This window comes from Lissotriton helveticus, chromosome 10 (genome assembly GCF_964261635.1).
Source record: "Lissotriton helveticus chromosome 10, aLisHel1.1, whole genome shotgun sequence".
Classification (NCBI taxonomy): domain Eukaryota; kingdom Metazoa; phylum Chordata; class Amphibia; order Caudata; family Salamandridae; genus Lissotriton; species Lissotriton helveticus.
The window spans coordinates 597,163,642-597,307,820 of NC_136071.1; the positions used below are offsets into that span (position 1 = coordinate 597,163,642).

General features: G+C 49.1%; 1 protein-coding gene across 1 annotated transcript; it reads right to left on the bottom strand.

Annotated features, from left to right (window-relative positions):
• Positions 1 to 74,598: 74,598 nt before the first annotated feature.
• PERCC1 (proline and glutamate rich with coiled coil 1) lies at positions 74,599 to 75,940 on the bottom strand. Its single transcript, XM_078664339.1, has one exon. It carries the CDS (start codon positions 75,917 to 75,919, stop codon positions 75,080 to 75,082), a length of 840 nt encoding a protein of 279 aa, XP_078520465.1. The 5' UTR covers positions 75,920 to 75,940; the 3' UTR covers positions 74,599 to 75,079.
• Positions 75,941 to 144,179: the final 68,239 nt, after the last annotated feature.

The following is a 144,179-nucleotide window of genomic DNA, read 5'->3' on the forward strand; positions in this document are numbered from 1 at the left end:
AACAAGTTGAATGGCAAAAGTCAGATAGAAAAACTAGTTCCCTCTTCTGCCAATCAATAGAAGGATTGTGCAAACAAAGCCAAGGCATTCCTAGAATAAAACCATACTGAGGTGCCTGGATTACATCAAACTGAACTTCTTCCTTATGCAATTGTTGTTTAGAATCTTCACAGTACATAGTCACTTTAGAAGTTTGCATGGTTACTGGACCTCCAGCTAATATTTTCCCATCAACTGCTTGAACAATTTCTGGAGTTTCTTTCTTTTCACAGATTATACTTAGTCGTTGAGCAGTTTCTAAATCTACAAAATTTCCTGTAGCTCCAGAATCAATTAAAACTTCCATCTGGCAAGTTTCGCGAGTTAACCGTATTTGGACTGCTAGTCTGAAATGTGCTTTGTAATTGGACACACAAGAATTTACAGAAGGGAAGGCTATGGTTCCCAAGAGATCTCCCTTAAAACATCTTGGGCATATTAGTTTTCCGACGTTTGATCAGTTTTTTCTATTACAGCTGTCTTGCTGACACTAGGAAACTTGCCTTTCGGTTTCATCAAACAATCTTTCACAAAATGTCCTTTGCGACCACAATAGAGACATTGACCGTTCTTTCGTCTATTGTCCTTTTCCTCTTTCGACAATGGTTGCCTAAGTGTCCCAATCTCCATTGGCTCGGAACTTGATTAAGAGTTTGCAAAATGAGTTCTAGATTTATTTTCAATTTTCCAATTAGGCTTGTCAACTCTTTTCTTATCTGATCTTTGTTCAGAAAGTCTGTGATTTAAGCGTAAAGTCAGATTAATCAAATCTGAACAAACTGTTGGTTGTGGATCAATTTGCGCCAGGACATCTTTCAGATCATCTTTAAGCCTCTGATAAAAGAGAGCTGCTCTCTTTTCCTCTGGCCAAGAAGTTTCAGCGATTAATCTGTTAAAATGTGATAACTAAGTAACTAGATCCCTGTTACCTTGTCTTAACTGTAGTAATTCTCGATCTGCAGATAAAGTTACAGTACGTCTATCAAAAACCTTCTCAAATTCCTCTACAAAGCGTCGCCAATTATATAATAAGGTGTTGTCTTGTCTGACCAAAGGATCAGCCCAGTTAGCAGCATCTCCAGTTAGATAAGAAATTAAAAACGCTATTTTGGACTGAGGGGTGGGAAAAGCTGTTGGTCTACAAGAAAAATGTAATTCAATTTGAGTAAAAAAAATTTGCACCTTGGAAGAATCCCCAGAAAAACGCTCAGGAGCAGCTAGAGGGATCTGAGGTGGAACAGTGACTGCTATGTTTGTAGCTGCCCTCGCGCCAATGTCTTGAACATCTTCGGGAAGAGGAGTATTCTGGAGTTGAATATTATCCACCTTAGCAGCTAATAATGCCGTTGCATTCATGGTTTCTTTTAAATCTGCCTGCATCCGAACAATTGCCGACATTAAGTCATTTATGGTAGTCATTATGACTTCGCAATCAGACCGGGAGGAAAATAATTCGTGGGCTCACTGTTCTGTCAGACGAAGTCTTCCTCAGGGTCTGTTGTGAAGTTATAAGGACCCACCTCTCGATACCTCCAATTCTGATTGTAATAATTACACAGAATTTTGAAGTGATCAAGCGGGGGGGAAAAGGGAATTAGGAAGGGAACAGCAGGGAAGGAGATCTGAAAAGGAAAAGTTATAGTAGCAAGTATTCCTAAGCCTTATACTTGACTAACAAATGATAATGATACAATCAGAGATTTTTCTATCTCTATATTAAAAAAATTAAGGTTACCTAGTTCTTTTGACAAGAATAGACTTTTCTGTATTACAATAAAATGAACAAAATTCTAATCTCTTTATTGCATTTTTAAGTCTGTTGTGAATAGCGTCAGAATATTTCCTCAGAGGTTGAAACACATTATTCAGTAAATAAACTCCTTTACCAAACGTTAAACTGATTACTAGTTCAGTCTAATCCTAAACATGTCAGAGGAAAACGAATACATTCAATAATTTTTGAAACTACTAAATTGCGAAAAGCTCAGTACTGAATTGCGCCAAAATAAACAAAGAACTAACATTGTTAATGCACATTTATTCAAATAAAGAAAACTGAATTGCGCAAGAAAAGGTACTTAAGAAATAGCCTTTGAAACTCTGCTCATAAATAAAATCTATGAGAGATTGAGTCTGATTACTTCCTTTAAATAAACTTAACAATTATCTCAATTTTAGCTCAAAATTTCCTCCTACCTATAGAGTACGACCTACTCTACTTTTAGGAAGAACCAGGATGCTTCTTAGGACTCACAAAGGTTTTTTTCCTCAGAAAGGGGGAATCAGGAAATCAGCTAACGAGCCAAACACGAAGCCGCCACGCCCACAGGACTGGTCCACCGAAAGCCTCCGGTCCAATCCGTGAAATGAGCTCCAAACACCTACAATAGGGGCGGACAACCAAGAAACACCTGCTTCCTCTTCAACACGCAAAGAATAGTGAGCACGGAAGGTTGGGCGCGGTCGCGTATATCAACGTGACAACGCCCAAGCAAAAGCTCACGCATGCGACTAGGAAACGAAAGCTCACGCATCTGGCGGACACTTTTTGGGTGCGAAACCTCACGCATTAGGCGGAGTAACATAGAACATAGTTTCAAAGCACTATTATTGTTAGGAGCATTATGTCATCAGCACAATTAGTGTTAAGAGCATTATGTCATTATGTCAACAAGATCTCTTGGCACATTTCTGCCACCAGCGCCCTCCCAAGGACAACTGGTGCATTTTACCGCACAAGGGCACCAGACATGATGAAGAGTAAATTCGTCTGCAGAGTGGGGCGGGTTGTCTGCAGAGTGGGGCGGGCCCTAGACCGCAAGCCACCCTAGTCCTGACACCCAGTGAGCGTGACTGAGTCCAGGGAGGAGGAGCTCAGTTTTCCCGGGGTTTAGCTTCAGTTGGTTCTGGTTCATCCAAAGTTGGATGTGGATCATGACTGCGTGGAATGTATTGATGGCATGAGGTGAATTGAGCGGAAGGATAATCTGTAAGTCGTCAGCGTAGTTGTAGACACTGATGTCCCATTTCTGTAGAGAGTAGATCAGAGGCCGGAGGTATAGGTTGAACAGGAGCAGCGAAAGGGAGGATCCCTGGGGGACTCCGCAGGACGTGGGAGTTTTTGTAGCAGTGAAGGTTCCCAGGCGGACTGCCTGTGTTCTGCCAGTAAGGAAGGACTCAACCCAATCAAGAGCAGTGCCCTGGATGCCTGCCTGTTCGACACGGTGAAGGAGGATTGTTGGAAATGGGATCCCCGGCTGGCCAGGGCTCTCGCCAAAGTCAGTCAGAGACCACCACTCCCAAGTCAGGGCAAGGGAGTTACACGCCAAGATAACCCCTACTCACCCTCTAGGTAACGTGGCGCGAGCAGCAAGGCTAAACTTGGAGGCGATGTAAGTTAAGTATTTGCGCACGCACCCCAGCAACAACTCCCAGGGCCCACCACAAAGGAAACTCCACACAAGGTTATATAAAAATAGCCTTTGTATTACACCAAAACACATTAGATAAAACACACACTTTACAATGTGCCAGAGGCACGGGCAGAATTTACAAGGGATATGTACAAGACAGGGCCATCTGGACCACTGTCAGGAATCAGAAGTAGCACTTTCAGAAATAGCACTTAGTACATAGAATATAGCACAAAATAGCACACAACCAGTAATCACTGGTAACCAGGACCTCACTAGCACCACCTGTACTAGGGAGAAAACAACCACCTACACATCACAATACCTGTGGGGGTGGAAGCACATGACACATGATGCAATGCATAACATTCATTCAGAGGTGTAAGGAGGAAAACACATGATGCATCACAATACATTCAGAGGTGTAAGCAAAATGAACAATTGCGCCAAACTCAGATAAGTCACCACCTGTGACAGTCTCTGTGTCCAAATGTCAGGGCCTAAACGTGGCAGCTGCCCACAAAGTGCTGGCCAGTTGAATCATCAATAATGGGCCAACTCTGGAGCCTCGCAGGCTCTGCCCAACTGACTGTCTCTCAAGAGCTTCACTAGGCTCTGAACCACAATTATGCCCCTGAGCCTCTCAGGGCTCGTGACACGACATCTGGGCGGGGGAGCCTCTCAGGGCTCAAGAGCAAATGGGGGGGGCCAATGTAGGAGCCTCGCTGGGCTCTAGAGAAATTACTGTGGCACCCCAGAGCCTCTCTGGCTCTCAACCACTATGGCCGTCGATGGAGTCCCCTCTCTAGGGACTCCGAATCACCAGGTGCCCCACGAGCCTCTCTGGGCTCGACAGACAATGCGGCCCCTGGATTTAAAGGGAAATGCCCCCAAGAGCCTCTTTGGCTCCCAACATTCGCGAGCGCGAGGTCGCGCTACGGGGGAGGGGCGGACACCGACAATGTGTCCCGACGCCCCTCTCCCATTCCAGGCACTCACCGGCTGTCTCGTGCGGCGGGCGGCTGTTCCACGAGAGCTCCCGCTCCTCGGGGGCTCTCTTCACTCTTCTCCTGCTCCTCGCTGGGCTCCGGGGCTCTCCTCTCCACTCGTGGAGCCTCGGGGACCCGGCCGGCAGCTTCTCTGCTGCGAGGGGCGGGACTTCCGGGTTGCCTTTCCTGGGCCGCGCTGCGATTGGTCAGCCGGCCCAGTGCTTCCGGGTCGCCGCGGGCAGCGCGGCGGCTTGCTTTTTAGGCAGGCAGGCGGCTCCCCAGGATCCGAGGAGTGGGCTCCCTCGTGAATCCAATAAATCACGGGCACAACAAAGCGGCAAGGAGCGGGGTGGCACCCGCGCCGCCAAAGCAAATATAAAGCGAGGTAGGCACTCGCTAGGCCACCACGAGCAGGGTGGGCACCTGCACAGCAATTGGCGCGCTCCCAAGCGCTAGACAGATAATCACAGCGCTCCAAGCGCTATAATTCAAAATAAAGCGCTCTCAGCGCTGGGGTGAAGGCACAGCGCTCCCAAGCGCTACAAGCCAAATAAAGCGCTCTTAAGCGCTATAAGTAAAATAAAGCGCTCCCAGGTGCCCTCAGCAAGCAGGGCAGATTCCCAGCAGTCCTTGGGCAGGCAGGGGGGACCAGGCTGGGCCCAGAGCCAGCACACTGGGTCTCCAGGCAGGGAGACACCCCAAGTGGCGGTCCTCTGGCCCAGCGACAGCAGCAACAGCCCCCTCAGGATCCTGGAAAAGAACAACTTCAGTGGGGACACAGCCCCATTTTTATACAGTGCATTCCTTTGTCTGAAGGTGCAGAGTGGGGGCGGAACCAGTCGCAGCTGGTTCTTGAGTACTCTGTTTACCTCAGCCACCCTCTCTATTCACTGGCAGGGCTTGGGTCATTAGACAAACCACAGGGGGGCGGAGCCAGCATTGTGTGGGGAAAACCCAGCCCATCCAGGACACAGGTACACTCCTCCCACACATCACTCATGCTAATCTCCCACTCACCACCGGGCAGACCCATCCAGACTTCCTGGAGCCTGGCATGCCAGCCAGCTCCAGCCAATCACACGCCAGCACCCTCACAGCACACGTACAGCCATGTCTAGAAATGGCGCTTCGCTACTAGACACATACATGCTGCATACACCATCTCGCAGCATTCACTCTCACGAGTTTACACATACCAGACTCAAGCCTGTACACCCCACGCATCAGGAACTACCAGGGACACATACATTCCCCATGCATTCCTATGGGCGGGCAGGCCTAGCTCAGCACATGCACTCAGAGTGCGCACGCACTTTCCACTGGGACACAGTGAAAGTGCGCAGAATCCCAAAATCACCATTTCAAGCAAAAAGTCTAGGGGTGAACCTGCCCTAAGGGCCAAAGTCCAACAAGGATGTTGTGGTAACCCGTGTCAAACGCGGCCGACAGGTCCAGGTGTACGAGGGCTTGGGGGGACCCCGCGTCCGCGTTGCTCCTGAGTGTGTCCAGAACTGCCAGAATGACGGCCTCAGTAGAATGGGCAGGTCTGAAGCCGGCTTGATTGGGCTCGAGGTGACGAGAGGATTCGATGAAGTTTGACAGACATCGGGTGACATGGGCCTCCATTCGTTTTGAGAAGTACGGGAGGAGGGAGATGGGGCGATAATTCGAAGGCTCCGCAGGGTCGGCGCCGGGTTTTTTGAGGAGGGGCACTAGGATGGCCTCCTTGAAAGAGGTAGGGACAATGCCACTGCTGAGTGACCTGTTAAGTAGGGGTAGAATACAGTCAGGTAGATTAAGGCATATACTCAGCAGGACGGATGGCGGGCAGCAGTCGTTAGGGGAGCCAGATTTCACGCGGGTGGCGAGTTCCGCTAATGAGGAGGGGTCGAGGGCAGGGAAGGTGGTGAGGGTCGAGGGGTTATTAGAGGAAGTGTCCGATGGGTATGGCTGGAGAGGGGGAGGGATAGAGTTTTTAATTTTTGTGATCTTTTCCACAAAGAAGGAGTTAAGAGTGTCACATGCCTCTTGAGTGGGGGTCTGGACTGGGAGGGTTCGGCCATCTATGGTAAGTTCGTTCATAACTCTGAACACCTCCTTAGATTTGTCGACCGCCGACGAGATCCGGTTGGAGAAATGTTCCATTTTGGCTAGGCCAATGGCAGCTTTGTATTCTTTACGCGCAGCCAGGTAGGACTGTTTGGCTGAGTTGGAATAATCACGTCTCCAGATACGTTCTGGCTGGCGCGTTTTTAATTTATGAAGCTTGAGGTCATCAGAGAACCACCTATGGGAGTTGCGATGTCTAGTGCAGGGGAATTTGACCAGGGGGGGCAAAGAGGTCGCTGGCCGACTCCAGCCAGGATCCGATGTCGTGTTCTATTGCGTCGATGTCATTAGAGGGGTTAAGGACTGGACGGGTGTCGGCCAGTTGTGAGGAAGCCCTGGGAGTCATATGTACTCCATTTTCGTGAGAAGCCACCAGCCATCAGAGGAGCAGGAATCTGGCCGGCGACAGTAATGGTGGTGTCAACTAGGTTGTGATCAGACCAGACACAGGGGGATATGTCTGGTGGGGACAAGGCCAGATTGCAGGTCCAAATCTGGTCCAGGATGTGGCCCTTGTTATGAGTAGGTTGAGTGACCTGTTGGGTAAGATTCAGACTGTTGAGAGTCTCAAAAAGCTCTGTGGCATGGGGGCCAGCGTTGGTGTCATTGAACCAATAGTTTAGGTCGCCGAAGAGGGCGAAGCTAGAATGCAGCGTTAGCAGATTAGACAGCTGTTCGCTCATGATGGTGGAGAAGGATGGCATAGGATGGGGAGGCCGGTATAAGAGGAGGAAGGTAAGGGCGCCGGTGTCGGTTTCCACGCTGATAAGTAAGTTATCCACCTCAGGGAGGGGGAGGGAATGGGAGGAGATAGAGTTCAGGCGCTTGGATATGATGGCTGCCACCCACCCCCGGGCCGATCACAAGGGCGATCGGCGTGAAGAATGTAATAATCAGGGGGAGGGCGGCCAAGATATCTGGGAGGGACTCTGATGTCAACCAGGTTTCCGTAAGCAGGAGCATGTCAGGATTAGTATTAGACAGCAGGATGAAAATGTCCTCAGAGTCTTTCACTAAAGAACGGGTATTCAGATATGACACCCTGATGGACGTAGTGTTCCTGATCGGTGTGGCTGAGGGGGTGCGTCCGCATGGATGGTGTTGGGCAGGGCGCATGAGGCCAGCTGTATGTATACGGCGGGTAGCTGTTGGTGACAGTAGGGTGGGCGAGGTGTTGTAGTTCTCTGAGGGATTGGGACGAGTATGAGATGAGAGGGTCAGCGTGGCGTGCCCTAGGGCCCGGCCTGGCGCGGACGGGCGCAGACGGGCTTGCCTTTGGCGCGCTGATGGCGCGCCCGCTGCGCTCGTCCGCTGCGCGTCCGAAAGATGCACATAATTTAAAGGCGTGGAGGGACGGCGTCGGGGGGCGTGGCCTCACAAAGGGGCGTGGCCTCCGTCCTCGCCGAGAAGGCGGCGGGGAGAGATTGTAGGTGGTGGGGGCCGCGGCAGCGCGAAATCCACTGCGCGGGACCAACAGGAGTGGCTGAAAGTCAAGTGCACACAGAGTAAGGTGACAAGTTTATACAATGGAAGGTTTTTTTAAAAAGATGCTAAAACGCTCTCGGCTTCCGCCTCAAGAGCACAGGTCTGTCAGAGTGCGCGGCGCTTGTATTCAGCGCTTTTGTAGGGCGGCGTCGGAGGGCGTGGCCTCACAAAGGGGCATGGCCTCCGTCCTCGCCGAGAAGGCGGCGGGGAGAGATTGTAGGTGGTGGGGGCCGCGGCAGCGCGAAATCCACTGCGCGGGACCAACAGGAGTGGCTGAAAGTCAAGTGCACACAGAGTAAGGTGACAAGTTTATCCAATGAAAGGTTTTTTTAAAAAGATGCTAAAACGCTCTCGGCTACCGCCTCAAGAGCACAGGTCTGTCAGAGTGTGCGGCGCTTGTATTCAGCGCTTTTGTAGGGCGGCGTCGGGGGGCGAGGCCTCACAAAGGGGAGTGGCCTCCGTCCTCGCCGAGAGGGCGGCGGGGAGAGATTGTAGGTGGTGGGGCCGCAGCAGCGTGAAATCCACTGTGCGGGACCAACAGGAGTGGCTGAAAGTCAGTCAGAAAAAATATGTCCGGGGTTTCATCGATGATAAGGTCATATATTTCGGCATGATGCTTAACTAATGATCTGATATTCAGCTGCAATATTTTTAGCCTTCGTTGGGGGGGTGGCAGGAGGGGGTGGAAGAGACAAAGGTTTAGGGAGTGCAAACATACAGCACGAGCAGCTGGTAGGGCCACTCAGAGGGTGTGGTGGGGAAGTATTGCACCGATGGACTGGAGGGTTCATAGCTAGTAAAGCCTCTCTAGAGAAGTACTTCCACCTGGCGCGTTTCGGCCAGCTTTTCTGGTGAGAGGCGACGTACTGGCGTGCCCGCTGCGCACGTCCGCTGCGCGCATCCGCTCCGCTCACACGCCATGTCACACTAAAATAGGTGACAGGGAGTGTTAAGCAACTAGAGCGCCGTCCAAGATGGCGTCTCAATGCGCGCTACCGGAAGTGAGAGTTTCCGGTCCTCGCTCTCGTCTTCGCCCTCCACAACAATCAGCCACAAGGCTGCGGTGGACTGGGAATTCAAGAGCAGGCAGCAAGGTCAGGTAAGTGAGTTTACGAGCATCAATTTTAAAAACAGTGAACCAAGTTAAAACGTAAATGTTGCCCCACACCCACTACATTGAAGAGTAACACAGGAGCTAAGTGATGCAGTATTCCGACGTAGCAGCAGTTCAAAGTTCTGCTGTTCAAATGGGGATATAGATAGGAAAGGGTTGGATGGGGAGGAAAGTGGAAGAGAAGGGAAGTGAAGAGGGTATGGGAGGGATGAAGGGGAGGGAAATGGGGAGGGAAATGGGGAGCGAGAGGAGGAAATGGGAGGGGGTGGAAGTGAAGTTTGAGGGATGCGAGGGGGAAGGCAGGGAAGTAGAGAGGAAGAAAAGAGAGGATGGGAGGGGACGATAAGTGGGAGGGGAAGGGCGGAGAGGGGATGGGTAGAGGTATATGAGAAACAGAGGATAAGAGGGGAGCGGAAAGAGGGGATAGAAGAGCGGTGGAAGTGGAAAAGAAGAGCGGAGTGAAGTAGAGAGGAGGAAGTTGAGATGAGAGGACGAGACGGAAGTGGAAGGAAAGGGGGAGGGAAGAGGAAGGAAAGAGAAGAGGGTATAGGACGATTTGAGGACAGAGAATTGGAAGGACATGGGGAGAAGAGGGGTGGGAGGGGGAGGAAAGAGAGTAGGGGAGGACGATGATAGGGAAAAGAAGGAAAGGGAGGGAAATGGAACAAAAGAGGGTACAAGAGAGGTGGAAATGAGAAGGGGAGGTGGGAGGGAAATGGATGGGAGGTGATGGAGAAGGAGCGGAGTGGAGGGAAATAAAAGGAAAGAGGGGAGTAGAGAGGAAGTGAGGGGAGTGGAAGGAAGGGAATAAAGGGGGAATTAGAAGGGGAAAGGGTGGTGATGAGGGGATGGTAGGGAAGCTGAAGTGAAGGGGAAATGGGGACTGGGGAGGTGGGAGGGGGAGGATAGAGGGGAGGGGAAAAGTGGAACTGGAGGGGAGAGAAAGTGAAGAGAGGGACGTGGAAGGGTAGAGGTACTGATGGGAGGGGGAGGGGAAGGAAATGGAGGCTGGGGAGGAAAAAAGGGAATGGAAGGAAGTAAAAGGAAAGGGTGGAGAGGAGCGGATGGGAGAATGGTGGTGGTGCAAACAAAGTGGAAGAGGAGGGAAGTGAAAGGAAAGAGAGGAGGGGTGAAAGGGGGAAGGAAGTGGAAGATAAGAGGGAAAATGAGTAGATGGGAGTGTAGTATTAGGGGCAGGGTGGGAGGAGGAGGAAAGTGGAAGGGAAGAGGTCAGTGGACAGGAGTTGATGAGGGGGGTAGTGGAGGGGAAGAGAAGAGGGTGGGGGTCGATGGGAAAGGGAGTTGGAAGAGAAGTGGAAGGGGAGGAGAGGGTGGGGGAATGGAGGACAATGGAAGGGAAAAGGATGTAAAGGGAGGTAAGAGGGGATGGGAGAAGAGGGGATAGGGCAGGGATGCAAATGAAGTAGAAGGGAAGAGGAAAGGAGGGGATGGGATGGAAGAAGGAGTTATGGAAGTGGAAGGGAAGAAAAGAGGAGGGCATGGAAGGGTGGAGGTGGAAGGGAATTAGACAGAGAGGGAAGTGGAAGGCAAGAGGGGGAGGGTAGAAAGGGGTAGAAGGGAACTGGACAGGGAGTAAAGTGGTAGGGAAGATGGGAAGGTTTGAGGGGATGGAAGAAAAGTTGACGGCAAAAGGAGGGGATAGGAGGAGGAAGGAAGTGGAAGGTGATGGGATGGAGGGAAGTGAAAGGGACGAGGGGAGTGTAGATGAGGGAAGTGGAAGGTAAGAGGAAAGGGGAGGGGAGGGGATGTTAAGGGAAGGGAAGAGAATGGAGAGAAGAGAAAAGAGGGAATTGGAGGAGAGAAAAGAGGGGGAAGAGGAAGGGGAATAAGAAAGGATAAGAGGGAATGGGGGAAGTTGGAAGGTAAGTAGAAGAATTGGGAGGGGTAGGGGTGTGAAGCGGAAGGGAAGAGAGGAAGGGGTGGGAGATGGGAGGGGATGGGTGGAGGGATGGTAGGAAAGCAGAGGAGGGTGGATGAAGAAGAGAAGTGCAAGGGGAGGGGAGTATAAAAAAAGGAGGGAATGGAAGAGTAGGAAAGTAGAAGGGGGATGGGAGGGAAGTGGAAGGGAAGTGGAAGGGAAGAAGAGGCAAGTGGAGAAAAGGGACCAGAATGGGAGGAAAGTGGAAGAGGGGAGTGGAGATCAGGGAAGTGGAAGCGGAGACTAAGGGAATGGTGTGGATGGGAGAAGGAAGAGGGGAGTCGAGAGGAGGGAATGCGAGAGAGGATGAGGGGGTAGGAGAGGGAAAGGGAAGAGGAGGGGGTGGATGGGAAGTAGAAAGGGGAAGGATGAGAAGGGGGAGGGAAGGAAGTGGGAGGGGAGAGAATCGAAGGAGGAGATGAAGGACGAAAGAGGAGAGGGGATGAGTGGAAAGAGAGAAGGGGAGACCTAAGGATGGGTTGGGGAGGAAAGTGTAAGGGATGAAAGAGTAGGTGTTGGGAAGGAGGAGAGGAAAGAAGTGTAAGGAAAAGTGGATGAGAGTGGAGTGGAGAGGAAGCGATAGGAAGAGTTGGGGAAGAGAAGAGGATGGGAGGTGGAGGGGATAAAAGGGGATGGGAGGGCAAAGGGAGAGAATGGGAGGGTGGAGGGGAGGGAAGTGAAAGGGAAGAGCGGACTGGAGGGGAGTGCATGGAAGAGGAGGGTATGGGAGGAAAGGGAAGAGGGGAGAGGAGGGCGGAGGGGAGAGGAGTAGATGGGAAAGGGAAGTGGAAAAGAAGAGATGGGGATGAGAGGAGAAGGGGATGGAAGTATATGGGAAGGGGGTAAGAAGGTAAGAGAAGAGGAGGTGGAAAGGGAAAGGGGAAGAGAAGAGGAGGTGGAAAGGGGAAGAAAGGAAGTGGAAGGGAAGATGGTATAGGAAGAGCAGAGGGGAGAGAAGTGGAAAGGAAATGGGGAGAGAAGAGGGGGAATTTACGAGGTGCAGGAAAGAGCAAAGAAAGAGGGAGGGTGGTGGAAGGGGATGGAGGGGGGCAGAGGTAGGGATGGGAGAGGAAGGGGAGGTGAAAGGGAAGTGGAAGGGATGGGAGATGGAGGAAAGTGGAAAGGAAGAGAGGATGGAATGGGAGGTGGGAGTAGAGGAGGGATTAGATGGAAATGGAAGGAAAGGGGAGGGGAGAGGAGGGGATGGGAGGGTGTAGGTGGAAAGGAAGATGAGGGAATCAAAAAAAGATGAGAGGCGGGGAAGGGGGAAGTGGAAGGTACAAGGGGGATGAGTGGATGGGAGGGAAGTTGAAGGGAAAGGGGGTGGGAGGAGGAAGGAGATGGAAAGGAATAGGTGAGTGGAGATGAGTGGATGAGAAGGGATGGAAGTGGAAGGGACAAGAAGATGGTATGGGAAGGGTGAAAGCAACGCTACTGGAAGGACAATGGGAGAGGAGGGAATGGGATGGGGAATAAAAAGGGGTGGGGAGGGGAGGTAGGTAATATGAGGTAGAGAAAGATGGTAAGGGAGAGATGAGAGTGAGAGATGAAAGGGAAGTGGAAAGAATGCAAGGCATTGGGGGATGGGAGCGAAGTGGAAGGGAAAAGAGGAGGGCATGTGAGGTAGAAGGGAATGGTGGAGGGATGGAAGGTAAGTAGAAGGGAACAAGGTAGGAGAGAGAAGAGGATGGCAGATGGAGGTAATGAAAGTGAAAGGGAAGAGGGTATTGGAGGGTGAGAGGGAAGAGGCAAGGGAGTGGAGTTGAAGGAAAGAGAGGAGGGAATAGATGGGTGCAGAAAGTGGAAGGGGAGGGGGAAGAAAGGACGGGAGGGAAATACAGGAGTGGAATGAAGGGGAAGAAAGGGAAGGGGGGAAGAAGGGGATTGGAGGGATATTGAAGGAAAGAGGGGATGGGAGGGGAGGGAAGTGGAAGGGGCATGAGGAGGGGAGTTAAGGAATGGGGGGAGGATAGAGGAGGGAAAATTAGAGAGGAAGGGAAGGCCGTGGAAGGGACGAGGGTAAGGGAGAGTTGGTGATGGGAGGGGCAGTGAAAGGGATGGGAAGGGAGGAGGGAGTGAAGTGATGTAGAAAGCCAGAGGGAAGATGAGAAGAGGGAATGAGAATGGAAGTGGGCGTTGGAAGGGATGGGAAGAGTAGAGGGAAGTGAATGGGAAAAGAAGAGGCCATGGGATGTAGGAGGGGAGAATGAGGAGTGGGTGGAGGGATGGGAGGGACGTGGTAGGGGAGAGGGGAGAGGAAGAGATGGAAAGGGGGCGGGGAGAGAAAGATGGGAAAACTTGGTAGGGACAGGGGAGAGAAGGGGATGAAAGGGGGAGGGGAGGGAAGTGAAAAGGAAGAGGGAACAGGAGAGGAGGTGAAGGGAAGGGAGAGGAGGGACAGGAGAGGGGGAGATGGGAGGGGGAAGTAGAAGGGTAAAGGAGTATATGGGAAATAGAGGTGGAAGGGAAGTGGAAAAGAAGAAGACAGGATGAGAGGGGACAGGGAGGAGAGTAGAAGGGAAGAGAGGAGAGAGGAGAGGTGGAAGGGAAGAGGTGGGAGAAGAGGGAGGAGGGAAAGAGGAAGGGTATGGGAGGGGTTGAGGGAGGGAGGGAAGTGTAAGAGAAATGGGGAGGGCAGAGGAGGAAATGGAAGATGGAGAAAGAGTGAAAAAAGAGGAGGGGTGGTGGAAGAGGGTAGAAGGGGATGGGAGGGTGAGGGAAGAGCGTAGGGGAGACATAAGGATTGGGGAGGTGAAAGGGAAGTGGAAGGGAAGAAAGGAGAGGGCGTGGGGTGGGAGGTGAGGTGAGGGGAGGCGGGGTGGAGGGCAATAGAAGTAAAGAGGGGAGGGGGTATGTGAAGGTGGAGGTGGAAGGAAAGTGTAAGATGAGGGGTGGTGGAAGGAAAGAGAGGAAGGATGTGGAAGGTAAGAGGTGAGATGAGGGGATGAGAGGAGGCAAGTGGAACAGGAATAGGAAAAGGAGGGAATGGGAGGGGAGGAAAGAGGGAATGGGAGGGGATGGGAGTAGAAGGGAATAGGTTATGGGAGGGGTAGAGGGGTGTGAAGTGGAAGGTAAATGGGGAAGGGAGTGGAGTGAATGGGAGATGGAGGAAAGAGCAAAGGGGAGGGGAAGGGATAGGATGGGAGGGGTAGATGAAAGGTAAGTGGTGGAAGGGAAGAGAGGAGGGGATGGACTGGTAGGTGGGGGAGGGAGTGGAGGGAAGTAGAAGGAAAGAGGGGAGTGGAAAGAAGGGGACAGGAGGGTAGAGGTGAAAAGGAAGTGGAAAAGGAGGAGAGTGGAAGGAAATAGATGAGGTGGAAAGAGGAGGGAAGTGGAAGTTAAGAGGAGAGATGAGGGAACGGGAGGGAAGCGGAAGGCAAGGGAAATGGATGGAAATGGAGGGATGTGGAAGGGAAATGGAGAGAAGTGGCAGGGGAAGAATAGAGGGGAGGGGGGTTAGAGAGTAAGGGAGGGATGTGGAAAGTGAGGGTAAGGGAGAGGTGGAGATCGGAGGAGGAGGATGGGATGTGAAGGGAATTGGAGGAGGGCATGAAGGGAAGTAGAAGGAAAGAGGGGATGGGACGGGATGACAGGGTAGAGGTGTAAAGGAAGGGGAGGGGTGGGAAAAGGAGGGAAGGGGAGTGGAGACGAGAGGAGTGGATGAGAGGCGAGGGAAGAGACAAGGGTATGGGAAAGGTGGATGGGGAATGGGGGGAGGAGGGAATGGAAGAGGTGGGGATTATGGTGGGAGTTGGAAAGGAAGTGTACAGGATGGGAGTAGGTAGGGGAAGGAAGGAAACTGGAAGTGAAAGATGAGGGCTTGAGAGGTTGGAGGAGATGGAGAAGAGAGGGGAGGAGGAGGAATTGGAGAGGGGTTGGGAGAGGGCAGGAGGGGTGGAAGAGGGGAGGGGAAGGGATGGAAGAGGGAGGTGAGGGAAGTGGAAGGGAAGAGGGGAGAAGAGACGATGGGAGTGTGGAGGTGGAAGGGAAGGGAAGATGACAGGGAGGGGGCTGGAAGGAAAGAGGAGGGGGAGTGTTGGACTTGGCCCTTCTGGCAGGTTCACCCCTAAACTTTTTGCTTTTAATGGTGACCTGGTGATGGTGATTTTTTGGTTTGTGCGCACTTTCACTGTGTCCCAGTGGAAAGTGCGTGCGCACTCTGAGTGCATGTGGTGAGATAGGCCTGCCCTCCCATAGGAATGCATGGGGAATGTATGTGTCCCTGGTAGTTCCTGATGCGTGGGGTTTGCAGGCTCGAGTCTGGTATGTGCGGACTCGTGTGATTGAATGCTGCGCAATGATGCGTGCAGCTTGTGTGTGTCTAATATGGAAGTGCCACTTCTAGAAGTGTGCCTGTCTGTGCAGTGAATGTGCTGGCGTGTGATTGGCTGGAGCTGGCTGGGGTGCCAGGCTCCATGAGTCATGATGGGTCTGCCCGGTGGTGAGTGGCGAGATTAGCATGTGTGATGTGAGGGAGTGGTGCACCTGAGACCTGAATAGGGCTGGGCTTTCCCCACACAATGCTGGCTCCGCCCCCTGTGGTGCGTCTAATGTTCCTAGCCCTGCCAGTGAATAGAGTGAGGGGCTGAGCACATCAAGAGTGCTCACAAACCAGCTGTGACTGGTTTTTCACCCACCCTGCACCCTAAGACAAAGGATTTTAATGTATAAAAAGGGGCTGTGTCCCCTTGCAATTTGTTCTCTTCCAGGATCCTATCTGAGGAGGGCTGCTGCTGCTGCTGTGCGCCAGGAGGACTGCCACTTGGGCTGCCTCCCTGCCTGGAGGCCCAGTGAGCTGGCTCTGGGCCCAGCCTTGCCCCCCTGCCTGCCTAAAAGAACTTTTCTGGAGCTTTACTTTCACCCCTAGCGCCTGGGAGTGCTTTATTTTCCTCTAAGCGCCTGGGAGCGTTGTTGATTGCCTTTAGCGCTTGGGAGCACTTTGTTTATGTTCCTTATAGCGCTTGGGAGCGCGTTCGCACTGTTTCAGAGCATGTGCCCACCCTGCTTATCTGCCGCCATTTGTGGCCGTTTTGTTTTATTAATTAATAACGGGTGCCACCCCGTTTTATTTTCTATTTCGAGGGAGCCCACCCCTCTTCAGCCCCGCATCACCGCAGCCCGCCGATCCTTTGTGAGGCGCTGTCCCGCCTCCCCAACCCAGGGCCGCGCTGCTATTGGCCGCAGCCACGACCCCGGAAGCCAGGCAAACTGTGGTGTGACGTGGACCGGCCCAAAAGCGAACCGGAAGGAGAGCGAAGCCTGCCCTCTGGCAGGAGAAGCCAGAGGAGCCGGGACCAGCGGGGGTGCGGCCGCCAGCGAGGCCCCGAGGAAGAGGATCCCCGCCCGCGGCCCCAGCGAGACTGCCCGCAAGCAACAGGGAAGCCGCCGCTGCAAGGAGACCCGGTGAGTGGGGCCCGGTGTGCAGTATTGGGGAAGAAGGCGTCGGGGCACATTGCCGGTGCCCGCCCCTCCCCTCCAGCGTAAGGGGGCATTCTTTTTCCGAGTCCCCAAGGGGGGGACTCCTACGATTTCCCGGCATCTGGGTCCCAGAGCCCCGAGGCTCCAACGAGGGCACCAGTTGTTACGAGCCCAGAGAGGTTCGGGAGTGCCGCATTTTGTGTTCGAGCCTGAAGGGCTCAGGGGGCAAAGTGGTACTACGAGCCCAGAGGGGCTCAGGCGCATTATTGTTGGGAGCCCAGAGAGGCTCAAGGGCATTTTCTGCAGTGGTAGAGGGGCCCCGGAAGGCAGAGGGCCGCTCCCACCTTACCCCCCCCCCCACTTGTGTAGAGCCACGAGGGCTCTAGGGGCATCACTTTTATTTAGAGCCCAGAGAGGCTCAGGGGCAACCATTTGGTCAGAGCCTGCGAGGCTCGAACGTTGTCCCCATCATTATTGCTACAGCACTTAGTGGGCAGCTGCTCCGTTTAGGCCCCTGACATTTGGGACAGTCACAGGTAGTGACTACGGTGATTTCTGCACAATTGTGTTCTCCTGCACCTCTGAATGTGTTTTGATGCGTCATGTGCCTTGTTCTTACACCGCTGAATGTATGTTATGCATCATGTGTTTTCCTTCCCTACACCTCTGAATGTGTTATGATGCATCATGTGTAATCTGCCATACATATATTCGACAAAGGACTTATTTTATTGTGTGTGTATACTGAATATGTTTATTAATTTGTGAACTTTTTGTTTTATTTAATATTTAAATTTGATACATAATCAACAGTGACTCTGTGCTAGAATACCGTAATACGGAATTGTTAGAGAGAGGTGTGAATATTGTACCAGAGCACTGCACGAATATATTTGCAAAAATGTTTTTAATGAAGAATGAATCTGTTTTAATAAAATAAACTTTGAGAGATCTTAATTCAATCTAGTGTGGAGTTATAATAACATTTAGTGTCACGGTTTAAAAACAAAAGTTATTGGATATACATGTAGGCCTGTTGGTCACCAATATAAAAGCCGAATAACACAGAAAGGAAACTTTTTTGAAAACTAATCTGCCTATACCCCTACATGTATTGTGATACTTAGGTGGTTGTTCTTGCTAGTACAGGCGGTGCTAGTCAATCAATCAATCAATCAAGAAATTTGTATAGCGCGCTACTCACCCGGAGGGTCTCAAGGTGCTTGGGGGGGGGTCCGCTACTGCTCGAACAGCCAGGTCTTGAGTTGCTTCCTGAAAGAGAGGTGGTCGTGGGTAAGACAGAGGAGGATGGGGAGTGAATTCCAGGTCTTGGCTGCCAGGTAGGAGAAGGATCTTCCTCCCATGGTGGCTCTTCGGATGCGTGGAACGGCGGCGAGGGCGTGGTTGGTCGATCGTAGTTGGCGGGTGGGAGTGTAGAAGGTCAGGCGGTCGTTGAGGTACCTGGGGCCTAGGTCGTGGAGGGCTTTGTGTGCGTGGGTGAGGAGGCGGAAGGTGATTCTTTTGCTGACGGGGAGCCAGTGCAGGTCCTTCAGGTGTCCGGAGATGTGGCTGTGGCGTGGGATGTCCAGGATGAGTTGTGCGGAGGCGTTCTGGATGCGTTGGAGTCTTTTCTGCAGTTTGGCTGTGGTTCCGGTGTAGAGGGTGTTTCCGTAGTCTAGTCGGCTGGTGACAAGTGCCTGGGTGACCGTCTTCCTGGTTTCGGTGGGGATCCATCGGAAGATCTTTCGGAGCATTCGTAGGATGTTGAAGCATGAAGACGAGACAGCGTTGACTTGTCTGGTCATCGACAGGGAGGAGTCCAGGATGAAGCCCAGGTTGCGTGCGTGATCCGTTGGTTTGGGTGCGCTGCCTAGAGCCGGGGGCCACCAGGAGTCGTCCCAGGCAGACGGTGATGATCCAAGGATGAGGACTTCCGTTTTGTCTGAGTTCAGTTTCAAGCGGCTGTTCTTCATCCATTCGGCTACTTCTTTCATCCCTTCGTGTAGGTTGGATCTGGCGGTGGCGGGGTCGTTGGTGAGGGAGAGGATCAGATGGGTGTCGTCGGCGTAGGAGATGATGTTGAGGCTGTGTTGGCGTGCGATGGCTGCGAGGGGGCTCATGTACACGTTGAAGAGGGTGGGGCTGAGTGATGATCCTTGTGGCACGCCGCAGATGACTTCAGAGGCCTCAGATCTGAACGGGGGGAGGCGGACTCTCTGGGTTCTTCCGGCGAGGAACGAGATGATCCACTCCAGTGCCTTCCCTTGGATACCGGCGTTGCTGAGGCGTTGTACTAGGGTGCGGTGGCAAACAGTATTGCACGCTGCGGAGAGGTCCAGGAGGATGAGGGCCGCTGTTTCCCCGTTGTCGAGCAGGGTTCGGATGTCGTCAGTGGCTGCGATGAGGGCGGTCTCGGTGCTGTGATTGGCTCGGAAGCCGGACTGTGAGTGGTCGAGGGATCCGTTCGTCTCGAGGAAGGCGGCCAGCTGTCTGTTGACGGTCTTCTCGATGACTTTGGCAGGAAACGGGAGGAGCGAGATGGGGCGGTAGTTCTTGAGGTCGGTGGGGTCTGCTGATGGTTTCTTCAGGAGGGCGCGGAGTTCGGCGTGCTTCCAGCTCTCTGGGAAGGTGGCGGTGTTGAAGGAGCAGTTGATGATGTCCCGGAGTTGGGGTGCGATGACGGAGTCGGCTTTGTTGAAGACGTGGTGGGGGCATGGGTCGGTTGGTGAGCCGGAGTTGATGGTGTTCATCGTCCTGATGGTGTCTTCGGTGTTGACTTGGGTCCAGTCGCGGGGGGAGGTGGTGGGGGGCGTCGGTTCTGTGGTTGGGTCCTGGTGAGGTCCTGGTTCCCTGCGTGATATTTTCCTAAGGTGGTTAGGGTTGCGTAGGTGGTACTTAACCTTTACCAGTGATTACTGGTTGTGTGCTTTATGTTATATTTTGTGCTACATTTTCTATTTGGTTCTACAAGTGTTCTATGTGCTAATTACTATTCCTACAAGTACTAAGTCTAAAAGTGCATATTCCTGACAGTGGTCCAGGTGGCCCTGTCTTGTACATTGTAAATTCTGCCCGTGCCTGTTGGCACATTGTAATGTGTGTGTTTTTATCTAATGTGTTTTGGTAATACAAAGGCTATTTTTATACGTAACCTTGTGTGGAGTTTCCTTTGTGGTGGGCCTTGGGTGTTGTTGCTGGCTGCACGCGCAAACGCTTAACTCACATTGCCTCAGAGTTTAGCCTTACTGCTCGAGTCACGTTACCAAGAGGGTGAGCAGGGGTTATCTTGGTGTGTAACTCCCTTGCCCTGACGTGGAAGTGGTGGTCTCTGACTGACTTTGGCGCAAGCCCTGGCCAGCCAGGGATCCCATTTGTAACATTGGCGGCAGCGGAAAGGATAAGGATTTGCGTTTGCGTTGTACCGCAGTGGCAACTGGCCGCACTACAAAACTCTGCATTTTAGATAAATCACATTTTGGGGATTATGGTTTCTAAATTGTTCTTAATGTCATTTCTGTGGAAATGTGTTTCTTGTGCACTGTGAGTTAGGTGTCACTAGCTCTGGGTGGTTTTCTATCCCATAAGTGCAGTTTGAATTTTCTGGATTCATCAGCGTAATAATGTCCAGTACATTTGTTCCCAGCCCCACGCCCAGAGTTTGATACCTGTGTCACGTATGCTCAGGTTGAGAAATCAGGGGTGGTAGAAAATGCCGTACTAATCCGAGGGGGGGGGGTTGTATGTGGATGAATGGTGTGTGGCACTAGGCAAGGGAGTGTGAGTTCTCTATGATAGGGAGCTCGCTGAATTCTTTGTAAATGTTGTACTCTTGCTTCAGCTCTGACAGTTAAGTCCCATGTGTTGCACGTGTCTGTGAGCATCCTGCAAAGATGGAGTCTGTTTTTAATGTCTGGGGTCTGTTTATGCATGAGTTGAGAGAGTTTTGCGAAGAGAGAGACATTGCAGTGAATGAGTCAGACACCCAGTCTCAACTTAGGGGTAACCTAATCCAATGGCAGAAGGATGACTTTGAGCGTGAGCACAGTGAGGAGAGGGCCCGGGTCTCACACCATGAGGGTGGTGGGTCTGAGGGGAGCCCTGAAGAGTCTGAAGAGGAGGAAGAAAATGACAGTACAGGGACGCCAGCAGATAGTGAAGACCCCATAGATAGGGAGTCCCTTGCTGGGTCCAGTGTAGGAGGCAGTGCCTCATCCCTTTTCCTGTCCCCAGAGGAGTGGGAAGATAGGAGGAAAGAAAGGGAGCACCAGCTGGCTTTAGAAAAGCTCAGGTTAGAGCATGCCCAGGCTATGGCACAGTTGGGCGTTAGAAAGCAACAGCTAGAGACTCAGAGGGTCTTAGCGCAGGAGAGGATAGAGGAGGCTGAGAGAGCCTTTACCAGAGAGAAATTACCTCTGGAGGGTAGACTATTCCCTGCGCGCAGTTTTAATTTTCTGGACTCCCCAGGGCAGGTTGAGTCCAGTGGTGGCAGCTATATAGAGCCCAGTATGCATTGCCCATAAGGCAATCTATGGCCAAGCACCTGCCTATATCAAAGAACGCCTTGGAGTTTATAACCCCACACGATCATTAAGGTCCCCTAACACACAGTTGCTGTCTTGTCCCCGATACAAATTGGCAACCAAGGGAGGGAGATCCTTTTCTGTATTGGGTCCACAGATCTGGAACAAACTTCCAGAGTCTCTCCGCAAAGAATCAAATTTGTTGCACTTCAGGAAGTCTTTAAAAACGCTCCTGTTTAGGGAAGCCTTAAGCACCGCTTAGTGTCACGGCCACAGGCTCTTTTTTCATCTACTTTGCTGTTGTTACCTCCTTCTGTCATGAGCGCCTAGAGACCTGACGGTGATTTGGCGCTATATAAGCTTCAGTGAACAATAACAATAACAATAACAGTGCGAGCAGTCCCATTCCCAGTTCCCAAAGTATGGTACCTGTTTCCCAAGAGGAGGAGTTAAGGTTGAAATTCAGGGGCAGTAGGAAACTGTCTCACCAGTCTTGGGAAGATTTTGAGGAGGAATGTTGTGGGACACTGATTGGGTACAGGTTCACACGGAAGATGATTTTGACGTATTGTTCGGAATGATTGTCAAAGAGCACCTGCTCAGTTGTTGTTCACCAGGGTTGCGCCAACACCTGTTGGGGTGTGGATTGTCTGAGGCATGTGAGCTTGCAGATGAAGCAGACCGCTGGGAGAGTGCCAGAGGTTCTTTAGAGTCATTAGTGAGTGATTGCAAAAGTAGTGGTTCAGGTATCTTCCAGCCCAGTGTGGTGGAAGAGGCTCAGAGTAGCCCAGCTAGGTCCCAGCATAGTGAGAGGGGTGGAGAGGCTTACTACCTGGCTCAGTGGAGCAGGAGTCAGTGGGTGGCTGAGAGTCCCCAGATGCCCGAAGCCCTATCTCAGAACCTGGGTGATTTCATGAGGGAACACCAGGTTGGGGGCCTAGGCTGTCCTGTTAGTCCACTTGAGGAGGATCTCCTAGGGTCTAGGGAACCTGGAGCATCTGTGTTAGACCTGGCACCTTGGCGTGAGTCTCCCTTCCACTTTTTGCTGATGTGCCTCAGATGTTTTGCTGATGTTGGCTGCTCAGGGCACTGTGCCACGGCCAATCCGTGCCGCAGTGCAAGTGCTCCCAATATAAACTGTATACCTATGATTGATCTCCATGAGTGGCTCATTGGGTTTACTGTCAGTCCCCAGTAAAGTGTACCAGGAGTGCCAGGGCTTGTAAATACCAATACTGCTAGGGGGCCTGCAGCGCTGGTTGCGCCACCCACAGAAGCAGCCTTTTAAAATGTGTCTAGGGTCTGCCACTGCAGAACCTGCGTGCAGTCTGGTACTGTCATGCTGGCTGGGCAAGTGCACACACTTGCCAGCCTCTAAACCTTCCCTTTGCTTCATATTAGTCACCCCTTTGGTAGGCCCAGGGCAGGGTGCATTGTAAGTGTAAGGTAGGACAAGCCCTGATGTGGGTGGCATGTCCTAATAGTGAATTACAGCCATTTTCGTTTTTCACTATTGTAAGGCTATCTGTTCTCATAGGCCAAGATGGGCTGCTGGAATTATTACACTCTATAATCCCAGCAGGCTCAGGGAACATGGCAGAAAATAAAGTTTAGTATGCCTGAACTCAGAATAGTAAAATACTTCTTTTAGTAAAGTTTATTTTAATATCCTGTGTTTGCAAATGCTACTTTTAGAAAGTTAGCATTTGCTTGCCGAACCATTTCAGCCCGCCTCTGTTCTTATATGTATCTCCTGTCTGGGTTCTGTGAGTGACAGGGGTAGGGATGACAGGTGGTGAATAGGGGGATTACACCAGGATGGGTGGAGGGAGTGCCCCTTCACTCTGAATAGGGCTGTGCTCTGCCACCACAATGCTGGCTCCGCCCCCTGGGGAGCGACTGATGACTCTGCCCTGCACCTGGTCCAGGAAGAGGGAAGACTGTCAACAGAGTACTCCTGGCTGTACTTGTCATCACAATGCTGGCTCCACCTCCTGCGGAGCGTCTGCTGCCCTGCCCCACACGCTGAAAGCAGAAACCTGTTTTGGCAAAACAAAGTACTCAGAGCTGAAGTGAACTATGCAAAGGCCCCCCTGGCCTGAAAGAACAAAATAAATGTCCTATAAACGTAGGAGCCCTGCTCCTAAGAAATCAGATCCTGTTGACGCCAAGAAGAAGCTCTGCCTGAAGAGAAGGACCTTGGAAAGCTGCATGGAGGAGTACTGTCTCTAATCCTGAGAGACTGGCCTGTGGTGGGTGCCTTGCTGCAAGAAGGAGAGAAGGAGAAAAAGACTGAGAGACTTTTTAAATCTAGTTGTGCATTTGACAATCTTCAAGGGCTTGCTGGTGAACTTGCCCCCTGAACTGCGCCCCAGGAACAGAGGGCGCTACCCCCCTGGAAAAAGAAGCTGCTGTGAGCCTTGCATCTGCCCTGTAACTCTACCAAGGAAAAGCTGAGTGTGCCGTGAGGAAATCACTGTGCCCTCTGAGAGGCCCTGGGCACCCCCTTCCCGCCGAGAAACGCAACTGCTTTCTGGCAGGCCCCAGCTGACATCGCAAAGACCAGCCTCGCTGGCACAAGCACCGTGCCTGTCGCCTGCCTAACTGCGGTCTGCACCGCAAGAACGGACCTCGCCTTGTGCCTGCCTGCTCCAAAGTAGAAGCTGCCCTGAAGCCCCAGCCGCCGCCGTTCGAGAGCAGCAGCGGCGTGGGGAGAGAAGGAGTACGCGCTGTACTCTCAGAGGCTTTTGTTCGCGCCTCACACTGCTGCCCGGGGCCCCGGCCCCCTCTTTCCAGGACCGGAGCACCTCGCCGGAAAGACCCAGCCCGCACCGCAACGCCGCCCTCCCGAGCCGAGCCGTAGCTCGCATCTGCAGAGGACGACACTGCTACGTGGGATCCTGAGTCGACCCTGGCATTGTCCGCCCCGGACCCCCCTTCTCCAGGAACTTGAAGGTACTGTGTCCGTGAGCGGTACGAGTCGCATCAGAGCGAGGCTCGCACCGCCCTTTGCCCCCAAGAAGCCCCTGGTGCGCCCCGCAGCTTGTGGTAACAGCCACGGTACGATTCGCATCCACAGCGAGGCTCGCACCGCTCTCTGCATCTTCTGAGCCCTGGTGCGCTCCCCAGCTTGCGCTTGCCATCGCCGTACGAGTCGCACACCAGCAGTACGACTCGTACCTCTTGGATAGAACCGGCCGGGCCGTACGCGTCTCACGCAAGGCGCGTGAGCTTTGGCAGGCCGGGCTGACGGTGACTCGTACGACGCGTACGAAGGCGCTAGGAAGCGCACAGGGAGCCGCGAACTGTGCACTAACGCTGGGGGCATTGTCCACGACCCGGAGGAGCCCGGTGAGGACCAGGTTAACCCCTTCTCGACAGTGATAGTGCCTGCAATACTTTCAAACCATCCTAGAGAGCCTTTTCACCCCTAATAAGTACTAAAGGAACCCCAATAGGACCTGTGGCATTTGCTGAGAGTAACTGGAATCGTTTTTTATTACAAAGACTGTATTTACAAGCATGTTTAAAGTATATATATAAAAAGGAGATATATTTTCACAGAAATACAGTTTGGTGTCATTGTGTGGTGGGTTGGTGGTTATTGTGTGTGATACTGCAAATGTTTGACTACATGTACTCTGGAGATTAGCCTTGACTGCTTGCGCCACACTACCTAGAGGGTAAGCAGGGGTTATTTTTAGAGGGTCATCCTTTGCCCTGACATAGAGGAGAGGGTCCCTGTTTGTCACAAGTGAATACTTGCGCCAACCAGAGACCCCCAATTCTAACATTGGACGCAGCAGTAAGGATCACTAATTTACATTTGCAGTGTCCATACAGTGATTATTGACCATTGCATAGTGATTACAATCCAGTAACTGAGCCACAGACATTTTATTTTTATTTTCTTTCTTTGCTGGAAGAAGATCCCTTTTGTTTGAAGCCATGCCTGGCACCAACAGCGTAGGGAGGGCAGAATTTGAAGCCTCTGAGGTGTTGGAGATAGAATGGGATGTGTCAAAACTGGACGACTAGAAGAAAAAAGAACTATGGAGCTTTATCAAGAAATTCAAGGTTCCACATGCGGGGTGCAAAAACAAGGAGTATTACCACAGATCCCTAAAAGCTTGAATTGAATCAAGGGATGCACCTGAGGATATAGTTGTACCTGAAAGAGCAGACAGCGCCCATGGCTTTGGCAGAGGCCTGTCGCCAGAGGAGCTGGCAGACAGACAAGCAACCAGGGATCATGAGATGAAGTTGGCAGAGCTGAAGTTAAAGGGCCAACTTGAGCTAGAGAGCAAGAGGATGGCTCTGGAAGAGCGAAGAATCCAAGTTGATCATGAGATAAGACTGAGGGAGATGAGTCTAAAGGAGAAAAGTTTGGAGCATCCTTCCTCTGGTGGCAGCACAACGCCGGTGCAGGTAGAGTCAAGGGTGTACATACCAAAAGATGTAGTAAAAGAGTATTTTAAAAATGATGACATAGGGCAGTGGTTCAAGGCCTATGAGGTAGCCATATCATCCCACCGGGTCCCTGAGAAAGATTGGAGAGCGGGGTTGTGGGGGCGGTTCCTTAGTGAGGGGCGGGACACACTCTTAGATTTGCCCTCTGAAGTCTATAACTCTTATCCCCATATGAAGGAAGGAGTAGTTTCTGTCCTGTAACTCCAGTTCTGTAGTAGGGGTATCTCTGTTATAGTCATAATCTAGTGAATAGTCCCGCCCATGTGCGTTGACCCCGGAGCAATCAAAAATAATCTCTTACAGTGTCGAAAAATGCAGAACTGCACAGACACTTAAGAGAGAATTTAAAGACAGATAATGCAGCCTAAAAAAGGCTACACTGTCCAGTACTTCAACTAGAAATTCCACCACAAAACAGCAAAGCCTGTACAGATTTCCCTTGCTTTACAGCAAAATCCCTCAGGAATGATAGAGAGAAGAACCTGGACAGACAAGCCCATAGGCTGCCATTATGTGGCTCAGAACAGGATACTGTGCCTTTAAGAGAACTTTCCAGAACTTCACAGTATCCCAGAATGCCCTGCAGGTCCCAGTTACTTTCAGTTCTTTTTGAAGGCGTAACACGCCAGACCTGTAGCATTCCGAACCTGAATATCTCTCTCCACCGGGGAGGAGGGCGGGCGCTTATGACTATAACAGAGATACCCCTACTACAGAACTGGAGTTACAGGACAGAAACTACTCCTTCTGTAGTAGGGGATCTCTGTGTATAGTCATAATCTAGTGAATAGAATGGCAAGCCCATCCCCACACCAAAGCGGCGGTGGAGAAACGAGAAATAACACCACTATTGTGCGAACAGATTTCGCAGCGAAGCCTGCCCAACCTGAGCATCTGCCCTGGCATCAGTGTCCAGGCAGTAATGCTTAGCAAAGGTATGGACCGACTTCCAAGTGGCCGCCTTGCAGATTTTTACAATGGGAACATTACGAAGCAAAGCTGTCGTGGCAGCTTTGCCCCTGGTGGAATGAGCCTTAGGTTTACCCCCTAAGGTCTTATTAGCTTTTTGGTAACACAATTGTATGCAGGACACAATCCACCTGGAGATGGACTGTTTAGAGGTAGCAAGACCTGTCCTGACTGATCCATAATTGATAAACAATTGGTCTGACCTACGAATATCCTTGGTTTTATCCAGATAAAATTTCAGCACCCTCCTAACATCCAGGGAATGTAAAGACCTTTCCGCTGGAGATGAAGGATTCTGAAAAAACGTAGGCAAAGTTATAGTCTGGTTGACATGAAAATCAGAAATAACCTTGGGAAGAAAGTAAGGGTGAGTACGCATAACAACCTTAGCAGCATGAAATACAGTATAAGGTTCTTGGCAACACAACGCCTGAATTTCACTCACCCTACGGGCCGATGTAATGGCCACGAGGAACGCCGCCTTCCAGGACAGGTGCTGCAACGAAGCCTTATGAATAGGCTCAAAAGGCTCCTTCATCAATCTCGACAGCACCACGTTCAATTCCCAGGAAGGCGAAGGAAGCCTGACAGGAGGGAAAACTTTCTTCAAGCCTTCCAAAAAGTCTTTGATCACAGGGATCTGGAAAAAGGAAGTCTGTGAAGGGCATTTCCTGTAGGCAGTCAAAGCAGCCAGATGAACCTTAATGGAATGGACATTAAGGCCAGACTGCGCCAGATGAAGTAGATATGGAAGGATGACATCCTCCTTGCATGTCTCGGGTCATAGTTCTTGGACTTGCACCAGATGCAAAACCTCTTCCACTTGTAAGCATAGGAAGTCCTAGTGGAAGGTCGCTTAGCCTCCTTCAGTATGTCCATGCAATCTTCTGGGAGATTCAGATGGCCATATTGCACTATTTCAGGAGCCATGCCGCCAAACTCAAAGACGAGAGGTTGGGGTGCAACATCCGCCCCCGAACTTCGTGAGAAGGTCCGGCCTGCACGGCAGCTTCATGTGAGGAAGGAGAGACCGGTGAAGCAGGTCCGTGAACCACCACTGTCTGGGCCATTCCGGGGCAATCAGTATCATCCGCGCCCTGGACTGGCACAACTTGATGAGAACCGTCGGAATCAGGGGAACGGGAGGAAAAGCGTACAGAAAGCTCTCCGACCAGTCGAACCACAACGCATTCCCCAGCGTCCCTGGCTGGTAGTACCTGGAGGCGAAGTCTCGGCATTTGCTGTTTTCTGCGGTGGCGAACAGATCTACGTCTGGAGTTCCCCACCTTGCGAAGACTTCTCCTAGTACTTCGTCGTTTATGACCCATTCGTGGTTTTCCTGAATCAGTCTGCTCAGAGCGTCTGCCTGAACATTCTGCACACCTGGCAGATGGGTGGCCGTTATCGTCAGTCCTCGAGCCAGAAGCCAGCGCCAGATCGCCTGCGCCTCCTGTGACAGAGTGCGTGATCTCGAGCCCCCCTGCTTGTTGAGGTAATACATCGTAGTCGTATTGTCCGTTTGTACAAGCAGAGAGTTGGTCTGAAAGCACGGATGAAAGGCCTTCAGTGCCAAGTGAACAGCTCTGAGTTCCAGGAAATTGATGTGGTACGTGGACTCCGTCGGGGACCACGTCCCTTGAATCTGTAGGTCTCCGGAGTGCGCTCCCCATCCCTGGAGAGAAGCATCCGTCACGATAGTCTGAGTGGGAATGTCCTTGTGGAAGGGAACCCCTCTCAGGAGATTCTCCGCTGAACACCACCACTTCAGAGACTGAAGAGCATGTACAGACAGTTGTATGTTGTCGTCCCAAGATCCTCTCCTCTGGTCCCACTGATCTTCCAAGCACTCCTGCAGCGGTCTCATGTGCAGCCGCGCATGTGGCGTCAGGAAGATACAGGAGGCCATCGATCCCAGTAGAGAAGACACCGTCCTCACTGTCGCAGATGGAGTGGACATGAGAGCCTGAGCCTTTCGAAGGAGTGATAATCATCGTTCCTCCGAAGGAGACACGCTTGCCGACAGCGTATTGATGGAGGCTCCCAAGTACTGGATGCACTGGACCGGAGTCGGGACAGACTTGGACATGTTGATGTGCAACCCCAGCTTGTTCAAGAGAACGCACGTCTTCTGGAAGTGTGCTTGAGCTTCCGAGAAGGAGGAGGCCTTGATCAACCAATCGTCCAGGTACGGGTAGACAAACACCTTGTTCTTCCTCAGGTGTGCCGCTACCACTGCCATGCACTTCGAAAATGTCCTGGGCGCAGACTTCAGCCCGAACGGAAGCACCGTGTACTGATAGTGATTTTCGCCGACTTGGAATCGCAGGAACTTCCTGTGTTTGTGTGCAATGGGCACATGGAAGTACGCATGCTGTAGGTCTATGGCGCACAGCCAGTCCCCCTGTTGCAGTTGAGGATAAATCTGATGCAACGACAGCATGCAAAAATTTTCTCTGCGAATCCACTTGTTTGCCTGTCGCAAGTCCAGAATGGGCCTGAACTCGTTCTTGTCCTTCTTGCAGACCAGAAAGAACCTGGAGTACAGACCTCTTCCTCTTTGAGACAGAGGTACATCTTCTATCGCCCTTTTCCTTAACAGGATATCGGCCTCCGCCTGGAGCTCGCGCAGCTGATACTGCGAGCTGACCGGAGGAATCGATGGAGGCGGGCTGGTGAACCGAAGACTGTATCCATTGCAAACAATATTCAGCACCCACTTGTCCTGAGTAATTTTTCTCCACTCTGCCAGAAAAAATTGAACGCTTCCCCCCACCGGAGCGGGTAACGGACGAAGGGGAAGTAACCGCTCAGGGTCGAGACCCGGCCGGGCCCTTGTTCGCGGTAGAGGACTGCTGTCCACCTCTACCCCTCTGACGTTTTTGGAAGGGTCTCCTGAACTGCTGCTGTTGCCCAGAAGACTGTCCTCTTCCTTTCCCCTGCGAGCCGAACCGTCGTTGGAACTGGCGGTAGGGTTTCTTGTCTTTGGGCTTCTCCAAGCCCACAGCCGTCAGGGTTTCTGCCTCGGCCTTCATCCGGGCCATTTCGTCGTCTGCATGTTTCCCGAATAAAGTCTCACCGGAAAACGGCAGATTGGCCACTCGCTGTTGCGCCTCAGGCTTGAGTGACGTAAGCCTGAGCCAAGCATGGCGGCGCTGGTTGACCCCGTGACAGTAGCCATGTGCGGCCAACAGTGCTATGTCCGCAGAGGCACTGATGGCCTGGTTGGAAACCAGCATCCCTTCCGAGACAACTTCCATGAAGTCCTCCTTCCTGTCGCGCAGAACCAGGTCCGCGAACCGTTCCATGGAGTCCCACAGCGCACGGTTGTACCGCCCCAATAAAGCCGAATCGCTGGAGGCTTTCATAGTGGTGGAAGAAGTCCCACAGGCTTTCCTACCAGCCGAATCAATCCAGCGGCTCTCCTTATCCGGTGGCACTGTGGAGGACGGGGAGGTAGAATGCAACTTCCTGGCCGCCGTCACTATCACCGAGTCGGGCACCGGGTCCACACGTAAGAAGGCCGGGTCCGAGTCAGGCGCGCGGTACTTCTTCAGGAGTCTGGAAGGAGCAGCCTTCACCACCGCCGGTGCAAGGAACAGCACTTCCGCCGGTTCGACCAGTCCTGGGACCAACGGCAGAAGAGGGCGAGACAGATGCTTCTTGTGAAGCGTCTCGAATATCACGGACGTCGTAGGTGTAGGAGCCGTCACCGTGAAACCCAACTTCGCAGCCCCCCTCAGGAGCACCTCCTGGAACGTGCCAATGTCGTCAACCGGGGACACCCTAGTCTCCGGAGAATCCGAAAGAGTAGGTGAATAGGAACGGGTCCTAGACGATGCCGTACGGGATCTGGACCTATGCCTCCTGTGGCGATGTCTAGATCTGGTGGAGGACCTGTGTCTGCTCCTCGACCTGTCTCTCCGTCTGGAACGCGACCTTGACCTCCTAGGCCTGGGACGTTCTGCCGGTTTCCCCGGGGCGGGCGTCTTGGGCTTGGGTGGTTCCTTAGATTTAGGAGTCTTCTTGGGAGGGGTCGGAAGCCTGGGCAAGGAGACCGACCTCGGAGGGACCGTGGCGGCTTGTCCGGTACAGGGGTCCTAGGTCCTGTTGGAAGTGGCGGCAGAGGAGGCAACGGAGGAGGGGTCGGAGCCCTCGGAGGTAGACCTCTTGGCAACGGAGGAGGAGGTGGAACAGCCTTCTTCCATGCTTCGGCGTCGAACGGCTTCTATGCCTCGACGTCGAGCCAGACCATCTCGACGACGATCCCTTATGCCTCGACGGCGATCTGTCGCGCCTCGACGGCGACCTCGACGTCGACCTCTTCGACCTCCTCGACGGCGACTTTGCCCGTCTCGACGGCGACCTCGACCGCCTCGACGTCGACTTCTTCTTCGCCGGAGACCTCTCCCGCCTCGACGGCGACCTCTTCCGCTTCGACGGCGGCCTCGACGGCGAGGATCCCCTCGACGACGACCTGCTCGTCGACAGCGATCGGCGGTGTCGCCTCGACGGCGAGCGCCGACCCCGGGCCCGTCGAAGCCGATCACTCGACGTCGACGCCGAAGACGACGACGACGAAATCGTCACAGGGTTCGACGGCGGCCTGTGTAAGGCCCTCGACGTCGACGGGCGACGTTTTCTCGACCCAGAGCCCTGGGGAGACCGGGAGCTGGCCGTGGACCTTCCTCTCGACGTCGTGGTCGGGGCTACCGATCCAGACGGAGACAGTGGACGTTTGCTGGACTTCCTGCCCCTGGGGAGCCCCCCAGAGGCCTCAGCATGGGCAGATGAAGCCCCTCCAGACCCACCTTGCGCCTTCAGCCTTCTTTCCTCGAGGCCCTGAAGCCTGATCTTCTTTCTTTCCTTCAGGGTCCTGCCAGAGAAGCCTTGACAGATCTCACACTCCTCTGGAACATGGGAAGAGGGCAGGCAGAGGATACACACCTCATGGGAGTCTGATGTTGCCTTCTTCCTGGAGCACTCCGGGCATTTGTCAAATAATGCAGGCATATTTGACACCAAAAAGGAGCAAAAACCAAGAAGAACAGCACAAAAGTACTTTAGAAGCACTCAAAACGAAATTACAGTGAAAAAACACCAATTAACCCTTGAAAAAGGGAGAGCTCAATGCTCCAGGGTCCTGCTTGCAGGAGCCGGAAAAAAGAACTGAAAGTAACTGGGACCTGCAGGGCATTCTGGGATACTGTGAAGTTCTGGAAAGTTCTCTTAAAGGCACAGTATCCTGTTCTGAGCCACATAATGGTAGCCTATGGGGCTTGTCTGTCCAGGTTCTTCTCTCTATCATTCCTGAGGGATTTTGCTGTAAAGCAAGGGAAATCTGTACAGGCTTTGCTGTTTTGTGGATTTTGTGGTGGAATTTCTAGTTGAAGTACTGGACAGTGTAGCCTTTTTTAGGCTGCATTATCTGTCTTTAAATTCTCTCTTAAGTGTCTGTGCAGTTCTGCATTTTTCGACACTGTAAGAGATTATTTTTGATTGCTCCGGGGTCCACGCACATGGGCGGGACTATTCACTAGATTATGACTATACACAGAGATCCCCTACTACAGAAGCTTTAATGGCCAGACATGGGCTAACTCCTGAATTGTACAGACAGAGGTTCAGGGGTTGTGCAAAGATTCCTAACAGTACGTATGTTGAGTATGTAACCTTTTTCTGCAGAGCACTGGATGGTTGGGTAAAGGGTAGCAAAGTTGATGATTTTCAAGGTCTCTTTGATTTAATTGCATGGGAGCACTTGTCCAGTCATTGTTTTCCTGAGCTACGCCAGCACCTGATTGATAGCAAGCTGACTAACCCTAGGAAGCTTGCTGAGGAGGCGGACCGCTGACTCAGCACCAGGGTCCACAAGGGTCCAGTGGGAGACTCAGCCAAGGGTGGGCAGGGTCCCCAGCAGAAGAGTGGGGGGGACAAGGGAAAACATAGAGGGTTCCAAAAAGGCCCCCAAAGTAATCCCCTAGGGAACCAAGGAAAAGGTTCTCAGCCTCCCCCACCCCCGAAGCAGACCGGGGCCCCGACAGGTAAACCTGTTCAGAGAGGGCCCCCCAATTGTTACAGGTGTGGTGACCTGGGTCACTTTGCCACTGATCCTAAGTGTCGCCTGTTTGGAAAACCCGCACCCACTGGTGCTCCCCCCCGGCAAATGGCTAGTGTTAATTTTGGGGAGGAAGTAGCAGTCCCAGGGGGTGGAGATCCTGTGCAGATGACCCTAGTCTCTTTAGGAGACAGTGAAATGGTCCCTGAGAACTACCTGCCCACTAACACTAAGAAATATGGGCAGGTAGTGACCATCAATGGTAAAAAAAAAACAGAGGCTCTTAGAGACACAGGAGCCAGTGTGACTGCAGTGAGGCAGCACCTGGTGTCTCAAGAGTACGTTGTACCCCATGCCTACTGTAGGGTTGTCAATGCTGACAACTCAGAGAGTCAATGTCCCATGGCTCAAGTTCCCTTTGAGTGGGGGGGGGGGTCTCTGGTACTCTGCAGGTCGTTGTAAGAACTACCATGCCTGTAGACTGTTTGCTAGGGAAGGATCTGGAGGACTCTCCTTGGGAAAAGGTGGAGAAAACAGCTCACCTGAGGATAGTGGGTCTGCCTGACCGGGCGTGTGTGACCACCCGGTCAATGGCAGCCAGTAGGGGTGCTCAAGAGATCTTGGAGCCTGAAGGAGAGGCCTAGGAACCGGCCTTAGAGAGAAGGCGCAGGGGGCACGGGAAACCGGCCCCTGAAGTTTCCACGGCCCAGGAAGGAGCAGACCTTGATGGGGATGCCCTGGAGCCTACAGGGGAACAGATTGCTGAACTGGGGGACCTGCCTGAGCTGACCCATTGGCAGGAAGAAGGAGGCCCCTCCAGGGAAGAATTCTGCAGGGAGCAGAAAGAATGCCCTTCTCTCGTGGGTATGCGGCAGCAGGCTGCAGACGAGGCCAATGGTGTTCAGTCTGGAACACATTATGTGTACTAGGAGAATGACCTCCTATATTCTGAGCCTAAGGTTGCTGAACCTGGGTCAGCCCGTGCGCTGGTGGTACCCCAGAAGTTCACAGCCTTCCTACTGGGGCTGGCTCATGATGTGCCTTTAGCAGGACATTTGGGGATGGACAAGACCTATGACAGGCTTGTCACCCACTTTTATTGGCCCCAAATGCACCGGAGCTCAGATGCTCACTGTAGGTCCTGTCAGACTTGCCAGGCAAGTGGTAAGAGTGGGAGGAAGCAAAAGGCTCCTCTCCAACCCTTCCCCGTGGTCAGTACCCCATTCCAGCGAGTGGGCATTGACATTGTGGGGCCACTGGACCCCAAGACAGCCATGGGCAACAGGTTCATCCTGGTCTTGGTGGACCATGCCACCCGGTACCCTGAAGCCATCCCTCTGAGGACAGTGACGGCCCCGTGGTGGGACGGGCACTGATGGGAATTTTCTCACGAGTGGGATTCCCTCTAGAGGTGGTGAGTGACAGGGGCACCAATTTCATATCCAAGTATATGAAATCCCTTTGGCAAGAGTGTGGTGTAACATACAAGTTCACCACCCCTAACCATCCCCAAGGAAATGGGTTGGTTGAGAGATTCAACTGAACCCTAAAAGGCATGATCATGGGCCTGGAAGGTCCGATGAGGCGTAAGTGGGACGTCCTCTTGCCATGCCTTCTCTTTGCATACCGTGAGGTGCCACAGAAGTCTCTAGGGTTCAGCCCCTTTGAACTGCTGTATGGTCACCCAGTGAGAGGACCTCTGAGTTTGGTAAAGGAAGGCTGGGAGCAATCTCCCAGGAAACCTCCCCAGAATGTATACAGTTACATGCTGGCCTTCAGAAACCAGACCAGGCGATTCAGGCAACTTGCTGAGGCAAATCTGGAAGCCAGCCAGGAAGAGATGAAGCGGTGGTACGACCAGAATGCCACTCTGGTGGAGCTTCAACCTGGACAAAAGGTGTGGGTCTTGGCCCCAGTGGAGCCTTGTGCACTTCAGGATAAGTGGACAGGTCCATTTGAGGTTGTGGAGCGCAAGAGTCCTGTCACCTACTTGGTGGACTTGCAGTCTCCCAGGAACCCTTTGAGGGTCCTACATGTTAACCGCCTTAAGCCCCACTTGGAGAGGTCCGAAGTGGGCATGCTCTTGGCAACTGATGATGGAATGGAGGAGGAGACTGAGCCTCTTCCTGACCTCTTGGTAGCCTCTGAGAAAGATGGGTCAGTGGATGGAGTTAACCTCTCACCCACCCTGACGCCTGAACAACAGGATGACTGCCGCCAATTGCTGGGGTAGTTTCCAGATCTGCTCTCCCTGGTTCCTGGTGTCACAGATTGGTGCGTCCATGATGTGGACACAGGAGACAGCTTACCTGTGAGGCACAAGGCCTACAGGGTAACTGACAGGGTCAGAGCCTGCATCAAGGAGGAGGTCTCCAGAATGCTTGCTCCTATGGTGGTTGAGTCCTCCAGCAGTCCTTGGGCCAGCCCAGTGGTCTTGGTCCCAAAGGCTACCGCGCCGGGAGCCACACCTGAACTCCGGTTCTGTGTGGACTACAGAGGACTCAATTCAGTCAACAAGACTGACGCGCACCCCATCCCCAGAGCTGATGAGCTCATTGATCGGCTAGGGGCTGCCCGGTTCTTCAGCACGTTTGATTTAACATCTGGGTACTGGCAGATCGCCTTGACCGATGGGGCCAAAGAGAGGTCAGCATTCTCCACACCAGATGGGCATTTCCAGTTCCGGGTGATGCCATTTGGGATGAAGAATGCCCCTGCCACCTTCCAGAGATTGGTCAACCAGGTGTTGGCTGGACTGGCTGAGTTCAGCGCAGCCTACCTGGATGACATTGCAGTGTTCAGTAGCACGTGGAAAGAACACTTGCAACACCTCTGGGAAGTGTTGATGGCACTGCGCAAGGCAGGCCTCACGATCAAGGTAAGCAAGTGTCAGATCGGGCAGGGCTCAGTGGTGTACTTGGGACACCAGGTGGGGAGTGGCCAGGTGGCGCCCCTACAACCCAAAATTGAGACCATCCTGGCTTGGGACCCCCCCAAGACCCAAACTGCAGTGAGAGCCTTCCTGGGTCTCACAGGGTACTACAGGAGGTTTGTCAAGGGGTATGGCACCATTGTTGCCCCCTTGACAGAGCTGACTTCCAAGAAGCAGCCAAGGAATGTGATATGGACTCCTGTCAGAAGGCTTTTGACACCCTGAAAACTGTCATGTGCACGGCGCCCGTGCTCCTGGCTCCTGATTTCTCCAAGGAATTTCTAGTGCAAACAGACGCTTCAGAGCATGGTGTAGGGGCTGTTCTATCACAGATGACTGAGGAGGGCTGGGACCAACCTGTAGCCTTCGTCAGTAGGAGGTTACTTCCACGGGAACAAAGGTGGAGTGCAATTGAGCGAGAAGCATTTGCTGTGGTCTGGGCACTGAAGAAGCTAAGACCCTACTTGTTTGGGTCTCACTTCTGGGTTCAGACAGACCACAGGCCCCTCAGATGGTTGTTGCAAATGAGGGGTGAGAAACCAAAACTGTTGAGGGGGTCCATCTCCCTACAGAGTATGGACTTCACGGTGGAACACCGCCCTGGCACAGATCAGGCCAATGCTGACAGTCTATCCTGGTTTTTCTGCCTTAGAGATGAGGAACTCCCTGGGGAAGGGTAGTTCTCCCCACATTTCAGCTGGAGGGGACACGAGTTAGACCTGGCACCTTGGCGTGAGTCTCCCTTCCACTTTTTGCTGTTGTGCCTCAGATGTTTTGCTGGTGCTTGGCTGCTCAGGGCACTGCGCCATGGCCAATCCGTGCCGCAGTGCAAGTGCTCCCAATATAAACTGTATACCTATGATTGATCTCCATTAGTGGCTCATTGGGTTTACTGTCAGTCCCCAGTAAAGTGCACCAGGAGTGCCAGGGCTTGTAAATACCAATACTGCTAGTGGGCCTGCAGTGCTGGTTGCGCCACCCACAGAAGCAGCCTTTTAAAATGTGTCTAGGGTCTGCCACTGCAGAACCTGCGTGCAGTCTGGTACTGTCATGCTGGCTGGGCAAGTGCACACACTTGCCAGCCTCTAAACCTTCCCTTTGCTTCATGTTATTCACCCCTATGGTAGGCCCCAGGGCAGGGTGCATTGTGGGGAAGTGTGGCTCAATGGTTAGAGCGGCAGACCCTGATGCAGAGGTCTAGCCCGGGACCAGGGTTCAATTCCTGCCTTGGCAGGGTCTTGGGCTCCATTTCCTCGGACCTGATATTTCTCGCCTCGGTGCCTATTCTAATCATGGGTCCCACTCTGCAACTCTGGGCAATAGCTTGCTTAATCTCCACAACGGCCCCAACAACGCTAGGATGCCTGGCTTCACCTTGGGGAGGGGCACTTCACATGGAAATCCAGGAAGGGTTCCACAGCGGTATGCGTACAAGCCCCTGAGATACCCCTTCGTGGGTCGATTCGGGCGCTATACAAGTACTACTACATTTACATTGTAAGTGTAAGGTAGGACAAGCCCTGATGTGGGTGGCATGTCAAAATAGTGAACTACAGCCATTTTAGTTTTTCACTATTGTAAGGCTATCTGTTCTCATAGGCCAAGATGGGCTGCTGGAATTATTACAATCTATAATCCCAGCAGGGTTGAGGTTCTGTGATTTTCGACTTCGCTTCGTATTTAGCCGCCATTTTGTGACCGTCGCCATTTTGTGTTGCCCTCACTCAGGCAGCACGGCGAACGCAGTGTTTTTGCCTTTCCAGCTCCTACGCGTCTCTCCTGTTAAAGAGTAACCCTCTGTCCTTGTTTACGAAACCGATGTCAGGGACCGGCCGAGTTTGTTAATCCATGTCTAGACTGATTGATCCTTGTCTTAGTAGACTGTTTGGGTCCCACCATTCTTTCTTACTTTATCTTATTTGACTGCCCTTCGCTATTCTCTCCTTGTATTCTCCTATTACACAACTATCCTTTGAAGCACGCAAATACGTCCTGCCACCTGCAAATTGAATTAAATGCACTAGCATTGATTAACTTGAAGGGAGGAGAGAATATGGGGTCTGAAAGAAGGGCGTATTCAAGATACTTGATAGCTTGTTTTCAAACTTTTCCTATTTGTCAGTTTTGTATGTTTTGGGAGTAGACATTGTAAATATGTGTACTATATAAGATTGTGCGCCACGGAATTAAGTGGCAGTCTCCTAAGAATCTACCCTTGTACTTCTTGGACAACTGTGCTTAGCTGCAGCTAATAAACCTGATTTTCTACGCCTAACAGAGTGTCTCGTGTCTCTGTCTGACAAGGCAGGTAAACCCGGAGATTTTAGGCGTGCCCTGCGCCGCTCGGCCCATAAGGCCCGGTTCTCCAACTGGCGCCTATCGTGTGGGCGGCTTCAGTGGTAGCGGTTCAGCCCGAGGGTCGTGAGGAGCCTCGCAAGAAAATTCTGGAGGATTCGCGAACCACGTCAAGCGACCCCTGTATGTCGAAGTGGACCGAAAGTCTTTTTCAACGCAGCTACTCCTTTCCAACGGCTGCTGACGACTGCTGCCCTGACTGCCGCCCTGCCTTGGCCCTCTGATGATGATTGGTATCGCGAGACGTTAGACGGACATCTGTTGGCGTGAGAAAACACTTAGTTAAGTATTCGTGGGTAGCGCCCACCCTTTTGTCTTGTTTTTGTTATTCGACTTTTGCACTAGTCGAAGCCAAGGGGTAAGTACGTTTGTGCTGTGATCATTGCTTTAACCCCTTGAAGTTTGTGAACAGTCCAGTTCGTTACGAAATGCCTGGGCTTAGTAAGTTTAGGAAGTTTTGCTGTTTTGACTGTAATAGGGATTCCCGGCTAGAGGATTCTTGTCCAATTCCTCCGGTTGGAACTCCCACTTATGAGCTCTATTCGAAACATGTCTTGGCCCCATTATTTTTAATAAAACATGGATCGGATATAGGGAGAAAGATGGTGTTTTGCAGTGGCCACAAAATGGTAGTTTTGAGCCTGACATATTAGATAACTTGGAAGCAATTTTGTTTACAAGAAAAGCCCGGCCGGCAATGTTTGACTCTTTCCGCCTATGGCATAAGGAAGCCAAACAGAAAGAAATTAAACAGGCGAAAAAAGATAAGAAAGCGCAAGATATGACGATTTTACAAGCTGCTCAACAGTTTAAGAATAATGAGACAGATCAGATGATTGAAGTTTCAGAAAGACAGCATCGTATGGCAATAGATAGATGTTATCCTGTGTTGCCTACTTCCCCACAGACTAAAGATCTTGACGAAGATCCCTTAATGTCTCATTTGTTGAGATTACCTCCGCCTTATGTACTAGGTGCTAATGCACCCCCATTACAACCTGTCGTTCAGCAACCTGTTGTTCAACCAGTTGTTCCGGTTCTTCCGCAATTACCTCTTCCAGTATTTCCACCTCCACTTCTTTTGCCACCGACTTCTGTACCTCAGTCTCCCTTACCATCAGTTCCTCTTCTAATTACTAGCTCTTCTCCTGCTGTGCTCAATACATTGTCTCCTGTTTTATTGTCAGATTCTCCTACGGCTCGTCAACGATTAGTCAATACTGTTTCTGGTCTTCTCTCACCTTTCTTTGGGTCTCTTAACTTGACTCCTGTTTCGTCCCGAAGGCAATCCCGTAGTCAAATTCCAGATTCTGACGAACAAGTTAGGTTGGACTCTCTCACTCATAATTGGATCATGAGTGGTCCACAGTATAGTGTGCGCGACATTCTGGATACTTTTCTACAGTGGAATGCGCCTACGCAGAGATATGTTTTTAATGTTATGTGTAATACTCTTGTTAAAGGATGGGGGGATATGGATCTGGATCTACCTCCTCAGGGTTTGTTTGACATACAGGATAAATTTGATAAAGGACTTATTGTGGGTTCCGACGTTGAGGATGCCGTCCAGACACTTGTCACTTTTAGGTCTTCCTTTTTCTCTCAAGTTTCTCTCGAACCTGATCCTGCTGTTCGGCGTAAAATAAAAACTATCCTATGCGAGATGTTCCTCCGATATGGAGGGATGCGGTTCCACAGGTAGGTGCTGTTCCGCCTGTCCCAGCTCATTTCCAGCATATATGGGTACATGTCCCCTGGGAAAGATCGGAAGTTTTGACGCTTAAACAGTCTTTACCGGACCCTCGTAAGAATCCTGCTGGGTATTATAAGGAGCTGTCCCAGACTGTTGATGCGTGTATTATGAATTTAGCAGATATTGATTTGCTGATGGGAAATGTAGTCCCTCAAGCATTGTGGGCTCGGATTCGTAGGGAAGACCACAACCAAGCTTTAGGTGGTAATTGGGCTGCTATAACTGCTGCAGATACGGCACAAGTGGATGTACGTTGTTACAACGCATGCTTTTACCACGCATGCTGTTACAACGCTAGTTTTACAACGCAAGCCTTTACAACGCATTGCTTTGGGGGTGCTGGATAGTGAATAGTTTAATTTACTATTCCAACTCCAGTCCCCGTGGATAGTAGGGAAGGTGTTGGATAGTAAATTAAAACTATTCCCTATCCTAGAGCGCCCCCCAGTGCAATGGGTTGTAATGGTTTTCGTTGTAAAACCTGCGTTGTAAAAGCACTGCGTGGTAAAAGTTGCGTGGTAAAGGATGTTTCCCGGCACAAGTAGGTGGTGCTAAACCCGATGATTTTATCACAGAATTGCCTGGTAGAATAATAGCTCTAATGAAAACGATGATGCCAGCCCTGCGAGTTAATTGGGATAAGTTAGCTGCGTGTAAACAGAAGAAAGATGAGTGTCTCCGATTTCTTTACCCGTTTTGAGGAGACGTTCATCGACCATAGTGGACAAGATATGAGTACTGAGGGTGGACAGCGATTATTTGTGGATAAATTTGTATTCAATTTACTTCCAGAATTATCGCATAAATTGAAAGACTCCGAGAGTTCGTGGGCTGTTTCGTCGGCTGCCCAGATATTAGCTACTGCTCAGTATTACGAGAATAGGGATAAGGAAGAAAAGGATAAAGAGGAGAAGAAGACTAAAGAGTTGAAAACTAAGGTTCTTTTGCAACAAGCTTATCCCCCTCGTTCTGCTCAGCGTCAATTGCAACAGCCTCCACAGTTTCAAAGATTGTTACAGAAACCTACACCTTTTGTTCCGCAACCTTTGTTGGGTCCTAATCAATGTGCCTACTGTAAAGAGGAAGGTCATTTTAAGAATAGTTGTCCGGTTTTATTGCAGCGTAATGGTGGACTGCCAGGGCCACGAGGCCGTGTTGGTTTTCAGTCAGCACCTAGGGGTAGAGGGCGAGGTGCGTTGTCTCAGGGACAACGTTCTTTTCCCCCTCAGAATACTATGAATTATTTTGATCAACAGAATTCTCAGTCTGCACAATATCACAATGACGATTATTGTACCGAAAGTGAAAATCCTGATTTTCATACTAGCTAGGACAGCCGTGGATGAAGCAAGGGAGTGGTATCAGTTCCAGTGGATCAGAATGGGCCTTATGTTGACGTTGTTGCATTGGGTGTTTCAGAACCATTTCTTTTGGGTACTGGTGCAATGAGAAGTTCTATCATTCACTCCAAACTCCCTGGGGCACCTTTGTTTGGCTTAACGAATGTTTCTGTAGGATTCTCTGGAGCCCCAGTTCGCAACCCGGTTTCTTGTCCTTTGCCTATCTCCATTGGTCCTTATGAATTGGAAGCCCCGCTCATTTTAACGACTGGTTGCGGTGAGAATTTGTTGGGTTTGGATTTATTGAAACGTCTATATGCAACATTGTATTGTTCCCCCTCTGGTGTACATCTCACTTTGGGTGATAAATTGGTTTCTCCTATGTATTTGTCTAAGGATCAGCTGCCACTTGAATTGCGTTCACTTCCTGTTACGCTTTGGGCCACGGGTCCAAATGATGTTGGTTTGCTCGAAATTCCACCTTACATGATTACTGTTAAGCCTGATGTTAAATTGCCACGCATTCCTCAGTATAAGATTTCCAACGATGGCGAAAGAGCTCTGTTGGCTATCGTTTATGATTTAGTTCAGAAGGGTGTGGTTGAAGAAACAAGAGGAAATGTTTGCAATAGTCCTGTTCTGCCTGTTCTTAAACATACTGATCCTTCTAAGCCTCCTGTATACCGTTTTGTGATTGATCTTTGAGAGGTCAACAAAATTGTTGTCCCTCAGTTTCCTGTTGTCCCGGATATTACTGCTTTGCTTACAATGATACCTGCTTCGGCTGTTTGGTTCTCAGTCATCAATCTCAAAAATGCTTTCTTTAGCATTCCTATTGCTGAGGAGAGTAGGGATCTCTTTGGTTTCTCTCTTGGAGGCCGAAGTTTTCGATTTAAACGTTCACCTCAAGGTTATTGTGAGAGCCCCTCCATTTACAGTCAGGCTTTGAAATCCCAGCTTAATGCTTTTTCTTTGCCTTCCGGTGCTACTCTTATTCAGTATGTGGACGATTTGGTAGTAGCTGCCGATTCAGAGGACATTTGTAAAAATGCGACTGCTTCGCTTTTACGTCATCTGTCTGATTTACATCATGAGGTGTCGCCTTCTAAGTTACATTATTGTCGCCAAGAGGTTACCTATTTAGGTCATCTCTTGTCGAAGGAGGGAAGGCGATTGACCCCAGAACGAATCCATGCAATTGCACGAATGTCTGTACCATCCACACAAAGGGAGGTGCGTGCCTTTCTGGGCATTACCTCTTATTGTAGACAGTGGATTCCGAATTTTTCTTTGTTGGCTAAACCTTTGTTGACACTTACTCTGAAAGATACACCCCAACCTCTTCCTTGGACTGATGAATGTCAGAAGAGTTTCTCTGATTTACGTACTGCTTTGTGTTCTGCTCCTGTGTTGGGTACTCCAGATTATAATAAGCCTTTCACACTCTATGTGCATGAAAGAGAGGGTTGCGCATTGTCAGTTTTAGCACAACAATTTGGAGACAAACAAAGGCCATGTGCCTACTTTTCGGCTACATTGGATCCAGTAGCCAAGGCATTGCCTAGTTGTCTCAGAGCAACAGCAGCAGCAGCGATCTCTATTCGTCAGTCTGCTGGATTGGTATTGGATCACACTCTTGTTGTTATGGTACCACATGCAGTGGATACTCTCTTGAATAGAACGAAAACGCAACATCTTACAAGTGCTCGCTTATTGACGCTTTTGGCTAGTCACATACATATCAAGCGATGTAATGTTTTAAATCCAGCAACAATGTTACCTTTTCCAGAAGAGAGCGATACATCAGAGCAGCATGATTGTTTTCTTCGTACAGAGGAGGAAACTAAAGGCAGAATAGATTTAAAAGACACACCACTCGTGGACCCGGATGGGATCCTATGGGTAGATGGGTCTTGTTTCAAGCTTCCTAATGGCGAAACAACCGCAGCTTATACTGTTACCACTTTGCATACAGTAGTGGAAACTGCACGCATTGCACAGAATTCAGCAGAAGCAGCTGAATTGATTGCATTGACGAGAGCATGTGTGTTGGCAAAGGAAAAGAGAGTGACTGTTTACACCGATAGCCAATACGCCTTTGGCGTGGCTCATAGCTTCGGTCGTTTGTGGAAGGAAAGAGGATTCTTTACTTCCCATGGGACTAAGATACAGCATGGTCAGTTGGTAACTGACCTCCTTGAATCACTTGCCTTGCCTACTCAGATAGCGATTGTGAAGTGCAGTGCACACAAAAGGATCACTGATGATGTAGGTCGCAGGAATGCTTTTGCAGACGAGGTAGCGAAAGAAACAGCGAAAGATGTTAAGAGTTGTATGTATGTTGCAGGTCCTGCAAGATGGGTCAGAGAAGGAGGTATGTGTGAGGATACAGTAGAAAGTGTGAAAATGATCCAAGAGGAAGCAACTGAGAAGGAATTGAGTAAGTGAAGATAGAGTACGGGAATGTTGGATGCGACAGGATGTTGGACGGAATTGTCAGAACATCAACGTTGGTTGTTACCAGATGCCTATGTACTGCCTGTAGTTACCATGGCGCATGGTCCAGCTCATATCAGTGCGAAAGGGATATGTAAGCTTTTGGCTCCAGCATGGCAATATGAAGGTATTCCCAAATGTGCGGAAAATGTGGTAAAGCATTGCATTGTTTGTTTGATGCATAATCCAGGAAAGGGAACCCCAACTCCGGCAGGTCATTTTGCTCCCCCTACGTATCCTTTTGAGGTATTACAAATTGATTACATTCACATGGAACGTTCCAATAACCTGAAGTATGTCCTGGTGGTGGTGTGTGCCTTTTCCAGATGGATAGAGGCCTACCCTCTAAAGGATAATACTGCTTTGTCCACTGCCAAAGTCCTCTTGAAGGAATTTTCCCCTAGGTTTGGTTTGCCGCGCATTGTCTGGAGTGACAATGGTAGTGTCAGTCAGTCAAAGCACGCTTTATTCGATTTTAAAAAACCCCATAAAAAGCACATACAATACATATACATTAAAATCACAATTCATAATTAAGTAATACAACAAACTGACCTAAAATTTTACTAAGCTACATCACGTCAGATACTAATAAAAGAGATACCTTATTCACAATAAAAATGGTAGTGAATTTGTAGGTCAAATTATGCAGAAGGTGTGTGCGGGTCTTGGTATTAGGCAGAAATTCCATGCGGCAAAACAACCTCAGTCAGCGGGTTTGGTAGAGTGCTATAATGGCACTCTCAAGCTCAAATTAGCAAAGATTCAGGCCAGCACGGGCCTTGCTTGGCCCGATGCTTTGCCTTTGGCACTTCTCTCTACGAGAACAACTGTACATTCTCGTTTAGGACTTAGTCCTTATGAGGTCGTTTTTGGGCGCCCGGCCAATGTCTGGGGAGTACCTCGACCTAAAAAGTATTCCGATATTCCATACCCATTGTTGGTTGATTACTTGCATGACCTCACCACTAAATTACGTGTTATTCATCAACAGGTCCAAAACGCTTTGCCGGAGGCTTCCTCAGATCCAGGTCATTCCATCCAACCTGGAGACTTTGTGTGCTTGAAGAACTTCCAGAGGGAAAAGAGCCTGGAACCTCGTTGGGGGCCGCCGCGACAAGTGCTTCTTGTTACCCGTACAGCAGTAAAGGTCGTCGGGAAGAAAAATTGGGTTCACGGCGTGCACTGTAAGAGGGTACCTTGCCTTTACCTTATGACCAATGGGTCCGAGAAGGCATAGCTGACAGTGAAAGCGAAAAAGTACCCCGATTTGTACCTTTCAGTAGTGCACGCCTGGACTGGAGAAGATGATGACGTGTTGCAAGAAGCTGTACCATCACATCTGCGATTGAACACAACAAATCCAGAGACTTTGTTTCGAGACCAGACGATCCCTGGCAAAACACGGTACAACCTAAGGCCTAGGTTGACAAAAGACGATTAAATTTTTTTTTTCTTTTTTCTTCTTTTCTGATTATACCTTTTTTTATTGAAAGACATTTCCTTTTTCCACTATCCATCAAGCTGCAGGGTCACGGTATGAGTCTTAGGCTGTGACCTGAGTAGTGACCTAGGTCAGCAGGACTTGCAGTGTCATAGGACGGCTAATAACCACAACTAAGTGATCCAGGAAGATTACCGTGAGCAATGTCTTAGAGAATGGATAATAAAGTGGAAGGGAATGATAAGAAGGTTGCAATGCAACTTAAGTATAAGAAATTATTGTTTAGTCGATGTGGCGTAGCATTGTGTATTTTAGTATGTTCATGTATTTTATTAGCTTGTGTGGGTTGGATTGTCCACGCTATGCAGCAAGCACCTGCTCCAACTTCTATTTCTTTGCCTTTTCCTACTACTACCTCTCCGCATAAGTTCTATACACTCCCAGATCATGAGCAAACTAGGAGAACAGAATACTTCAACAATTCATTCATCCAGTTGTTACATCAGCATCAACTGGTAGTCAACACTATTGATTGTTGGGTTTGTGGGCTCATGCCCCATAATGCTGAGAAAGGGATGCCATATTTAGTCCTTCCATTTTCATATGAAGGTTTCGCTTGGGCTTATTTGGCTATGTTTTCTAATGCGTACCAGAATCATCTCTGACATCCTCTGGGTGGTCCATATAATGGTGGAGCAGATTTTAGTCATAGTTCTTTGATAAAGGGAATAGTGACTATGGCTAAAATTGCCGAAATTGGTAAGATTCCCGTTGATGAGAAACGAGCATATGATGGTTGGAATGTGACTCGTTACGTTACCAGCCTCACTGATAAGGCTAGACAAAGAAGATCTTTGCCAATTTGGACCGTACCTCATAAAGGTAACTTATGTCTACAGATAAATGGTCAGAATAATAAGAATAAACAGAAAAAGAGTGTTTGTTCCCATAAATACATCTATTCACCCTTGATTTCTTCACTGTTGGTACCATCTCAAGGTACATATTTTGTTTGTCATGATAGGGCCTATACATGGCTTCCCACCTATTTTTCAGGAACGTGTTATGTGGCTTTTCTTCTTCCCCCAACATACACTGCTCCTTCAGGTCATCACAGAAAGAGATATGGCAGAGGGGTTATTGACTCCAAAGACACAGCTGGTCAAGAGGGAGGAGACTTTCTCAAAGGGTTTCTTCCTTTTTGGGGTCCAATGGCCAATAGCAGAAACATTAGACAACTGGTTCGTGTTGTTGAGGCTACGATAAATGTGACTTCCGGAGCCTTGAGTAATCTGACAGCCGAACTTCAGGCGGATTGTCTTATGACTTTGCAAAACCGAATGGCTTTAGACATTGTCCTTGCAGATAGAGGAGGAGTCTGTAAATTGATTGGGTCTAGTTGCTGCATTTACATTCCTGACAATGCACCTACAGTATACCAAGCCATTTCTAAGTTACACGTAATTTCCGAGTCTATTCATCAGGACACAGGAGATTGGTCTGTAATGGGATGGTTTTGGGGACTATTGTCCACATGGGGATGGAAAGTGTTAACTTTCCTTGGAATGATTTTGGCTATCATTTTCTCTTGCTGTCTTTGGTCGCAGTGTGGCCCCGCCATCTGTGGTCTTTGTGCCACCTTGTGTGTCCCAAAGCCTGTGTCACAGCAAACGGAGAACATTAAAATGATGTTGCAGCAACAGCTCAATGACCTCATGACCATTGACATTGACTCAGACTAACTTGAGTCCTTTGTGTTTTGCCTGAGTAATGGCAAAAGGAGGGCCTGAGGTTTTCGACTTCGCTTCGTATTTAGCCGCCATTTTGTGACCGTCGCCATTTTGTGTTGCCCTCACTCAGGCAGCAAGGCGAACGCAGTGTTTTTGCCTTTCCAGCTGCTATGCGTCTCTCCTGTTAAAGAGTAACCCTCTGTCCTTGTTTACGAAACCGATGTCAGGGACCGGCCGAGTTTGTTAATCCATGTCTAGACTGATTGATCCTTGTCTTAGTAGACTGTTTGGGTCCCACCATTCTTTCTTACTTTATCTTATTTGACTGGCCTTCGCTATTCTCTCCTTGTATTCTCCTATTACACAACTATCCTTTGAAGCGCGCAAATACGTCCTGCCACCTGCAAATTGAATTACATGCACTAGCATTGATTAACTTGAAGGGAGGAGAGAATATGGGGTCTGAAAGAAGGGCGTATTCAAGATACTTGATAGCTTGTTTTCAAACTTTTCCTATTTGTCAGTTTTGTATGTTTTGCGAGTAGACATTGTAAATATATGTACTATATAAGATTGTGCGCCACGGAATTAAGTGGCAGTCTCCTAAGAATCTACCCTTGTACTTCTTGGACAACTGTGCTTAGCTGTAGCTAATAAACCTGATTTTCTACGCCTAACAGAGTGTCTCGTGTCTCTGTCTGACAAGGCAGGTGAACCCGGAGATTTTAGGCGTGCCCTGCGCCGCTCGGCCCGTAAGGCCCGGTTCTCCAGGCTCAGGGAACATGGTAGAAAATAAAGTTTAGTATGCCTGAACTCAGAATAATAAAATACTTCTATTAGTAAATTTTATTTTAATATCCTGTGTTTGCAAATGCTACTTTTAGAAAGTTAGCATTTGCTTGCCTAACCATTTCAGCCCGCCTCTGTTCTTATGTGTATCTGCTGTCTGGGTTCTGTGAGTGACAGGGGTAGGGATGACAGGTAGTGAATAGGGGGATTACACCAGGATGGGTGGAGGGAGTGCCCCTTGACTCTGAATAGGGCTGTGCTCTGCCACCACAATGCTGGCTCCGCCCCCTGGGGAGCGACTGATGATCTGCCCTGCACCTGGTCCAGGAAGAGGGAAGACTGTCAACAGAGTACTCCTGGCTGTACTTGTCATCACAATGCTGGCTCCACCTCCTGCGGAGCGTCTGCTGCCCTGCCCCACACACTGAAAGCAGAAACCTGATATGGCAAAACAAAGTACTCAGAGCTGAAGTTAACTATGCAAAGGCCCCCCTGGCCTGAAAGAACAAAAGAAATGTCCCATAAAAGTAGGAGCCCTGCTCCTAAGAAATCAGATCCTGTTGACGCCAAGAAGAAGCTCTGCCTGAAGAGAAGGACCTGGGAAAGCTGCATGGAGGAGTACTGTCTCTAATCCTGAGAGACTGGCCTGTGGTGGGTGCCTTGCTGCAAGGAGAGCAGGAGAAAAAGACTGAGAGACTTTTTAAATCTACTTGTGCATTTGACAATCTCCAAGGACTTGCTGGTGAACTTGCCCCATGAACTGCGCCCCAGGAACAGTGGGCGCTACCCCCCCTGGAAAGAGAAGCTGCTGTGAGCCTTGCATCTGCCCTGTAACTCTACTAAGGAATAGCTGAGTGCGCCGTGAGGAAATCGCTGTGCCCTCTGAGAGGCCCTGGGCATCCCCCGTCCCGCCCAGCAATGCAACTGCTATATGGCAGGCCCCAGCAGACATCCCAAAGACCAGCCTCGCTGGCCCAAGCACCGTGCCTGTCGCCTGCCTAACTGCGGTCTGCACCGCAAGAAAGGACCTCGCCTTGTGCCTGCCTGCTCCAAAGTAGAAGCTGCCCTGAAGCCCCAGCCGCCGCCGTTTGTGAGCAGCAGCGGCGTGGGGATAGAAGGAGTACGCGCTGTACTCACAGAGGCCTTTGTGCGCGCCTCACACTGCTGCCCGGGGCCCCCGCCCCCTCTTTCCAGGACCAGAGCACCTCGCCGGAAAGACCCGGCCCGCACCGACAATGCCGCCCTCCCGAGCCGTAGCTCGCATCTGCAGAGGACGACACCGCGACGTGGGATCCTGAGTCGACCCCGGCATTGTCCGCCCCGGACCCCCCCTCTCCAGCAACTTGAAGGTACTGTGTCCGTGAGCGGTACGAGTCGCATCAGAGCGAGGCTCGCACCGCCCTTTGCCCGGAAGAAGCCCCTGGTGCGCCCCGCAGCTTGTGGTGACAGCCGCGGTACGAGTCGCATCCACAGCAAGGCTCGCACCGCTCTCTGCATCTTGTGAGCCCTGGTGCGCTCCCCAGCTTGCGCTTGCAATCGCCATACGAGTCGCACACCAGCAGTACGACTCGTACCTCTTGGATAGAACCGGCCGGGCCGTACGCGTCTCACGCAAGGCGCGTGAGCTTTGGCAGGCCGAGCTGACGGTGACTCGTACGACGCGTACGAAGGCGCTAGGAAGCACACAGGCAGCCGCAAACTGTGCACCAACGCTGGGGGCATTGTCTACAACCCGGAGGAGCCTGGTGAGGACCAGGTTAACCCCTTCTGGACAGTGATAGTGCCTGCAATACTTTCAAACCATCCTAGAGAGCCTTTTCACCCCTAATAAGTACTAAAGGAACCCCAATAGAACTGTGGCATTTGCTGAGAGTAACTGGAATCGTTTTTTATTACAAAGACTGTATTTACAAGCCTGTTTAAAGTATATATATATAAAGGAGATATATTTTCACAGAAATACAGTTTGGTGTCATTGTGTGGTGGGTTGGTGGTTATTGTGTGTGATACTGGAAATGTTTGACTACATGTACTCTGGAGATTAGCCTTGACTGCTTGCGCCACACTACCTAGAGGGTAAGCAGGGGTTATTTTTAGAGGGTAATCCTTCGCCCTGACATAGAGGAGAGGGTCCCTGTTTGTCACAAGTGAATACTTGCGCCAACCAGAGACCCCCAATTCTAACAATCTGTAACTAGAGCTCCAGGGGTTCCAGTGTCGGCAGTGCTTCTCCAGTTGGGAGGGCACAGTAGTCCGAAGTGAGGAGTGATTGGGGGATGAGTTCCCCAGTGGAAGAACCAGTGGGTCAGGGACCACCCAGTTGGGCTAGGTTCCCGTGTAGTGACCAGGGTGACACCACTTCTGTTCTGGGGGATCTTCGCGCACTGTCAGATGGACAGGGGACGGGAGATCTGCGCCAGACAGACAGTCACACGACACATGAGTCTTGTGTGAGCCTCAGGGGGATGGCGTGTGAATCCCCAGAAGTCCTGGAGTGCCAGGCAGTTATTCCTCCAAAGGTTCTAGAACAGAGGTTGGAAGGCCAGGTTCAGGATCCGCCTGACCTGGAGGTAAGGACGACTGTAATCAGTGTCCTGACCGGTTCTTCTTCCAGAGGTACCGCCCCAGTTGGTAGGGAGCAGGACTCTGGAAGGGGGTGCAGAGGGTGGGAGAGCCCACCTCTGACCCCGGTGCAAACTGAGGGGTTAAACCCTGGGTTGGAATGGCATTCTAGGTGTACCCCTCGTCGGAGGTGGAGGAACCCTTGACGAAGAGGTAGGGGGAGGAGAGCCTTCCCTGAGACTCCTGGTCCGCCTAAGGGTGTAGACCCTAGGCTGGAGAACCAGTGGCAGTCTAGTCCTGTCTTGCAGACAGGAAGAGTGGAGAATGGCTACTATGTGCCAGGGGTTACTACCCTCCGCTCTGCGAATAGGCAAGGACCAGTGGCACCTGGGTGGCCCAGGGCCTGGTCCTGGCCGCGGACAGCTTGGGAGTACCAGTGGGGTAGCCCAGTTGTTCCAGACAGTGGTTTTGGAAGGAATCCCATGGGTTCACCGCAGCGTAGAACAGGAGGGTTTCCCTGCAGTTGCGGGCCCGCGTCCATGTTCTATCGCCCCAAGCAGGGAAGTCCATCACGGTGGTGATTGGTCTTCCCTGCGTTTTGGCTGGAAGGGGGTTGTGTTGGACTTGGCCCTTCTGGCAGGTTCACCCCTAAACTTTTTGCTTTTAGTGGTGACCTGGTGATGGTGATTTTTTGGTTTCTGCGCACTTTCACTGTGTCCCAGTGGAAAGTGCGTGCGCACTGTGAGTGCATGTGGTGAGATAGGCCTGCCCTCCAATAGGAATGCATGGGGAATGTATGTGTCCCTGGTAGTTCCTGATGCGTGGGGTGTGCAGGCTCGAGTCTGGTATGTGCGGACTCGTGTGATTGAATGCTGCGCAATGATGCGTGCAGCATGTGTGTGTCTAATATGGAAGTGCCACTTCTAGAAGTGTGCCTGTCTGTGCAGTGAAAGTGCTGGTGTGTGATTGGCTGGAGCTGGCTGGGGTGCCAGGCTCCATGAGTCATGATGGGTCTGCCCGGTGGTGAGTGGCGAGATTAGCATGTGTGATGTGAGGGAGTAGTGCACCTGGGACCTGAATAGGGCTGGGCTTTCCCCACACAATGCTGGCTCCGCCCCCTGTGGTGCGTCTAATGTTCCTAGCCCTGCCAGTGAATAGAGTGAGGGGCTGAGCACATCAAGAGTGCTCACAAACCAGCTGCGACTGGTTTTTCACCCACCCTGCACCCTAAGACAAAGGATTTTAATGTATAAAAAGGGGCTGTGTCCCCATGCAATTTGTTCTCTTCCAGGATCCTATCTCAGGGGGGCTGCTGCTGCTGCTGGGCGCCAGGAGGACCGCCACTTGGACTGCCTCCCTGCCTGGAGGCCCAGTGAGCTGGCTCTGGGCCCAGCCTTGCCCCCCTGCCTGCCTAAAAGAACTTTTCTGGAGCTTTACTTTCACCCCTAGCGCCTGGGAGTGCTTTATTTTCCTCTAAGTGCCTGGGATCGCTGTTGATTGCCTTTAGCGCTTGGGAGCGCTTTATTTATGTTCCTTATAGCGCTTGGGAGCGCGTTCGCACTGTTTCAGAGCAGGTGCCCACCCTGGTTATCTGCCGCCATTTGTGGCTGTTTTGTTTTATTAATTAATAACGGGTGCCACCCCGTTTTATTATCTATTTCGAGGGAGCCCACCCCTCTTCAGCCCTGTATCACCGCCGCCGGCCCGATCCTTTTTGAGGCGCTGTCCCGCCTCTCCACCCCAGGGCCGCTCTGCTATTGGCCGCAGCCGCGACCCCGGAAGCCAGGCAAACTGTGGTGTGACGTGGACCGGCCCACAAGCGAACCGGAAGGAGAGCGAAGCCTGCCCTCTGGCAGGAGAAGCCGGAGGAGCCGGGACCACCGGCCGCCAGCGAGGCCCCGAGGAAGAGGAGCCCCGCCCGCGGCCCCAGCGAGACTGCCCGCAAGCAACAGGGAAGCCGCCGCTGCAAGGACACCCGGTGAGTGGGGCCCGGTGTGCAGTATTGGGGAGGAGGGCGTCGGGGCACATTGACGGTGCCCGCCCCTCCCCTCCAGCGTAAGGGGGCATTCTTTTTCCGAGTCCCCAAGGGGGGGACTCCTACTATTTCCCGGCATCTGGGTCCCAGAGCCCCGAGGCTCCAACGAGGGAACCAGTTGTTATGAGCCCAGAGAGGCTCGGGAGTGCCGCATTTTGTGTTCGAGCCTGAAGGGCTCAGGGGGCAAAGTGGTACTACGAGCCCAGAGGGGCTCAGGCGCATTATTGTTGGGAGCCCAGAGAGGCTCAAGGGCATTTTCTGCTGCAGTGGTAGAGCGGCCCCGGAAGGCAGCGGGCCGCTCCCACCTTACCCCCCCCCCCCCACTTGTGTAGAGCCACGAGGGCTCCAGGGGCATCACTTTTATTTAGAGCCCAGAGAGGCTCAAGGGCAACCATTTGGTCAGAGCCTGCGAGGCTCCAACGTTGGCCCCATCATTATTGCTACAGCTGCCCAGCACATAGTGGGCAGCTGCTCCGTTTAGGCTCCTGACATTTGGGACAGTCACAGGTAGTGACTACGGTGATTTCTGCGCAATTGTGTTCTCCTGCACCTCTGAATGGGATGTATGACATTACAACGCATGCTTTTACATCGCATGCCTTTACAACGCTGTTTTTACAACGCATGCCTTTACAACGCATAGTGCTTTTGGGCGCTGGATAGTGAATTGTTTAATTTACTATTCCAACTCCAGTCCCCGTGGATAGTAGGGAAGGTGTTGAATAGTACATTAAACCTATTCCCTATCCTAGAGCGTCCCCCCAGCGCAATGCGTTGTAATGGTTTGCGTTGTAAAAGGTGCGTCGTAAAGGCACTGCGTGGTAAAAGTTGCGTTGTAAAGGTTGTTCACCCTCTGAATGTGTTTGATGCGTCATGTGCCTTGTTCTTACACCGCTGAATGTATGTTATGCATCATGTGTTTTCCTTCCCTACACCTCTGAATGTGTTATGATGCATCATGTGTAATCTGCCTATACCCCTACATGTATTGTGATACTTAGGTGGTTGTTCTTGCTAGTACAGGCGGTGCTAGTGAGGTCCTGGTTCCCTGCGTGATATTTTCCTAAGGTGGTTAGGGTTGCGTAGGTGGTACTTAACCTTTACCAGTGTTTACTGGTTGTGTGCTTTATGTTATATTTTGTGCTACATTTTCTATTTGGTTCTACAAGTGTTCTATGTGCTAATTACTATTCCTACAAGTACTAAGTCTAAAAGTGCATATTCCTGACAGTGGTCCAGGTGGCCCTGTCTTGTACATATCCCCTGTAAATTCTGCTCGTGCCTGTTGGCACATTGTAATGTATGTGTTTTTATCTAATGTGTTTTGGTAATACAAAGGCTATTTTTATACATAACCTTGTGTGGAGTTTCCTTTGTGGTGGGCCTTGGGTGTTGTTGCTGGGTGCACGCGCAAACGCTTAACTCACATTTCCTCCGAGTTTAGCCTTACTGCTCGAGTCATGTTACCAAGGGGTGAGCAGGGGTTATCTTGGTGTGTAACTCCCTTGCCCTGACGTGGAAGTGGTGGTCTCTGACTGACTTTGGCGCAAGCCCTGGCCAGCCAGGGATCCCATTTCTAACAGGGAGGAAGTGGTAGGTAAGAGGGGGAGATGAAGGGGTGGGAAGGAAGCTGAAGGATAGAGGAGGGGATGGGGGTGCAGGTAATTGGGAAAGAAATGGGGATGGAAGAGAAAGGGATGGAGGGGAGGATAGAGGGGAAAGAAAGGGGATTGAAGAGGAAATAAAGGGAGGGGCGTGGAGGGGTAGAGGAGGGGAGGGCCATGGAAGGGTAGAGGAAGGGAGGGGCGTGGAAGGGTAGAGGAGAGGTGGAACTGGAGGGGTGGAAGGGATTAGGGTAGGAAGGATAGAGGGAGTGGAGGGAAGTAGAAGAAAAGAAGGGTGAGGAGGGGAGGAAAAGTGGAAAGGAAGTGGAAGATGGGGGAATTGGAAGGAAAGAGAGGAGGGGTGGAAAGGGGAGGGAAGTGGAAGATAAGAGGGGAGATAAGGGGATGGGGGAAGTGGAAGGGAGGGGTGGAGGTGGGAAGTGGAAGGGAAGAGGGAAGTCTAGATGAGTGGATGAGGGGAGGGAAAAGAGAGGAGAGATGAGAGGGAATGGGAATGGTGGAGGGGAGACAAATGAAGCGGACCGGGAGAGGAGGGAATGGGAGGAGAGCTAAGAGGGTAAGGGAGAGGCGTGTGAAGGGAGGGGATAGGAGGGGGCGGGAGGGAAGACGGTAGGAGAGAAGTGTGGATGGGAGTGGGAGATGGAAAGGAAGTGGAAGGGATGGGGTAGACAGAAGTGAGGGAAGTGGAAAGGAAAAGAGGAGGGCATAGGAGGTACAAGTGGAGGGGAGAGGAGGGAATGGGATTGGATGGGTGTGGGGATGCGAGGGAGGGAAATAAAAGGGGAGGGTAGAGAAGGGGATGGAAGAGGTGAGAGGAGGGGATGGTAGGGTAGAGGCAGAAGGGTAGTGGACAGGGAGGAGAGTGGAAGGAAAGAGTAGAGGAAATAGAAGGGGGAAGGAAGTGGAAGTGGAATGTAAGAGGGGAGATGAAGGGATGGGAAGGAAGCAGAAGGATAGAGGAGGGGATGGAAGTGCAGGTAAGTGGAAGAGAAATGAGTATGGAAGAGAAAAGGGGTGGGAGAGGGGATAGAGGGGAGGGGAAATAAGGGGGATTGAAGAGGAAAGGGAGGGAGGGACATGGAAGGGTAGAGGAGGGGACATGGAAGGGTAGAAGAGTGGTGGAACTGGGTGGGAGGTGGAAGGGATTGGGGTGGGAAGGAAGGAGGGAAGTAGAAGTAAAGAGGGGAGAGGAGGGGAAATGCTGAGAGATTAGAAGTGGAAGATGAGGGAAGTGGAAGGAAAGAGGAGGGATGAAAAGGGGAAGGATGTGGAAGGTAAGAGGGGGGAGATGGAATGGGATGAAAGTGGAAGGGAGGGGTGGAGAGGGAGAAGGAGGAAAGTGGAAAGGAAGAGGGTAGTGCAGATGAGTGGATGAGGGGATAGAAAGGAGAAGAAGGGGAGAGGAGAGGAGAGGGAGATGGAGAGGGAATGGGAATGGGAATGGTGGAGAGGAGGCAAATGGAAGGGGATGGGAGAGGAGGGAATGGGAAGAGAGGAAAGAGGATAAAGGGAGAGGTGTGGGAAGGGAGGGATAGGATTGGGAGGGGAGGGAAGAGGATGGGAGGGAGGTGTGAATGGGAGTGGGAGTTGAAAAGGAAGCGGAAGGGATGGGGTAGACAGAAGTCAGGGAAGTGAAAGGGAAATGAGGAGGGCATGGGAGGTAGGAGGGGGTGGGATTGGGAGGAAGGGAGGGAAATACAAGGGAAGGGGGAAGGCAGAGGAGGGGATGGAAGAGGGGAGTGGGTTGGAAGAGGTGAGAGAAGGGGATGGGAGGGTAGAGGTGGGAGGGAAGACAACAGGGAGGGAAGTTGAAGAAAGAGTAGAGGACATGGAAGGGAGAGGGAAGTGGAAGGTAAGAGGGGGAGATGAAGGGATGGGAAAGAAGCTGAAGGATCGACGAGGGCGTGGGAGTGCAGGTAAGTGAAAGAGAAATGGGGATGGAAGAGAAAATGGGTGGGAGGGGATGGATAGAGGGGAGGGGAAAGATGGGGGATTGAAGAGGAAAGAAAGGGAGGGACATGGAAGGGTAGAGGAGGGGTGCATGGAAGGGTAGAGGAGAAGTGGAACTGGAGGGGGAGATGGAAGGGATTGGGGTGGGAAGGGTGGAGGGAAGTAGAAGTAAAGAGGGGAGAGGAGGGGAAGTGCTGAGAGATTAGAAGTGGAAAGGAAGTGGAAGGAAAGAGAGGAGGGAAGGAGAGGGTAGTGGAAGGTAAGAGGGGAAATGAGGGGATGGGAGGAAAGCTTCGCGGGAGCCGCTCGAGGCTACAGACACTTGTGGGACATTGCCTGCTGACCGCCTGCTTTACCAGGGACAACTTCGATCTGGGGCTTGTTTGTGGCGAAACTCCAGGACGGCGAGGACCAGGTTGCCCAGCGCCCCTGACACCGGTCGCACCTGGGTCCTCTTCCCGCCTCGCCTCTTATTTAGGGCTCCCATTACACGCGCACGCGGGACGCGCGGGCGCCGGGCTAAGCCCGGGCAAAGGGCGGGCCGTCTGAGGCCTTCCGAGGACGTTCAAGGTTGGGCCGGGCCCCCCTTCTTACTCCCTGTATCCTGTTATTGAACCTCGGTATATTTCCATTGTAGCCAAGTATGTAACGCGATTTTGCTTGTATTATATCTGTGTGAAAGAGCAAAGGTTCTAGCTACTATGTCTTTAAGGTCTGGGAAGGATCGTCATGTTACTCTCTCCTCTTCAGAAGGGGTGGTTACCGGTACCTTGGATCAATTTTTTACTAGGGCTACTCCAATCATTGAAAAGGAGATCGCCTTTGCTGAGAAGCGCTAGTCCCTAGATTTATTAACGGGGAAACGTTCGTCTTTAGGACGTATTGGGACCGTGGTCTCCCCTACATTGATACCTTTAACTCAACCTGTTTGTGCTACTAGCCCCCAACCTGTAGCCATTGTTGAGGATGTGGGCAGTTCTCCTATTATAATTAATGTTTCTACTTCCAGCCCGGTCCCTAGTAGTATTAATTCAGGAGTACATAACTCCCTCCCACCCCCTAGCTCACCTGTGATAAGCCAGAATTTGGGGTCACTAGTCAAGAATAAGCCCAATATCAAGAAAAGAGGGGGTGGCCCATTGAAGGGTGGTCGGGCCAAAATACAAAAACAATCTAGCAGTTCGGTACCATCACCAGTTGCTGTTCAGTCCCATAGCCCATTTAGGGCTCTATCAGACGCCATTCACCATTCCCCTCTAGGTGTATTTGAAGATGGAGGTCTTCTGGGAAAAATTGAAATCCTGATGAAATCCTTGATGCTACCACTTCTAGAGAGAACTAGAATGATTAACTCTAAACTAGACCAGATTGAGAAACAGGTTACAGAAAATTCACATACACTGGCTGATCTAGCAAGAAATATGTCTAGCACCAAGGTCCCAGATATTATTAACAAGAGTTTGGGAATTGGTAATAATTCCGGGGTGGCTCCACAGGTTTCTAGCGTTAAGTCTAACAAACAGCCGGAACGATTATGTTAGAAGAAACAGCCAGTTGGTAAAGATGTTTCTGACCCAATCGGGTCTGGGGGGGTGAAGGTAACGGTGCTTAGATTGCAGCTTGCATCGAGTGCACCGAAATTAGGTATAAAGTCCAATGGGCTATCCACGCAGGCGAAGGAGGTTCGCAAAGAATGCCTCCCTTGTATAAATCTTCCCCCAGAGTCCGCACCATATACGATCATATTGGTGGGAGTACGAGCATTAGGGGGGGGAAAAGCGGAGTCCCATGGGGAGCTGGAAAATAAGGTAGTTTATTGGTTAAACAGAAATAGAACTCTTCCCCCTGCTTCACAAACAGAGATTCTAGGAGTTAGAAGGGTTAACTGGGTGGGTCCCAACCCCAAGGATTTGGAGGGGGATTGTATTGTCGTGAATTTTAGGGACCCTTGGGTGGTAGACCACATCAGAAGAGCGCCCAGGTTCGGTAGAGAAGGCGATATTCAATCATTGGGCCTTGATTATTTTTATTCTTGGACAAAACTTGGCCCACATATTCTATATCCAAATCATCGCCGAGGAGGTCCTTACGGAGCAATTCCCTCCAACCGGGTGACGCATTATCATTATCCTCCTTTTCCTGTGTATAATAGGTTCGATCCTCTTACTGATTTGGAGGGTGTGGATTGACTCCCCAATACATCCGGTAGAAATGTCCAGCTTAGGCAACCCGATAGCCCCCATGTTGAGTTGGGTATACAGGAGGTTAATGTCCCTGTGGGTGGTAGCACTGTAGAGTTGTTGGGTGAAGAACTCTCACTGGTGGTAGAGAGCTCCCCAGTTTTAAATATAGCTCCACCCCAGTTGGCTCGCCAGGAAGTTCCCCTCCAAATAGTTTCGTGGAACATTGCAGGGCTGAAAAGTAGGGTAGCAATTGGAGAGTGGGCTGAATTTGTGGACACTCAAGATATTCTACTATTCCAAGAGACCTGGGCCATAGATCCAATATATCGCTTAGGTTATTTAATTTTTTTTTAACCTGCTATAAGGGCCAGCAAGGGTAGAGCCTCAGGAGGTCTAACTATATGGGTAAGGCAGCCAGTCAAGTATAGGCCCATCGAGGTGACTGTGTATAACCCTGATATTGTCGGAATAAAGCTCACCAGACTGAACCACCAAGAAATTTACATTGTTAATGTTTATGCCCGTGGGTTACCTGGAGGACGGAGTCCGGTGTGAATTCTAAAAGAGCTTGATTCTATACTTAGTGCGATAGGGAGGAACAAGTTCGTAATCATAGCTGGGGATCTCAATTGTACTTTTGAGCCCCATGTGGGGGGCGTGGAGGACCTTGCTTTGGAAGAAGATAAGCTTCGGAATATCCCACCCCTCGAACTTAAACCTATTATAATTGGGACTGAGGCGGCACTACATTGGTTAGGATTTTGCCTCGAATGGGGGTTGAGAGCAGTCAATGGCCGATCACCCTCAGACAAAATCGGTACGCCCACTTTCGATAATAGGGTGAGAACTAGCAGAATCGACTATATCCTCCTTAAAGTAGATTGCTGGTCATCATTGGTGGATATGTCTGTTCTTGCTCGTCCGGAGAGTGACCACAACCCCTTGGTTCTCAGTCTGAAGCAGGAAAATAGTCCAGTACATACCGGTGCCACTGAGTTTGCCACAGCAGAGGCCATTTTAACAAATGATAGGCGGAGGGTTAGATGGTCCAGGATAGTGGAAGATCCTGTAGTCTTGGATAAGATCTCCCTCATAGTTACAAATACTCTGAATGTCTGGCAGGCACTAGTTGTTCCATGGGACAATTTGGTGCTTATTAGTGCATTACATGAACGCCTTTTTAGTTCTCTGAAAGGTCTTTTCTCAAAAAACACCAAGCCTGTGGATGCCACGACCGTGAAACCGGGACACAAATGGTACAATAAACAGTGCCGGCAGGCTCATAGTGCCCTGATTACTGCACTAAAATCCCGTGTAAGCGCAGATATTAGGAAGGCTAGGCTTGAGTACAAAAGGATTCAGAGAGAGGCAAAAAGGGAATGGGAAGATCTCCACTGGTTGGAGTTGTATGAGGCAAGTTTGTTAACTAATCAGACCAAGTTTTGGCAGATTGTAAAGTGGGGGAAGTGTCTTGAATTACAAACCCCCTCAAATCATGTTGCCGAAGAGGATTGGGTAGAACACTTCGAATCCCAGTTCAAGGGTCCTGATATGGTGGTTACTGGGGTTTTGGATTCAAATGCCCCACTGCCAAGGTTGCGGTGCTCCTCCGTAACATTTGACTCCAAAGATGTTGAGATTGCATTGGGTCTTACAAAGGCCGGTAAGGCTCCAGGTATGGACTGCATTCCGGCAGACCTATTTAAACACGCTCCCGGGTTGTGGGTCCCGTACATTACTATACTTGCAAATGCAATTTTGAATGGGGCTCCGATTCCCGACTCTTGGTTGGGAGCAGAAATCCTTCCCATATTTAAAAAGGGGGACCGCTCGGCCCCCGAGAACTACCGTCCAATTAGTCTGATAGACGCAATCCAAAATATTATATCTAGGATGGTGTTGTCTAAAATCCAGGTCTGGATGGAAAATGAGAACATCTTATCTCCCATGCAGGCCGGTTTTAGATCTTGTGTCAGTACGATCGACCAGGTGTTCAGATTTATCCTTATCTATTGGAAGGTGGTGTCCCTGGGTGGAGGAACGATCTACGCTGCGTTTGTAGACCTAAAATCTGCATTCGACCTTGTCCCCAGAGCTAAGTTATGGGAAGCTCTGAGAACTATGGGTATGCCTAGTGACCTTTTGGATTTGGTTATAAGATTGCACGAGGCAAATTTTGCACAAGTTAGATGGGGGAGGCAGGGGCAGGTTACACAGAGATTCCAGGTAACTCGTGGCGTTCGCCAGGGGTGTGTACTAGCTCCAACCTTGTTTTTATTATTTATAAACAGAGTCGTGGAGTTTTTTGCGGACACACCAACAGACGCTCCTGCCTTGGGTGGTAGGAAGTTCCCACTCCTTATTTTTGCGGACAACACCCTTATCCTCTCCAAAACCCAAAAAGGGCTTCAAATTGCACTGAATAAATTTGAGGAATTCTGTAACATTAATGATTTACAGGTTAATGTGAACAAAACCAAGTTTAAGGTGCTAAAGAAAAATAGGCCGCTGGCGGGTTTTGTCAGTCTGAATGGAACCAGGTTAGAACAGGTTGAAACAATGACTTACTTGGGGGTTGTCCTTGACAATAGGGCTAGATGGAAAACTCAGATTGAAGCACTCTCTCTGAAGTTTGCCCATCTAACTGGGTGTCTTATTAAGGAACAGAGATCCTCAATAACAAAAAGAATTTGCCCTGCACTCAAAATATACAATGCTAAAATAACCTCAGCGATATTGTATGGTGCGGACCTTTGGGGTTACTCGGATTTGTCCTCCCTAGTTAGAGTGCAAAATAAATTTTTGCGCACATTGGTTGCTTTGCCCCAGTCCACTCCTATGAAACCTTTGTTACTGGACTTAGGATGTCAACCAATCAACGAAGCTGCACGCTTTAGGACTATTGCCCTGTGAAGGAGAATTTGGTCAACCCCGGAACTTGCATCCTTTGCAAAGGAAATTCAAGATGTTAGATCCATTGTAGGTTCTGGTAGTCTCCCATGGTTTAAGACTGTTAAAACTCTATTAAAGAATATGGGCTTACGTCAATTGTGGTCAAACCCCAGCAGCAATGCATTTCCGTCCAAAAAGGCATTTAAAAATCTTTACTGGGCTGCCCAAAGGAATCAGCTTATTGTGCAGTCTGATTTAGTATCCCTGACTGGAAGGTTCCTGAACCACAAGCTCGACCCCTCGCTTGAAATCTATTGGGATGTTATCACCAAGAGTATCGACAGGAAATGGTACCACCAGTTCAGGGTTGGCACGTTACCATTAAGATCGTTTACAAAGAAATGGGCTGGACTGACTACGGCTACCTGTCCGTGGTGCAGTGATCAGATAGAGTCCATTGACCATGTCTTTTTTGTATGCCCCGCCTACCTAGCCCCCCGGAGAAAATGGTTAAAACCAATCTGTAAAAATTTGAGAACACGGGTGGGACAGGAGGCCCTATGGCTGCTGAGGACAATAACATCAGCCCCGGTGGTCATAGCTGTTGCTAAATTTTTGGGCTGGACCTGGGTTATTAGAGCAAGGCACCTATCTGCTACTTGTTTGTTAAATAATTGATGTTTTAAGATTATTGTATTTTAATGTATTTCTTGGGACATCTTTATATGTAAATTTAATTCTGTTTTATGTATATTAATCAATTAACAGCTTAGTATCTCACTGAAATTGTGTGATTTTGCAATGCTAGGAGAAGAGTTCGGGTACTTAGGGCTAATGAAATTTTTTTTTAAATATTGTAATTATTTTTCCATATGGTAAATGCTGTAAATAGATGATGAAAGTGTTTTTATGTGTCTTTTATGATGAAATTTATCGAAATAAAGACGTTTGAACTGAACTGGGAAGGGAGGGGTGGAGAGGGAGAAGGGAAGTGGAAGGGAAGAGGGAAGTGTAGATGAGTGAATGAGGGGAGAGAAATGTAAGAGAGAGGAGAGAGAGATGGAGAGGGAATGGGAATGGTGGAGGGGAGGCAAATGGAAGGGGACTGGGGAGAGGAGGGAATAGGATGAGAGGAAAGAAGGTAAGGGAGAGGAGTGGGAAGGGAGGGGATAGAAGGGTGTTGGAGGGAAGAGGGTAGGAGAGAGGTGTGGATGGGGGTGGGAGTTGGAAAGGAAGAGGAAGGGATGGGGTAGACAGAAGGGAGGCAAGTGGAAGGGAAAAGAGGAGGGCATGGGAGGTGAGAGTGGAGGGGAGAGGAGGGGATGGGTGTGGGGATGGACAGGAGGGAAATAGAAGAGAATGGGCAGGGTAGACAAGAGGATGGAAGAGGGGAGGGGGTTGGAACAGGGGAGGGGATGGGAGGGTAGAGGTAGAATAGGAGTGGACAGGGAGTGGAGTTGGAGGGGAGTGGAAGGAAAGAGTGGAGGAAATGGAAGGGGGGTTAGAGGGAAGTGTCTGGAGGGAATAGGGGAGTAGAGATGAGGGGATGAAAGGGAAGTGCAGAGTGGAGATGAGGGACATGGAAGAAAAAAGGGGAGGAGGGGGCTGGAAGTGATGAGAGGGGAAGTAGAATAGGAGGGGAGTGGGAGGAAAACGTGGAGGGGTGGAAGGGTGGAGGGAAGTGAAGATGAAGGGGTGGGACGGAAGTCGAAGGAAAGAGAAGGGGCTGGGATGAGGGAAGTGGAAAGGGTGGCATGGGAATGATGGAGGGGAGAGAAGTGGAATGGGAATGAAGAGGAGGGAAGGGAGGGAATAGGAGGAGAGGAAAAGGAAGGAAGAGGAGTGGTAAGGGATGGAAGGGAAGGGGGAGGGTAGAGAGTAGGAGAAGGGAGGAGGTGGGAGTGGGAGTTGGAAGGGAAGTGGAAGGATTGAGAGGGTAGGGAAGTGGAAGGGTAGAGAGTAGGGTACGGGGATGGGAAGGGACAGAAGTAGATGGGTGGAGGGATAAGAGCAAAGTAGAATGGAAGGGGGAGGAGAGGTGAGGGGATGAGAGGGTGGGTGTAGAAGGTACGTGGACGGGGAGTGGAGTGGAAGGAGAGAAAGGAGGGAAGTGGAGGGAGAGGGGATGGGAGGGATTTGCGAAGTGAAACAAAGCGAGATGGTAGGAGGAGGGAGGTAGAAGTGGAAGGAGATTGGAGAGAAGGGAATGGGAGCAAAGTGCACAAGAAGAGGGGAGTGTAGAGTATGGGAGGGGAGGGGACGGGACGGGAAGGGTAGGTAGAAGGGAGTCGAGAGGAGGGGATGGGGTGGGGTGGGAAGTGAGATGGGAGAAGGGAAAACGAGGGGATGGGAGGGGAAGATTAAAGGGAAGTAGAAAGGGGAAGGATGAGAAGGGGAAGGGAGGATAGTGGGAGGGGAGAGGGTCAGAGGAGGGGATGAGGGAGGAAAGAGAAGAGGGGATAGGTGAGGATGAGAGGGAGGAGGGGAGAGGAGGGGTGTGATGTGGAAGAGTGGGTGAAGTAGAAGGAATGAGAGAGAAGATGAGGTGATGGGAAAGAGTAAGGGAGAGGTGTAAGGGAAGAAGGGAGAGCAGAGGTAGTTAGTGGAAAGGGACGGGAGGGCAAGGGGGAAGGGGATTGGAGTGTGGAGGGGAGGGAAGATGGGACAGGAGTGGGGAGAGGAGGGGTGGGAGGGAAGTAGAAGGGAACAGGGAAGTAAAGAGGATAAGAGTAGAGAGAAGGGCATGGGAGGCGGAGGGAAGAGGGGAGGGAAGTGGAAGAGGGGAGATGAGGGGAGAGAAAGTGGAAGGGAAGGAAGGTATGGGAGGGGGCAGTGGAAGGGATGACGGGGGAGGGGAGAGGTGAGGAATGGAGGTGGGAGCGAAGGGAAGTGGAAGGGGGAAGGAGAATGGAAAGGTGTGGAAAGTGAATGCCATGAAATAAACATTAACAAAGGGAGAGGGTAAAAGAAAGAAATGGGAGAAAGGCTTGGTTGAGAATTAAATGAATATGTGGGGTTAAGAGGGAAGAGAAGGGACTGAAAGAGGAGAACAGAAAAGGAGTGGGGCTGGAGATTGAAGGGGGAATAAGAGGACGGGAGAGAAAGGAAGGGCATGCAATTTCGAAAATATTAGGTCGAGAAATTAAGGATTGGGTAGAAAGGCCTGCGAGTTGAAAGAATATGGCTGAAGAAATAAAGGAAAATGGGGATTTCAAGTCCGTTTCAACTTCGTTTACGGTTTGGTTTTCAGTTCAGTTTACTTTCGTGTTCAGTTTGGTTTTTAGTTCAGTTTTCATTTGGTTCATTTACTCACCTTGTTCTCCTGCCCCCACCCACTGCCGCAACCGTTTTTGAGCCTGCTCGGCCCCTGTATCTTCCGACTTCTCAGAGGCCCCAGCTCCAGTCACACAGAGGGGTCCTGTCGGTCTGGTGTCCCAGTGTGCAGTGCAGCAGGTCCCTGGATACCAGCCTTTCATACCGAGGACACGTCATAATGGAGATTTCCAGCAGGTCAGCTTGCATCACCACTTTCGGCGATTCCACGTTTTTCATGTTAAGGGGGGGGGGCGAACAAGGCACGGTCCAAAAGGCGATTTATTGACGATACATCCATTTCACACGAAAAAGGATCCAGCCGTGAAACTGAAAGAAGACCCAGTGCTGTCCGACCGTCCCAACGGTGGACGTTATTTTTCTCTCAGCTGTGGTGGAGGAGGCTCCCCCCTCTCTGCACGTGCACTGGGCCTCAGCTCGAGACATCACGTTGCAAGGCCTGTAATCTCATGAACGTTCCATTTCCAGAGCTCCGCTTCTGGTGCAGCTGTAGTAGGGCATGCTTTAAGAAATATAGGATGCAGTATAATGGAGCTGGGGCATGTTGCTGCAGAGACCTAGTACCCGAACAGAAGCTGGGATTAAGAAGGAAGAACTGCCTCCAATCTGAGCCCAAATTTCAACTGCATTGAGGCGAGTGGACCTGGATGATACTACTGTGCAGGGACGTTTTAAGGAATGGGCGAAGTAGGCTGGGCCCCTGCATTTCAGGGGCCCCCTGATCGAGTCAGCTCTGTTCTGCAGAGTCCTGCCCTTGTGACCGTAAATAATTATTAAACAGTTTGTTTTAAATAATATTTTCCTTTAATTTATTTTTGAAGTGGGTGATGTGTGAGAGTCTATCACAAACATTTTGCAGATAAATGTTGGGTTTGTGTTTAATGCAACATCCATAAAGTTTATTTTAGATAAAAACAGGATCTCACATATGAGAAATATGAGTGTGTCACAGAGAATATTTGCAGCAATATTGCACATCTGAATATTAGACGTAAGCACATTTAAAATGTGGAGGAGTGTGCCTGTGCACTGTCAGTGAGCAGGCCAAAGAGTGCATGAAAGAGCTAAAATCAGATCATAAGTTCACAGCGACAGGGCCCCCAAAATACGTTTGGGCAGGGCCCCCAAAATCCTTAAGATGTCCCTGCTACTGTGAGCTGTCAATCATGATTTAATAGGAGGCGTGACCGAGGAGGTGGGAAACCGCAAGCACGTGCAGACATGGGTCACCTGCTGTGTCCCAGGGTAAATGTACGTATTGTACGTAAGCATGAGCTTACACATGTATTTGTACACACATGTGCATATGAGTGACATAACACTACCACTGAAGTTACAGCGGCATACACTCTAGTATGCCACCGACCAGGTAGAGGGAGTCGGCAAGGGCGGTGCAAGCCCCTATGTGACACATGCACGCAAACCAATACCACCAGCCCGTATCCTTTTCTGGTCAGCCTGTGTGCTACCGTCCTCTGTCAGGAACCCCTTTCCCAAAGGTCCCTTTTAACCGCATGCGCGCTGCGGCGATTTTCGCCTTATGCGGCTTTTTTCAAAAAGCCGCGTTACATGACGAGCTCAGCTCGTCATCAGCGTGCAAGCGGCGCAACTGATGACGAGCTGAGCTCGTCATCAGCGCCGAAGGGGTTAAAGACCAACTAACAATTTAATCTAAATATGGCCATGGCAGTAATGTGCCAAACCAGGACACAGAGGGTTCAGCTGCCTGCACACAGACAGAACAGAAAATGGATGCCAACAAAGACAGAATCCTCCTTTTAAGCTCTGTTTTATGTCCTTATGTAAAGGTCACTGTATAAGCAGACTTTTGTGAGAGATACCATGCCAATGTTCCTTGAGAGATACCATGCCAGTGTTCTGTGAGAGATACCATGCAAATGTTCTGTGAGAGATACCATGCCACTATTCTTTGAAAGATACCATGCCAGTGTCCTGGGAGAGATACCATGCCAATGTCCTGTAAGAGATACCATGCCAGTGTTCTGTGAGAGATACCATGCCAGTGTTCTGTGAGATATTCCATGCCAATGTTCTGCAAGAGATACCATGCCAGTGTCCTGTGAGAGATACCATGCCAATGTTCTGTGAGAGACACCATGCCAGTGTTCTGCGAGAGATACCATGCCAGTGTCCTGTGAGAGATACCATGCCAATGGTCTGTGTGAGATACCATGCCAATGTTCTGTGAGAGACACCATGCCAGTGTTCTGTGAGAGATACCATGCCAATGTTCTGTGAGAGATACCATGCCAATGTTCTGCAAGAGATACCATGCCAGTGTCCTGTGAGAGATACCATGCCAATGTTCAGTGAGAGATACCATGCCAATGTTCTGCGAGAGATACCATGCCAGTGTCCTGTAAGAAATACCATGCCAGTGTTCTTTGAGAGATACCATGCCAGTGTTCTGTGAGAGATACCATGCCAGTGTTCTGTGAGAGATACCATGCCACTGTGATACCATGCCAGTGTTCTGTGAGAGATACCATGCCGGATGTATGTCATTACAACGCATGCTTTCACAACGCATGCCTTTACCATGCAAGTTTTACAACGCCAGTCGTTACAACGACTTGCGTTGGGGGGTGCTGGATAGTGAGTAGTTTAATTTACTATTCCAACTCCAGTCCCCGTGGATAGTAGGGAAGGTGTTGGATAGTAAATTAAACTATTCCCTATCCTAGAGCGCCCCCCAGCGCAAGTCGTTGTAATGACTTGCGTTGTAATAGTTGCGTGGTAATGGTGTGTCGTTGTAATAGTTGCGTTGTAATGGTTGTTCACCACCATGCCAATGTCCTATAAGAGATACCATGCCAATGTTCTGTGAGAGATACCATGCAAATGTTCTGTGAGATATACCATGCCACTGTGATACCATGCCAGTGTACTGTGAGAGATACCATGCCAAGTGCCTGTGAGAGATACCATGCCAATGTCCTGTGAGAGATACCATGCCAATGTCCTGTGAGAGATACCATGCCATGGTCCTGTGAGAGATACCATGCCCGTGTCCTGTGAGAGATACCATGACAATGTTCTGCAAGAGATACAATGCCAGTGTCCTGTGAGAGATACCATGCCAATGTCATGTGAGAGATACCATGCCAATGTCATGTGAGAGATACCATGCCAATGTCCTGTGAGAGATACCATGCCAATGTCCTGTGAGAGATACCATGACAATGTATTTCCAAGAGCACGCCACACAATCCCAACAAACGGCTGGTGCGGAACATGGCCGTCCTAGGTAGGAAAAATGCACAAAGAGAAATTTCCCTGCGTGTCAGTGCTGTTGTGTTTTTCCTGCTTTAATGAAACAAACTCCAACTTTTAGAGTTTTTTTCTTGAAAACAAAACAAGTTTGTTGAAGTGGCGCATAAAACATGGTGTCCATGCGACAAAGCTTCGGTCCCTTCAGGCGAGACATGGCGATCCCCCTGAAGGCCAGAGATCACCGTCTTTCTGGTAGGGATCTGTAAATATGGCAGGTGCTCCTTCGCCTGAGAAGTATAGCCCAGCGCTTCCGTTGACCTTGTGAGAAGATGAGTAGCCTGTCAAGTTCTAAATGACCCTGTTAATAACCACATTCTTTTCTTTGCCTTTAATGACCAGAACTGGTTCCTCCATTTCTGGCCTAGGAGTAGTCACATAGACAGAAGAAGTGACAAGTTTCCTATATGCGCCTTGCCATTTCATTCCTGTGTTGATATATATTACAGGCCTTAATATATGTTACCATAAGTCATGTTTGAGATGAGTGTGTTCTCTTAAACTTAGACCTAAAGTCAGCCCCTTTTCGTGAGTGAGAGATTCTGGCTTCATTTGTGTAAACCCAAAGGGATGATGGACGGAGCGCTTGAGCAAATCAAACACTCACCCCCAGTCAAATGATCTGGGTTTAATCCATCATCATTCTTTAGCTCACTCCACCACCCCAGTTCAGACATGGACATATGCAAATCAGTCTGATTCTGTGCCTCATGGGAACAGTCCAGCCCGAACTGCCAAGCCATGTCTTCCCTGGACCGGCTTGGTATCGCTTTGTACACCCTAAGTTGGCAGGGTATGCCCAGACGTGGGTCCCTTGCTCACTCTACCACTGGATTCAAGATAGCCTGGCTGATGAGGATTATGAATCCGAAACCGGTCCCATGAGGCTTGTTTCCGGTCCAGGGAAGACATGGCTTGGCAGTTCGGGCTGGACTGTTCCCATGAGGCACAGGGTCAGACTGATTTGCATATGGCCATGTCTGAACTGGGGTGGTGGAGTGAGCTAAAGAATGGTGACGGATTAAACCCAGATCAGTTGACTGGGGGTGAGTGTTTGATTTGCTCAAACGCTCCGTCCATCATCCCCTCTGGTATCGCTTTGTTTGCCCTAAGTTGACAGGGTATGCCCAGACGTGGGTCCCATGCTCACTCTACAACTGGATTCAAAATAACCTGGCTGATGAGGATTATGAATCCGAAACCGGTCCCAGGATGCTTGTTTCCGGTCCAGGGAAGACATGGCTTGGCAGTTCGGGCTGGACTGTTCCCATGAGGCCCAGAGTCAGACTGATTTGCATATGGCCATGTATGAATTGGGGTAGTGGAGTGAGCTAAAGAATGGTGATGGATTAAACCCAGATCAGTTGACTGGGGGTGAGTGTTTGATTTACTCAAACGCTCTGTCCATCATCCCCTTTGGTATCGCTTTGTTCGCCCTAAGTTGGCAGGGTATGCCCAGACGTGGGTCCCATGCTCACTCTACCACTGGATTCAAGATAGCCTGGCTGATGAGGATTATGAATCCGAAACCGGTCCCAGGATACTTGTTTCCGGTCCAGGGAAGACATGGCTTGGCAGTTCGGGCTGGACTGTTCCCATGAGGCACAGGGTCAGACTGATTTGCATATGGTCATGTCTAAACTGGGGTGGTGGAGTGAGCTAAAGAATGGTGATGGATTATATCCAGATCAGTTGACTGGTGGTGAGTGTTTGATTTGCTCAAATGCTCCGTCCATCATCCCCTTTGGTATCGCTTTGTTCGCCCTAAGTTGGCAGGGTATGCCCAAACGTGGGTCCCTTGCTCACTCTACCACTGGATTCATGAAAGCCTGGCTGATGAGGATTATGAATCCAAAACCGGTCCCAGGATGCTTGTTTCCGGTCAGGGAAGACATGGCGTGGCAGTTCGGGCTGGACTGTTCCCATGAGGCACAGGGTCAGACTGATTTGCATATGGCCATGTCTAAACTGGGGTGGTGGAGTGAGCTAAAGAATGGTGATGGATTATACCCAGATCAGTTGACTGGGGGTGAGTGTTTGATTTGCTCAAACGCTCCGTCCATCATCCCCTTTGGTATCGCTTTGTTCGCCCTAAGTTGGCAGGGTATGCCCAAACGTGGGTCCCTTGCTCACTCTACCACTGGATTCATGAAAGCCTGGCTGATGAGGATTATGAATCCAAAACCGGTCCCAGGATGCTTGTTTCCGGTCTGGGAAGACATGGCTTGGCAGTTCAGGCTGGACTGTTCCCATGAGGCACAGGGTCAGACTGATTTGCATATGGTCATGTCTAAACTGGGGTGGTGGAGTGAGCTAAAGAATGGTGATGGATTATACCCAGATCAGTTGACTGGGGGTGAGTGTTTGATTTGCTCAAACGCTCCGTCCATCATCCCCTTTGGTATCGCTTTGTTCGCCCTAAGTTGGCAGGGTATGCCCAAACGTGGGTCCCTTGCTCACTCTACCACTGGATTCATGAAAGCCTGGCTGATGAGGATTATGAATCCAAAACCGGTCCCAGGATGCTTGTTTCCGGTCAGGGAAGACATGGCTTGGCAGTTCGGGCTGGACTGTTCCCATGAGGCACAGGGTCAGACTGATTTGCATATGGCCATGTCTGAACTGGGGTGGTGGAGTGAGCTAAAGAATGGTGATGGAATAAACCCAGATCAGTTGACTGGGGGTGAGTGTTTGATTTGCTCAAACGCTCCGTCCATCATCCCCTTTGGTATCGCTTCATTTGTGTAAAGCCAGCAGATTTTTATTTTTTATTTTGTGTGTGCAATGTTGCAAAAAGTCTTGTGCTCTTCTGTGCTGCTCAAGATTAAGGGAACATTTTCATTTTTTTGTTGCTCTATATTGTTGAATATATAATGTAGATCTTTCTGCTTTCTGCAATGTGACTTTGCTGAGAATTTGGTATCCTTACCTACAGAGTTTCTAAATGTAACACCTACTAAAACGTCTGTATGTTTCACCTGACAGCATTGTGCTCAGCTGGTTGTTGCAACATTGGGAATACCGTCGAGAAAGACCCGAATAGCTCCCTAGAACTTTTTTGAGGAGAAGGATGCATAAATCCTCAATAAGTAGGAAGGAGTGGAAAAAAAACCAACGGTGTTCATAATAGGTACGTGGCGGCATTACATGACTCGGCAATAAATAACATAACAATAATAATAATAACAAGCTGCAAGGCAAATAGGGAATTCTAAACTAATAGATTATGAATGTATGATGAATAATGTTTGGGGTATATTTTTTTGCCTAGCCAGCTTTCATAATTTTTGATTCACCTATCATTATGGTGATAATTCTATCTTATTATTCATATTTGATTAGCACATAATAATCAGACATTTTATAAAATACCAGGGCCCCGATTTACTAAGCCCTGGCATTGCTCTTGAGTCACAAAGCAACACAAGGGCTTAAGTCACATTTACCAAGCCATGCAAAGCCACCTTGAATTTGGCAAGGGTTCCATGGATGGAGTGTGGGTGTTACTGCACAGTCACCCATGGATTTTGGTGCATTGTCATACTTACTAAGGGTAGTAAACCTGCGAATGAATCAAAATGTTACGCCATCCTGACAGAGTCATAACAAGGAAAAGTATGTTAATTTCTCCTCGTTATTTCCTCTTTCTACATGTGCTGCATTCTGGAAAATGCCTCTGCGGATTGTTTTTGTGCAGGAAGGTGCCCCTTCATGCACAAAAACAATCCTGTCTGCAACGCAGGTACCCTTGTGCCCTGGTGCAAGTGTGTCTGAACTAGGACAAGCACAGTGTGCTAGTGCAGAGTGCTCTCTCCATTTGATGCAGCCCAGCAAGGCATCTTGCTGCATTGCGTTGCATCAAAACTTCGGAAATATGGCCCCAACTTTTGTGAGTGTACTGATTCGAGGTTTTTGTTGTGATCCCTTATCAATGACCTGAAGAGTAAAAGCTTCTCTGGCGGGTTTGTCTGAATCCAGATACTTCTGTACTGATAACTAGCAGGAGGTGTGGACAATACTCATCTGCTTTCCTCATTTATGCAGAAGCAAGACCCACATTTGGGGGCTGAGGAAATCTGACGGGCGTGGCTGACCAAAAGAAATGGGCAGTTCTCAGTACATGGTCAATTTCTCTGATCAAGGTCATAATTTTCTTCAGAGAGAGTGGGGAGGAAGGAAGTCATTGAGGATACTAGGCAATGAGAGGCAGTCAAGGGAAATAGAAGGTAAGCGAAAATAGAAAAGAAAGGAGCAGGGATTCACTGGTTCATCGTCAGTCACTGAGACTGCATACAGCAAGGCCATACCAACAGGTCCCGCTCAGATAGCCACCTCTGATGTGCTTAATTGGGCCTTCCAAAAACAGAAACCTAGCTCTAGCTCAAGTTAGAACCCAATCCACAAGTCAATAACAGAAGACAAGGCATGGAATATCAAAAATAAACATTTATTTGCACAGAGCAGGAATCACAAATGTTACAACGATGGTCAAGTGGCATTGAATAGTCAGAGCAGAATAAAAACAACCAAAGAAGTTATAATGAAAAATACACTTAAGATGTGCAAAGTTGTGGAAAAATGGCCAAATGGACTTGACTCTGCACTCAAAGTGTCTCTTAGTTGTAGTCTCTTTGTATACTTTTTCAATAATGTGGCTGGTGCTATATGTGGATCCCCTGCTGAGCCACAGGGGTAACTTAAACTACTATTGATACGTGTTTCTTGAACCTCAAGATTCACAACCACATAAGCACTCTAGTTGTGGAAAGCCATGATCCTTTCTTACTTCGCGAGAAATGGAGTCATGATTAAGGTGTCAGTGCAGAATGTTTCTGTCAGGGCCACTTAGTCCTAAACTTCTCAACTCTTTTTCCCATGCTAATCTGAAATCTACCTTTTCTCCTCATTTTATACAGAGCAGTGGTTTGCTCTCTCAAAGCAATTTCTCTTCTTTGAACTCCTTGTTTTGAGTGTTTATAAAATAGATTGGCTGATTCCCCCTGTTCTGAGAGACTAGACGTGGATTGGCTGAATCCCCTCTTCTGAGCGACTAGACGTGGATTGGCTGAACCCCGTGTTCTGAGTGACTAAACATGGATTTTTTGAAACACCTGATGTAAGTGACTATGACACGGATTGGGCGAACCTTCCGTTCTGAGTGACTGTGGTGTGGATCCTCTGGTCTCCCTCTCTATAGAACTATGGTATAAATTATATGGTCCCCTTTTCTGAGTGACTGTGACATGAAATGTCTGGTTCCCATCTTCATGGTGAATATGACATAGATTGTCTGGTCTCTTTGTTGTGTGTTATTGATGTAAAGTCTCTAATCACCCTGGTGTAGGTGACTATGGCATGAATGGTCTAGTACCACTGTTCTGAGTGACTTTGAGATTATCCTGTAGACTCTTTGGGGGCAGCTGTTCTTAGTGACTATTACATGCAAAGACAGTCACCTTAGGGACAGTTCTGAGTGACTCTTTATTGGATATCCTGCCCCCTTTGTTATGCAAGGCTGCTGTGAATGACTATGAAATGGATCCTCTGCCCCTGATTCTGAGTGACTTTCATATGGATCATCTGGTTCCTTAATGCTGAGTGACGATGATTTGGATTCTCTCTAGTCCCTATTCCTTGAGACTATGTTGTTGATTCTTTGGACCCTCTGTTCATATGGAAAGTGGCAAGAGGGCCTCTCTCTATTTGCCCATCCTTGCGTTTAGTCTAGCAGCAATGCTAGGGTTAAGAATATTACAAGTTATGGTAGCATAACATTGTCAAGCCCAACATCTTCCAGGCATGAGCTTTCTTAGAAACCTAATGCAATCTGTCAGTTGTGGTCCTGGTTTACCTCAACTAAACTATTTGGTAAAGATCTCAATTACAATGGAGTGTAGAAGAAAAATCTGGAGTGGAATATGGTGGCACTGCAGTATGTAATAAGTGGGTAACCTTGGGTAGGGGATGCAGCCTCTTCTAGGCCGGGGCATTGATAAGTACAAATTACAAAAACATTTCCTATTTATAAAAATGTGCTTATTAGAACACTGGGAGTATATCATTTTGTTCTCCCTCTTGAGAGAGCAGCCTTCGAATCACAAAGGCACACACAATGAGCCTGATTCACAAACTGCACATTATAGTAAGTTTTGTAGAACTACACTAGTAGTACAAAACGTACTACAAAGTGCTATTCACAAACTGCACTTTTCTTTTGTAATAACTAACACTTTTGAGTCATTTTACAACTTTTCAGTATTCACAATTTTCTCTTGAGTAGTAAATTACACTTTTGTAGTAACTTATATTTTCGTAGTATGTCCCTACTGCAATTATTTTCTATGGGAGGATGTTGCAGTACTAGTGGTTAACGTGTGGAGTGCCAGACTTACTATCCAAGTGTAAGTTTCTACAAAAGTACAGTTTGTGAATACCAAAACGTAGCAGCCACAAGTGTAAACTTACTCAAAAGTGCAAGTTACCTTTGTGAATCAGGCCCAACTTATTCAGTCATAATTAGACAAGGTTTCTGGGAAGCGTTGTAGGCTGCACAGTTCCAGCTGGTAATATATGCACCATCGAAATCCAACAATGCAAGGAGGTTTGGAGCAGTCTTGAATACACCATCACAGAAAAACCATACACAAAAGAGACTGAGCAACCACAAAGAGCAGTCTACAGAGACACATGGGTACCGTATAGCGGCTTGGCATAGTCCGTGACTTACAGGCGTTTCTGCTCCATCACTGTTACATCACCAGCTGTCGACCTCTGCTCCCACACTGTCACTTTCCTGTCCCCAAGCTCTTCACTGTTCCATAGTATGCCATTCCTATTCCTTTAATGCCTTTTATCTATCTGTCCCTGATTCCTCACTGTCAATCAGCCCACTATCCCCTCACCTGTCCTACTTGTCACTCCCCTCCAACCCCTGCTCTTTCACTATCCCAAGGGCCTCTGTGCTCCATCACTACCTTGATGTGTTGCCCCTTCTCCCTCAGAAAGCCACTCTGTTCTCACTCACTATCTCTGGCTTGTTGCCCCTACTTGCTCACTGTCAGCCATTTTGTCTTTGCTGTGGTGTGGAAGAGGTGTGGCACCGTGGCTAGGGCGACTGACTCCAGAATCTGGGGATCACGGTTCGATCCCTGGCACCGGCAGCAGATTAGCCCAGCACCATGTGACTCTGGGCAATAGCTTGCTTAATCTTCCTGACGGCCCCCAGCGCCTAGCGACCCTTACGGGTGATTGTGCGCTTTACAAATGTTGATTATTATTATTCTCTGTCCCCATGTGTCACTCTCGCACAGTCCCGCAACCCTCACTTCCACTTGGACTGCAGTGCCTGTTCCCTTACTGTCACTCAGCTGAGGTCTCCATTCCCTCCTCAGCAGTCGGCTCACTGTTTTCTCCCCAACTGTCTCTCAGCTTCGGTCTCTGCTCACTCGCCGTCACTCAGTCGATTGGCTACAGTAAAGTGCCTTTACTCATTGTAGAGTGCAGGGCCTTTCCGTGACTGCTCCAAATGTTTGTGTTAAATATCTGACAGGCCTGATTTCCCTGTCAATCTCTACCACTTCCATGAGCCAATTGCTTCTTTTAAGAGAAACTCACATTTGCCTGTTGCACGAACAGAACTACATGATTGGCTGGCGGTACGTACTATGGTGCATTGTTACTGCCCAAAAGGAAATACCATTTAGCCAGTACCAGTCAATATTGAGATTTGGTTAGGACTCCTGTCTCTGGTTGGAGGTGACTCCTTGCTTTGACTTTCCGGCTTTCACTATTCAATGGGACAGTCAACCATGCACGATCAGGTCCAAGTTGGAGTAGGTGAAACTAAGTTTTAGCTGAAGTGGTCCTCCTCCAGTGCCTGCCGGCTGAGCTCATTGGCCAGGTCCCGGCTGGCCTGCTGCATATCCTGCCCGCTTTCTGATGTCCAGTTAGCCAGCAAGTCACTGAAGTCGGGTGCACTGGTGTTCAGGAGGCAGGACAGAGCCGGCGTTGGCTCCTTCCAAAACGAGAGCGGCAGCTGCCGCTTGTGCATGGGGATGAGCTGCTCGTATTTCCTGGCAACCCTTGGCCTTTTGTTCTCCTGTTCTTCTGAGACCCTATGCCGGATGTATCGCCTGAGGCCCACCTCAAAGAGCTCTGCGAGAGGCCCAAGTGTCCTTGGCCCATCCTGGCAGCAGATGGACTTCAGGATCTGCTGGTTGATCTCCACCGGCGGCGAGGTGGGGCTGTAGGGATCGTCATCGCTGCCGCCATTTTGTGCAATCCTCACCAGGTCAGCGTAGTACATCTCCCGCCCAGACTTTGCAGGGGACAAGTAATCCTCATAGATATTGCAGGAGTCTGGGTCATCCTCTTTAGACTTCCTCCCAAAGTACCGCTGGATGTCTCGGCTGATGAGATCAGAGAAGTGAAGAAGCTGACTGGTCATGTCTGCGTCGTTGAGCTCAGGGCTAGCTTTGCCAATCGCCATCTCAAGGCTGACGGAGCCGTCGTCTGATCCCTCATATTCCATCTCGTCCTCCTCCTCCTCCTCTTCATCCAGTTCCTCTTCGTCAGAGGTCTCCTGAAAGTCCAGCTTCATGGCTTCGAGGCTGGTGGGGAGGTAAGGGCGCTGAAAAGAGGCAGGTAGGAGGCAGAATTCGGACATGGTTCGGATCACCCCGGCAGCCATCTTTAGTCAGGGATAGTTACGGATTCCACAGTCTGAGGAGACGAAAATAACAAGGTGGTCAGCAGGCAGCTGGGATTCATGATGGTCGCATTCTCACAATACAAATACAATAGCATTTTTTACTTACTGTAAATAACATTACTCTCATTCAACAGAATAAGTGAGATTAGAACTCACACAGAGAGAAAGACTTTCAAAACAAACTACAAAATGCACTATCACTGAATACATAAATTGCACTGCTTTTTTTTTTAAAGGTAAGAAAATAAAAAGGTATTTGTTTTGTGTTCTACCACTGCTGATGACACGAAAACCATTATTATTATTATTATTATTTTTAAATGCAAGCAGCACATTTTATTTACACAGCCGAAGAGTCTGGCTACAAAAAGCAGTCACAATGTCAAGATCAAACTTCCTGGAAACTGAGGAATTCCCAGGGGAATTGAGGGCGATATTCTCGCTTCCTCCAGTAAACTGTCATTTTTTTTAAAAACTTCATTTTTGATTTATTAACATGAAGTGGTACAATTATTGCATCCATATACTTATATATCAGTACCAATGTTTACAATGTAGAGCATTTCACTTTATATTGGCATTAAAGTATATATTACGTTTGCATTGAACAGTCATTTTTGAAGGGATTCTCATGGTACACCCAGTCATCCTTGGTAATTCCGGCCTCGTACTATTAGCGATGCCCCTTGTATTGGTAATTCTAAGTCGGGGTTAATACGGCTCTATACCCTGGCACTGGTAATGAGGCCCACAGCCGAGTATCACCGTGAGCACAGCAGAGTTCTCCAGCAAACCTTCCTGCCTCTAAATGTATGAAGACAGAACTCTGAACATACATCAGTGCTTAATTTGTAAACAGTAAGTGCCAGGGCCCTTCTCTGGAGGCCACTGCTGCCTGCATCATCCGTTGCCCCTGCCATGCTGCCAATGACAGTACAAACACAACTACTAACTGTCGCACTCCTAAAAGATACAATCAGGGCTTTAAGTGGGATGAAAAAACTGGGGGGTCTCTCAAGGGGGCATGGCCAGTGTAATTAGGGGCGTGACTTACAACCACTTACTCTAAAAATGTGTGTTTATCATAGTGTGCCGCCCAACTTGTATTTTGCTGTTTCTGTCATTGCGTCCAGATATATGATATAACAAGTAACATCATACCTTCAACAAGTAAGGACTATTGGCTTTGTCAATGGTTATTAGTTGCATAAGATAAATAAGCTGCAACTGTGGCTTGTTACATATAATGTTGAAAAAGCTTCCACTTAAAGCCCCGGTGACACCACAACGAAGTTGCTGCTACTGAGTTTCAAAACAGAGAAGGGAAATCCAGAAAGAAAATGACTCCCTAAAGGATTTCCCTTCCCTGACAACACTCACCTGGCATGACGTCATGCCGTAACTTCTCCACTAGTGAGAAGCGAGCAGTGTGAGCAGCGCACATCAACGTGCCTGCTGTTTTTCCGGACTGCAGTGACAGTAAACTGCTGTCACTGCAGTCTGGAAAAAAACAGACCGCCTGTGGCAAGGCTCAAAACAGAGCCCGATAGAGACCCGTTTAAGCCCCCCTTAAAAAAACTGCCGGTGCTCAGACCCCTTGAGACCCGGCCCACTTAAAGCCCTGGATACAATTCAGACTATTTTTTTATGTGTTTTCGCTTATTAAACACACTTCTTGTGCTCATCTCAAACTTAACGAGACAGCACCACCATATAGCGGACTGTCACTAGACAGACCCCCCCAGGATATTGTGGCATGGGTTTGCAAATTTTGCAGCACAAAAATTGAAATTTAGCTACACAAAAATTCAAATTTTGCAGCATTATTGCAGCACTTTATTTTACTGGTAATCATTCCGTTTCAACTCTAAATCAATGGAACCTGTTTTAGCAGATTATTCCACTTTGAAATAGGCATGTTAAAGTTGCTGCAGCTCTACGGAAGCACAGCTCCAATCTACTAACCTCTGGGAGGAGACCAGATTTCTCCCTGGGAGGTTCTAGCACCCATGTATGCACCCCTGCCAGGGCACCACTTTCCCCACTCCCTGGTTTTAGTCACACAGTTTACGTCACTCTCTGGTTTAAGTCACGCTGCCTATTTCTCATTCTGGTTTCAGTCTCGCAGCTCCCTTCACCCTCTTGTTTAAGATGCAGCCCTTTTCCTCTCTGGTTTCAGTCACGCAGCTCCCTTCACCCTCTGGTTTAAGATGCAGCCCTTTTCCTCTCTGGTTTCAGTCACACAGCTCCCTTCACCCTCTGGTTTAAGATGCAGCCCTTTTCCTCTCTGGTTTCAGTCATGCAGCTCCCTTCACTCTCTGGTTTCAGTCACACAGCCCCCCTTCACTCCCTGGGTACAGAAATACAGCCTTCTCTTGTGCCCGTGCACTGACTCCCTTTATAGGTAGTACTGACAGGACCGACATCTCGCAATAATCATCCTTCAGAACCACGTTCCCTAGTTTCAAATTCTGCAACTCTGACCATGGTGTCACATCCTCTCCCACACGGAACACCATACTGCCCATGGCCGGACTGGGAACCAAAACTGGCCCTGGCAAAGTGCTCGGCTGCCCCACCCCCTCCGTGGGGTTGGGGGTGCCGCCGAGCTCTTTGCCAGTTCCGGTTTTCGCCCAATTTTGTTACAGGGCCGATTTTGCAGCCATGCTGCAAAATCGGCCCTGTAACAAAAACGGCCCCCAGTGGCCCAAAACCGCCCCCCACCCATGCGGCGCTCCGGGGGATTGCCCGGTGCCCGCTATGGCCAATCCGGCCCTGATACTGCCCCACTGAGAGATACTCACACTGTCTTCAACTCAACCCAATGGTGCCCGCTATAAACACCTGGATATGGCTCAATTTAAATTACGCACTAGACAAGAGAAATATGCTGCCTACAAAAAAAAGCTGCAACAACCTGGAAAAAGCAAACACTCATAGGGAGTGCAAGATTGAGTAAAGCATGTGAAATGTAAGCAGGAACAACATGGTTACTGTAACGCTTTTACACTCACTATTCAGTGAGTGCTTTTGCCTGAAAAGTTAAGGACATGACTACAGGGCACCGAATGGACCCATTTCAATGTCCATTGTTTATTTCCTTAAAAAACGTAAGCAGTATGGTAAAAAGACCACGCCCCTGAACACAGAGCCACGGAACACATTTTGTTTTCCAATCCAAGTGTTGCAGTACCTCCTGGATTGGTGCACTAGTTCACAATGCTATTCAAAGAAAGACCAGAAAACAAAAGTAGCGCTTCACTGGCAAACTCTATAGAGTGGCACAAATGTGTTTGGGTGTGAGTAAAATCAATCTGGCCACTTTTCTACCACTGTGTCAAGCTTTCTTTAGTTATTTATTTTTCATATTTTGAACCTTTTATTCCTGAAGCTGCCCTTTGAAATAGAAAAACCTCAGCAAAAGACGACATTTCCTGTGTTTTTCTTTCTGGATCCATTTCACTGGGGAACAAATAAACGAAAGAAGGAAAGAGAGGGTGAGAACCGTTTCTTGAAGTCACAGTTTTCAGTAAGTGAGGAGGAGCTGCTAGACAGAAAGAGAGGGAATAGGAGGAAGAAAGAAAAGGGAGGCAGCTGAAGCGGCAGAGCAGAAGTGGACCCTGTTGTTGTATTCTCTGGGCAAGAAGGAAAAGACAGAGTCCTTTTCCTTCTCTGCCGGCCCAGCCCATCCCCATGCTGGGATCCTCATTTTTGATATTCTGTCCTGCAATTACGTGAACACTTTAAGCAGTCAAGCCTGCGATCTGAAGAGCAAGAATCGGCCAGTCTCTGCCACTGCGAGCAATTGATGGGTCACGGTTCCCAGACGACATTCGGTGGCGGCCGACGTGTCCTGTAGGGCATGCTTGTCTAGTTGTCCCAATAACTGATGCACACACCGTGCATCATTTATAGCCTTTACAGAATGTGCCAGAGAAGCGATACTTTCCTTTTCCGACTTGTCTCTCTTCAATATTTTAATGGAGGAAGCAGGCAGCTATTACGACTGTACAGCGCCGTCAAATAAAATAGCATCTTTTTTTATTCCTGTCGGGAGACCTTTTTTTGCGGCCGAAATAGAAAATATTGTGGTCATCGCGCTTGTCAGCTGATTTCGCAATTTGTTTGTGAATCACAAAATACTGGAGGGTCTGACTAGAGCTTGTGCTGACAATTATGTGCTAGAGCCAAGCACCGGAAACTATTGGCTCAAATTAAGCACTGCACCCAAGACTGCTCCAATATACGCAACCAACAGCACCTAATGCCCCTATCTGCCTAACACACATGAACAACTGTCATGCAAAGAGCAGGTGCAGCTCACGAGAAGACACATAAGTGATCTGGGACAGTTCTCCTGCCTCACCCCTTCAAACCCACAACTTTCTAAGTCACTCACCCAACAGAGGCCAAAACCCCACTGACCGATCATCTCGCAAACTGAGTCAGAGTCTGGCCTGCAAGGTTTACCTCAAACCACTCGTAAGTCATACCAAGACTACCAAAGTACTTTAGTGGCATAGTAATGCTAGATTGTGCCCTATATGAATGAAGTAGTAGTAGAATGACAATTAACATCTTCTTTCAAAAGTAATGGAGCGAAGCGATTTGCAGATCCTTGTAAATCTGGGGCAGCACCAAAAAGCAATATGTGTTACGGTGAAAAGCCCACAGCAACACCCTTAGCACTCCACTTTCATGCAGATATCTGCGTGAAAGGGTGCGACATTTACAAAGCAGCGTTAAGTCAGGCAAAGCGGTTTAGCGGCGCTTTGTAAATATATATAGATGAGTATTGCTCTACTGGAGCATCAGTAAAAGTGACACTCCGGTGGTGCAAAATGCCCTTGTGAATAGAATATTTCAGTACCAATACATTTATCACACCCTGGAGTAAACTTTGACTGCTAGTTACTGCCACCTTTGGTGAGACAAGTTTGTAAAACAAATAACTCTTAACCAAATGAAATAGTCAGTTCTGAAACAGCAATGATGACCAACAGTATCCTCCACTGATGCTGCCCATTAATCATCCATTGCCCCAGACCCAAAGAAATTGCCTCACAACATACTTCTGATTTTTTCTGAAAAATATTGTGGGGTATTTGAGAAAAGGGTAGCAAAGAGCTGTCAGAAGATGTAGAGATGTTTTGAACCAGCTGAAGGTTTTTTGAGCAGAGAAACAACCACAGCTTTATTCATTTTTACATTGGTAGGAACTTATGAAGAGGCAAGCAATATATTGCCAAGGGAGTTCAGAGCGGGGGCTATAATCTCTAAATCTCAGGATTTGTGCAGGAAAGGGTACCAATGGGAGTAAGATTTAGAGGAAAGGGCAAGAGGAGTAATAGAGTACCCCAGGGCCAGACTGGGAACCCAAAGCAGACCTGGCAATTTTGTCAGACCAGCCCCGCACGGTGAATACTGAGCAAGTCTGACCACAACAAGGGACGTTTGGGGGAGGGGGGGTGCAACTGTGAAGCACTGGCTGGCCCTGGGAAGCTGGAAACAAAACTGAGTGAATTATGCTTGCATGCTGTTTTTCTTACTGGGGCAGATAATGGGCCCCCAGTAACAAAACCTGCCCCTACCCTTCCAGCCTCCCTGGGAAACTCCTGATGCCCGGTACAGCCAGTCTGCTGGAGTACACTCAGAGCAGGCTGAAATAACATGCATCTCAAAACTAAGACAATGTTTAAATATTTTTTACGTGGAAAATAAAGTGATAGAGAATTTCAAACTTTGGCAGAAGGCTCAAAGGACTTAGCAGCAGACACTGGTTTGAAGACATTTTAACCTGTTCTCCAGACTCTTATGTTTTTTGCTGATTTTGCCAGCTTGCATCCACCTCTCCACTCCATGCTTTACTTTTAACCTAATCTCGCCCCAACCTATTACCTGCTCTTGCTGGTTCAGTCTCCTCTTGTATCCACTTCACACCGGCATAATCTCCTGTTCAGCTCTTATTTCTCCCTTAGCATCTTATCGTCTCTCGCTGATTCTGCCACACTTATGTTAATTTTTCTCCTCAATGCTCTATTATTATTATTATTAGGGAGTTTTGTAAAGCGCCTGATTTACGCCCAAGGCGTGTTCCCGCGCTGTGGTGGGTAGGGTGACCGTGTAGCAGCCCAACAGTAGTTAGCGTTTGAAGAGATGAGTCTTAAGTTTTCGCCTAAACAGGGTTTCCGAAAACTCCATGCGAAGTTCCATCGGCAGGTCATTCCACCGCTTAGCGGCCAGGTATCTGAATGATCTACCCCCCATGCGTGTTTTCTTTATTTTGGGGATTTTCAGAAGACCTGTGCAAGACGAGCGCAAGCTCCTGGTGGGCTCATACCAGGTGACCAGACTTTGTAATGGGGCAGGGGCTTTTCCTCTCAGAACGCGGTGGCATGTGGCCAAAGCCCTGAATTCCACCCTACTCCTGACCGGAAGCCAGTGCAACTCCTGGAGCGCTGCCCTGGAGGGAGATCTTCTAGGAAGCCTCAAAACAAGGCGAGCGGTAGCATTCTGCAACACCTGGAGGCAGTTTAAAACCTTTTCCGTTGCCCCCAGATACAGCAGATTGCTATAGTCCATGCGAGATGTGACTAACGCATGCACCAGCGTCCGGCGAGCAGCAATGGGTAGGAAATCCAAGATCTTCCTCATGGTTTTTAGAATGCCGAAGCATGTCCCCACCACTCGACTAACCTGGGAGTCAAAAGTAAGATCCTCATCTAGCCATACACCCAGGTTCTTTGCTTCATGACATGGAGCAGGTACCTCTCCCAGGCAGGGTGGCCACCATGCCGACGACCAGACAGGTGGACCCCCCCCCACCACGAGCACCTCGGTCTTGCTGCCATTAAGTTTTAGGCAGTTGGCGGACATCCAGGCTGCCAGTTCTTGCATGCAGACTCTGAACTTGTCCGCCATTAGACCAGGTGCGCGTGAGAGGGATACCACCAGCTGAGTGTCGTCAGCATAGGACACAAGACGTAGTCCATGGCCTTCAACAATGGTCGCCAGCGGAGAGACATAAAGATTGAACAGGGTAGGGCTCAGGGACGAGCCCTGCGGCACGCCCTGGCCCAACCCGAACTCCCTAGAGTAGCACTCTCCCTGGCGAACTTGGAAACACCTGCCTGTCAAGAATGACCGGATCCATCCAAGCGCACCTCCTACCTCTAGTCCTTAATGCTCATCTTTCTAACCAGCCTTTCACCTTCTCCTTCTCCAGCCTCAACTGTTTTCACTGGTTATATTCCCTTTACATTAACCTCTCCCTTTTTACACCAGCCTCTTCTTGGTAGTTCTGCCCCTCTTGTATCAGCATTTTCCTTCCATATGCTGTTCTTTATCACTCTTCTCCCCCTAGCCTCTTACCTTGCTTCAGCAGGTCTCCTCCTTTACATCCATCTCTTCCTTTCTACCTCCCCACTCCTAATTTTTTTGATATTTTTGCCTGGGTTCTGCCCCTCCTAACATTAGTCTCTTGTGTATTGTATTATAGATGGGAAAGCCAATGAAAACTCGAATCAGAGGCCTGTCTCTGCTAAGCTCAATGTGCTCTTGGTACCTTGATCCCAAAATGCGCTGAGCTTTCACAGGAGGCGATGTGGCCTAGTGGCTACAGCTGCCCACCATCCATCATGTTAAGCCAAGCTTGAATCCCAAGCTCGGCTCAGCAGTCTGTGAATCCAGGCAGATCTCTATGCTGGAAAAAGAATTGACGTAGTCTGAGTCTGTAGTAATTTACTCTTATGTCCATGGCCAAGGTTCGTGCCAAGTAAAACTGCAGAAAATACAATATGGACCCTGCCTGTCATCCAGGCTCTACTCTCATCCTCCAATAACTAAAGATGAATTATGATGCTTTAATGTCATAAATGGATACCCTGAAGAGGCTGAATTGCCCAATGTGAAAATGGATAAATCCTGCTTTCCCTGCTTGACCAAATTATGTGATCCTAGGCACATGCTTTATTTCACCAACCTCCATTTTGTTCATTATCACACATCAAAGCATGTGGAATAAATGTGTCCGGAGCCGGACGTGCATGCACTGTTATTGGCTGGGATGCATAACTATGGGAAGGGGGGCACCCAAATGCTGACCTGTGGCCTCGCACCGTCTATGTGTACAGTGAGAAGAAGTTACACGTTGTAATACCTGGAGTGACCCAGAGGAATGTTCATCTAATTTATTCAATTAGATACCTGTCATGAGAGTGTCGGGTGGGTTGATCGAGGGTGGTGGGAGGGTTTGAACATGCCGGGGTTGTTTCGTTGCGACAGTTACGATCGCCACAAAATGTAAATTTAATATGGTGATGCAAATATATGTTTTAAGCAGGCACATACATGATTTACTCTGCTTTCCGGGACTTGGAAATTTATGTACCTGCTTTAACCACTATGCTAATAAACAGATTTTCAAAAAAAAATAAAAATAAATCACACATCAAAGCACTTTGAAATATGTGCCGTATGGGTGTGTGCCGTACAACACCGCTGCTGCAATGTGAGGAGCATTATTCGGGTCTCTAGAGAGACCAGGGTGGATAGCACCCTTGCCCCAGTTAGAGCCCTGACTTTGGAGGACAAAGGGCATTTGAGCCCCACAGAAGGCCAGTTGGCCGGGGGTCAGTGTTGGTAGGGCGCAAGGCCCTAATGTGATGCCTATTGCATAATGTGTTTATGCCTACAGAGATTGCAAAATGTGCTTATGCCTACAGAGATTGCATAATGTGTTGATGCTTATATTTTATGCATAATATATTTTATGCCAAAAGTGATGCAGACATAATGCGTTTATGTTGCTAATGCAAATGCTGAGCACAGAATGTTGCCAGTAGTTACCGGTTGTGTTTATATTTGCTACCTGTGTTTTGTGATGGTTTTGACAGTGGCCCAATTGGCCCTGTCATTTTTATAATCCCCTGTAAATTATTACCTGGTGCCAGTTGGCACGGTGTATATGTGTGATTATGATTCTAATGTGTTCTGGATACTACAAAGGCTATTTTTTATATAACCTTGTGTGGAGTTTCTTCTGTGGTGTGCCTAGTGTGCTGCTGTTGTGTGAGTGTGTTGGGCAAACGCTTTGCACATTGCCTCTGGGATAAGCCTGACTGCTCATGCCAAGCTACCAAGGGGGGAAGCAGGGGTTATCTTCTTCGTGTAACTCCCTTGCCCTTACTCGAGTGGTGGTTTCTGCCTGGCTTAGGCGCAAGCCCTAGCCAACCAGAAATCCCATTTCTAACAGCACTAATACCATTCTCATCAAAGCGGGCAGGAATGTTTTCTAAGTTCATGTTAAAAAACACGCACTTTTAATAAATACATCTCAATACAGTAATATAATCTCATGTACTAAGGTAAAATGATTCTGTGTATTAATGGCATATGCGTTTTTTTATTGTGATGACATTATCTCCCTGTTCTTTATCCTAGGTGATGGGACATGTTTCTTTTATTGTGAGCCCTGCAGGACACCCTGCTTTTCATTCATACCATACAGTGGCGGGGCTCACTTCATATCTAAGGGCGCATTACGTGTCTATCAAATTGCTGTTTTCATGCAGATGCAGCAATTAGATTTTCTGAAGGTCTTTTAGCCCAGGGCTGCGAGGCCCAGGGGATGAGGGGACACCCTCACTGCCTCCCCTGGACCTTGCGTGCGTGCTGCGTCTCTGCTGCTCCCCGGTACCTCATAACACTGGAGTATTTTGAAATGGAGTGATCTGGTGCGTGGCTCCTTAGTTGTGAGGAGGAGAGAGGCCCTGGGCAGCTGCCAACACTGCCCATGCGTAGCGCTGGCAGTGCCTACGCTGGTGCACTTGTGGCTTCCTAGCACCAACGCAGGCACCCGTAGGCCATGGTGCAAGTGTGTCTGTTGTGGGTAGGATTGTTTTTGTGGAGGAAGTAATTCCTTCCGGCACAAAAACAATCCTTTGAGGCTTATTCCTATTTGTGTCCTGCAGAATGTAGCACACATGCAAAGAGGAAGTAACAAAGAGAAATAAAGATATTTCTCCTTGTTATGCCTGCCTCTGGTACAATATATTGGCACAAGCCCAGCTTTACAGAGTTTAGTAATTATGGGTTTCCATCAAAATTCGTGGGTTGCTACATGCTGCGTGGCACCCCGCCACGTTTGGAGGTGGATTGCCCCTTGGCGGTGGAGGAAGTTTCCTTCAAATACTTAGGAATTCAGATCACCCGCGATCACGTGACCTTTCAGGAACTGAATCTGAAACCACTGCTCGACAGACTGAAAGCGGACGTGCGCCACTGGAAGACACTCCCGCTGACGTTATTGGGCAGAGCGGCGCTTTTCAAAATGATGGCGCTGCCCCGGTTCCTCTATGTTTTGGAGAATACACCAACACTAGTTCCGCCTTCCTTCTTCAAACAGGTATCGGGGCAACTGTCGGGACTGTTGTGGGGAGATAGTCCGGCAAGGATAGCACAGGTGAAACTGATTAGAGATTGGTACAGCGGAGGGATTGCACTCCCGAACCTGGAATTATACTATTGGGCGGCTCACCTCAAGGTGATTAACCAATGGTTGCACGCACCGCAGGAGGACCCGGCGTACTTAGCGGACAGACGGCAGCTCGGCATTAACACACTTCTGGCCCCGCTCTACAACAAAGGCCTAATGGCAAAACTGGTTGGCCCAACTAAGCACACCGTAACGCTCTGGCATAAGGCTCAATCCCGACTGAAGTGGGGGGGGGTGATTACACAACTCACACCCTTGTGGGATTCTAGGGTGCTGGGAAACTTGAGACGTAGTAAAGGATTTGACCGCTGGGACGCTATAGGGATTTCCACGGTAGGAGATCTATGGACAAAGGAGGGGGTGGTTCCATTTGCTACTCTGAGAGAACAGTATGAACTGCACACCACTGAGACATACCGATACATACAGATTAGACACGCATTAATGGGCGCACTGACACCAGGTACTCAAGTCCCGGAATCGGCCCCTTTAGAGGACCGACTACTCACTGATTTCATGGAAGCTAGCGCTACATCCCTCACGTATCGTAAGTTAGTGAATAATTTGCCTGATCCATTACAGAAATTGAAAGAGAAATGGGAGGAGGATGTAGGTGCACTGGACGAGGGGGAATGGAATGCCGCACTGGCATTGCCTAGGGAGGCGGGTATATCAGCAAGGTTCCGATTAGTGCAGGTCAAGGTATTGCACCGAGTGTACTACACACGCACTACACTACACAAAATTCAGAGGGCAGATCACCCATATTGTCTACGGAACTGTGGGGAGGAGGGGACGCTGTTCCATACCCTTTGGTCATGTCCGACTATACTAGACTACTGGAAACGTGTGGCACGCACGATCGCCCAGACGCTACAGCTCCCGTTCACTCCTGACCCTAGAATTTGCTTGTTGAATGTGTGGGGCCCGAACGACCTGACGTCATACGGGCGGAAATGGGTGGTCATAGGGGTGATGTTAGCGAAGCGAGACATTGCGCAAAGATGGGGGGCAACAGAGACACCGACATTGGCTCAGTGGTGCAAGAATATGGATATGCTCATGATGGTGGAACGGGCAGTGTATCAACAGAGGGCTAATCCACGTAAATGGAACAAACTATGGTTGCCGTGGAATGCCTACAGGGGGGAGCCTTGTGCACCTCTACAGGAAGAAGAAGATGTAGATAGTTCGGAGGAGGAGGAAGATGTAGCATAAAATTGGGACTGCGGGTGGGATGGGGTGGCAGGGGCGCGGATTGCCTAGATACTGTCTTGCCCTCCTGGCGTAAGGGATGTTAAGGATATGTGTGGGGGTTGAGGACCGACAGCCTGCCTGGCACAACTAGGAAGTTTACATATTCCTATCATGCTTCTGTGAGATCAGGATATACACCTGAATGTTGTTTGTTGTTTAATGTTAAGGAAAAGAAATGTTGCGATTCAAACTGAATGTGGCGGAATGTTGACGCCAAGTATCTGAATGCTTGAACCAGTACATGTGCTGATATGGTGCAACAATAAAAATTTTAACAAAAAAAAAAAAAATTCGTGGGTTGAATACGCTGGAACGCCCATGCTTCATTAATGGAACTGCTCCCCAATGCAATGTAATGCAAGTCAGCTTTGTGCGCTGCATTTCATTACTATTTTTTACTAAGTGGAAGAATCAGGAGTATTAGTTGATCATAATTATAATCCTTGTCAGCATGAACCACAAAGTCCCTAAATGAACCTGTTCATTACCCTCTGGTAGCTTGGCACAAAAGCATTCTGGCTTAATTTAGGGGCAAAGTGTAAAGTATTCATGCAGCACTCAAAGACTAATAAAGTGAAAACACAACACAAGAAACATTTCAAATCAAGTTAGAAAAATAGAATACATTTTAATTACTAACATTATACCAAAATGACAAATATCCAATAAATAGCACCGGAGATGTGAATCTTTGAAAGTTTGAATTAAAATGGCACCAAAAACACAAAGCGCCAGCCATTGGTATCTGGTCACGCAAGCCTGGGAGAAAGTAAAAAAATGCAGTCACTCTTCCCCCTCTGTAATCCCAAGCCCATCTGCGCCTTTTCATCAGCCAGAAGAATGTATACCTTGCCCCAGCATGATCCTCAAGGGCCCAACCTATGTCTCCTCTCTGTCTCACCTTTCTCAAGTGTATAGATATCACATGGGTCAGATTCAAAACAAGCAGAGCTCAGACTGACCAAACCACCAGCCTGAGTGAGATGCTCCTGGCAGTCAGTGTCTAGAAATCATGCAGCCAAATGAAGCAGATCAAAAAACAAACTGAAATAATGCTCTGTGGCAGACTCTCCACTAATCTGCTATCCTTCCAATGGACCTACTCATGAGCCAACAACCCCATCAACGACAGTAGAACACCCAGGACTAGGCAGGTACCACCAATCCATTATTATTGTTAGTATTAGTAGTAGTAGTAGTGTTATTATTGTTAATATTATTATCCCTAATTATATAGTAAACTCCACTATCTGGCAGGAGTCTATGCGATTTAATCGTGATAATTATTATCCAACTCAATGGTACACACTTTATCGACCTAGGAAGGGTGAACGGCTGAGTGGCCCATGCCAAGATTTACACCGTGACCTCTCCCTTACCCGGGGATATCTACAATGCATGCATTAATCCGCTGCGTTGTTTTCAAGGCTTGGCAGGGGGGGGGGGTCATTTTCCTTAAACCTCTGGACCCAGATAAACACCTTTCTCTGCTTAACAATACCTACAACATTTCCGTGTGATTGTCACCTTTTCCTATCTCCCTTGGACTACTAAAACTCTTCTACTAAGTCCTGCTATTTACCTCCTGCTTGGGGCCCAGCATGAGTAAAATGCCACTGGCAGCCCACAGTGACTTTATATTTAGTCTCAGATTTCACTCGTACAAAACCTTTGAAATTCAGCAGTTATAGTTCAGTGAATATACTGAAAAAAACAAAGGTGACAGGGACATTATAGTTAGGCTCAGATTTCACTCATACAAAACCACTGAAATTCACACACCCACTTATTCACCCATACAGCCACTCAGACACCCATACAGCCACTCATACATACACCACTTAAGGAGAACATCTCCCTGTGCAGAAACCTGCCAACAAATTGCCCATCAACCATACTCGCATTTCAGTCCCCATACATTACACATATAGCAGGGCAGGGGAATATTATAGCTTTCCTTTCTAGTTTTATTTTTTTATGTACAGCTTAACGAAGCGATGTACAGGAAAAGGGTAGAGGATGTGGCAATGGCCAGATGTGGCAATGGCCCTGCTGACTTCGGAGCTGGGGAACCAGGTTCGAGTCTGGGCGTCGGCTCACCATCCTGCGATTCTGGGCAAATCACTTAATCTCCCTGTACCTATCATAAATAAATGTGTCCTTAACTAGCGCTCATGAAAAGTGCCGGTGTTGATGATTAAGTGCCGGTGCTGAGAACCGGAAACAACCGGCTCAAATTAAGCACTGGGTAACGCCTCTTGGAGCGAAGTGGGGCAATGCAGAGCTTCTCTATTCACATAGATAAAAGGGCACCTTTCCAACACAAAACACCTTTTGCTCTGGAAAGTAAATGCAAGACCTACCGCTGCTTTGTGTAACTTCGTGCCAGCACAAAATCTTAGTAAATCTGCCCCCACCTCTTCCCACGCACACACTACTTTGACGTTATTTCACCTATTGAGCTGTACTCCCTCAAATGTTGTGACTCCCACTGAAACTGCATCCACCATCTTAGGACGTCATTCACACAAGTACCCATTCCACACTGTGCTAAAAATCTACGTGTCTCACTGCGCTCACTCGCATGGCACTGGACATGTTCTCCTAGTACTACACTCACTCACCATGCACTGGTGTTATTCTCATGGCCCTGACATAAAATTTCACTCAATCTCCCTGGATTTACTCTACTGGTGATGCACATACTCTCCTCCTGCTAAACTTAGTCTGCCAGCACTACATTCACTCTCTTCACCTTTCCTAGCATTGTATTCACTCTTTGTAACTGCACCCAATATTAGAGGACTGCCCTCATTAACCCTATACTATACTCACTCTCCCTGCACAGCACTCACTCAGCTTTGGACGCAATTGCTCAAATTGTAGTCAGGTGTAGATTTACTATTGGTTAACACAAGTCCCAGCAATACACTAAGTGGTGTTTTGCGACACAAAGCCGCACAAATGGCAGGTTCAATCAACTTTCAAGCGAAAAAGGAAATTTTGAGTGGAAAGTGTAGCACCAAATGCCTTTGTGTTGTATAGCACCAAGGTTGCGCTAATTTCTGCAAAGCGAGCATAATGGGGCAGAACGAGCACAAACACCCATAACATTTCAAACCAAGAAAGATCCACTGAAGTTGCATAGCCCATTTTTGCACTGGTTCCTAGTGCCAAATGAAACCAGGTGTAAACAATGGACAACCACAATATCATGTGATGGTTCCAAGTGCTACAGGCAAGTTCTGGGAAATTACACAATTTACGGATTTTGGTTGATGGTGCATAAAAATGTATACTTATCTGTGCATGCATACAAATACAATGCAGGACACCGCTTACTGCTATTTCTGGCCTGGCATTTTTTGCACACCTCATTGTAAATATGTCACTGCACAATTATTTTTTTTCATTTTGTGTAAATCTGCGCTGTAGAATTTCACACAATTTTTAATACATATGGACCCGAGTTTCCTTTGACCGCACTCGCTTTCCTGGCATCGCAAACCATCCTATAGCTCTCCCACACTCTCTGGTCGTTACCTTGCTGGTCATGTATTTTCTTTCTTGAGATTTCACGTGCACCCTCGGAGTATCTGTTCGTCCTGAGAAGTGCTGGTACTCTCTCTTTTAAATGAAAAAGTGCAGTCCTCAGCATCTCATGGTGCCTGCCTGTTTGAAGTTATGTCCTGAATGCTGTGCTGCGTTGCATGAAAGGGAGAGAGCAGAAAAGTGTCACATGTACTAAGATGTGCCACTGTTATCCTTTATCCCTGCGCTGGTGCACTTTTGGCAGCCACAGACATCCTTTCACCTTATGCAAGGGTGTCTGTGTTCCCTAAAGCATAGGTTTTGTACTTTACAGAGTCCCTCCCGGTACAAAAAGTATGCTTTCCTCACTTTGTATGTGTGCCGTACAATGCAGCAAACATTCAAAGGAGGGAAAACAGGGAAAAATGAAAACATTTCTCCTTGTTGCACCTACCTCAAGGAGATGTAGGATTTTGACACAAACCCCTGTCTATGATTCTTTTTTTTTTTATTCCGAAATTCTTTATTGTATATAGAAAAATATAATTTTACATACAGGGAAGAGGCTTATACATGAGTGGAAGAAGAAAGAGAAAAGAAAATAGGCTGAAGAGGAGAAAGAAAGGAGGAAATAAGGAAAGAAAAGAAAAGGGGGGGGGGCGGTAGTCCGTACTCTTGATTGGTGTTCCATGGCATTTGTACGTCTCTGTGATCAATCATCTTGTGCCCCGCGCCGCCCCGGGGGGACAGTGGAGAGAGATATAGATAAAGTAGGAGATGTGCACGTTGTTCTGTTAGCACTAACCTATTTATAGTTAGATATTTGCATCAAAACCAGTTATGGAACGCCCCCTTGATGCAAAGTACCATCAGGCAGCTCGTTTCATAACTTTGCGTTACTTTGGGATACCATCTAATGCAAATCCAAATTTGCATTGGACAGTAAATCCTGCTTTAACACTTTGCATCAGGTTTGCATTACAAAAATAATGAATACCCAGGTCAAAATGTTCGTAAATCTGGGGTTAAGTTAATTAAGAACACTCAATAATCCTTATAGGTATCCCCAGCAGCTGCATGCATTAGGAGTATATTTGCAAAAGATTTGCAAGGCAATTGTGTGGTACAAACATTTTTGCTTTGTGCTTGCAAGCCTTTTTAGTGCATAGTAAATAGACACTACCGGGCAAATGTATGAGATTTTGGCACAGGACAGCGCAGCATGTTACCTTAATGCGCTGCCCTGCATCAAAGGGAAAGGGCAGGAATGCGCTGTATCTATGGCATACGGCGCATTCCTGCTCTCTGCCTGTGCTGGTGCCATTTCAGTAAAACACACAAGATGATTAACGGAATGTTGCACAATGGCAAAACATTCACCCCCAGTCACGGATCTGGTTTTAATCCATCGTTATTTTGCTCACCAAGCCACCCCAGTTCAGACATGGCCATATGCAAATCAGTCTTGACCCTGTGCCTCATGGGAACAGTCCAGACCGAACTGCCAAGCCATGTCTTCCCTGGACCGGAATCAAGCATCCTAGGACCGGTTTCTGGCTAATCAGCCATCATCAGCCAGGCTAGCTTGAATCCAGTGGCTTAGTGAGCATGGTGCAAGTGTGTCTGCATTGCATGCAGGATTGCTTTTGTGCCAGAAGGGGTACTTTCCTGCACAAAAATAATCCTGGGAGGCTTTTTCCTCTTTCTCTGCAGCAAACATAGTAAGAGGAAAAAACGAGGAGAAATAGTGATGTTTCTCCTTGTTGCACCCCCCTGGGTAGACGTAAGGTGTTAGCGCATCCACAGGTGTACACGGTCTTGTAAACCTGGGATGCCTCAAAATCCATGGGTGCTGTGGGGAAACACCCACTGCAACACCCAAGGCACGCCTCCTTAGTGCTGATTAAGGCAACACACCGATTTGCACTGCCTTGTTTTGCTCCATATTTATGAGGCCGTTCAAAGCCAGACACAGTGGCTTTGTGTGGCTTCATAAATATGATTTAACCCCTTCCATGTTGATGACGAGCTCAGCTCGTCATCAGCATTACCTACCCTGTGCGGATGACAAGGTGAACTCGTCACTCAACATGTTGATTTTGAAATTCCAGCGCACAGCGGGAAAACCACTAGCGTGGAAGTGGTTAATGGTTTGCGCCATCATTGAGTCACAACAAGTGATGCAACAGTGGCACAAGGGCCTATTAAATATGGGCCTACGTTTTACATTCCATTGCGCCACACCAGCCCAAATTGTAGTAAATATACCACAGACTCTGGGAATCATTAATGGGGTTTTGGCCTAGGGCAGCGCTGCGTTGACCTATTTCAAAGTAAAAGAGCAGGAATGCACCGTATTTATCCAATACCGTACATTCCTATCCTTTCCTCCTGAGCTGGCACCGTTACAGCAGCCTAGCGCCAATGCGGGCACCCTTGTGCCAAGGTGCAAGGATGCCTTTGTTGTCGATAGGATTGTTTTTGTACAGGAAGGGGCACCTAGTTGTACAAAAACAATTCTGGGAGGCGTTTATCCCTTTATATTGGTGTTGCAAAATGCAGCCCTCATCGAAAGAAGAAAAAACGTGTTATTTCTCCTTGTTGCGCCTCCCCTGGGGAGCCGTAAGGTTTTAGCGCTTCCACAGGTTTACATGGTATTGTAAATCTTAGAAGGCGTCAAAACCCATGGGAGTTGCATGGGAAACCCGGTGCAACGCCCATGGAACGCCTCCCTAGCGCAGAGCGAGGCAACGCAGCGATTTGCGCTGCCTTGCCATACTTCATATATATGAGGCCATTCAAAGCCAGGCAAAGTGACTTTGCGTGAACACATAAATATGATTTTGTAGTTTGCGCCACCCTAGCGTCACAATAAGTGACCTTCCAAGTGGCACAAGGGGCTTGTAAATATGCTCCTAAAAAAACTCCCACGTCAACAATTCCACACCACAGTGAATGCCTCTCATAAAAACAAATGTCTAGAAGATGTGTTCGGGGGAGGGGGATGAGAGGTGGGAGAGAAGAAAGGAAGTGGCCTAATGGCCAGAGCTGCCGGCCTTGGAGCTAGGGAACCAGGGGCCTCATTTATGAGAAATGACGCATCGCTGCGTGAAAGCAGCGATGCGTCACTTCTCAGTGCGCACTCCTTGCGACATTCCTGATGCGTCATATTTAATGTATGACGCATCATGTCGCAAGGAGTTACAGATACGTCAGTATTTCTGACGTATCTGTAAGCGCAAAAGTGACGCATTGCTGGAGTGTGTCACAAAAGTGACGCAACTCCAGCAATGCGTCCTTTCACATGGGGCAATCCCCATGTGAAAGGGCCTGCGTCAGTCTTACGCCTGCTGTGAGGCAGGCGCAAGATTTTGACGCAACGGCGTCCTAAAAGTGACGCAGTGAAATCTCATAGATTTCACTGCCTCACTTCTACGACCCTTCCTTGCGTCAATACGCCCCCCTTGCCAGGTATAATGTGGCGCATGGGTTTACAAAGTGACGCATCTACCTAGATGCGTCACTTTGTAAATATGGTGCAACAAGGCACATTATTTACGATGCTGGTGCGCCACAAAAAGTGACGCACCGGCGGCGTAAACGTGACGCAAGGCCTCATAAATGAGGCCCCTGGTTCGAGCTTGGGCTTCGACTCAACATCCTGTGATTCTGGAAAAATCACCTAATCTCCCTTTGCCTACCTAAAAAAAAAATGAATGTGTCCATGTGTAGTTTATTATGTGTAGATATATTGATTAGTCTGCTTGTATAGAGCAGAGCTACAAAATGAGTCTATCGGACTTAGACGTGTTTTATCAGCCTAAGAAAATGAGAAAATTAAGTCGGCGATGTGATCCTGCTAAATGAGCATGAGCCACCGAGCTGCATCGGAAAGTCGTCTGCGTTTTCATGCTCGAACCGAGCGAGCTAGAGAGAGATTCCTCTATACTTATTGCGCGCCTAGAAGCACACCTACAGGGCACTACCCGATAAGAGCAGAATACAAATGTGGCCAAGGTAATTCAAGTAATATTGTCAAAATAAAAGCACCTCTGTCGTAGTCGTAGTAGTAGAAGGCCGCGACGGGGATCAACTTGGCAATTAATTATGAATCGAGTCGAGACAATTGACCTTCAGTTTACAAAGCATAGTTTCTTTCTTTTTTAGATTCCAATTGATTGGTTACGTCAGAGACTTATGTGCAATTCGAAGCTGCGGTACCGAATACCGACTCCGACTTTCATCCTTCCGAGGAGATAAAATGCGCAAGGAGCGCACTTGCACCTAAACTGCGTCCGCGTGGAACAGACATTAGCCATCTTCTTCGGGCACAATCTTGATGGATAAAAGACAATGCGGCTCGCGGGGCTATTCAACGACTCTTTGTATAGCGCTTCCACTCAATGCGCTTTTTGAAACGCGGAACCTTACGTTTAATATTAATAAACAAAACTGAAATAGGAATGTATGTCATAAAACGTGGGAAAATGAAAGATAGGATTCGCACGCCGGACTTCGCACCTGAGGCACATCACATTTCCTGTCGGTATAGCACAGGTATTAGACATAGCTCCTCGAAGTGTCCGATTTTAACTCTAAGCGCTTTTGACTAGGACCACACAATTTGGTTAAGTGGGGAGCCGAGATTACTGCTCAAGACGTGTCTACGTTCAATGATTTAAAAAAAAACATATCTCCGCGAATTTAACATTCCCTTTGAGGAAAAGGAACCCCCGCCTGACCCAACCCTTTCCCGGGACTTTCTGTGGGTGCCACAGTGCCTGCTCTCCCCTGGGGTACTGCAGCCTCTCACCCCCTTACCTGTCGCTGATGAAGCCAGGGCCCTCTCGGAAAGACTGCGCACCTCTCGCCCTGCACCAGAGAAACGCGTATTTATACAAGACCTCTGCGCCGGCGGCTGACAAATATTTGAGGGCCATATTGTCAGAGCCGGCTTGGCAAACAGAGCCCGGGCTCGCTGTTTGCACCCAGCAACGGGGGAAGATGGGACGAGGCAGCGGCTGGGGGCGGGCGGCGTCCTCGCATTAATGGCCCCTCTCCGGGAGACACTCGAGTGTTGTTCCCAAACATTCAGCTGTTAAACCGGGAGCCGCAGATGCCGCCCCGGCCCCGGGCCCTTGTGGCGAGCAGGCTTATCGCCTCCCTGGGTTTCAGGCCCTATCTCCCTTGCTCAAATAGGCGGAAAATTAAATTTCATGCTATTTTGACTACTGGAGTAGGCATCTTGAAAAAGAACATACAGTAATGCTTATCAAACAGAGCTTGTGCAAACAGGACACCTGATCGTAATGGGCAAAGATGTCCACCGGGGAACCGGGCCTTGCCTGGTAGAATAACATTGTTCAGGTAAATACACACAGCAATGATTGGCAGCACATAGGGGAAGGGGTTCCACTAACTATTCCATCGGCAAAAATTCACGAATTTATACCACCTACAAACCATCCGTCCACAAACCACCTACCAACAAACACTCTGGGTGCATAACTATTCTTCTAAAAACCTTTCATTTACAATGTATCCCTCTATCCAAAAACCATCCATCTACACCCTGTCTGAAAACCATCCATCCACAAACCACCTATCCACAAACACTCTGGGTGCGTAACTATCCCTCTAAAAACCTTTTATCTACAATGTATCCCTCTATCCACAAACCATCCATCTACATCGTGTCTCAAAAACATCCATCCACAAACTAACTATCCACAAACACTCTGGGTCCGTAACTATCCCTCTAAAAACCTTTTATTTACAATGTATCCCTCTATCCACAAACCATCCATCTACACCCTGTCTGAAAACCATCCATCCACAAACCACCTATCCACAAACACTCTGGGTGCGTAACTATCCCTCTAAAAACCTTTTATCTACAATGTATCCCTCTATCCACAAACCATCCATCTACATCGTGTCTCAAAAACATCCATCCACAAACTAACTATCCACAAACACTCTGGGTCCGTAACTATCCCTCTAAAAACCTTTTATTTACAATGTATCCCTCTATCCACAAACCATCCATCTACACCCTGTCTGAAAACCATCCATCCACAAACCACCTATCCACAAACACTCTGGGTGCGTAACTATCCCTCTAAAAACCTTTTATCTACAATGTATCCCTCTATCCACAAACCATCCATCTACATCGTGTCTCAAAAACATCCATCCACAAACTAACTATCCACAAACACTCTGGGTCCGTAACTATCCCTCTAAAAACCTTTTATTTACAATGTATCCCTCTATCCACAAACCATCCATCTACACCCTGTCTGAAAACCATCCATCCACAAACCACCTATCCACAAACACTCTGGGTGCGTAACTATCCCTCTAAAAACCTTTTATCTACAATGTATCCCTCTATCCACAAACCATCCATCTACATCGTGTCTCAAAAACATCCATCCACAAACTAACTATCCACAAACACTCTGGGTCCGTAACTATCCCTCTAAAAACCTTTTATTTACAATGTATCCCTCTATCCACAAACCATCCATCTACACCCTGTCTGAAAACCATCCATCCACAAACCACCTATCCACAAACACTCTGGGTGCGTAACTATCCCTCTAAAAACCTTTTATTTACAATGTATCCCTCTATCCACAAACCATCCTTCAACATCGTGTCTCAAAAACATCCATCCACAAACCAACTATCCACAAACACATTGTGTGCGTAAAGTATCCCTCTAAAAACCTTTCATTTACGCTCTATCCACAAACCATCCTTCTACACCCTCTCTACAAATCAAACATCGACAAACAATCCATACGCAAACTACCTATCTACAAACTATCTCCAACAGACTACAAAACTGACCATACCAAAATGTCTATTGACAAACTCTCAAACCACAAACTATCCATCTAGAAACCACTCACCGACTAACAATCTATTCATAAATTCTCAATCCACAAACTATCTACAAAAAATATCCAGAAACCGTCCATCACGAAACAATCCATCAACAGACTACTCAGGGGCTTACTATTCAACTATAATTAATGAATCAGGCACTTTTCATCTACAAAGTATTCCTCTTCAAATATACACATATCTATAAACTAGTGGTCTATGCACTATCGAACTACAAACTATTAATCTGTCAATCTTCAAGCTGTACATCTACAAATGACCCACCTACACACACTATCAAACAACCTGTCTACAGCCAATTTTATCACAAACAATATATACTCAAACTAATCATCTATAAATTATCCACAACAAACTAACAAACAATCCACTCATAAATGTCTACATAAACTATCCACCGACTGAGTCTATTCATAAATTCTACATTCTACTATCCGTCAGAAAAATACCCATAAACCATCCTCCAAAAATGGATCAACTGTTCATCCATAATCAATCCATCTACACACTTTCCACCCACAAACTATTCACCTTCAAATATAAATATATCTATAAACTAGTCATCAACAAATCATCCATCTAGAAGCTATCAGTCAATCTCAAACTGTTCATCTACAATAACCTACCCAAAAACATAGGGCCTCATTTATGAAAAGTGTTGCATTGCTGCGTGAAAACAGCGATGCAACACTTTTCAGTTGGATGCGCAGTATTTACTTTACAGCGCTCCACGTGGCAAGGATTTACAGAGACGTCAGTATGCCTAACGTATCTGTCGGCCAAAAGTGATGCATTGCTGGGGTGTGTCTGAAAACAAATGCAACTCTAGCAATGTGTCCTTTCGCATGGGGCAAGCCCCACGTGAAAGGGCCTGCGTCAGTCTTACGCCTGCTCTGAGGAAGGCGTAAGGATTTGACGGAGTGGCATCCTAGAAGTGTTGCAGTGAAATCTCATAAATTTCACGGCAACACTTCTATGAGCCTTTTTTGTGGGGGAACGCCCACCTTGCATATATTATACCTGACGCCGGTATAATGTGGAGGAGGGCTTTACAAAGTGACACATCTGCCACAAACAATCCATTCTCAAACTACTCATCTACAAACTAACTAACAATCCATTCATAAATATCTATCTTCAAATTGGCCACCAGCTAAGAATTTATTGACAAATTAGGCATCAACAAGCTATCCATCGCTAAACAGTTCACCTACAAAATACTGATTAATCATCTATTAACAAACAATCCATCAACTCACCATTCAAGGACAAACTATCCAGGAGTAATCAATCCACCCCATCTACATGTTATCCACCTACAAACTAGACACATTCAAATACATAGATCTACAAACCAGTCTTCTATGCACTATCCATCAAAAATCTATCTATTAGTCAGTAGATAAACTGTTCCTCCCTACACACACTATCAATCTGTCTACAACTCTTCCAGCCACATTCAGTCCATCATCAAACTACTCATCTACAAGTCATCTACAATAAACTACCAAATAATCCTTTCACAATTATCTATGTAGAACCGGTCCACCCTCTAACCACCTATGTAGGAAAGTGCCCCTTGATGCATGGTTACCCCCCACTTTTTGCCTGACATCTGATGTAACCTGACTTGATGTGCCCTCGGTCCCTGCCAATCAGGTCCCCAGGGCGGCCTGTGTTCTTTCCCAGAATTGTACCTTTGTACTCATAGTTGGCACATCCCTGGCCACAGGTAAGCCCCTTGTAAAAAGTACCATGGGTACCAAGGGCACTGTGACCAGTGTGTGAGTGTTAAGGTACACTGCCTCTAAGGGCTGCAGAGCCTATTGTGGCACCATTGGGGGCTCTGTACCTTAACACCCACACACTGCCATTGCAGGCTGCATGTTTTGGTGCAGAGAAAAGTGAGGGTTTGTCATGGCACACACCCCTGTGTGCCATGCCTGCAACCCACTGTCTGAGGCCTAGATAAGTCACCCGTCTCGCAGGGTGCCCTAGTGGCATGAGTCCTGTACCCCTACAGTGTCTTAGACATTGTAAGTGTAGTAATGCCATAAAGAGTATACGATCTGGGAGTTGGTCATTGTGAACTCCACGGCTCCATAATGGCTTTACTAAAACCTGGGAAGTTTGGTAGCAAACATCTCAGCACATTAAACCAACACTGACGCCAGTGAGGGATTTAATAGAAAAGGCACTCAGAGGGCATCTTAGAGATGCCGCCTGAAAAACGACCAGCCCCGGTGAGGTTCCTGAATGGCTGCCCACCATTTGCCACCACCAGACAGGTTTCTGGACCCCTGGGTAGAGAGCCTCCGCTCTCTGGGTCCAGATACAAAGCCCATCCTGGGCAGATGTGTCAAGCCGCTTCCCCCAGGATGGGCAGGGTCCACGAAGGGGAAGCTTCAAAGGCCTGCTGCCTTTGGAAGCTGACCCTGTCTTTTGCTGCCCCCAGCATCTGCCTCCTACCAGTTCTGCCCCCTCTTTCGGTGGGAGAATCGGTGGAAAAACCAAGCTAGAAAGAGAGGTGTGCCCACCTTTGCCAACCCCACCCCTCAGGTGGGGGAGGCGAGGTGAAGCGCACCTCAGTCCCTTCCATCTTGAAGATGAGGGGACGCAGCTAATTAGGGAGAGGCTCATGCCCCCTCCCACTGGAAAGTGGCATTTTAGGGGGCGTACCCACCCCAAGGAAGGGACCCATTGGTCTCGACCTGCACACCCCTTTAAACACCCCTAAATCTAGTATTTAGGAGCAACCCTGAACCTTACCTCCTCAGACTTGAGGAGCAAAGAAGAAGGACCAAAGAGCCAGGAAGGAGAGGTTGCCTACTGCTTTGTCCCCCAGCCCTACCAGTTTGTCCCAACTCCAACTTGCCTACATCAAGCTTGACCATTAACTCTATGCGGCGATAAAGTACAAAGGGGCCCTGAAATGTGGAAAGAGAGGTCGAACTGCATGTAACCTCCAAGTATTCAAACCGCTATCCCTTAATTTTCAAAGCGGTGACAAAGTACAATGGGGCACTGATATGGGAAGAGAAATCACACTAGATGTAACTACAATAATGATAAATCTGCCTTTTTCCGTACATAATTTACAATTAATATGGTGAGGGGAAGTTTAGACTTGGGAAGTGGGCTATGTACGAAAGTATTCACACTCTATAGTCCTACCAGTTAAAGTCCACAGTATCAATAGGTTGACAGCTTAATGGATATGGATAATAATTTGTATCCGAGCTTAACAATCAATCAGATAGTAATGGAACACTTCGTGTCTTGATTTTCAGACAAAAGAAACAACGCTTCACTTTACCTCGTGTATGAATAATTATTACAGAGGTATGTATGCAAGAAAGGAATATGGTGCATTAATTCATCATGAAGGAAACTAATTAGAATAGGAAATTGATTGATCATCACATCCTAACTTATAGGTATTAGGAAGATCTAAACTGCCAGAGTCGACGGACCGGCAGAACAGCTCGAAAACAAGACTAGGACTCCGAGTGGAGCAAGGTCTAGAAGAGGTGAGCAAATATCTATGCCCTCACTTATTCCCAGTTTACCACCACTGACCATTCCCTGATACATGTCCATTACATATTTAACAGGCTGTCCACATGTACACAGTCCTGATGAAGACCCGCCACTGATGCGTTAAATCACCGCATCGCTCCCCAGGGTCGAAACGTCGACGCAATCCCTTCGTAATTGAACCAACTATTCAAGATCTGTTTAGGAACCAAGATTAAATTGATGCACCTATCAGATGATTGTACATATAGTTGTCACTCCCAATAAGTATATGAATTAATAAGTTTACTTATTGTTTTAAATGTTTATTATTGTTTGCATAAAAATTGATGTGTCACATATGTTTTAAATATATTTTAGGGACAGCTAATGAAGTAATGTATGTTTCGAAATATGAGAGTTTATGAGTAAAAATGTACTTTCATTTTTTACTTAATGGTCAGTGTGTTTGATTGTGCTGATATTGGTATCACTGTTTTTGTATCCTGGTTGGGGACGAAGTTGGAAAGAAATTGCATTGTAAATACCAAGTCAGTTGGGTATTTGGGTCCGACAGAACCATCATTAATTATTTTGTTACATCAAGCTTGAAGCAGAAACCAAGGCTTTCCGTACTTTCACATAAGGGAGGTCAAAGTTAGTGCATTGAAGTTATTCTCGGTAAATGATAGCAAGCCCCCCTCTCTATGTTTTTATTCTATCTTGTCTACAGATGGTGTATCATGGGGGAAGGGACCGGGCAATGTCAGGGTTACACCATAGTAGGACTTACACCCCAGAAACCTTAGTATTCACAGAACTTTATTAATCAAGTGGGAAATAATTCTTGAAAATGGTGTTGGTAGAACTGGCGGAATCTACAAATTATCCACCAAAAAACTATCTACTAACAATCCAGTTAAAAATCATCCACATACACACTTCCCATCCACAAACCATTTGTCAACAAATAATCCACCGCATAGCATACTGTCAAACAATCTCTCCACATATGATTAATTCACAATCAACCCATCCTCAAACTACTCATCTACCAACTGGTAGTCTACAAACTATCAGTTAGTCCATCTCCAAACAATAGCCAGGAACAAATCAAATCTACGCACTATCCATCTACATACAATGCATCTGGAAAATTCAGTCGCATGCTATCTAGCCATAAACTATAGACATTTACAAATACCTAATCTCTATACTATCTCTGTACAAACTCTATACAAACCGTCAAACGTTCCACTTGCACACTATCACCCATTAATCTATCAATCAGGAGTTTGTAGGATGCGGCTACTCACCTGTGAGGGTCTCAAGGCTCTTAGGGGGTTGAGGAGGGGACTGCTCATCCGTCTGGGCGATGAGGTTCAGTCGAAGAGCCAGGTCTTGAGATCCTTCCTGAATTGGGTCAGCGACGGGGATTGCCTGAGGTGGAGGGGCATGGCCTTCCAGGTTTTGGCAGTGAGGTAGGAAAAGGCTCTTCCTACGGTTCTGGTCTAGTGAATCCGTGGGACGGTGGCCAGAGCGTGTTAGGCAGAGCAAAGGTGTCTGGCGGGTAAATGGAATGAGAGGTGGTGGTTCAGATATACTGGTCCTGAGTTGTTGGGAGCTTTGTAGGCATGTAATAGGAGCTTGAAGGTGATTCTCTTGTTGATTGGGAGCCAGTGGAGTTGTCGGAGGTGCGGTGCTATGTGGCTGCAACGGGGGGATGTTGAGGACCCGTCTGGCTGCGGCGTTTTGTTCGTTCTGAAGTTTCCAGGACTGTTTCCAGTTGACGCCGGCATAGAGTGCGTTGACATAGTGGAGTCTACTGGTGATGAGTGAGTGGGTGACCATCTTTCTGGATTCTGTGTGGATCCATCTGGAAGTCTTTCAAAGCAGGCGGAGCATGTGCAAGCAGGATGAGGAAATGGCATTGATCTGGCAGTTCATTGTGAGCGAGGAGTCCAGTAGGATGCCGAGGTTGCCTACGTGGTGCTTGGGGGTGGGAGGGGTTCCTAGCGTGGCGGGCCACCAGGAGTTGTTCCAGTCTGAGGGCGCAGGTCCCAGGATAAGTACTTCGGTCTTTCTGAGTTGAGCTTGAGGCAGCTGCCTTTCATCCAGGTGACAACAGCCTTCACCCCGCTGTGAAAGTTGATTCTGACGGCTGTGGGTTCATTGTAGAGGGAGAGGATCAGCTGGGTGTCGTTGGTGAAGGAGATGATGTTGAGTCCGCCCATAAACCATTGATCTACAAATTAGATTCCTAAGAACTATCTTATCTACAAACACCTCTACTACAACTTATGTACTAACTGTGCATTTGTAGTGACAAAAGTTTACAACAGTTTTTCACACCCGTCCCGCTATGCATCTTTTCAATATTCCCTTCAAACTCTGACCCTCCCCATTGGACATATTCTGTAGCCCCTAATCCAAGAGACCACTTAGATGCCAGTGTCCGTGCTTCTGCAACAGTATGCTAGGCTACTGCTAGGTGCCTGTTTTGGTTGTTCCCCAGGTGGTAAGGTTTCTTAAAATCAATCAAGCCCCCATAATGTGGAACTCTTTCCTCTCACCTCGAGTGTGTAGTGCAACACATACATTGAATTAATCTGTCCTTTAGAAAGGGATTAGTGCCTGTAAGGCAGCAAATGTGACCACCCCCTTTCTGCCTATCCCTGCCTTGGCTCTCCCTGTCTGCCTTGACTGGGTTGAATACACAAAGCATTTTCCCAGCAATCACTCTCCAAAAAGTATGAGAGGAAGCCTGCAACGTTTCCCTTCAAGCGGAAGGAAGGAACTCATATAAATTCTTTTTCTCTTCTATAATCTGGAAAGCGGTATATACATAAAACATTTTCCAAGGATCAGCCAAGGAGAAAAGCCTGAACATTGGTAATCTCCTAAATTACTATTTGGAGCTGAATCCTTGCAAAGCTCTTCCAAGCTCTAATAAATAACATCAAACTGACCTGCATGGTCCAGTAGCGCTCCATGCAGTCTGTAAATTGACTGTTTCCCTTAGGCTGCGGGAAAACTATAAGATCCACCGGATGCCCTTCTATTGTGCCTCCCTTTCTCTGGACACGCCTAGCTTGTCATCTAAATGAGACCACCAGAAGACCCTCTAAATATCGCTTTGCTGCACATTGGAGTTTTTTCAACTGCACTGCTGTTTGTAGCTGGTGAGATATCAGTTATGGTAGTCTATATTTTTTAACATGGCTATTGGGAACTGGGATACATTGACTTTTCTTCACTTCTAATATTAACACTTTTGGGGTCTGGACCAGTTTATGAAAGACTAAAAACAGCTAAAATCTTGGAATGGGAGAGGATATGAGCCAGACCCTGGCAGTGCTATTAGACTGTTACTCCCCACTAGCATTGTGGAGCGACATGATCCAGGACACCTCTAGGCTCCTATGCTAAAAGCTTGCAGAACCAAGACAGCTTGGGAGCTGTTCATGGTGCTGAACTCTGATATGATAAAAGTACCCAACTATAGCCTTTGAGATTTGACTAGGTCGAAAGGAACAGTGTAATACCGCACTAACCAGAACGCTATTTTCAACAATATTAGTTCAACAGAGGGAGCCAGAGGAGTCAGATCTTCAGAATTCATTTTGACTGGATTCTTATTCTAAGGTGTTTAGTAAGTTCTTTCTCGTTGTAAAATAATAACTCTACTTGAAGTTGAAGTGTACTGTGAATGTGTTAAAGTCAGCTGTTCTATACTGTGGCTTACTCATCCTTTGCATCCCCTCCTATGAGCTGGGCTTTGGCTCCTTGTCGGAGGTACCCTGGTGAATTGAGTCAGGTGGGGTTGGATGACTCAACAATCCGTATCTGACCATGTGCCCAGCATCCTGTTCCTGTCCTGGTCAGTTTGGAATATGTGACATTTCATATTCAATACTGGTAGGGAATCCCTAGAACATCAGAATCTGCGAAAAGGAAGTCAACGCAAGAAGAGTTAAAAATCCGTCTCTTGGCACAGTGTCAACTGGATACTCCGTTCCTCATTTTAATATTCCGATAAACCCAGTATGTTTCCTGCTGCAAGAGACCCATGTCGAATACAATTTTAACCAGTGCTCTACATTGTTACAGCATGGTACTCACCAGTGGGGTGCTACACTCTACTGGGTTTTGGAGACCACCCGAAGTGGTACTCCTTTTAACATACATGACTACCGCCCCAATGACCAGACTATGACCTTACTAATGGCTGGTGGCAGCTGATAATGATAGTGTGGGTATGGTCCATTTCACCTGAAGCCAGTGGGAGTGCTGTCTACTGGCTCTCAGAGGTACCATCTCTGCTGTATGCCATGGCTGGATACCCTCCCACTGGTTGCCAGAGGCATGTGCTTGCACCCGCTTGAATAGCACGTTCGGTGGTACACCCATTCTTGGGTCTGGCCAGCGCTTATGTAGCCTCCAAAGTTCTACAATGTTTTGTGGGGCTAGTGGTAGCCGGAGTTGGCTGCCTTACCTCTCCCCGCATGCTCTCCCGTGCTCCACCTTGAATTTTAGCTTTGAAAGACCTATTGTCGCAAGAGACTGAAAGTGAATCTGCGTCAGCAAGCCAAGATGTGACCTGGCCAGAAAGCAATGCATAGGTAAAGACTGGGACCACCGATAGAAAGACTTGGCCTAGCTGTTCCACCCCTATATTCGGCCCAGAGAGGAGCGGCTGCCTATCAGCAACCTAGAAAGGAAAGGTAGAACTGTTACTCTCAAAATGGCAGCCTTGGAGTTGAGGTCAGTTAAATGTAAATGTCCAAATGTCCAGTATTTTTACCCAAATTACCCAAAGGTGTCAAGGCACTGGGGGCCGTCGAGAAGATTAAGCAAGCTATTGCCCAGAGTCACATGGTGCTGGGCTGATCTGCCGCACGGTGCGGGGGAACGAACCGTGAGCCCCCAGTGTGGTAAATAAATAAATAATACCCTATTTTTGGATGAATGAATGAATAACAGATAGCTCAATAAATAAGAGTCAAGATTCGAGGTAGTAGGAGTTTCTGCAGGTTTATTACAGCATAAGGACAGGATCAGGACAACCTGCATAGGGTGACCCAGCAGCTGCTGGGGCTAGGTCTGGGATGAGCGCGCTAACATTTAATAACATAACATTGATTTATATACATAGCGCAAACACATAGCATTACATTGCAGTAGGCGTAACAGTGGGTGGAGCAGAAGGCGTGACGTGTAGCAGTCGCGAGAGATAACAGAAAAAAGAGGTGTAACTGGGAGTATACATAGACATGTGATGTAAAACGTAACAGAATATGTCATGAGTGGGCGGACACATAGGAGGGGGCTACCTAAGGAGCCGGGACCTCTAACCTAATGGTGCGCAAAAACTGGCAATGACGTGTTACTAGGAGAAGCTGGGGCTACGAACTCTGTGCTAGGAGCAGAGACTAGAGTCTGGAAGGTCGGAGCGACATGTACCTAAACCCTATCTGGTATCTAATGTTTAGGGAACATGTTGATATAAACTAGAAGTTATGAGGGGAGAGGCTAACTTGACTCTAAGACTGGACCATGCATTATTCTACATGTAGTGCGTGAAGAAGAATATTAAATGACCATTAAATACAGTATTTCTCTAACGTGGAGCCGAGAAGGCTAGACAATGACGGAAACTATTGATGCAGTTCAGTAGCTTAGGAATGCAGAGGAGGAGGACTGAACTGATAGCTGGAACTATAACATACTGTTGGCAGACTCAGAGGCAGAGCCGGGGTGCACCGGGCACTGCAAGGCAGGAAGTAAGTGAAGGGTCGAGGATACAGGTGGGGGCTGTATCGCTCCTTAGCGAGGCTTTCGGGAGACAGGAGCTGAATCTGTGGTCCGGGCCCTTTTGAGGCCTAGAAACGGGGACTTTATAATGGAATAACGTGCACACTGAGAAACGTGGCAACATTACCTACATAGGCCTGATATTCGTAGTATTCACGAGGACTGGAAATTTAACATATTAGAGGTGGACACAACTGTAATTGCGTCTTTAATCAGAAATGGGGAATAACATATGCATATTGGTCATGCATACATAACATATGATGGATGGGGCGTAGGGACACAGAACATGGCAAAATTTACTTTTCCACATTCCCTCCTTGTCACTACGTTTCCATCAGGAAACATCAATATTCATGATACCATCTATCATTTCATACAGTACCATTTGCTCGTCTCGAATTGTCTTGGAACGGGATTTAGAACGGGGCTTGGGATTGGGAATACAAGAGGTAGCACACATGCTGCAAATCGCAGGGCCACATTGTATACAGAGGCAGCAACTAAATATGATCGCTACTGCAATACCTAGAAAGGACAGGACTTTCCATCCCCATGCGGAAATTATATTCCAGAACCAACCGGACCATGTCCAGGTGCCTGGATCTTGATGTAACAGATGGGCAATTTTATGGAGTCTGGTTATAGCTGAATAAACAGACGGCGCGTTATTTGGAATGAAAATGCAACAACTGGATCCGAGAATTCTACAGGCCCCGCCCCTATCGGCCAGTATGACGTCAAGGACGAGACGATTCTGTAAAACGACAATTCTCATAAAGGATTGCTCTTCAGTTAAGTTACCTAGAGCAGAGGCAGTCTCATCTACTACTGCTTCAAGGGTTCTTGTTAACCTACGGATTAGCTTACTATTTACAACTGTACCTAAATAAGGGAAAACACCTTTATCTATATCAATGAATTGCTCTGCAGCGGTTTCAGTATAATCGACAATCGGGAGATTTCTCTTGTGTCTAGTGTGTACTAAGAAAGAATTCCTATGATAATCAGGTGGGGCTAGAAAAACAGGTGGCAGTAGGAAGGCAATGTAACAGGTTCCCTCCCAATCGAGGGGCAGACGGACATATGCAGTTTGACCGCAAATAAAATAAGAATGACGTGAAGCTATAAAAATAGATTTCCCACTGTCACTATACTGGATAACAGTAGTACATTCACTATGACCTATATGTACAGAACCATAACTACGGACACATAATTCGCCTTTGACTGGTAATACTAAAATAGCGGGTGAGTCTGGAGTAGTATCAGACTGAACATTCAAGACCATGAAATTCGACGAATAATTTCCTAAATTATATACTTCATTTTCTAGATCTAAACCTGTTCTGTGGGGGAAACCTTGCTTGTCTGGGAAACATGTACTGTTAAGAAAAGACATATCTGTTGAGGATGACGTTAGCGTGGACCATGCTCCACACGAACCATTGTGTGAGAATGGATAAGGAAAGAGTGGCAGAACTCCCTTCGATGTCTGGAAAGGGGGGAGTCGACCACACACCCAACAATTAGTGGCATTGCTGGTCTGGTGTGAGTAATGTAACATACGGATGAATGTGTTATTACGCATGGCGAGGCGGTATGAATATTCGTGAGGAGGCAGATCACTAAACGTGTGCTCTACTGTAGCATGAGCAGACATATTTACATGAGGAACTGAAAAACTCAGATAGAAAGCATAACTGGTGCAAGAAATCATTATGCTGATGAATAATATGAAACTCAGAAAAACGATGCATTGAAGTGAACTTCGACTGACTCTCTCACTATGGGGGTCTATTTTATACATGTCAGAAACAATCTAACCGTTTCACCTAGGGGAGGACTTATACAATCAAACTGGCTGACTTATTAGACCTGAGCTTTAACTTATACTCCTGTTGCGGAGTTTTCTCTAACAAGGGAGGGGTTGTAATAAAGTCTGGTGCGGGACAGTCCTTTAAAACAATGTTCTGGCAATCCTTCGAATCCTGGGAAATGTTCTTGGCAATGTCTTTGAAGTCTGGCTTTGGTCCTTTGAAAAGTTTTACATGAGAAAGGTGGACCCACCCCTTCCTGCCTTCCAACTTGACGGCAGTTCGGGTGGTCAAGAGGACCTGACGTGGCTCCTTCCAACGTGGTTCCAGCGGACTTGATCTGTCAAAGTTGCGGACGAGGACCATCGATCCTGGAACGATCTCGTGCGGTGCCACCTCGGTATTATCTGGAAATGCGGCGGCAACCTGTGAACGACATGAGTTGAGGGCAGACATCAAGGAAGCTAGGTAATCTGTCAGCATATTACATGAAACATCGGTAATACTTCGGGGTCTAGGAGTACCCCACATGTTAGGGGGGCGGCCGAAAACGACCTCATACGGGGACAGACCTGATCTGGAATGTGCGACCATACGCATGTAGAACAGAGCGACTGGCAAAGCTACTAACCAGTCCACACCTTTGTCTTTACAGACTTTTGCTATACGGATTTTCAGAGTCTGATTATGCCTCTCGACTAGTCCAGCTGCTTCTGGATGGCGTACACAATGGAACTTCCACTGGTACCCTAACAACAGGGAAACATGTCTCATAAGTTCGGATGAGAATGGCTGGCCGTTGTCAGAATATACGACTCTAGGGAGTCCATATCTAGGGAAGAATTCACGAACCAACTGTTTGGCAGTGGTCGCGGCTGTGTAATCTGGGACTGGATATGCTTCTGTCCATCTGGACAAAGCGCATACTACTACAAGGACATACTTGAAACCTCGACATCGCTCCATTTGAATATAATCCATCTGGAGGACCTCAAAAGGGTGGTCAGGGGGCTGGAAACCACCTTGTTCCACCGGGACACTTTTACCTGGATTAAACTGACAACATATCATACAAGTACGGACTTTCTGCTTGGCTGCAGCTCGTAAATGTTTGTTGAACCAAATGTTCTGGATACTGTCTAACATAGCCTTTTCTCCTAAATGTGCTGGACTATGTGCGGTATTGATAATGACTTGAACCATAGAATCGGGGAGAAACCATGTGGCTCTACCCTTCGTTAACCATCCTTGATCTGTCTGGACCCCTCCTTGTACAGACCATTTCTTGGTCTCATCGGGAGTAGCATGTAACTGGATATCTATGACATCTTGAGTAGGGTCCTTAACTGTCATGCATGTAATCGGATCTGGAATATGTGTCTGTGTCTGATTAACTGGAATGTCTGGAGTCTGTGCTGTAAGCTTGGCTGTGCGGTCTGCTAAATCATTACCTTGGGAAATAATGTCAGTAACTTTCGTATGTGCTTTGCACTTCATGATAGCAATAGATGTCGGTAAATGTATGGCATCTAACAGGGCTTGAATAAGGAGACCATGCTGAATCTTGGTTCCATGAGAAGTCATGAAACCTCTCTCCTGCCAGAGCACTCCGAAGTCGTGTACAACTCCGAATGCGTAACGTGAATCTGTGTAAACATTAACTTTCAGGTTCTTGGCGTGTACACAGGCTTGTGTCAGAGCAACTAGCTCTGCTGCTTGAGCGGACAGGGTATCAATACGGTGTGTTTCAATAACTTCAATGTCAGTAGTCACTGCATACGCGGCGACTAGTTCTCCTGTACTAGTTCTCATACATGAACCGTCCACATAAAGTGTCAGGTCAGGATCTGATAACGGAATATCTGTCAGGTCTTGTCTTGGCTTAGTCGTAATATTAACTAATTCCACACAATCATGTGGGTCTGGATTTGAACTAACTGATGGTAACAGTGTAGCAGGATTCAGGACGTTGCAGCGTCTAATTTCTATGTGTGGCTGGAACAGTGTCAATTCATAACCTGTTAAACGTGCAATTGTCAAGTGCTGAGTTTGTGTTCGGTTTAAAAGAACTTCTACTGAATGTGGAACTTGTACTGTCAGGGAATGTCCTAAAACTATGGAATCACTTTGTCTGATAGCTAGTGCTGTGGCTGCGACTGACTTGAGGCACGCAGGCAACGCCTGGGCGACTGGATCTAACGTGCTCGAAAAATAAGCACAGGGCTTGTATTGACCTGCTTGATCTTGTGTGAGAACAGATAATGCTGTACCTTCGCGTTCTGTAACGAAAAGTATAAAAGGCTTACTGTAGTTCGGTGTAGCTAGAACTGGAGCTTGACATAGGGCTTTCTTTAACTCGTTGAAACTAAGTGTATGTTCAGATGTCCAAGGGAGGACAGTCGATACGGCTGCCTCCTGTGTCGTTAACTGTATCAGTGGCTTGGCTAGAAATGCATACTGGGGAATCCATTGTCTACAATAAGAAGTAAGGCCGATAAAAGCACGTACCTCCTTCTGGGTTCTGGGCTGGGGAAGACTCGCTATTAACTGGATACGGTCGGGTGTCAACTGCCTACCCCTCTTGGACAGCAAGTGTCCTAAGTATACCACTTGCTGGACACAGAATTGAAGCTTTGAAGGTGACACCTTGTGCCCCATCTCGGCTAGAAAATATAGAACTGTAAGTGATGCTCGCTCGCAGTCACGTTCAGAACGGGCTGTGATCAGTAGATCATCGACATACTGGAGCAGGGCAGTGTCAGTTGGCATGTGAATGTTGTCTAGTTGTCTCTTGAGTGCTTGACTGTAAATACTAGGGCTTTCTGTGAAACCTTGAGGAGCGCGTGTAAACATATAGCTCCTTCCATTTAAACAGAATCCGAAAAGAAACTGGCTGTCTGGATGAATTGGAACACTAAAAAATGCATTTTTAAGGTCAATAACAGTGAAAAACATGGCTTCGGAATCAATGGCTGTTAACAGGGAAGAAATGTCTGGGACAACTGGGTACTGAGGAATAATACATTTATTAAGCTCTCGTAAATCAATCACTAATCGATATACTGGGGGTGCATTTGGATCAGTACGTTTCATGACTGGAATGATTGGAGAATTGCATACATTGGAGTCAGTTTCTACAACTACTCCCTGAGCCATGAGCTCGTCAATAATTTTGGATAAGGCTGCTACAGCCTCAGATGGCAATCTGTACTGTCTGATTCGTGGTAACACTACACCTGGCTTGAGAGTCACACGATAGGGTGTGATTTGCATGTAACCTACATCAGTTGGACCTTGCGCCCATAACTGTTGCGGAACATTAGACAATCTTGAATCAAAATCTCGTAATACATAGTGACCCTTAAAGTCACGTAGGAACAGACGTATTCCCTCTGGGGAACAGCAAATAACTGCACCTAACTCTTTCAATGTCTTAATGCCTAACAGATTTTCTGGACATGACTTAGTAAGTAACAGATCAGTAGTACGGGACAATGGACCTACTTCTAGAGTAACTGGCTTTGAAATCTCATTAACTATGGGTTTTCCTGAAAATCCAAGGGAAACATTTCTTGAGCCTGAGAGCGGAGCCCCTGGAACTTCGGCGTGACTAATTGTAGTCCTACTTGCCCCTGTATCGATCAAAAATTTTCTGTCTTTCCCTAATACTTGGCTGCGAACATAGGGACCTTCTTGGTCTACAGGTATCTCGATGAGAGGCAAGCCTACCTCCCTCTCTAGGCTGTTTCATGAATATGACTGATACTCTGGATACTCGGACTGTGCATACTGGTACATCTGCGATGTAACATGCTGTGTTGCAGCAATAGGCTGCGGTACTGTAACTGTCTGTTGTGCATTCTGTGACTGAGGAATCTGTGAAACTAGTTCTTGTCTCGGCGGACGTGGTCTTTCTTTAGTCTTACCAGTAGCTATATTGTGTTTCAGGACTGCACACTCGTTTATAAAATGACCTGGCTGTTTACAATAATTGCAGTTCCCTTTAACGGGAGCCGCAGGATGACTAGCTTGATTCGGACCCCTCTTCTGACTGTCTTGAGGAATAGATTGTGCAACTAGCACTTTCATTTTCGTGTCTTTCATACGTTTTCTTTCGTGTTCTTGCTCTTCTCTAATTCTATTCTGGTGATACTGAAGCATCTGGAGCATCTGGGACGGAGTATTTGCTTGCCAGGTGCTTTCGACTTTCAAAACTCGATTTTTAATTTGTGGGCTTGAATTCTCGACTAATTTGGTAACGAAAAGATGAGGGTATGACTCACTACTTGTCCTGAGACCACTGTTAATACTGAAACATTTCTCGAATCTAGAATAAAAATCACTAATGTCTTCATCTTGTTTCTGTTTACAGGCTGAGATTGCATCCCAGTCTTCTTTCCTAGTTGTCAATAATCTGGGTAAAACTTGAATCATTAATTCTGGTAATTCTTTACATTTATCTCCAAGACCGGTACCTGGTACTCGTGCCTTGTCTTCAGCTTCTAGAGCTGCCCAATCGATCTTTTTCTCTCCCACCTCCCATTCTTTTTCCTTTAACTTTTCATACACCCCTGCGGGTAGCAGGACCTTTAACATTTTAATGATGTCTGGATAAGTGTATTCTCCCATACGGAGTATGTCTTTTAATTCTCTATGGAACCCTGCTGGATCTTTGTCATGACAGGGAATTAACTTTTTCATTTCGAGGAGTTCCATCTTTGTGATTGGAGTGTATACAAACACTCGTTGCATTTCGCCACCCGTTCCTCTGACTGGGTGGACTTCTCGTAACGGATTCTGTCTGTCTATGTAGAATGGTTTATTTTCTGGGGGTGAGACATGAACAAAATGCGGGTTCAGGAACGTTCTATACTTGTGGCGCTGTTCTAGAATGACACTAATTAAATCGGTACCTAGACCTCTCCATCTGTACTGGAGTAACTCGTTCAGAATATCGTGTAACGGGCCTGGATCAGAATGTTGACCCTCATACAGGGTAATGAGGTGCTGGATCATATACATACCCACCAGTCGTTGCTCGGCTGGGGGCAGTTTCAGAAACATTTGTGCCACTATTTCGTCTGGAAAAGTGGTAGAATCAGTAATCCATCGGACTGCTGATCGGGCTAGTTCTTGTTCATGCATGGTGCTTAACTCGTTATAACCGACTCGTGATTTCAGAAAGTGATCGGTAGCTTGAAATACTTGTTCTAGGGAACAAGGCTCCCGTTCTGGTGCTGGATGATGAAAAATAGACTTAGGTTCTGGACGTAAATGGCGATCTGGAAATCTGGATTTTCCTACATATGCTATTCTGGCCGGATTCTCGTCTTCCTCTTCAGGATCAGAGATACTTTCTTTCTCGCTTACTTGTGCTGCTTTACGCTGTTCGTGTAACCTTACTATTTCTTTACGAATTTTCTTGTACATACTTTCCATGGCACTAATGGTCTTGTGCTTACCCTCGGCTATATTATCACTCCACCTTGTCAGGATTCTCATTTCGGCGGGATCTTTAGACGGGTAATCTTGTTCTCTTATTAGACAATTGATCAGGAACTTTAATATCATCAGCTGAATCTCGGCTTTCCTTTGAGACATAATCTCACCAATACTTTCTGGATCATCCCCTGTACGGATGAAACGATATATTCTGTCTAGATCTTCTTTCATATTTGGTAAGGTGACTAGATACTCGGTCACCCTTCTTACGCGTACGGAATATAAAACCATATTATATTCGCCTGGAACTGGATCATAAACACATTCGGCAAGGGCTTGTCTGATTTCTGTAACAGACTTATTACTTTTAGGAGTACGCTGTGATGCTTGAGCATGTAATTCGAGTGCTGATAAACGCTTGTGTGGCGGCGGGGTTTGAGGAGGACCTCCTCCTGCGGCCCCTAGACTAGAATCGTCGACTGACATTCTTCGTGCTTGCAGGGTCGGTAATTGTAACGTGGGCTGAACTTGTATGGCAGGCTGACCCGGGGGTACCGCAACAGGTACTCCGGTGTCTGGAGGAACGGGAAGTGCCTGATTTACAGGGACAGGTGGAGCGCGAACTGGATTTGCATATTCTGGAACTGTGTCGTCCAAATAGGACGAAATAAAAATATCAGCTGCGGTCGGTTTGTGACGTAGCTTGATCGGAACTAATGGTGGCGGGAAATTACTGGGTGCCTCTGGGGTCGCTTTTGGCAAGCCTTCGGCAAGGAGAGGATACATACCCTTAATAAGGGCATGCCTCTGTCTATCTGACTGTTCGACTTTGACTTGTTCACCTATCTCGATTAATTCTCTTTCTTGGGCTCGTTCTTGGGATTCTCTACTTAATTCTGACTTTCTGACTTCCTTTTCCGTTCTTCTATGCGCTTCCTTACGCCATAACTCGATGGCATCTTTCTGTGACTGTCTGGCTTTCTTTTTCCATAATGCTTCTTCTACTCGCATGATACATTCGGCATCCCATGTACCCGATACGGGCCATCTATACTTTTCTTCTAACTGTTTGGTATATTCTACCCATAAATCTAGATACAATATGGCGCTTATGCCATGTTTCTGATACATAAAGTGACCTGGACTGTCCCTCGGCGGAACAGGAACTGCTGCTTCCAGCAGACCCTTTCTAGTTCTTAACTGACGTAACTTGGAAAAGAGCGGCATTTTAAACTTGAATCGGAACACAATACAATACACGAAAAACAATAACAATTGGGAAAACAATTCAGGCATACCACGACATTGGAAATACATTAAACAATATCATAACATAACAGTTCGAACAGAACACTACCTGAAAATACTGAAAACAGAAACAGAACAGAATTCTCGAGAACGGAACAGACTAGAGTTACTGGATGCACTGCTGTAACAGTACGGAACATACCGGTCCCATAAAGGAACACGTCAAGACCCGTATCCACCTAGGTGAATACTTCGTTTGTGAGCTTGGGTACCACCAACCCACGGACCAGGAGTCAATTTAGACTGACCCTGTCTAGACACTACCCCAGCAATGGTACTCACCGGGCAGCACGGAACGGAAGGCCTCGGACGGGACTGGACTACGACGACGAACTTCGGACTTCAGTTACGGGTGGACCTCCGGATACCTCGGACCTTGGACTCTCGGCTTGGGCTCTGGTCGGGACTCGCCGCGTTCCTCCACCGTCTCGTTCGGATGCTGGACCGCCTCCTCCGTCTCCTCCGTGGGCCTGAGGGATACTTGAAGCAGAAATATCTGCACTTGGCCAATATGGTTCCGTCACGACTGCAGAGGGTCAGGGGGTCGGCGTGGCTTCACCGACGCGTGGGGAAAGGGCAAGTCCCTGTTCGGGCGCCATTATGTGGTAAATAAATAAATAATACCCTATTTTTGGATGAATGAATGAATAACAGATAGCTCAATAAATAAGAGTCAAGATTCGAGGTAGTAGGAGTTTCTGCAGGTTTATTACAGCATAAGGACAGGATCAGGACAACCTGCATAGGGTGACCCAGCAGCTGCTGGGGCTAGGTCTGGGATGAGCGCGCTAACATTTAATAACATAACATTGATTTATATACATAGCGCAAACACATAGCATTACATTGCAGTAGGCGTAACAGTGGGTGGAGCAGAAGGCGTGACGTGTAGCAGTCGCGAGAGATAACAGAAAAAAGAGGTGTAACTGGGAGTATACATAGACATGTGATGTAAAACGTAACAGAATATGTCATGAGTGGGCGGACACATAGGAGGGGGCTACCTAAGGAGCCGGGACCTCTAACCTAATGGTGCGCAAAAACTGGCAATGACGTGTTACTAGGAGAAGCTGGGGCTACGAACTCTGTGCTAGGAGCAGAGACTAGAGTCTGGAAGGTCGGAGCGACATGTACCTAAACCCTATCTGGTATCTAATGTTTAGGGAACATGTTGATATAAACTAGAAGTTATGAGGGGAGAGGCTAACTTGACTCTAAGACTGGACCATGCATTATTCTACATGTAGTGCGTGAAGAAGAATATTAAATGACCATTAAATACAGTATTTCTCTAACGTGGAGCCGAGAAGGCTAGACAATGACGGAAACTATTGATGCAGTTCAGTAGCTTAGGAATGCAGAGGAGGAGGACTGAACTGATAGCTGGAACTATAACATACTGTTGGCAGACTCAGAGGCAGAGCCGGGGTGCACCGGGCACTGCAAGGCAGGAAGTAAGTGAAGGGTCGAGGATACAGGTGGGGGCTGTATCGCTCCTTAGCGAGGCTTTCGGGAGACAGGAGCTGAATCTGTGGTCCGGGCCCTTTTGAGGCCTAGAAACGGGGACTTTATAATGGAATAACGTGCACACTGAGAAACGTGGCAACATTACCTACATAGGCCTGATATTCGTAGTATTCACGAGGACTGGAAATTTAACATATTAGAGGTGGACACAACTGTAATTGCGTCTTTAATCAGAAATGGGGAATAACATATGCATATTGGTCATGCATACATAACATATGATGGATGGGGCGTAGGGACACAGAACATGGCAAAATTTACTTTTCCACACCAGGTTCCGGAGTCAGTCGCCCTGGCCGCTACGCCAAACCTCTTCAAAATAATGCACCTTACCTTGATTCATTTACCAAACACGTTTGGCAAAATGTATGAACTTGATTGGTTATTTTAGAAAAAAAGCAGCTGTGCCCAGGACCAAGAATAAGCTGCCCCTCCAGAATTGTCACTACTCCTCTTTTCACTCAAAGCTCTTGCACACCACTGCAGGGGAGATGAAGGCTGGAGACAGCAGCTGTGTGGCTGCTCAGTTGACCGCTGTGGTCCCTTGCCTGCAAGACCCATGGCCTGCTCGCTCCTGTGTGTCTGGATCTTGCATCACAGGGTCATATTCAATGCCTGATGATAAGGATGAAAGGCCCGAGTGTTTGAACCCTGAAATGCGGCATCTTATTCTTCAACCGATGGTCGTGAGAGGCCCATGTTCCAGAGTCAGGCATCGCTGCATGCCACTGTCCTCAATAAATCATGTGTCTAAATGATGGAACAGTGCCTGCCTGTATGCCCTGTGACAAGGTGAGACTGTGACAGAAAATAGACCTGGCACTAAAATAAACATGACCCCCATTTAGGTCATTGTATAGCTCAAAGAAGCATTTACAATGCAATGGTCTCGTCTTTGTTAAAGTTAGAACTATTGGCATCGCAAATGTCATGTTTTTCATTTATTGTTTTTTTTTTAACCGATAAATATATGGTATTGTCATTTACAATGGCAATAGGTAAGCATTAGAGAGTAGTAGAGAGTAATAGCTTACTTTTTCGCAAAGGTGAGACCTATTGCATTTGCACCCACACACACAGAGCCACACACAGAGCCACAGAACCCCCACACACAGAGAACCCCCCACACACACAGAACCCCACACACAGAGCCACACACACACAGAGCCACACACACAGAGCCACACACACACACAGAACCCCCACACACACAGAACCCCCCCACACACAGAACCCTACACACACAGAGCCACACACACAGAGCCACCCACACAGAGCCACACACACACACACAGAGCCACACACACACACAGAGCCACACACACACACAGAGCCACACACACACACAGAGCCACACACACACAGAGCCACACACACACAGAGCCACAAACACACAGAGCCACGCACACACACACAGAGCCACACACACACACAGAGCCACACACACACAGAGCCACACACACACACAGAGCCACACATACACACACACACACACACAGAGCCACACACACACACACAGAGGCACACACACAGCCACACACACACACACTGGTACAAAAGGGGGTGGTGATGGACGGAGCATCTAAACCAATCAAACACTACACCCAGTCAACTGATCTGGGTTTAATCCATCACCGTTCTTTAGCCAACTCTGCCACCCCAGTTCAGACATGGCCATATGCAAATCAGTCTGACCCTGTGCCTCATGGGAACAGTCCAGCCCGAACTGCCAAGCCATGCATTCCCTGGACCGGAAACAAGCTTCCGAGGACCGGTTTCTGGCATTTCAGCCGTCTTCAGCCCGGCTTGCTTGAATCCAGTGGCAAAGTGAGTAAGGGACTCAAGTCTGAGCATACCCTGCCAACTTATGGTGAACAAAGTGGTACAAAAGGGGGTGGTGATGGACGGAGCATCTGAACCATTCAAACACTCACACTGGGGTGGCAGAGTGGGCTAAAGAACGGTGATGGATTAAACCCAGATCTGTTGACTGGGTGTGAGTGCTTGATTTGTTCAGATGCTCCGTCCATCACCACCCCCTTTTGTACCGCTTTGTTCGCCATAAGTTGGCAGGGGATGCTCACACGTGCGTCCCTTGCTCACTTTGCCACTGGATTCAAGCAAGCCTGGCTGAAGACGGCTATAATGCCAGAATCTGGTCCTAGGAAGCTTGAATCCGGTCCAGGGAAGGCATGGCTTGGCAGTTCGAGCTGGACTGTTCCCATGAGGCAGAGGGTCAGACTGATTTGCATATGGCCATGTCTGAACTGGGGTGGCAGAGTGGGATGAAGAACGGTGATGGATTAAACCCAGATCTGTTGACTGGGTGTGAGTGCTTGATTGGTTCAGATGCTCCATCCACACCACCCCCTTTTGTACCGCTTTGTTCGCCATAAGTTGGCAGGGTATGCTCAGACGTGAGTCCCTTGCTCACTTTGCCACTGGATTCAAGCAAGCCTGGCTGAAGACGGCTGTAATGCCAGAAACCGGTCTTAGGAAGCTTGAATCCGGTCCAGGGAAGGCATGGCTTGGCAGCTCGGGCTGGACTGTTCCCATGAGGCACAGGGTGAGACTGATTTGCATATGGCCATGTCTGAACTGGGGTGGCAGAGTGGGCTAAAGAACGGTGATGGATTAAACCCAGATCTGTTGACTGGGTGTGAGTGCTTGATTGGCTCAGATGCTCCGTCCATCACCACCCCCTTTTGTATCGCTTTGTTCGCCATAAGTTGGCAGGGTATGCTCAGACGTGAGTCCCTTGCTCACTTTGCCACTGGATTCAAGCAAGCCTGGCTGAAGACGGCTGTAATGCCAGAAACCGGTCCTAGGAAGCTTGAATCCGGTCCAGGGAAGGCATGGCTTGGCAGCTCGGGCTGGAATGTTCCCATGAGGCACAGGGTCAGACTGATTTGTATATGGCCATGTCTGAACTGGGATGGCAGAGTGGGCTAAAGAACGGTGATGGATTAAACTCAGATCTGTTGACTGGTTGTGAGTGCTTGATTGGCTCAGATGCTCCGTCCATCACCACCCCTTTTGTACCGCTTTGTCCGCCATAAGTTTGCAGGGTATGCTCAGACGTGAGTCCCTTGCTCACTTTGCCACTGGATTCAAGCAAGCCTGGCTGAAGACGGCTGTAATGCCAGAAACCAGTCCTAGGAAGCTTGAATCCGGTCCAGGGAAGGCATGGCTTGGCAGTTCGGGCTGGACTGTTCCCATGAGGCACCGGGTCAGACTGATTAGCATATGGTCATGTCTGAACTGGGATGGCAGAGTGGGCTAAAGAACAGTGATGGATTAAACCCAGATCTGTTGACTGGGTGTGAGTGCTTGTTTGGTTCAGATGCTCCGTCCATCACCACCCCCTTCTGTACCGCTTTGTTCGCCATAAGTTGGCAGGGTATTCTCAGACGTGAGTCCCTTGCTCACTTTGTCACTGGATTCAAGCAAGCCTGGCTGAAGACGGCTGTAATGCCAGAAACCGGTCCTAGGAAGCTTGAATCCGGTCCAGGGAAGGCATGGCTTGGCAGCTCGGGCTGGAATCTTCCCATGAGGCACAGGGTCAGCCTATTTTGCATATGGCCATGTCTGAACTGGGTGGCAGAGTGGGCTAATGAACGGTGATGGATTAAACCCAGATCTGTTGACTGGGTGTGAGTGCTTGATTGGTTCAGATGCTCTGCCCATCACCAGCCCCTTTTGTACCACGCACACACACACATAGCCACACACACATAGCCACACAGCCACACAGCCACACGCACAGAGCCACACACACACACAGCCACACGCAGAGCCACACACACACACAGAGCCACACACACACACAGAGCCACACACACAGAGCCACACACAGAGCCACACACACACACAGAGCCACACACACACACACACAGAGAGACACACACACACACAGAGCTACACACACACACAGAGCCACACACACAGAGCCACACACCCACACACACAGAGCCACAGACTCACTCACACACACACACAGAGCCACACACACACACACACACACAGCCACACACACACAGAGCCACACACACAAACAGAGCCACACACACACACAGAGCCACACACACAAACACACGCTAGCTGTAAAGTAATTGAAGTGAAGTGCTGATCTTCTATACCTAGTTTTATTTGTTTTATATCTCGCATTGACGTACATGCGCTTTGTATTTTCAGAACTGTCTCCAGCTAAGACCAATCAACTGTTTTACATGATTATATTCTTTCACATGCACAATCAGGGGGGCAGAGGCAGGAAAAACGGGCACAATCAGGGGGGCAGAGGCAAGAAAAGCCAGCACAATGAGGGGGCAGAAGGCAAAAAAAACTAGCACAATCAGGGAACAGAGGAAAGAAAAACGATCACAACCAGGGAACAGAGGCAAGAAAAACGAGCACAATTAGGGGGCAGAAGGCAAGAAAATGGGCACAATCAGAGAACAGAGGCAAGAAAAACGAGTACAACCAGGGAACAGAGGCAAGAAAACCAAGCACAACCAGGGAACAGAGGCAAGAAAAGCGAGCACAACCAGGTAACAGAGGCAAGAAAGGCGAGCACAACCAGGGAACAGAGGCAAGAAAACCGATCACAATCAGGGGTCATAAGCCAAGAAAAACGAGCACAACCAGGGAACAGAGGCAAGAAAAGCAAGCACAACCAGGAAACAGAGGCAAGAAAAACGAGCACAACCAGGGAACAGAGGCAAGAAAAACGAGCACAACCAGGGGGCAGAGGCAAGAAAAGCAAGCGCAACCAGGGAACAGAGGCAAGAAAACACGAGCACAACCAGGGAACAGAGGAAAGAAAACACGAGCCCCACAGGGAACAGAGGGAAGAAAACACGAGCACAACCAGGGAACAGAGGCAAGAAAAGCCGAGCACAACCAGGGAACAGAGGAAAGAAAAGCGAGCACAACTAGGGAACAGAGGCAAGAAAAACGAGCACAACCAACACTAGATGGCAGCCTTTTGTTAAGCATGTGTATCTACAGCCACACATGCCTCGAACAGGATACCCAACACCTCTGCAGGTGGCTGGAAAGTGGTTACAGCTAATTGATCAAGTTAAACACATACAAATTGCTGTGAAGTAGGGGTGAAATATCATTACCCTTGGGACTTGCAGCAGAGGAAGCTGACAGTGACTGGATTGGATTGGCTGCAGTGACTGAGGATGGAGGCCACAGCCTCCTTGCCAACTAGGAGCCACCATGATCGCCCAGGCCTTGTACGATGTGCAGAAGCAAAAAACATTGGTTTATAATCAAGAGTACCATTCTAATTGACGCGTAACACATTACTGGTCTTGTAGCTTTACCACCAGCTTCCACTACTACGCCACATTTAAAACTCAATCTTAAGGCCTTTCAGATTTTCTGTAACACAGCACATCTTTCATTTTAAATAGATTCCACTTTAAAAGTAATAACCTGGTATTACTTCCTACTATTTCACAAGGAATCCCCACGGTCATTTTAAATGTTTTCAATGAAGTTAATACTAAGTTAATACTTACGGAGACCTCAGCAGACTGGCACTTATAACCGAGCAGGAGAGGGTTAATGCGCCTGCGGCACAGATCTGGTTAATCTGAAGTCTATGTGCTCAAACGTCCCTGGGGCCAACTCAACCCACCAGCCTTGCGAGGTTAATTAAAAAACACCAGTACCGTTTGAATAAAAAGATTCCCGCTACTGGGGCCTCCAGTAATAAAAGATTTCTAGTCACTTGGAAATTCCAGTAGTGGTGACCAGCCGGAAGCAGACAGGACAAGTGGGAAACTCCACCTCGACAGACGGGACAGTCACCTGACACGTCCCCAGCCAGCACTGACCTTCAGACCCTTCCACACCCGGCCATGGCTGGTGGTGGACAAGTGTCTGACCATGCCCCAGCCACCTCTGGCCTACAGTCCCTTTCACCCCTGCGCCACGGCTGCCCCAGCCCAGAAACACGGGCACGCTTCGAAGGGGGCCGAGCCCCCCGCCCCCAGGCCAGCCGCAGCGGTTTCCTAAACATGGGCCTTTTCTCGCTTTTCACCGCAGGCCCCATTAATAGCACCATGAGGGCAGAAGGAACAGGCTGGGCCTGTGCGCACATAGCGCCCTTTCTTCAGCGCCACACCAGCGAGCCAGGGGGCTGGAGGCCAGAGGGCACCGGGGCATCCCACAGACAGGGCACCAGGGGCCTAGAGGCCAGCGGGCATCGTGGGACTGGACCAGCTGCACGTGGGGCTCTCTCCTCCACACGGGAGCCCCGCCAGCCACCACAGTTCTTCTCCGTGGCTCCCTCGGCACCACAAGGCTCTCCTCACAGCATGGGAGCCCCGGGTGCAAACGCCGCTCTACTTCGCATTTCAGGAGCGCGGGGCGGGCTCCCGCCGCTTCCTGCTTCCTCCTGTCTTGCGGCACTGCCCACATCAGCAAGACGCTGCCTGACTTCCGGCTAAGCCGGGCTGCGGCGGCAATTTTCATGGTGCAAAAACGAGGGGTAGGCTCCCTCGAGAGCAAAATTAAAGTTAGTATGTGGGGTGGGCACCCGCTAGGACGCTAATAAGCGTATTATAAGTTATTATACTTAAAAACGAAGGTAAACACGAGCAAACTAAGCCCCGTCCTTTTCAGACTGGGGGGCGTGTTTTTTTGATTGACTGAAGACGTCACAGAGAGAAAGAACAGGAAAAAACACCCCCCTCAATCCGAAACGGACGGGGCTTAAAGTGACAGACAAAGCTCTTCTCCAATGGCTGGCCGCCATTCAGGAAGCCAGCCAATGGAGAAGAGCTGGCTTGTTTAAGCTCCATACTAGAAAACATAACATCTCGCCAGCGAGACTGCGCAAGCGCAGTCTACGCTAGCCGAGACCTAAAAATAAAAGTGCCCCATGTTTGCAAATTTAGGCAATTTTGAACTTATAAAGACACTGTAGAAATGTTTTGCATGGCGTGGAAGACCGTGTGGATTTGGAATTGCAAAAAACAATATTTCTTTTACTATCAGGGAAATCAACAATAATAAGCATTGGCAAAGCCAATAGGTCTCGCCAAAGCAAAAGCTATTGGCTTTGCCATTATGTTTTACCATGTTGTACACTGTTAGAAGGGGCGATCCCAGGGGAGGCCAGAATATGCACCCTGTGACCCACCTCTCCCAGGAACACTGCCGAGCACTGGCGGGAGACCCCTCAGGGAGAGGGTCTCGAATCTAGGATCGCACGCGCTGAGCTAGCACCACTCGACAAAGAGACACCACACAGTAGGGTTGAGGAGGACGTATTGTTTATCTCTTCAAGCAAAATTGGATCTTTATGATCCGCAGGGTCGTATGTACAACAGAGCAAGGACTCAGAAAGTCTCGGTAGGGATCATGGTAGCAGGACAGTCTCAAGGTGCAAAGTCACTGTCGGTGCGTATCCGGCGCACAGCTCTCAATCCTCGAACCGGGGGATACGGGTGAATCGTGGGTCCAGTCGGACCAGGATAGTCTCTGAGCCGCGATCGAATCAGCAGGGCTCGAGCAAGAAGGTAATAGTTCTTACGGTCTTAGGGAGCCGCGATCAGATCAGCATGGCTCAGGAGTTCTCAAGGTTGCCAGGGAGCCGCGACAGCGTCAGCAGGGCTCAGGTGGTTCTCGAGTAGAAGTCCTTCTCTACTCGGTAGAAGCCGCGACGAGGTCAGCAGGGCTCACGTAGTCCAGGATACAACTGCCTGATCGTCCCAGAGCAACCCTTGATATAGGACTGCTCCCCTTTTGATGTGAGGTGCCGGAGGTGCTCGTCCCAATGCGAACTGAACACCGCAATATCGTCCAGATATGCGGCGCTGAACTCTTCCAGCCCGGCCAGGAATCGGTTCACCCCTCTCTGAAAGGTGGCCGGTGCATTTTTCATCCCGAACGGCATCACTCGGAAGCGATAGTGCCCGTCCGGGGTGGAGAAGGCGGACCGCTCCTTGGCTCCCTCTGTGAGCGCAATTTGCCAGTAGCCGCAGGTCAGGTCGAAGGTACTCAGGTAGCGAGCAGACCCCAGGCGGTCAATAAGCTCATCTGCGCGGGGAAGGGGGTGGGCGTCTGCTTAGGTGACTGCGTTGAGCCCCCGGTAGTCCACGCAAAACCGAAGTACGGGGACAGACCCAGGGGCCGCGGTTTTTGGGAACAGTACCACTGGGCTGGCCCAGGGACTGTCGGAGGGCTCTACCACTCCTAGGGTGAGCATTTTTGAGACCTCGGCCTGGATGCAGGTCCGGACTCAGTCAGGCACTCGGTAGGCTCGGTGTCGCACCGGTGGGCTATCTCCGGTGTCCACGTCATGGACACACCAGTCGGTGACCTTGGGGACCAGAGAGAACAAATCAGGGAACTGCCCCAGGAGCCGGCGGCAGTCTTCACATTGCTGAGGAGTGAGGGAGGGAGAAAGGTTCACTCCGTCTACGGAGCCATCCTTCTCTTTGGCACACAGGAGGTCAGGAAGAGGCTCCGTTTCCTCTTCCGCTCCGTCGTTGGTGGCCAAGAGCAAGCTCAACTCCGTCCGCACGAAGTGGGGATTGAGGCGGTTCACATGGAGGACCCGAAGGGGGTTCCGAGGGGACTGGACGTCCACCAAGTAGGTCACTTGGCTCTTCCTCTCCACGACCTTGAAGGGCCCGGTCCATTTGTCTTGGAGGGCGCAGGGTTTCACCGGTGACATCACCCAGACCTGCTGGCCGGTCGAAACTCGACCAGAGTGGCATTCTAGTCATACCAGCGCTTCATCTCCTCCTGACTTGCCTCGAGGTTGGCTTCGGCCAGCGCTCGGAATTTCCGGGTTTGATTTCGGAGGGTTAGGATGTATCGGAACACATCTGGAGGTGGTTCTCGGGGGGCCGTCTCCCACCCCTCTTTGACCAGGCTGAGGGGCCCCCGGACGGGATGCCCGTACAGTAGCTCAAATGGGCTGAACCCCAGGGACTTCCCGGTATGCGAACAAGAAGCAGGGGAGGAGGACGTCCCACTTACGCCGGAGGGGCTCTTCTAGGCCCATGGTCATCCCCTTCAGTGTCCGGTTAAACCGTTCAACTAGGCCATTTCCTTGGGGATGATACGGGGTGGTGAACTTGTAGGACACTCCACATTGTTGCCACAGGGACATCATGTATTTGGAGATAAAGTTCGTTCCGTGGTCACTCACGACCTCGCGGGGAAAACCTACTCGGGAAAAGATCCCCATCAACGCTCGGCCCACCACGGGGGCCGTTACGGTGCGGAGGGGAATGGCCTCGGTGTATCGGGTGGCGTGATTCACCTGGACTAGGATGAACCTGTGACCTTGAGAGGTTCTGGGGTCTAGGGACCCCACAATGTCGATCCCGACCCGCTCGAAGGGGGTACTGACGACGGGGAAGGGTTGGAGGGGAGCCTTGCGCGTTCCTCCACTTTTCCCACTAGCCTGGCACGTGGGACAGGACTTGCAGTGGGCCTCTACGTTCGCTCGCATCTTGGGCCAATAGAAGTGCGTAACTAGGCGGTCATAGGTCTTGTCCTGTCCCAAGTGTCCCGCCAGGGGTACATCGTGGGCCAGGCCCAGGAGGAAGTCTCGGAAGCGTAGGGGTACCACCAGCACCCGGGCTGACCCTAGCTCGGCAGACTTCTGCTCGCTGTACAGGAGGTCATTCTCCCAATACACTAAATGGGTTTCAGACTGGTCGCCCGCAGCTTGGGCCGCGGCCTGTCGCCGGGGTCCGACCAGGGATGGGCAAGTGGCTTGCTCCCGGCAGAACTCCTCTCGGGAGGGGCCCCCCTCGTGGCGCCATTGCGCCAGCTCGGGCAGATCACCTGGCTCAGGGATTAGTGCGGGATCGGGATGCAGGAGGTCGTCGTCGGTGATGGGTTCCTCTCCCGGGGGGAGTTCGTTGGGCTCGGCTCTGTCGTCCCTGTCTTCATTCACAGGGAGGGGGTGAGAAGGCTCGGCTTCGGCCGCCCCAGAGGGGGGGAGTTGGGCCGACATGGATCGGGTGGTGGCGCACACCCATTCGGGTAGGCCCATCATGCCTAGGTGGGTCTTGCGCTCAACCTGTCTCCACGGGGAACTTTCTAGGTCGTTGCCCAGGAGACAGTCTACAGGTTGGGAGGCTCGGACAGCGCCTCGTAACTTGCCTATCACTCCCCCCCATTCGAACGGTACTAGGGCCATCTTACACAAGCTCTCTGTGTTGTCAGCGGACAGTTCTGGAAACAGGACATTCGGAATGATCTGATCCTCTCTGACTAGATGACTGAGGACACCTGTGATACTCGCCCCGGTGTGGCGAAGGGCCTCCACTCGGTGGCCATTCACTGTCACCAGTTGCCGGTATTTCTTGGTATTATGGGGTAGGGGGGCCCCGGTAATCATCTCCCGGTCTCCTAGGGAGACTAGGGCCATGGCAGCAGGTTCCCACTCCTCAGTGTCCTCCATCTCCTCCCAAGGGCTACATTGGCTATCTGTAGGGCTGGGGGAGCTGTCGTGGAGGGTCGCGGGGCCATGGGACACTGGGGGTCACTGGCGTAATGCCCTGGCTGCTGGCAACGGAAACAGGAGATGGTGACCCGGTGCCCACGGTTACCTGGGGGGGCGGAATTGGCTGGTGGGGGTGCGGGAAAGGTCTGGGGTTGGTTCCTGGGTTGCTACGCTGGGGCCCTGACTGGGAATCCCTCTGTCTTCCTTGGTTCCCCCCTCCCCTCTGGCGGGAAGATCCCTGACTGTTTCAGGGGTAGTCTCCTACGGGGCCCCGGGGGACCCGGGTGTTCACCCAGCGATCGGCCTCAACGGCCAGCTTCCTCGGGTCTGCGAGCTTGCTGTCCAGCAAATGCTGGCGTAGTTCCACGAAACAGTTCGAGGACAAATGTTCCCATGCGATGAGGTCGGTAAGTTCTTCAAAGGTGGTAACTTTGCTGCCCTTGATCCACCCTTCTAATGCTTGACTGTAAAAGTTCACGTACTCCACCCACGTGGTGCCAGGGATCTTCTTGCACTCTCTGAACCGCTGGGGATACATCTCGGGGGTGAGCCCGTATCTCGTGAGGAGGGCCTCTTTCATGTGGCTGTAGGAGGTCTGCACTGAGGACGGCAGATTGAGCAGGGTGTCTCTCCCCTCGCTCAGGAATCGACCCCACAACCCAGCTCCCCAATCCTTTTGCGGAACTCGGTGGGAGGTCATGGCGACTTCGTAGGCCTTGAACCATTGCTGGATGTCGTCGTTCTTGTAGTACTCTTTCACCACATCCTTGGGGATGTGGACTTTTGGCTCTACCGGGGGAACGGCTTCTTGGTTCCCCGAGGTTCGGTTGTCTTCGCGCTGGGCTTTTAGTTCGATCTCCTTCAGGCCGCGCTCGTGCTCCAGCTGGAGTCTCTTGCCTTCATGTTCTCATTGGAGTTTCTTCTCCTCCAACTCTCCTTGTACTCGTAGCTGCTCTACCGCTAGCTTCTTTTCTGCCAATTTTAGTTCGCCCTCAATTTTGAGTTTGGCCAGTTCGAGTTCATGATGGCGGTTTCTCTCTCTGTCCGCAAGCTCTTCTGGGGAGAGGCCCCTATCTGGTGCGCTGCTCCGTACCGGAGTGCTGCTGCCTGTTCTTGGGTTGAGGTCGGGTTCGGTCGGCTGCTCTGCTTCTTCTCCCGACGGGGGAGGGTTTTCCTCGGACTCTACCCAAGCTTGTAGGGCTTTCTGCATGTCTTCCTTCGTATTCAGGCCTGTGGTAGCGATTCCTCGTGCTTTGCAAAACTCTTTCAACTCTTTGTGCGTGTACTCTTCGAGCTGTTCTGCACGGAACGTGGTACTCGCATCGACTTCAGTGGAACTCTTGGTGTTTCTTTCTGCCATCTTTGTTCGGTAGTGCGTCAGCCGCTCACTGTACGATCTCTAGATTATGGGCTCGGATCCTGTCGCTTGCCACCAATGTTAGAAGGGGCGATCCCAGTGGAGGCCAGAATATGCACCCTGACCACCCTGTGACCCACCTCTACCAGGAACACTGCCGAGCACTGGCGGGAGACCCCTCAGGGAGAGGGTCTCGGATCTAGGATTGCACGCGCTGAGCTAGCACCACTCGACAAAGAGACACCACACAGTAGGGTTCAGGAGAACGTATTCTTTATCTCTTCAAGCAAAATTGGATCTTTATGATCCGCACGGTCGTATGTACAACAGAGCAAGGACTCAGAAAGTCTCGGTAGGGATCAGGGTAGCAGGACAGTTTTAAGGTGCAAAGTCACTGTCGGTGCGTATCCGGCGCACAGCTCTCAATCCTCGAGCCGGGGGATACGGGTGGATCGTGGGTCCAGTTGGACCAGGATAGTCTCTGAGCCGCGATCGAATCAGCAGGGCTCGAGCAAGGAGATAATAGTTCTTACGGTCTTAGGGAGCCACGATCAGATCAGCAGGGCTCAAGAGTTCTCAAGGTTGCAAGGGAGCCGTGACAGCGTCAGCAGGGCTCAGGTGGTTCTCGAGTAGAAGTCCTTCTCTACTCGGTAGGAGCTGCGACGAGGTCAGCAGGGCTCAGGTGGTTTTCTAGGTTGCAAGGGAGCCGCGACAGCGTCAGCAGGGCTCAGGTGGTTCTCGAGTAGAAGTCCTTCTCTGCTCGGTAGGAGCCGCGACGAGGTCAGCAGGGCTCAGGTGGTTCTCAAGGTTGCAAGGGAGCCGTGACAGCGTCAGCAGGGCTCAGGGGGTTCTCGAGTAGAAGTCCTTCTCTGCTCGGTAGGAGCCGCGACGAGGTCAGCAGGGCTCACGTAGTCCAGGATACAACTGCCTGATCATCCCAGAGCAACCCTTGATATAGGACTGCTCCCCTTTTGATGTCCAGAGTCCTCACAGGCGGAGGTCTTAGCACCTGGGGGCCGGTTGTTGTGGGTTCCGCCTTGGCGGCTTCTTTCATCCTTTCAAGTTGGGTCTGGAGGGATCCCAGACACTCAGCAGGCCTGGAGCCAACCCTCATGGAGGCCGGAGGGGTGATCGAAACTCATCTTTCGAGGGGGTGTGGGAGGTGTGATCGAGCTACTCCTCCCTCTCTCGCTCACGGGGAGCGCTCTACCCCCCAGCCGGGTATGGCGCGTCGAAGGCCGAGGTCAGGCTGGGGCCGGGGCGGCCATCTTAGGTGCAGGGACATGGGCATCGGCCCCGGGTACCGGGGAAATGGAGGGAGAGGACGGAAAGGCCCAGTGTCGGATATGGGGGGTCATGGATGGACCGGTCGGGTGAATCAGGGGCATGGGGAGTTGCACGGGTCAGGGCGGACCACGCCACGAGGCCGGGTCCAACATACACCACCGTGGCTGCTGTTCAGCATGGCTAAAAGTTAGTGTGGTAAAGGAGAGTGGTGTGAAGTGTTGTAAAGTGGAGAAGAGTGGAAAGTTGTGGAGTGATGTAGAGAGTTGTGGAGGGGCATACAGTGGAGTACAGTGGTGTAGAGTAGAGTTGAGTGGCGTGGAGTGCAGTGAAGTGCCATTTCATGAAGTGGCATAGAGTGGAGTGATATAGAGTGTTGTTGTAGGAGAGTAGGGTCTGCAATCCTATGATCACCCAGATTTTTGCTTTTTGCTGCACTGGTTTACGACTTTCCCTGGCTGTGGGCCTGCTAATCAGACCCACAGCCTAGCTGTTCTCTCTATCCAAATTGTACTTAGGTACTGAATTGGCACTGGGCCCTCTCCAAGTCCCTGTACCCAGGGCTGAGGTGCACCCAGAAGTCTCCCAGGGGCTGAAGCATGTATTATGCCACCCCTGGATTGACTAACTAAGACTGACACAACTGGCTGCACGACAGCTGGGGCAAGGTGGTGTACTCACCCTTTGCTTTAGATATAGTATACCTATATCTAACCCTAAAAATGGACACACAGATCTCCTATCAGTCACTCCTATAGCAGGCCTTAACAATCCTGAAGACAGAGTGCTTGGAATCGTGCGAGATGGTGCTCTAGCATGAGCTGAGCCTGTCTGCGGCTTTCGGGATCCATCCCTTAGCCGTTTCCATGGTATCGCATACCATATACTCTTAAGTGCATTATAATCCTCGCGGTTATGTGCCAACTCTGGTATCGCTTTATCAAAACATGTCGAGTAAGGTGTCATACGAATTGGAATACTAACCCCTCGCCAATTCTGGCGACGGGGTTAGCATTCCACCCTTCTAGAGGGACACGACATGCCTGTAACCTATAACCCGGTTAAAAGTCAGACAGAGCCTTAGCATCCACAAAATGGATGCTGCCACCGAGACACAAGTCTGCCCTCCTGCTGCTGGGAGTCCTCCCAGAGCAGGAGATAAGGACAAAGGGTTTCCTGCCAGGGGCGGTGCCAGCACCGTCCCAGACAGGGTTTTGTGTATTGTAGGTAGGCAGGGCTTTAGAGGAAGGTGACTGCAAGTGGCACCCCGGTGCTCACTGTGCATAGGCCGGCTTGAACCAGTTCCAGGGTCACTCCAGACCCTGTGCTGGGGAAAAGCCCGCCAAGGAAGTGGGTGTAACCACCCCCCTCCTAGTCCCACCCATAGGGCAGGACTTAGTCGCGTGCCAGCCCCTTTTTTACAGGATAAAGGTAGAGACTGGCCCCCTTCCAAATCAGATCATCTTTGAATCCTGAAACTACTTTCTGCGAAAGGAACTCAAGACTTCTTCCTAAGATTTCTCCCTTGTGACTAAGGAGTAGTCACCCTGCATCCGCAGGCACCATCCAAGAACACTGCGGTCTGCTGTAAGTCCTTCCTCCGGAATCCGACTGCCCAGCTCGACGAGAACCGGCTTCCCTGGCACCTCTGACCTCTACCCACCTCTACAGCCCAGCTGAGAACCGTGGGTGCGACGAGACCTCAAGGGACCGGCCATCTGCAAGACTGCACGACTTCTTTCCAGCAAGCCCGCCGAGTAATCTACTGGTGAGTGCTTTGGGGTCCGAGAAGCCCCGACTCTGAGCAGCTCCAGCTCCGAAGTGCAGCCCCCAGCATCTCCACGATCTGCGTGGGGCCCTTCTGCTTTCCGCTGCTCACCGCGTTGTTTGGCTACTAGCCCGTTGGCTTGTGGCCTTCCTGACGACGCCCGACGACATTTCTGCTGCTGGTCTGGTTGCTCCAGACTGGCCCTTGCTCCCTTCCAGAAGAGGAGCACCCTGGACCCTCCTGGTCCACTCAAGACGCCATTTTGAGTCCACCGCGTGGGCTTGAATTAGCCAAGGCTTGTTGCCCACTCCTGGGTAACTTCGACGCCGACGACTTCAACCTTCGTGGGACAGCTCGCACCTCCATCCTGGTCGCCGACAACGCCTCCTGGTCCGAGAGACTGCAGAGCCCAGCAGTGCCCACTCACCTGACTGCGGTGACTTCGCCCGGTGCCATCCTGGTGCCCACTTAATCACTGGCTAGTGATTCAAGAACTTGGTCCCCTCTGCTTTCAGGTTTTCTTCTTCCTTGATCCAGGCTTGGATCCATCGAACTTTTCTTCACTGGTCGCCTGCCAGCAACTTCTTCCTTCCAGGCTCCTGGTCCGGCAACGAGATCCCCGACGTCTTTTCAGACCTATGCAGCTGCAGCCCCTGGGCTAGGTAACTTCGGCACTCCGGTGTCCCAGCGTAGCCTCACTATCCAAGGGTCAGGATCCACTGTCGTTTTCTCCCTACCAGGTCGGGTTCGCCCGTGAACACTAACTTTGTGAATTCTAGCTTCCATAGACTTTGTCCCGCATCCCGCGTGAGAGTGCACACTCTGCACCCGAGTCCCCTAGGCCTCCTAGTAGTAATCTAACGATTCCCTAGTCCAGTCCTAGCGATTCCAAAGCCTATTAGAACTGTTACTTACCTGCTAGTAATTCGCATTCCACTTTTAGCGTATATGGTTTTTCGTGCCCCTCGGGCATTTGTGTAACGTGCTAACTTAAAAGTATTTTCGTAAGAGTTTTTTTGTGTGCTTAGCTCCCTGTCTCATAAAGAGCCAGGGTAGTCTTGTTATAAATAAATACACTGTTTATTTTCATAACAACTTGTGTGGTGTCCTTTCACTGGGTGTTCAAGGGGTAATGTGATGGTAAAACAGCTGGCTTAACACGCCCTCTAGAGTCTTAGCCTTAGACTGCTCGTATCCATGCTACTAGGATAGCTGGTCTATAAGGTTGACTTACAACCAATCATCAATAAGGGTTGTTTGGACTGATATATAGTGATCACTAGAATAGTGAGCACTGCACATCAGGCCAACTTCTCACATTGGTGGGCAGCGGTTGGGATTTGAGCTTGCTGTTGTTTTACCACACATGCCCTAAGAATATCTTGTGAAAGATCACATAAGTGCTAAAGGTACATATAACTTAGCTTAGAATACTCTGAGTTCTACTGAACCAGCTGTTGTAGCTCCTAGGGCCTAGCACACCCTAAACTACAACTCTAGCAAGGGATCAGTAGGCAAACATATAGTGTAGGTAAGTGCACCACTTACACCTCACTAGAAAAGCATGTCGACTCAGGGGGACTCTACTGAGACTCCCCTGGTCAGTGTTGACCCTCCACAGGTCACTTCAAGATATGCAGCTCTCAGTTTTCAGGAGATGAGACAAATCTGTGTCTCCAGGAAACTGAAGCAGGGGTCTAACCCCACCATTCCCTTTCTGATAGGTCTCTTAGAGACATATGATGCCAGAAAGCTCTCTCAGTTACATGAGAGCATGCCAGCCTTAGAGGGAACCTCTGGGGATCCAGATCTCCACAACACTGATTCAGCAGTTGAGGAGGAGGATCAGGAGGTACTCTCTGGGGATGAGGTAGACAAGGGTCTTGAGGTAGTCAGAAGGCTAACTAGGACCAACTTAGACTTACTTGGGCTAGGATCTGGGGGCCCCCCAGTACTGACCCGAAGTGGGCCTAACCTTGGAGTTAGGAGAGATAGATCTCTTTCTAGGGACTCCAATAGATCTCTGCACTCTAATGCCTCTTCTCAGGGGAGAAGGAATCCTCCACAGAGGAGATTTACTTCCCCTCAGAGAAAGGAGCATGAAGCTAGGATGAGACAAGCTGAACTGAGGATTGAAAGGGAAGAAATTGCCCTGGCCAAAGAGAAGCTTGCCCTGGCAAGAGAGCAGCAGATGAGTGGGCTAGCTCCCACTGGTGGCAGCAATCTCCCAAGAGATAGAGAGAAGGGTTTAGATACTAAACACCTGACTAAAATAGTGCCCCCCTTTAAGCAAGGGGATGACATCCAGAAATGGATGGCTGCTCTGGAGAGGGCCTGCACTGTGCAGAACATTCCCCAGAGTCAGTGGGCAGCTATACTGTGGCTCTCCTTTGATGGTAAAGGTAGAGATAAGCTCCTCACTACAAGAGTGGAGGATGCTAACAATTACCAGGTCCTGAAGAATACACTGGTTGATGGGTTTGGTTTAACCACTGAGCAGTACAGGTTGCTGTTCAGAGACACCCAGAAAACTCAGTCTCAGGACTGGTCTGATTTTGTGGATTGTGCCACTAAGGCTTTGGAGGGCTGGTTGCTGGGTAGCAAGGTTACAGATTACACAGGATTGTATAATCTAATGATGAGAGAACAAATTTTAAACAATTGTCAGAACCAGTTGCTGCACCAGCACCTTGTTGATTCAGATCTGACCTCTCCCCAAGAATTGGGAAAGAAGGCAGACAAATGGGTCAGGACAAGGATCAAGCAGAACCAGAACCAGAACCAGGGTGGTCAGAAGAAAGCAGACCAGAAGGGTAATGTTAAGAATGAGCAAAATGACCAGAAGTCTTCACCAGGTCCCCAACAAACCAAAGAGGGTGGGGGTCAGGCTTCCCAGAAGAAGAAGACTCAAGAAGGCCAGTCAAAAAGGTGGTGCCAGTACTGCAAAAGTAAATCTCACTGGTTTAGTGAGTGCACCAAAAGAGGAGGAGGACAAACTCCTGCCACTACAGCTCCTAAAGCAACTGCACCCCCTAGTACAGTCAGTAGTGGTAGTGTCACTCCCAAGGCATTAGTTGGGTTAACCTTGGGTACTGAGGGGTCTGACAACTTAGTTGGCACACTCACTCAGGCTGTCCTTGTCTGTACAGGGGATATGGATATGTCCCCTGAAATAAGTCCCAATACTTTGGGCAAATACAGGCAGACACCTTTAATTAATGGCAAGATGGCTCAGGCCTATAGGGACACTTGTGCCAGTGTCACCATGGTGACACCTAACTTTGTGGACCCTGGACAGATCATGCCAGGTACTGATTTCCTGGTGACCAATGCCAGCAATGTCACTACTAGTCATAGTGTGGCAATTGTGGCTTTCTACTGGGGTGGAGTGAAGGGACAAAAGAAAGTTGTAGTCAGTTCAGACCCCCCAGTTGATTGTTTGTTGGGCAATGATTTGGAGTCATCACAATGGTCAGAAGTGGAGCAGAGGACTCACATGGAGATGTTAGGCTTGCCAGCACATGTGCTTGCTGTGACTAGGTCACAGGCCAGAAAATGCCCCACTGAACAGGTGCTGGATCCTGAAATGATGGACCAGACACCTTCCAAGAAGAAGAGCAGTAAGGGTAAGGCTTTGCCTTCCCCCTTGCCCCAGGTTGAGGATCAAGTCTCTGAGGAGGCTGATCTAGAAGAGCTGAGGGAAACTGAGCCTAAAGAGCTTGAACTTGATCAAGTTGAGTTTCTGGGCTCAGGGGGACCCTCCAGAGCAGACCTGGGGAAGGAACAGTTGAGCTGCCCTTCCCTTGAACCCCTCAGACAGCAGGCTGCTGCTGAGGCTGCAGGGAATGCCACAGGTGCCCACAGGGTATACTGGGAAGATGGACTCCTGTACTCTGAGTCAAGAGACCCCAAGCCTGGTGCAACCAGGAGGCTGGTCATCCCCTTGTCTCTGAGAGGTTTCCTTCTCACCTTGGCCCATGAGATTCCCCTTGCAGGTCATTTAGGTCAGACAAAGACTTGGGACAGGCTTGTCTCACACTTTCACTGGCCCCATATGAATGAGAATACCAAGGAGTTTTGTCGCTCATGTGTCACTTGCCAAGCCAGTGGTAAGTCAGGTGGCACAACAAAGGCCCCCCTCATACCACTACCTGTGGTGGGGGTCCCCTTTGAAAGAGTGGGGATTGACATTGTTGGTCCAATGGAACCCCAGACAGCATCAGGACACAAGTTTATACTGGTGGTGGTGGACCATGCCACCAGGTATCCTGAGGCTATTCCCCTTAGGACCACTACAGCCCCTGTAGTGGCAAGAGCCCTAGTTGGAGTGTTCTCCAGAGTGGGTTTCCCTAAGGAGGTCGTTTCTGACAGAGGTACAAACTTCATGTCAGGATATCTGACTGCCATGTGGAAAGAGTGTGGTGTGAACTACAAGTTCACCACACCCTATCATCCACAATGCAATGGGCTTGTTGAGAGATTCAACAGGACCCTGAAAGGGATGATTCATGGACTACCTGAACCTCTTAGGAGAAGATGGGATGTCCTGATCCCCTGCCTCTTGTTTGCTTACAGAGAGGTCCCACAGAAGGGGGTTGGCTACAGCCCTTTTGAGCTTCTGTATGGGCATCCTGTAAGAGGACCCCTGTGTTTGGTGAAGGAAGGATGGGAGAGACCTCTCAAAAAGCCTGCAACCAACATAGTGGACTATGTACTTGGTCTCCGCTCCAGGATGGCTGAGTATATGGAAAAGGCATCTAAAAACCTTGAGGCCAGCCAGGAACTTCAAAAAGCTTGGCATGACCAAAAGGCTGTACTGACTGTGTACCAGCCAGGACAGAAGGTGTGGGTGCTGGAGCCAGTGGCCCCAGCAGCTCTGAAAGACAAATGGTCTGGGCCCCACACCATCATTGAGCAAAAGGGAGAGGTTACCTACTTGGTGGACCTTGGAACTCCCAGGAGCCCTCTCAGAGTGCTCCATGTTAACAGGCTCAAGGCATATGTTGACAGGAAGGACATGAGCTTGCTCATGGCCACAGATGAGGGACAGGAGGAAGAGAGTGACCCTCTCCCAGACCTGCTCACTCAGAATCCTGATGATGGGTCAGTTGATGGTGTTGTCTTTTGTGGCAGCCTCACTGAACATCAGCAACAGGATTGCAGGCAAGTTCTGCAATCCTTTCGACATATGTTCTCTCTGACACCCAGCCAAACTGATTGGTGTACCCATGATGTTGACACTGGAGACAGTCTGCCTGTCAAGAGTAAAATCTACAGACAGCCTGATCATGTTAGAGACTGCATCAAAACTGAAGTGCAGAAAATGTTGGAACTGGGAGTCATTGAGCCCTCAGATAGCCCTTGGGCTAGCCCAGTAGTTCTAGTGCCAAAGCCTCACACCCAGGGTGGTAAGAGAGAGATGAGGTTTTGCGTAGACTACAGAGGCCTCAATGCAGTCACTAAGACTGATGCCCACCCAATACCAAGAGCAGATGAGCTTATAGATAGATTGGCTTCTGCCAACTTCTTAAGCACATTTGATTTGACAGCTGGGTATTGGCAAATCAGGTTAGCTGAGGAAGCCAAACCAAAGACAGCATTTTCTACCCCTGGAGGGCATTATCAATTTGTGGTAATGCCCTTTGGACTGAAAAATGCACCTGCCACCTTCCAAAGGTTGGTGAATCAAGTCCTCACTGGGCTGGATGACTTCTGTGCAGCATATCTGGACGATATTGCTGTCTTTAGCTCCACCTGGGAGGATCACCTGGTCCACCTGAGGAAAGTGTTGGAGGCCCTGCAAAAGGCAGGCCTCACTATCAAGGCCACAAAGTGCCAGATAGGGCAGTCACAGGTTGTATACCTGGGCCACCTTGTAGGTGGAGGCCAGGTTCAGCCACTGGAGAGTAAGATACAGGCCATCAAGGACTGGACTCCTCCAATCACCCAGACTCAGGTTCGAGCTTTCTTGGGCCTGACTGGGTACTATAGGAAGTTTGTCAGAAATTATGGGTCCATAGTGACCCCCCTTAATGACCTGACAAGCAAGAAGATGCCAAAGAAAGTTCAGTGGACAGCAAGCTGTCAGAAAGCATTCAATGACCTAAAGCAGGCCATGTGCACAGCACCTATCCTCAAGAGTCCAGATTACTCCAAGCCATTCATTGTCCAAACAGATGCTTCTGAGTTGGGTGTGGGAGCTGTTCTGTCTCAACTGAATTTTGATGGTAATGATCAGCCTATTGCTTTCATTAGTAGAAGGTTGACACCCAGAGAGAAAAATTGGTCAGCTATTGAGAGGGAGGCCTTTGCTGTGGTCTGGGCCCTGAAGAAGCTGAGGGCCTACTTGTTTGGCACTCACTTCACCATTCAGACAGACCATAAGCCCCTCTTGTGGCTAAATCAGATGAAGGGTGAAAACCCCAAACTGCTTAGGTGGTCCATTTCCCTACAGGGGATGGATTTTACAGTGGAGCATAGACCTGGGACTGATCACAGCAATGCTGATGGGCTCTCCAGGTATTTCCACTTAGAGCAAGAAGACTCACCTGGTCAAGGTTAGCTTATTGTCCCAAAGTTTGGGGGGGGTCATGTAGGAGAGTAGGGTCTGCAATCCTATGATCACCCAGATTTTTGCTTTTTGCTGCACTGGTTTACGACTTTCCCTGGCTGTGGGCCTGCTAATCAGACCCACAGCCTAGCTGTTCTCTCTATCCAAATTGTACTTAGGTACTGAATTGGCACTGGGCCCTCTCCAAGTCCCTGTACCCAGGGCTGAGGTGCACCCAGAAGTCTCCCAGGGGCTGAAGCATGTATTATGCCACCCCTGGATTGACTAACTAAGACTGACACAACTGGCTGCACGACAGCTGGGGCAAGGTGGTGTACTCACCCTTTGCTTTAGATATAGTATACCTATATCTAACCCTAAAAATGGACACACAGATCTCCTATCAGTCACTCCTATAGCAGGCCTTAACAATCCTGAAGGCAGAGTGCTTGGAATCATGCGAGATGGTGCTCTAGCATGAGCTGAGCCTGTCTGCGGCTTTCGGGATCCATCCCTTAGCCGTTTCCATGGTATCGCATACCATATACTCTTAAGTGCATTATAATCCTCGCGGTTATGTGCCAACTCTGGTATCGCTTTATCAAAACATGTCGAGTAAGGTGTCATACGAATTGGAATACTAACCCCTCGCCAATTCTGGCGACGGGGTTAGCATTCCACCCTTCTAGAGGGACACGACATGCCTGTAACCTATAACCCGGTTAAAAGTCAGACAGAGCCTTAGCATCCACAAAATGGATGCTGCCACCGAGACACAAGTCTGCCCTCCTGCTGCTGGGAGTCCTCCCAGAGCAGGAGATAAGGACAAAGGGTTTCCTGCCAGGGGCGGTGCCAGCACCGTCCCAGACAGGGTTTTGTGTATTGTAGGTAGGCAGGGCTTTAGAGGAAGGTGACTGCAAGTGGCACCCCGGTGCTCACTGTGCATAGGCCGGCTTGAACCAGTTCCAGGGTCACTCCAGACCCTGTGCTGGGGAAAAGCCCGCCAAGGAAGTGGGTGTAACCACCCCCCTCCTAGTCCCACCCATAGGGCAGGACTTAGTCGCGTGCCAGCCCCTTTTTTACAGGATAAAGGTAGAGACTGGCCCCCTTCCAAATCAGATCATCTTTGAATCCTGAAACTACTTTCTGCGAAAGGAACTCAAGACTTCTTCCTAAGATTTCTCCCTTGTGACTAAGGAGTAGTCACCCTGTATCCGCAGGCACCATCCAAGAACACTGCGGTCTGCTGTAAGTCCTTCCTCCGGAATCCGACTGCCCAGCTCGACGAGAACCGGCTTCCCTGGCACCTCTGACCTCTACCCACCTCTACAGCCCAGCTGAGAACCGTGGGTGCGACGAGACCTCAAGGGACCGGCCATCTGCAAGACTGCACGACTTCTTTCCAGCAAGCCCGCCGAGTAATCTACTGGTGAGTGCTTTGGGGTCCGAGAAGCCCCGACTCTGAGCAGCTCCAGCTCCGAAGTGCAGCCCCCCAGCATCTCCACGATCTGCGTGGGGCCCTTCTGCTTTCCGCTGCTCACCGCGTTGTTTGGCTACTAGCCCGTTGGCTTGTGGCCTTCCTGACGACGCCCGACGACATTTCTGCTGCTGGTCTGGTTGCTCCAGACTGGCCCTTGCTCCCTTCCAGAAGAGGAGCACCCTGGACCCTCCTGGTCCACTCAAGACGCCATTTTGAGTCCACCGCGTGGGCTTGAATTAGCCAAAGCTTGTTGCCCACTCCTGGGTAACTTCGACGCCGACGACTTCAACCTTCGTGGGACAGCTCGCACCTCCATCCTGGTCGCCGACAACGCCTCCTGGTCCGAGAGACTGCAGAGCCCAGCAGTGCCCACTCACCTGACTGCGGTGACTTCGCCCGGTGCCATCCTGGTGCCCACTTAATCACTGGCTAGTGATTCAAGAACTTGGTCCCCTCTGCTTTCAGGTTTTCTTCTTCCTTGATCCAGGCTTGGATCCATCGAACTTTTCTTCACTGGTCGCCTGCCAGCAACTTCTTCCTTCCAGGCTCCTGGTCCGGCAACGAGATCCCCGACGTCTTTTCAGACCTATGCAGCTGCAGCCCCTGGGCTAGGTAACTTCGGCACTCCGGTGTCCCAGCGTAGCCTCACTATCCAAGGGTCAGGATCCACTGTCGTTTTCTCCCTACCAGGTCGGGTTCGCCCGTGAACACTAACTTTGTGAATTCTAGCTTCCATAGACTTTGTCCCGCATCCCGCGTGAGAGTGCACACTCTGCACCCGAGTCCCCTAGGCCTCCTAGTAGTAATCTAACGATTCCCTAGTCCAGTCCTAGCGATTCCAAAGCCTATTAGAACTGTTACTTACCTGCTAGTAATTCGCATTCCACTTTTAGCGTATATGGTTTTTCGTGCCCCTCGGGCATTTGTGTAACGTGCTAACTTAAAAGTATTTTCGTAAGAGTTTTTTTGTGTGCTTAGCTCCCTGTCTCATAAAGAGCCAGGGTAGTCTTGTTATAAATAAATACACTGTTTATTTTCATAACAACTTGTGTGGTGTCCTTTCACTGGGTGTTCATGGGGTAATGTGATGGTAAAACAGCTGGCTTAACACGCCCTCTAGAGTCTTAGCCTTAGACTGCTCGTATCCATGCTACTAGGATAGCTGGTCTATAAGGTTGACTTACAACCAATCATCAATAAGGGTTGTTTGGACTGATATATAGTGATCACTAGAATAGTGAGCACTGCACATCAGGCCAACTTCTCACAGTTGTGGAGAGAGTAGAATATTGTAGAGTGTAAGGGCATAGAGAGTTGTGTAGAACATAGTGAAGTGACATAAAGGGTGTTGCATAGAGTGGAGTAGGGTGTTGTAGAGTAGAATGACATAGAGCAGATAGATTGTAATAGAGAGGAGTGGCATAGAGTGGAGTGGAGTATGATAATGGAATGGCATAGAGTGGAGTAGAGTATTGTAAAGTCGAGTGGCATGGAATAGAGTGTTATAGTGTGTCGTAAAGTGGAGTGGCACAGCTCAGAGAGGCATTGAGTGGATAGTGGAGTGGAGCAGAATGAAGTAGTGTGTCATAGAACAGAGTGGAGTGAAGTGGCATAGAGGGAGTTGTGTAGAGTTTCGTAGAGTGAAGTAGTGTCGCATAATGGCATAGATTGAGTAGAGTGTTGTAGAGTGGAGTGGCATAGGTTGGAGTTGAGTTTAAAAGAGTAGATCGTCATAGAGTAGAGTATAGTGCAGTGTCCTAGAGTAGAGCATCATAGAGTAGAGTATAGTGCAGTGTCCTAGAGTGGTGGGTCATAGAGAGGCCTAGAGTGAAGTGGCATAAAGTGCAGTGGTGCAGAGTGGATTGGCATAGAGTGCAGTGATGTAGAGTAGAGTGGTGCAGATTAGATTGTAGTGGCGTAGAATGAAATGGATTTGAGTGGATTGATGCAGAGCGGAGTAGGGTGATGTAGAGTACAGTGGCAAAGTGTACATTGGCATGGAATGCAGTGGCATTGAGTAGATTGTTTCAGAGTAGAGTGAAGTGGTGCAGGGTACAGTGGAGGGGTACAGGATAGAGTGCAGAGGTGTTGAGTAGAGTGGCATAGAGTGCAGTGGCATATAGTAGATTGGTGTAGAGTGCAGTGGCGTGAAGTGCTTTGGTGCAGAATATATTAGAGTGGAATGATGCAGAGTAGAGTGACAGAGTGCTTTAAAGTTGAGTGCTGCAGAATAGAGTGCAGTGTCATAGAGTGCAGTAGCATATAGTGCAGTGGTGGAGAGTAGAATGGTGGTGACTTCAGTGTCGTAGAGCGAAAGTGCAGTGGTGGAGAGTAGAATGGTGGTGACTTCAGTGTCGTAGAGCGAAGTGTTGTAGAGTGAAGTGGCATAGAGTGCATTGGTGTAAAGTAGAGTAGTGCACTGTACAGTTGTGCAGAGTAGAGTGGTGTAGAGAATAGTGGCATAGAGTACAGTTCTGCACAGTAGAAAAGAGTGGCATAGAGTGCAATGACAGAGAGCAGGTGTAGAGTGGTGTAGCGCGCAGTGCAGTGGCACAGAGTAGTTGGCGTAGAGTGCAGTGGCGTAGAATGCATTGGTTTGAGTAAAGTGGCGTAGAGTGTATTGGCATAGAGTGCAGTGGCACAGAGTAGAGTGGCATAGATTGGCACAGCGTAGAGTGCAGTGGCATAAAGTGCAGTGGTGTAGAGTGGAGTGGCATAGAGTGGAGTATAGTGGCAGAGAGTGCAGTGGCATAGAGTGCAGTTGCGTAAAGTAGATTGTTTCAGAATAGAGTGAAGTGGAGTAGGGTGCAGTGGTGCAGGGTAGAGTGCAGTGGCATAGAGTAATGGCGTAGAGTGCATTGGAATAGAGTGCAGCGTGGCAGAGTAGAGTGGCATAGAGTGGAGTGGCGCAGAGTGCAGTGTCAGAGTGCAGAGGTGCACAGTAGACTAGAGTGGCATAGAGTAGTGCAGAGTAGAGTGCAGTGTCACAAAGTAGAGTGGGGCAGAGTATAGTGGCAGAGAGTAGAGTAGTATAGAGTACATTGGTGTAGAGTGCAGTGCCACACAGTGGTGCAGAGTAAAGTGGCATAGAGTGCAATGGTGAAGAGGAGAGTGGTGTAGAGTACAGTGATTTAGAGCACAGTATAGTGTGGTACAGTGCAGTGGTGCAGAGTAGATTTTCACAGAGTCATTGGTGTGGGGGCAGTGGAGTAGAGTGGTGCAGGGTAGTGTGGAATAGAGAGCAGTGGTATAAAGTCAGGGCCACTGGAATTATGTGGCAGGAGTGGGCCAAATTATGAGGCAGCATTGACTAAATAATGTGGCTAGAGAAGGCAAATTATGTGGCATAATGCAGCATATTTTCTGATACGATTAGTTCATTATTTTGTCATTTCTACACTTGCTAATACTGTCTAGGCAAAGCTTACTCCTCATTAGTATCAGTTTAAAACCCAAACATTACAATAAGCAACAGAAAGGTGACCAGTCAACCTTTACAGAGTGCCTTCTACTCCTCTGCAACACCTGTTGCTGAGTTTTTAGTAACTTTTTAACAGCTTGAGCTGAAAAAATATTGTTTTGCTAAACGTCTGCAGAGTATGCAGCAGATGATGGATTATGTGGCAAATGCAGCACATTCCTAATTATTCAAAAACACCACAGCCGACAATTTCATAATTTCAGTGGCC

Excerpts from the sequence above, each read along its gene's own strand:
- PERCC1 (XM_078664339.1), bottom strand. The coding sequence starts at position 75,919 with ATGGCTGCCGGGGTGATCCGAACCATGTCCGAATTCTGCCTCCTACCT.